This window comes from Daucus carota, chromosome 3, assembly GCF_001625215.2.
Source record: "Daucus carota subsp. sativus chromosome 3, DH1 v3.0, whole genome shotgun sequence".
NCBI classification, from domain to species: domain Eukaryota; kingdom Viridiplantae; phylum Streptophyta; class Magnoliopsida; order Apiales; family Apiaceae; genus Daucus; species Daucus carota.
In genome coordinates, this window is record NC_030383.2 from 45,016,701 (window position 1) to 45,160,879 (window position 144,179).

The following is a 144,179-nucleotide window of genomic DNA, read 5'->3' on the forward strand; positions in this document are numbered from 1 at the left end:
TTTGTGGTTTGGAAAATACTTTTTAAGAAACATTACCACAAACCCCTCCCAAGTGGAAATAGAATTGACGGGTAGACTATACAACCATTTTTTAGCATTTTCTTTCAAAGCAAAGTTGATTAGTCTAAGCCGAATGGAGTCTTCGCTCAATTGTTGGAGTTTTTGCAAACCGCAAACCTCCTCAAATTCCTGAATAAAGAGATATGGATCCTCACCATCACTCCCTAAAAATTTAGGCAACATGCTAATGTGATGTGCCTTAATCTCGAAATTATTCCCATTAACGGGAGGAAGAGTGATGCACGATGGTTGAGCGGAACGAGAAGGGTAACAACGGTCTTTAAGAGACAACGCCATTTTAACTATCGGTTCGCTAGCTTCTATGGGTTCGGAGTCTGAAGAGGACGAAGAAGGAATTTCGATGATCGGTCTAACTAATCTAGACGATTCGCTCCTAACCCAAGTAGTTCGCATAAACTAGATAGTAAACACGTAGCAAATAAGTGCGAAGAAATAAAACAAACAAAAGAAAGGGTGTAAAAGTGAAAGAAAAACTTAATTCTAAGGTTCCCTAATAAAAATGAACTAGACCTTGCTCCTAACGTTAAGGACTACCAAAAACTCGATAAATCCAAAATTATTCGGACCGGTCTGGCCAGTTTGGAGCAGGCATTGCCAAGAGGCCAATCTCCGCGCTTAGACACCAAACCTTAATCGGCCAGGTAAGCTTTCGCTTGTCCTAGACACCGAAAAGTCGGAATAATTAAAGATTACCTCGTTTTTTAGGTACCTTCCTAGTTGAGCGCGAAATCCTAGGGGCTAACGTCTAATTCAATTTTATTAAAGGCTAGGTAAATGCAAAATGAAGTAATTAAATCGTTGTGGGCCAAGGAAAGAGTGATGAAATCCCTTCCCTTATCTTGTGAGTGGGTTTTGCCCTTAAGATTTATTTAAAAATGATGCTCCACACAACGAGATAATAAAAGCGGTAAACAAATATGGATGATTTAAACTACGTGTCCTAATCTAGAGAAAGAAAGAAAATAAACGTACCTTGGGGTCCTCCAGCGATCACCACAATTAAAGGTACGAAAATTTAAAAAAATTAAAATCTAAATGATGTGCCCTAAGTGTAAAAATGCATGATGCAACACATATGTATTTCTAACTAATATTTTTGGATTTTAAATTTTTTAATTTTTTTTGTGATTTTCAATTTTCAAATTTGTTTGTGATTTTCTAAATAGAGGCGAAAAATAAAAGTGGAGAGATACGGGATACCAAAGCAAGCTTCCAAATCCGAGCAAAATTTGTTCACTTTACTCCATGATTCCCGAATAATCCTCCTCGAAATAAAAACAAAAAATAGTGAGAAACAAACTAATCCGAAAGATTAAAAATAAAGGTGTGAAAAATTAATTATAATCCCCGGCAGCGGCGCCAAAAACTTGATGTGCTCGAAAAGAGATCTTAAAAATAATCGCAAGCGCACGATCACCGTTTTAATATTTATGATTCGATCCACAGAGATTAAAATTATTTTCGTAACCTAAATTTTTAACCTAGGCGAATTAGAACAAATTTGTTGTGAGAATGAGAACCTTTTAAGTTGACTAATTAATAATAAAACAAATTTTAAAAAGGAATTTGCTAACTAAATTAGGTCATCTAATTAGACTAGGAGGTCGAGGTTAAATTCTCCGAATGACAGATTTAATAAAAAATTAAGTAATCAATCCTGCGAGAGTTTAATGGAACCTAATCTATACCAAAAATAACAAGACAAACTAAAACCAAACAAAAAGAATCAAAAAGAGATTACTGTTAAACCAAACGAAAGTCCAGAGCAAAAGAAAATAGAACAGAACATGACTCCTGCCAATTTCACAGACCATGACTCGTAGCCAAAAACAAACCAAAACAAAACCTGCTTCACACAAATCATTCTTAAACAACCAAACAAAAACAACCGAACTAAAACAATTCAGACTAAACAAGACCTATATTAACCCAACAACTTGACACACAGCAGCGACCATAACTCAAACTAAAAAAAAAAAACAGGGGAAACTCGGGCTTAGAACTCAGTTTACACAAACAGTGAACTACAGAGGCTACACTCGGCGGAATCGAACCCACACACTCGACTCAGTGATTCAAACCTAGGACTCAATTCAGTTTAAACAAACAACACAATCAAACGCAACTCGCATACACCTGGTCATACAAAGTCGAACTAAAACCCAGTAAAGAAAAACGAAAAGCATACGACTCAGCACTTAGTACCAGACTTGCGAACTCGGTGAAACAGAACTACACCCAGGAATCAACAAAGACAACTCAATACAAAACTACTGGACTCGGGACTAAACTCGGATTAAACTCAAAAGCAAAATACAAGAAACAACTATCAGAGTTACTCAGCATAAAACCCAGGCTCGGCATTGAAAATCCTAGACTCAGCAAGAATATAAAACCACTCGGAAAACAGAACACAACAAGAAATCAACTCGGTGAACTCGGAAAAAGAGAAAGCGACTCAGACGCAACTCGGTTTTAAAACAAAAGACAGAACAGAAAAAGGGTTTTGTAAATAAAACTAAAACAGGGGAAGTGATTTAGTAGTTAAAACAGAGCATAACAATATAATATCGAAAACAGAGTGAATAAATGGGCTGCTAAACGAGGGTTTTAATACTGATTTTTTAACAAAAACTACTCGGCAAGTTAATTAATAAAACCAAAAGCAGAATAATTTGGGGTTTTAAATCTAAACCCTAACACAAATTAATTTTGTGCTAGAATTTAATGACTATTTCAAAAGATCACAAATCTACACTAATACCAAGATCAATGATTCTTCATTTCCCAAAAGCTTAAAAGCATGTGGTGGTACTTAGAAAAATCATTCTACTTGGAGAACATAAATTAAAAAGACGATACAAGATTAAACTAAAAGAGATTTGCATAGAAATTAAAAAGTGTATACAAGCTTGGAAAGGAACTTGGGGCTAGCAAAATGTAAATCTAACTATAGAAATGACTAGGTAGAAAAGGAGAGTAGGTGGCTAGGTTTACTAGGTTGCTAGGTTGATAGGTTGGTGATTACAAGTAAAGAGAAGGGGGGTATTTATAACTAAAGAATTAGGGTTTAGGGGTAGGGTGGCTCAATCTTGACCATCCATGTGCCTTGTGTGTTGGGAAGATTGTGGCCCTCCATGTGTCCCTTACTTCCCAATTCCTTTTTTTTCTTCTTTTCTTTTCCCTTTTCTTCTTTTTCTTGCATTTTCTCTTCTTTCTTTATTTATCTACAATTTCCTGAAATAAAATAAATAAGCGATTAATACTACGAAAATAAACAAAAAATAGGCACTTAAATATGCAAAAATATGGACTAATCATTAATCATCTGTTAATGAACTAATATACAACTTATAAATAAGAGTCCATAACTGAGGATGTATACAACAATTTCCTATTATTTCACCATTGTTCAAATTTTTCACTAATGTAATAGACTTCCCTCTTCAATCAAAAACTTACGCATTGACTAATATTAGTGAATGATTCATAGAAACTGAGTAACTATAAATATGTATGCCGACTGTTACTAGCTATTGACGTGGAGTGAGTACTTTTTTTTCCTATCCCGATGAATGACTAAATTTTTATTAATTATTATTTTCGCAAGTTTAACCCAAACCAATCCGACCCAACCCGAATTAGTTGGGTTGGGTAAGGTTGGGTTACATAATTTTTTTCCAGTTAATGGGTTAAGTTTTTATTAATCCGCACTAATTGGGTTGGGTCGTTTTTTTCTAAAAACCCGCCCAACCCAACCCGTGTTCACCCCTAGCGAAGGGCACTAGGTCGATCGGGTTAATTCAGTGTTCTATAAACTAACAAAATTAAATAATCTATCCATCTCTTATATTATATAACTAATTAATTTTTTTGTTTAACTTAAAAAGCAGAAAAATCCGTAGAAATTGATCTTTACTTTTTAATTTGGATAGTTTTCTATTATAATACTACCGAGACATTTTCCTCATTGTCAAGTCGTTAGTCAATAGGACCTAATAAAATTCTTATTAACTCGATTATTTTAACTCAATTAGCTAGCATAAGACAAAACAAATTGTACGTACGTAGCTTTTATAACAATGAATGATTTATTAAAATTATTAAGTTTCATCATTAGTACGGACTACGGAGCAGATGTATTGCGACTAAACCACTGTGCAGCCACCATTACCAACCAGTTGAACGACTTCGTAATTTGACCCTAGTTTAACGCGGGGTCTAGAATAAGTCCGTAATCATTAGCCAAGCCCCCGAGACTAATTCATTCTTAATTACGAATTAAGGACTACTTTAGTTGTTATAATATTGGCTTATGAACCGATTGGCCAATGTTTAAAGCAGCTAGCTTACTATATAAATGATACCAATGTGTTGGTTACAACACAACCATCATAATATTCTTATTTACATCTAATTAGATATATTTTTTTCTTACATTCGTTCTGCATTGATAATAATATTATAGGAATTCTATGGCTCGGAGCTGCAGCAAGGAGTTCGCCAGTAATTATATGCTACTGAATTCAGAGAACTTAGGTTTTATCGACCTGTTTTACATAGTACTTTCCAAGGACTTAAAGAACAGAAAATTCATAGACTGTTCTGAAGGAGCGCGAGAAGAAAGCTCAAGCCGGAGATGGATTATATTTGCTTCAATCGTCGCCCAAAAGCTATTGTTCTTCTTGGCGAAACCCTTGGCACGGTTCGGATCTAAGGTGGAGTATTGGCTCAACTTAATTTCTAGCAATGGTGGCTTTGTTGGCCTAGTTCAAAATTTCTTACGAGGTTGGTGGCTTTCTTCCCCTAGTTATATCAAAGGTGTCTCCTTGGCCGGATCTTATGTAAAAGATGCCGAGCTATTATTATACTCCCGGAGTGTTCGTAAAATCTGAGTGCGATTGGTTGTTGCTCTATGCAGGGAGAGTTGTAGAGCCTAATAAAGAATCAGCAAATTTCTTCTCAATTACGGAATATACGGACAAGCGAGTGGATTTAGACAAAAGCATCAAACCTGGAGATTGGAGATACTTGAGTGCACTTTCAATCATGGCTGCTAAAGCTTCTTATGAGAACAAAGCATACCTTGAGACAATTGTCAGAGATCATTGGAAGGTATAGTCACCGTAAATTTCTCAGAGAATTTCGTAAGTATTTTTGTTAAATCATTCGGGCCATAGCCATAATCCAATTTAATAACCTAAATATAATGTGTATTTAATTTGTGCAGATGGAACTTTTGGGTTCGTTCAATTTCTGGAATGGTAAGTCCTCAACTTTCAAAAAGTACTTAAATGAGTACTACTTCAGTACTAGCATGCATGATGTAGTGCTTGTACTAACAATGATGTAAATGTTGGTTCTTTGCAGATTATCAAGAAAAAGCAAATACACAAGCCTTCTTGTGCCGTGAGACACGCGGAGACGAGGAACTAATCGTGGTGTCTTTCAGAGGCACTGAGGTATTTGACGCAGAAGCTTGGTCATCCGATGTTGATCTCTCCTGGTACGAGCTTCATTGTGGCGTTGGAAAGGTTCACGGAGGCTTTTTGAAAGCACTAGGCTTACAGAAGAATCTAGGTTTCCCGAAAGAAATTGAACAAGTAGACGACAGACCAGTGGCTTATTATTTCATCAGGAACATGCTTAGAGAACTCCTTGCAGCTAACAAGAATGCAAAGTTCATTGTTACGGGCCACAGCTTAGGAGGAGCATTAGCCATTCTGTTTCCGGCCATTTTAGCTTTCCACAAGGAGGATTTGTTGCTTGAGAGATTACAAGGGATTTACACATTCGGTCAACCAAGAGTCGGAGACTCGAAATTTGGGGAGTTCATGGAAGAGCAATTGAAGAATAACAGTATTCGTTATTTCAGAACAGTTTACTGCAATGATATTGTGCCTCGGCTTCCTTATGATGACAACAACTTCATGTTTAAGCACTTTGGAGAATGCCTCTACGTAAACAGTTTTTATAAAGGACAGGTAAATTGCTAATGATTTTTCCCTTCCTATATACGAATTTATTTGCACCTAAATCAAAAAAAAAAAAGGTATTAACCATGAGCTTGTGTGGTTTATGAAGATTGTTGCAGAGGAGCCGAACAAGAATTACTTTTCGCTTTTGGATGCCATTCCGCAGATGGCAAATGCAGTTTGGGAGCTTGCAAGAAGCTTTGTCATTCCCTACACAAGGGGAGCTGATTACAAGGAAGGGGCTCTTCTTCGAGTGATAAGATTATTAGGAGTTTTAGTACCGGGTATATCAGCTCATTTACCCCAAAATTATGTTAATGCTTCCCGGTTGGTATCCTCTGATGTATTGCGGATTGATGACTAACCAAACCAATCCGTGTGTATTCTTTTATGTTTGCTTTTTTGAAATTTATGTATCTTATTTAATTTTTTATTATTATACTCAAACTTAAATTTGCAGATACATGAAAATGGAGAAGAAAAAAAATACTTTTTATAATTATATTATATAGTTGAGTAAATTTCAATGTTGTGGCCAAACTTTACACTGAATTACAAAAGGTTGGCCAGATTTTTAAATTTTTAAATTTTCAGAAAGGTGGCTGAATTTTGTCACCACTTTCTAAAAGAGTGGCTGAATGTTGTGGTGTGTTATTTTACTTTAAATTATTTAAAATAAAAATGATTAAATAAATGAAAATTTTAAATATTTTACCCAATCAATTAAAATTTATGTAATAAATTACATTCCACTCTTCACGTTTCATTTCGTTCTCTTCATTTCATTCCATTCAAACTAACTTGTCATGGACACCACATATATTGAGAGATTAATATGTTGCAGATGTTCTAACTGGCATGCACGTGAATCACGTTTCTTCAAAGAACATACTGCAATCATTATCGACGGACAATAAACTTCATTATTGGAATAAAAGGCCCTCCACCCCGTTTTATCACTTCAGAATATTTTAATTAGGACTGGATGATCATCATCTACTTGCATTTACTTGAACAAAAATATTGCAATATCTGACTATATATTAAAGCTTGAGATTGATGTCTGCAAGCAGGGAAAGATCCAGAAATTTAGTTAAACGGGGGCAAACGATACACAGAAAAAATCATTCTTCAGAAGTAAAATTTTTCAAGACGACACCAAATTCACATATTCAATATCACACGCGAAAAGCCTCGACACGTTCTCTAGAGGTTGAGAATTAGAGGCCAACATGTAACTTTTTCTTAGGTAAGATGTATTGAGTTTATGATCCAAGTGAAAAAAAACCTGCAGAAAGCAATACAGCTGAGTCTTGTGTCTGTTGTCAGAGAAAAACCTTCAAACTTTGGCTATGCCAACTTCCTCATTTTTACCGATACAACAACAAACTCATAAATTAGAAATGCTAGTAAAAAACAGAAGTTTGTAATGAATACAATCTGCAGGCAGGAGGAGACTAAAACAGGGGTTAAAATGCTATGTGGCATGGGCAAAAAAAATAAGTGTAATGGTCAGGAGTCAAACTCCTGTTATTTCTGGTATGGGCCAATGCTCAACCATGCATGGGGGCAAAGCTGCACTTCAAAAAACTTACATAACAAAAAGATTAAAGTACTGACAGGGTACTGGGGGCAAGTACCCCCACTGCCCCAGTGTCCCTCCGTCCCTGCCTGCAAGTATTCTCAAATTTTTTTTTAATGTGGATACTGAAAGGATGAAGGATTATAAAATTATCAATATTAATTAATATTATATATATATATATATATATACTATAATATAATAAGCCAACATAGGTTTAATTTGTAGTCGTACAAAATTTTGGTTTGGTCATCTCCTTTATAACTGCAAGTCGGTCACATGTAGACTTCTCTTGCTCTTACAATATTAAAGAGTTTTATACCGTTCAAATTACAAACACTTGTGATGTAATACAAGATAAAAAACTCCACCATTATTCTTTTAAATATAATTTATATATTATTTATATACTATATATTATAATTTTAAATTTATTATATATAATTTAAATTCTAACAACATTTTATTAGTGTTTTAGTATTAATAAATTGAAATCTTATTAAATTATATTAACAAATGGGTTACATTTTTTAACTAATTATAAATTATATTTAAAAAAATGATGGTGGAGTTTTTATCTTATACTATATCAAACTGTTTAGAAATGTAAGACTATGAGAAATCTGCGTGTACACTGTTTAGAGATGTAAGACTATGAGAACTCTAGGTAAAGCGGACTTTTAGTTATAAACTGAATCATCAAACACATGACCAAATCAAAATATTGTACGACTACTATCCTTTTAAATATAATTTATAATAAAACAAAATTAGTTGATTAATATAATTTAATTAAATCCAATTAATTAATCTATAATACTAAAATAATATTAAAAGTTATATTATAAATAATAAATTAAGAATTATATAGTCGTCCGTGCTTCGCACGGGTTAAAGGCTAGTATATATAAATAATCTAAGTATGTATTTAGAAATATTTTCCTCGAAAATATATTTCAGTAAGAGCAAATAATAATGCATATATTGGTGTGGTACATATATTGTTGTACAATATGATATAATGATGTAATGGTATACTTCGACCAGAATTGACAAACTAATCTCAGTAACACTTCTTAAAAATATAATAGCATGTGTGTCTTAGTTTTAAATCCACAATTTAAAATTATTATTAATTCAATACACTACAAGAAAAGCGGTTATTTTCGACCAGAAATATCTATTTTCGACCAGAATTTGATAGTCGAAAATAGCCGCTTTTCTGGTAGTGATAATTTGTATCCGCTGACGTAGGTGAAGTGATACGCTCGTAACATAATACACAACACAAACATCTTGTTACATAAAATCTTGAAAGATATTTTATCTTTTCAACACGAAACTTAAAATTGTATTCCATATTTTTTATTCTTAAAAAACCGACTTAAATCAATATATCTCATTTATTCTTTTATATTTTTGTGTAATTAAAAGTTCATCGAAATTTTTTATGAAGGAGAAGTATCACGAGAATACGGCTCAAAATGATTAGTCATTCCGGAACTAAACCCCATTTTTCCATTATTTAATTTTTTTTCAATATTTATTGAGAGTAGAGTTGCATTGAGTCAAGCACATTATTATTAATCACTCTAATTAAGAGCTTAAACAAAAAATATTATGGGCACAATATAAGAGAGTGCATAGTGAATTGAAAGTTTTCTTCCGGGAGTAACTTCTTCATTTACCATTTTAAGGGAGATAAGATGGTTGATGCCTTTACAGGTGTAAGGAGGAAACGAGGATCTCAATTGCCAAATCTTCAGGATTCTCGTCTCCCTCCCTAGATGGAACAGATCTAGATCAAATCGGAATGGATTTTCTATTTATAAGAGATCAGCAACTCTCCGACTATAAATCAATTTATTTATGAGTCAGTTGAGGATCATGGATTTACGAAATATTTTTTTGTGTAACAAATTAATTTAAAATTTTAAAAATTTGGATCTACAGTTAGGAATTAATAATTAATAGATACATTTATATAATCTAATTTTATAATTTATAGGATGGGAACCAATTTCATAATTTAAATAAATAACTTATTGATTCTTTAATATTATACTTTAATAATTCATAATATAAAATTAATATACACTTCTCATTTTGAATTATAAGTTGTTATTTTAAATTAACCAGAATGAGCTCAACATGACAACATATTCTAACACAAATGTTTATAATAAACTAAAAGTGACAAAATAATCTAACACGAATTATATACTTATATATAATAAGCGTAAAGAAGATAATTTGGTTGCATGATTCTATTACTACCAAAAGCTTACTATCGGTTGGATCATATACCGGACAAATAAGTACCGTTAGATTAAAAAGAAAATCTGTCGTATCAAATAAGTCAACTGATATTTTACTTGCATATTTATGATTCATTACCTTAATGCAAAACAAATTTTGTCTTTTACATGTTTATGATTCCTTTTTTAATCTAAAACAAATATTAACTATCAATTTTAATTGTGGGACCATATAAATTCCACCATTATAAAATTAATTTTATCTAATATATATTCTTAAACAACACATCAAACAAAAATAATATTATATACAATATTAAAATTAATAAGACAAATGTATTACTCTCATAATAAATAGTTAACATTACAAAATTATATTGATTACAAAAATTTCAAAACATATTCAATTATGGTAGGAGGAAATTATTACTTAGGTAGCACATACGGGCCGGGAAACGGCCTAATATAAGAATATTGGCCTACAAAAAAGTTCACAAAGGAAGAATTTGTTCATAAGTGTGTTACAAACGAAAGTTCATCCTCAACAAGTGTAACATCGAATGTGAGGAAAAAACACAAACATCTTTTATTAATTTAAAACAAATTATATCTTCTGCTTGCATGTTTATGATTCTTTTTTCTTAATTCAAAACAGATTATGGCTACCAATTTTAATTCTAGAACCATATAAGTTTTATATATATATAAAAATCACCATAGATATCAAGTTTTAATATAAAACACATAACCTAACAGAAGTTGGCGTCACATATATAAATATTGTCATACAAATACATATCAACAAAAAAATTGAGAGCAAGACGTAAAAATATCATAATAGAAGTTGATGTTACATTTAATGTCTTCATGTACAAATACTAATCAAACAAAAATATTATACACGACAGAAACTTCAAAATCCTCTCCAACACCAAATTCTTCGAAATATAAAACTAGCCAAGATCCTGAACATAAATCACTCCACATCAGTCAATCGGTTTCCTTCGTTTTTCCTCTCATCTCTGTTAAAAGTATCATATAAATTTGGTTAATATTAATATATGAATGTGACATAGGGATAAAATAAGCATACGAATTCACGAGGAATATGTCAAAGATACACAAGAAGATTGACAAAGAATTTATCATAATAAATGAATCAAATGTCAAAAATATGACGTGACCAAAGTACTAGATAAATGTTTGGCACTGCACAAGTAGTTCTAACTTATAAAAAATTATAATTTCATATTTTATTTTTATTTAATTAGAAAGTATGATTTATTATTCATAAATAATTTTCTCATCATTTTAACTATATTTAAAAACAATTATAAAATAATTAAAAAGACCTCGTGTATTACCCGGACTATAAGCTAGTCAATAACATAGTACTTATTTGCATAATACAAAAGGGTATTTTTTTTTTTTTACCTCATGTGAATTTAATTATTTTTTCCCAATTCGGTGTCTATAATATTAGCCGTTGTGCTGTATTTGATAAAAATGTATTATTTGATGATTAGAAAAATAATTAAATTTTCTATTAAGGCATGCAATTTATTATATTTGCAAAGTACTATTTAAATTAGAAAAGATATTTAACTCACACTTTAAATATTGACTTATTAATAATGTTTTCAATAATAAATTGAATGATATGCAGATTACAAGAGAATCATATTTATATTTATATTTTGTCATATACACGTTATCATTTACTTTGAGTTGGGTTTTTTGCAGACTTATTTCTTTGGAGTATTTGAAAACCAAATATAACACTCTTAATTAAGACCAAACTGGACGGTAGACGTACATGACACGTGATATTTGTTTTTCAATTAAAATTTTTTACTAAATATCTTTAAAGTATGGGGTATTGTATATGTACAAGATCATAATCAACTATTCACCTAGATTTTCTCCTTTTAATCAATTTCAAATTTCTGAGAGAGAAACATGAGATTGATGAACAACTACGGTACAATTGTGGAAGAAGTCTAATAAATGACTACATCTCACCCATTTGCAGTCGAATGCAGAATTTAGAACGTCGTTTTGGCCACTATTATGATATCTCTTAAACTCGTTAACTGGGTTAATTGACTGTATTTGTGTAGTGCATTTTATCAGGATTAGGCAACTAGCATTAGATGCAAATCTACACCTTTTAGGTGCCAATCTTGTAGATGTGCCGTGGATAGGGCTGAGCATTCGGTCGGTTCGGTCCAGAACCGGACCGAACCGAAAGAATTGAAAATCGAAATTCTATTTTTCCGGAACCGAACCGGACCGAATTTATCATATGGACCGAACCAGAACCGAACCGAAATAATTCGGTTCGGTTCGGTTCTTTCCCTGAGAACCGAAATTTTTTAGCCAAAAAGAATATAAAAGTCTAATAAAACTAAAACTCTTGATTGTTTGTCAAACACTTTCGTTACAAAACTTAAAAATCATCACAAATTCACAGTGGACTAATGAGCCTGTTTTATTGTTCAGAAACAAAAAGCTAAAATAGAAATGAAGTCCCAAGTGCATACCAGTGCCACCAAAGGAAATCTTAAAACAAGCAAAACCAAGCCGAGTATAAATCTAAAAACCACATCTCCGATTCTTGATTACAGATGCTTGATTACATATTCTTGATTCTTGAATCTTGAGTATAAATCGCGCTGCTGAGTTGGGGTTAACACTTAGGGAGTTAGGGTTTAGGCGGCTTGGGAGGGAATTGGGTGGGCTGAGTGCTGTGTCCGGTTAAAATGAGGTATAAGATAACTATGTAAATTATAACATATATTATATTTATTAATTAATATAATTAGTTCGGTTCTTTCGGTCCGGAACCGAATTTTTCCCAAATGGACCGGACCGAACCGAAATTTTATTCGGTCCGGACCGAAAAACCGAAAAAACCGAATTTCTGAGAAAAAAGGAACCGAACCGGACCGAATTTACACAATTCGGTTCGGTTCTTCGGTTCTGGTTCGGTTCTGCTCAGCCCTAGCCGTGGACATAGAATTAACATCATGATTCATGTCATGAAATTCGTTCCTTTTTTAATGCTGGCCCATATTTTAGTGCGAACCCAGTATCCCTTGACTACTTCCCATCACGTTCCGTTTGTTGGTATGATCTTATTTCATAGGAACGTCGATGAAATCAATTGTGCTTCTAAATTTTCCCTTTTACCAATTCAAATTTCAATAGACAATGGATGGATGAACAACTGCAGAAGAAGTCTAGTAAATGACTAAATCTCATGCATTTGCAGAACAACTCGAATGTTCTTCTCGAACTAGCATTTCGTGAAAATAGTCGAAAATGAAGAGAACAACATTTTCGATCAGCATAACAGGAAGATGACTTATGAATATACATGCCGAGATATACAATTAACATACATTATACAGAAAAACAAAATAAAGCAATAATAATAATTATTATAAAATGAAATTGAATGAAAGATCGAGATGGAGCACTCCAAATATCCAATAATTTGGGGTGTCCACGTAACTTAGGCTCATTTACTTATACTAGTTTAATATCTACTGTTTGCTGTGATGATTCTAATAGTTATCCATCAACAATTTCATAATCATCTAAACAAAATCATCAAGATTCTCGTACCAGCTATTCGTATTCATGATTCTAACAACTAATAGCGGTCTAAACGCCACCTTGATACAGATAATTCATTTGATGGTTACGTTATCCGCATGAACCTCGACACCCGAAGATAAAACGCGAAAGAGCTTGGGATAAAATATGTCTTAAAAGACTTTTCTTGTTGATGCACATAGACTTTAGTAGTTTAAGAGGAGGGGGGTGCCTAGATATTTTTAAAACAATAATATAGTATATAATTTTTAACAAGTTAATATATTTGAATATTGTGATAAGTTCAGTGCTATTTTTTGTAGTTGCTTTTTTTTTTTATATTTAATTATTATTTGAAGGAAAAGTTGGAGAAAGAATTGGAGAGAAGTGGATAGAAGTGGAGAGGACTCAATATTATATTCAATGATAATAAGTTAAAAAACCTATATACTATTATAGAAAAAGGAAAAGGAAGAGAATTGGGCTCTTAAATTTTTAAAAAGATAATCGGAGCTGATTATAGCACTAATTTTAGATAACTTTTTCAATTTAAAATCGAAATTATATTTGAATGGCTATTAAAGATGATCTTGGACGGTTTGGATCATGAGTGGGAATAAAAATCGAAAATGTGAATGAGAGGTACGAGAATAATAATAACACGGAGTGTGTAGGAAATGATATACCGCCAAATGAAATTAAAGTTCCATTTCATATCACAAAATTATTAATTTAGACATTAGCATATAAATTTGAGATTCTAATTTTTATTAGTTGAACTAATCAATCATGAATCAAAAAACATTTTAATATTGCTACGAAACATATTATTAGCTTATTATAATGCAGTAGTACTGTACAAGGGGGCGGTATTCCCTCTTAAACGAAAAAGAAGCACAAAAAGAGACGCTAGTTATGAAGCGAAGCCGCCGCCAACTTGTCTCATTTTTTATTTCCGCCAATTATCTTTCTCTCTACTAAAAACATGACAATAAATGACATGAAAGCTTAAATTTTTATTAAATTTCAATTTTTTAAATAATTATCTATCATATTTATATGCAGTATAAATTCAAAAAATTTATATATATTTAATAATATTATGACTCATAGTCAAATTAATAATTTTTTTAACGAACATCACTTATTTATTTTTAGCATAATACTTCTCCGAAGAGATAAAGTACCACTGTAGAGCATAATGGCCGCTCACTAATTCTAGACTGGCTTACAAATAACCTACCCCCGGGACAATATACATACCAATCAATTAACAGCATCTCCAATGAACTTGACTATAATCGTGGGCTAAATTGGACCTGCAAGACATTATGTAAAATTTACTGAACCCGTAAGACATTGTGCTTCAATGATATTGGCTATATTGATTGGTTATAATTTATAAATAGTATGTAATTAATATTTAAATTGTTATAAATAGAATATATCAGTTTAATATGGTAATAAATAATTTGTAATCAGTGGGAAGAAGGAAAATAAATTGTTGGAGATGATGTGGAATTCACTACAGATCTGTAGTGGTTTGACAAATATAGTCATCCATAGAGGGATGATTATAATTATGGATGACTGTGGTTCGAGTGACATTTTTTCACACGGTTGGCTATTTTTTTTAATTTTGGTAATGCCAACTAGATTTTTAGCTAAGGATTTCTTATGGTTGGAGATGCTCTAACAGCATATGTATATACAGTTACAAAGCGGAGGAGCTTGCAAATAGGGGTGTTCATGGGTTTCAAAACCCGACCTAACCGACCTACCCGACTCTAACCCAACCCGAAAAAAAATAAAGCCAAAATCTAATTGGGTTGCAAATAAAAAAAAACAAATTAAATGGGTTGAGTTAAAGTTTTATTAATTTTAAACCGACCCAACCCAACCCGACATTTAATTATGCACTACATCCCTATTTTGATGTAATTTACATAGAATATTGGACACTTATATTATTTATTATCTATTTTTAAAACTTCATAATCTATTATTTATTTTTGAAACTTAAGAGTCTATTGTCTATTTTTGAAAACACACATATATTTATATGAGTTTATGTATTGTAGCGTACACGGCACTAGGACTGGTGAAATATGCATTTGTTGTTTCATTTTGTAGTGGAACATGATAGATGGATGGAGGCTTACTCTGCAGTTAACCAAAAATTACGACATTATCAATCAGAACTCACATATTTTAACTGACCCAAATAAATAATATAACCGTAAAAAATAAAAAAGTATTCTAGCCAACCCAACCCGAACCAAACCGAACTAAATTTTAACTGACCCAAATCGATAAAATTTAAACCAAAGTTTAATTGGGTTAGAAATTATTAAAATCGAATATAATGTGTTGGGTTAGAGTTTCGGATAAAACCGATCCAAATCGACCCATGAACACCCCTATTTGCAAATATGAAATCGTACATCAAGTTCTCATGATTGTAGAAAATGTCATTACCGACTAACTTCATACTGCCAACAATATTAGTTGATTAACTGTTCGTTGAAAGTTTAAGCATTTATCAAACAAATGTTGTTAATAATTTGGTGTTTATAAACCCTAAAACATGAGAAGTAGTAGTTATATACTCCCTTCATCTATTTCGTGGACTAAGTTGTATATCACGTATAATTATGTCATTCATTTTTAGATATGATTGTTGTAGGTCATATTCACGGTCAAATCCCTAAATGCACAAGTCAAAATTAAATATGACCAAATAAATTTGATTGTCGTTAAATATTAGTAAACACGGTCATATTAAATGACGGTCATATTTATCTAATCATATTTATAATGAGGGACCCACAAAATTTTGATGGCAAATTTTTCCTCCAATAAAATTTATGATGACGTAACAAAATTTGACTAGACTCGGTCAATAATAAAAACGGTCATATTTATTTTTTATGCCGGAAATTTCTCGCAAAATATTTTAGAGTTTTTGAAAACTGGGTTTGACAAGTTTCGGTTTCGGTAGATTTTGACTAGACTTGATCAATAATAAAATCGGTCATATTTATTTTTTTAGCGGAAAATAATCTGCAAAATATTTCAAAATTTTTGAAAGTTGGGCTTGACCTGTTTTGATCGTATTTATTGATCAGACCGACTCTTGTCATATTTACAAGTTTGACAATTAGCGATCATAATTTATATTCGACCACCTTGAGTCATAATTAGTAATATGATCAGACTCGGTCATATTTATATATTCGACCACCTTGAGTCATAATTAGTGATATAACCAAACTCGGTCATACAAAGTCGATACGAGGAGCAAAAGGATTCAGAGAAAAAGAAAATCTCACAACTGAATGTATGAGATGGCACCACAACAAAGTAGTTGAAGGTCAATTATCTCACCCCGCGGATGGAAATGAGTGGAAGCAGTTTGATGGTAGATTCCCTAAATTTGCAAAGGAGATTCGAAATGCTAGAATCGGCTTATCCACTAATGCATTTGATCCTTTTCGTGATGCACATGCAAAGGATATATTGTATAGCGTGTTGTGATTGTTGCGTACAACCTTCCTCCGTCTATGTGTGCACGAATACTCCATCCATGTTTATACATCTTCTCATACATGGACTGCACGATCCGACAAAAGACCTTCATGTTATCTTCGACCACTAATCGATGAATTAGAACTATTATGGAAAATCGGATAAGGAATATATGATAGGTTTTCACATTCAAATGTTATGATGAAGACAACACTAATGTGGACAATTAGTGACTTCCCTGCACTTAGCATTGCTTAGTGGGTGGTCTAATAAGAGCAAGTTGTCATGTCCAGTTTGTATGACAGAAGTTAAGGTCACACAACAGAATCATGGTGGTAAACCTAGTTTTTATGGCACCGCTCGATATTTTTTAGTTGGATGATCCACTTGGGAGGAGTATATGGTTTAGAAGAAATGAGACACGATCAGTCACATCTCGACATTCAGGAATAATAGCAAAGACATTTTGTGAACAGATTCAGTTTCCTTCCTCAGGAAAGGCATCTTAAAGAACACATGAGGATTATAGTGTGATACATAATTGGACTCACTTTTCTTCATTTTTTTGAGCTCTCAGAGGGAGACACTCAGACTTCGTCATTGTATTGATGTCATGCATAACGAGATAAATATGTTTTAAAACATAGTCAAGACATGATTGTATGGAACTAGGTACACACCGTAAGTTGTGGATTTAAGATGATGGCACAATACCAAATGCGCCATATATGCTTTCAAGGAATCAAGTCCATATGTTGTTCAGGTGGATTGCAAAAACTTGAACTACCAGACGGGCACGCCTAAAAAATAATAAGATGTGTTAATCTTGGAAAAGAATATATTCATAAAATGAAATATACTCAAATTAAAATAGAATTTTGTATTTTTTAAGTTAGGAATTTAACTATTATACATTGGTATAGATAGTCGCATTATTACTAGTACCTTGGTGGAGTGATTTTTCTTAAAATGCTAATTAGTAACGTAGTTATTTGAGAAATTAAATTTGTTTGTTTACCACGTGAAATTCTGAATAATCATAATGAGTGTATATTTATTTCTTTTATTTAAATTATATCTATCAAATAATAATTATGCATATGAACATTTAGTAAAATTTTGTAATGGTACTCTATATAAAAATCAATAATAAAATGACACTATTAATCATTTATGTCTACAATTATAATCCACTTAATGTTAACATTTGAATAATGAAATGATATTTTTAATTATTAATCATATACATTATGGCACAACTTGTAAACCAAAAATGCACGGGCCCTCTTACTTTTCACAAAAGGCAATATCAATGTGATACATGATAATATTTTATTGTTCCAAAAATATAAATTTTATAAAACTGGAATCACAATTTTAAAATGTTTATATATCAGATGTAGTGTAGCATTTAATCTAATTGTTAAAAAATAATTGTAACATAGAATTCATTATATATAAACTTTTATATGTGTGTATATCTTTGTAATAGTCACATTTGTCTATAATATATATATCATGTTAATTTAATTCTATTTTTCAAGTTTTATACTAAATTCTGTCTCAACTCACATAATTTTTTTTTTACAGACAACTCACATAATTTTATTTACTATTAAATTTTTAATCTGAATAAAACTGTATATAGAATTCTGCGTTTTTATTGCCTACTTACAAAACCGTTAAAGAAGCACTGAGAGCCATGTTAGACTAACAATAGATGGTCATATCGGCAGCAAAGAAATACTATATACTGCAAGTGTATAATGAAGATTCCTTCTCTCTTTCTTTAATTATAAACATGTGGAAAATATCTTACAGATAGAAATGACAACTCTTGCCGCAGGATACCTAAACAAACCACTATTAAGCAACGTCCTTGTACAGTTTAATATGGACAGATAAATAAAACTATGAGTTTCAGTTTCACAAGATAACAACAACGTACGCTGCATTCAATAACTGTGAACGGTAGTCAGAGATAAAGAAGAATGAAGAAAGCAAGATAATCATCACCACATTTTGACAACTTCGAACTCTAGTTAACTAGTCTCTTCCCCGAAAGTATGAGAATTCGTTTAATTTGGAGGTTATTCAAACCTAAAAATACTTGAATTCATTATTTAGTTTCCTATTCAGTTATCTTATTTAGCTCAATAACAAACCGTTAATATCAAGGGGTAACTAATTATTGTAAGACAAAATTATTAACGTAGTCAATTTACCATGCATGCATTGTAAATCAAAACGGAGTAAATAATGTGACTAATCCACATGGTTGAATCCTATTTTTTCCTGGTTGACCCTAATAAAACGCGTGGGGTGAAGCCTAGAACTCAGAAATCGTCTAATTTTTGTGGCTAAGCCCCCGGGATTAATAATTAATCTTCCGATTAAATAAAACTAAATTAATCTCGTGTCGTATTACTATATATAGACACGAATGTCTCGTGTTCATCATACATTCATCATATCATTCTTAGTTACATTTCACAATTATAAATTTGTTATATAATATTCTTACGTACATTCTGCATTTGTGATATATTCGCTACTTGTAATGGCTCGGAGTTGCAGCAAGGAGTTCGCCAGTAATTATATGCTACTAAATTCAGAAAACTTAGGTTTTATTGATCTGTTTTACATAATATTTTCCAAGGACTTAAAGGACAGAAAATTCATAGACTGTTCTGAAGGAAGTGGAGAAGAAAGCTCAAGTCATAGATGGATCATATTTGCTTCCATCGTTGCTCAGAAATTACTATTCTTATTAGCCAAACCCTTGGCACGGTTCGGGTCTGGGGTGGAGTATTGGCTCAACTTATTTTCTAGCAATGGCGGCTTTCTTGGCCTGGTTAAAAATTTCTTACGAGGTTGTTTGCTTTCTTTGTTCACTTGTATGTAAATTTGTATATATTACTAAGAGTGCGCAGCGATCTAATCTAACTGCAATGAGTTGTTGCTCTGTGCAGGGAAAGTTGTAGAGCCTAATAAAGAATCAGTGAGTTTCCTCTCAATTCTTGGATATACGGACAAGCGGGTGGATCTAGACAAAAACATGAAACCCGGAGATTGGAGATACTTGAGTGCACTTTCAATTATGGCTGCCAAAGTTTCTTATGAGAATAAAGCAAACATTGAGACAGTTGTTAGAGATCATTGGAAGGTATATATATAGTCTAAACAGAATCTTAACTTTTGATAAAACGTTTAAGCATCTATAGTCATCGTATTGAGCACGATCGGATAGTCATCGTATTGATTTTGTGAATTAAATATCCTGAGAAGATACCATTCATCTTTTCCCGGTGTTATACTACGTATAATCTTTAAATTTATCGGTTCGAAATGTTAATTCTATGAATTGTAGTGCTTCGATAATTTTAAAAATTCAGCAACTAAATCAATAACCTAAATATACTGTGTATTCAATTTGTGCAGATGGAACTTTTGGGCTCGTTTAACTTCTGGAATGGTAAGTTTAATATTTATTCTTGCTCACACTTTACTATTAGAAGATTAATTGTAGAAACTAAATTTGATATAGAAGGTGAATTTTGCAGATTATCAAGAAAAAGCAACCACACAAGCTTTCGTATGCCGTGATACACGTGCCGAAGAAGAACTCATTGTGGTATCTTTCAGAGGTACCGAGGTATTTGATGCAGATTCTTGGTCATCCGACGTTGATCTCTCGTGGTATGAGCTTCGTTGCGGCGTGGGAAAGGTTCATGGGGGCTTCTTGAAAGCTTTAGGCTTACAGAAGAGTCTAGGTTTCCCGAAAGAAATTGAACAAGTAGATGACAGACCAGTTGCTTATTATTTCATCAGGAACATGCTTAGAGAACTCCTTGCAGCAAACAAGAACGCAAAGTTCATCGTTACGGGCCACAGCTTAGGAGGAGCATTAGCCATTCTGTTTCCGGCCGTTTTAGCTTTCCACAAGGAGGATTTGTTGCTTGAGAGATTGCAGGGGATTTATACATTCGGGCAACCGAGAGTCGGAGACGCGAAATTCGGGGAGTTCATGGAAGAGCAATTGAAGAATTACAGTATTCGGTATATAAGAACTGTTTACTGCAATGATATTGTGCCGAGGCTTCCTTTTGATGACAACAGTTTTATGTTCAAGCACTTTGGAGAGTGCCTCTACTTTAACAGTTTTTATCAAGGACAGGTAATCATCTTATAAATTTCACTAAAATTACACTCACACATCATGCACAACTTCATAATTGTATAGTATATACAATAGAAGTCTAACTATGAGCTTGTGGTTGATAAAGATTGTCGCAGAGGAGCCGAACAAGAATTACTTTTCGCTTTTGGATGCGATTCCAAAGAGGGTAAATGCAATTTGGGAACTTGCAAGAGGCTTTATCATTCCATACACAAGGGGAGCTGATTACAAGGAAGGGGCTCTTCTTCGAGTGATAAGATTGATAGGAGTTTTGGTGCCGGGTATATCAGCTCATTTTCCCCAGAATTATGTGAGTGCTTCCCGGTTGGTATCATCTGGTGTATTGCCAACTCGTGACTAGCTAGGCTAATCTGTGTATTCAATTCTTTTGTATACTCTATGTGCTTGTGAAGATTTGATGTATCTTATCATTCGACTACACTGAATTTTTTAAATTTGTAAATATAAATGAATTCTCTTCCATTTCCTCAATTCCATCAACAATGGAATATATGAGATGATTTTATTAATTTGTGTCTTAGTTACATATAAAAAAATTATGTTAATTAGTAGCTTTACAAAATTAGCAGAATTAGCTTTACAAAAACAGAAGGTAATAGCAATAGTTAAGTCTGTGTAATTAATACTGGTGATTAAAGGTTTGAATACTAATAATAATAGCGTAGAAAAAGAAAGAAAAAGCTCGGGTGTGAGTTCTCATAGACATCAGCCATCAAAACTTTTGGAAGTTTAACGTACCCTGGTTGACATGCACGTGAAACACAGTTGTTAAAAGAATATAAACACAATCAACGCAAGAGACTTCTTTGTTGGAATAAAGAAACCTCTCCGTGCCTAGTTGCTTTGCTTATCAGCTCAGAATAAATTTATTACGCCTAATGATCATCAGTTGCCTGTATTAGCATGAGCAGAAATGCATTACATGCCCATACGGTAAAGCTTTACCACTGTAAGAAAAAACACAACTAAAACTCAAAATGTTTATATTATCAGCGTTGCCTACACATTGGTGTACACTGTGATCAAACAAATCTCAGTAAATTTCCAAAATTATATATCAGATTTCAGCTAGAATAGCAATATAAATACTTTTCTTGTCTCAATTGCTTTTGCTTGACTAAAAAGATTTCCATGCAGTTGAATATGTACTTTGCCTATTTGAACCAACAATCCAAATATTATTATTATTCCTACATAAAGTTTATAAATACAGAAGATAGAAGACTGCACTTTGTCATTCATCAGTTTACCACCTATATATATACAACATGGAGCCGAACACTACAACAAAAGGGAAAGGGAAATATTTTAAAGTTGACATAAATGAAGCAAGCGTCTTAGATATCTTCAGCATTTATTTTTCTAAGAAAATAGTAAGAGGCACAAGGGAGCGTAATATCATAAGCTTCCACCCCAATGTCAATAAGAAGATCCTTGAGCGTCCAGGAATCCTTTCTGCTTCTGTGCTGGTGCAGCTGTGCTTTAAACTCATTGAACAACTCTTTTCAGGAGTTGGCAGCAGATTTGAGGATTTGATCAACATTATGTTCAATGATAACATCTTTACACAGCTCTTGATAAACAAATTACAAGGTTAATTAATTCTATCTATACATATGTCTCTTGTTTTTTCTATTTTTGTATGTGTGCTTCTCCTGTTCCCTTTCTTAATTAAGTATATACACTTACTACTCCAACAGGTAACTAAATCCTCTTAATATATATTTAGGGAAATTACCGGTGCTAGATAAAGAATCGGAAAGCTACGTGTCTGCTATTGGATGTCTTGACAAACGAGTCGATTTAGACATCAACCCTGATAATAGCAAGTATTTTCCATTGCTATCAGCATTGGCCTCAAAGGTAGTTTATGAAAACAAAAATTTTGTCAAGGCAGCTGTCGAAGGTCAATGGAAGGTAGATGAATTGCTTGATTCCTTAATTACTTGTCTCTGATAAGTATAAATTTGAAGGAAATGTGTTGGTATATATTAACCATATTTTCTTGTTTATGAAGATGGAGTTATTGGGCTCATATGATTTTTACAATGGTGAGAACTGAGAACCAACTGCATATATGCAATTTATTAATTACTATTTGCATAATTGTATGTAATTACTATTGATAGTTATATTGTTTTTTAATATTAACAGATGATCATGGGTCAAACACTACCCAAGCCATGATATTTCATGACAAACATGCGAACCCCGACAGGATAATAGTGGCTTTTAGAGGCACTGAGCCCTTTGATGCAAATGCATGGTGTACTGACTTTGATATCTCCTGGCTTAGCTTCCCCGAGTTTGGCAAAATCCACTATGGTTTCATGAAAGCTCTGGGCTTGCAGGAGGGCGACTCCTGGCCACAACATATCGACAACGACGATAATCCACACTGTCAGTCCATGATAGAAAAGCTGTCAAGCTTATGTTGCGGCAAGGACGAGCAGCCCTTGCCAGAAATTGTCCAAGCCAAGGAAGGCCAAAACTTATATGCTTATTACACAATAAGAAAAGTGCTTAGGAAAATGTTGAACAAGAACACCAAGACCAAATTCATAGTCACTGGCCACAGTCTTGGTGGAGCATTAGCGGTTCTATTCCCAGCAGTGTTGGCATTCCACAATGAAGATTCGATACTGGAGAAGTTAGAGGCTGTATATACTTTTGGACAACCCCGGGTGGGAAATTCTTCTTTCGGGCGCTACATGAAGAAGAAATTTAAGGAGTTTGGCGTCACGTACAACAGATATGTCTACAATAATGATATTGTGCCCAGGGTTCCTCTTGATAACTCTGTGTTGATGTTCAGGCACTTTGGTAACTGCTTCCTTTATGACAGCCATTATTTTTATAAGGTGAGACAATTATATTAATTATTAACATGCAAGTCTTCTTTTCCTTTTTTGATTTTGTTGCAAGTTTTTACTTCATTTCTACTGATCATGAAATATATATACTCCGTCCGGCCCGGTGAATTCTTTACATTGGGGCTGGGCCCGGTAATCTTGTATGTGGAGCTAAGCGATACAGTTAGAGTGCTGATTCATTCCTTCTTAAAATTCTATCTCAACAGTTCAGCTGGATATATCTAGGTAGAATTATAACATGTTTTGGAATGATGTCACGTAACTCACAAAGTAGCTCAATTCAGATTATTCAGATATTTTATTCAATCAGATTTGTCAAATGACCCCTAAGTCAAGATGTGTACTGATCATAACTGTTTGAATTCTTAATGACGCAGGAAATTACAGGACACCTGCACGAACATTACTTCATGCGGTTGCTGTTTACATATATGAAAATGTCATGGGATGCGTTTCGGAAGATGGCGGAAGGCTTGAGGAGGCCCAAGAGGGAAAGTTTGCCTCTGCTGGTGATCAGGTTCGCCGCAATCTGGTTCCCGTGGTCTGCTTTTGTTGATCATAATCCTCAAGATTACATTAATTCAGTAAGATTCGGGCGAGTGCGGCCCGGTGAAGAAAACTAACACCGTAACACAGACAGCAGACCGATTCTACTCCCCGATCACCATGTGTATCTGAATAAACAAATAACACAATCAAATAAAACGGAAAGATTGGAAATATATATATATGTAATTTGTACTTCTCTTAGTCTGGAAGAATTTTAATGATCTGCAGTACTCGTACGAACTAATTTTAAAGACGAATGCATACTTTTTTATTAATAAGAAAGTCACGTAAGTACGTCGTCTTCTTTTGGCTGAATAAGAAAATGTAGATACCATTACAAAAATTATCATCTTTAGTTAACACTTTGATTATAGTATTTCATAATCTAAATAGAAAATATTAATTAATAATCTTTAATATAAATTTGAAGTACCTTATGATCGATATCATAATCGTGATTATATATATTATGAGGGTGAGGTTCAAATCAGAACTCATATTAAATTAGAACTTAGAACTCATATAAAATCATTAGATTAATGTTAAATCAATGGTGATGATCAAATACTGCATTAAATATTAGTTATTTAATATCTTTTTTAGTTGACTCTAGGTAATTAATGAATGCATTAAATGCAATAATTATATGTATTAAAATTTAATTATTACCTTCTAATCAAATTGCTTGTTAAATGCAATGTTCTGCAGCAGTATGACGTAGTAAATTTTATTTTTCTACAAAAATATTGCATTATAAAATCATTTTCTATTATATTAATACATGTTCAGCAGCAGTATGATGTAGTAATTTGCATTTTCCTATAAAAATAATGCATTGTAAAATCAGTTTCGATTATATTAATATATGTTCCGCAGCAGTATACGTAGTAATTTGTATTTTCCTACAATTTATAAAATCATTTTCTATTATATTAATATATGTTTCGCAGCAGTATGACGTAGTTATTTGTATTTTTCTACAAAAACATTGCATTGTAAACTCATTTTCTAATTATATTAATATATGTTCCGCAGCAGTATGAAGTAGTAATTTGTATTTAACATCTTTATACAAATCAACTGCAGCAGTACAAGCCTACAAGTTATATGGTTGAATTATATAATTTTAGAAAGTTTACATTAATCATGAATTAAATTATTGTCATTTAATGAAGGTTCTAAGGTTCTAAAATTAAGAGGTTCTATGTGGAACCTGATCTTATATTTTATTTTGATATAAGTAAAATATGGTACCACTACAAGTGAACATAGAAGCAGCAAGCTTTGGTGATATCTTCCGCATTTATTTTTCCAAAAACAAAATAGTAAAAGCAAGGGTATGTATACTTCCAGCAGGATGTCAATGCGAGAATCCTTGAGTGTATACGAATTCTTTGTGCTTTTGTGATAGTGTGAACTCCCTGCAAAAATCTTGTTAGGATTTTACCGCAGATTTGAGGATTCGGTCGACATTATGTTCGATGAAAATATCTTCACACTAATCTTGATAAACAAATTACACGATTAATTCTGTCTTTACACAAATCTTCATTTTTCGTCCTAGATTTAGAGACTAGGAGACCTTGAAATAATAATGACTTATAATTTTAGTGGCTTCAAGTATAGTGTTAGCTTAGGGTTAATTATTTAGTTCCTCATTCAAGTGGGCTTAATTGTTGGTCGCGCAACACCCGTCAACTCTGCATTAGTATGACATTGTCCGCTCTAGGCCGTGCTCAAACCAGTACGGATTTATTTTCAGATTTCTCCCAAAAGGCCTCATACTAGTAGAGTTCTTTGAATGCTTATATTCAAGACAAATCTTCTTTATCTCAATCCAAGAACCACCAATCTTGTGAAGTATACTATTTTTTGGATCTTATTAGTAAATATACTAAATTCTCTAAATTTTGCAAATTTACTATCTTTTATGTAACATATAATCAATTAAATTGTCAAAATACTACCTTAACATTTTCATTTCTTTATTACTAATCTCTCCTCTCACTCTTCTCTCTCTCTCTCTCTCTCTCTCTCTCTCTCTCTCTCTCTCTCTCTCTCTCTCTCTCTCTCTCTCTCTCTCTCTCTCTCTCTCTCTCTCTCTCTCTCTCTCTCTCTCTCTCTCTCTCTCTCTCTCTCTAAATCTCTTCGCAACTCAACCCCTCACTTTGTTTTTCCAATTTTCTACCTCCAACCGCCGCCGCCAAGCGGTGAGACTGCAACCACAAACGGCGCGTACCCACACAATCATTGTACATGCATATCTTGCATTAATCCTCGTGTTTCCTCCCCTCTCTTCTCTACTTCGTCAAACCATCACCCTCCATCGATCCAGTCAATCCGTCGCTGACGAGGGGGTACGGCTCTCCACCGATCACCTCTATCAATTCTTCCTCACTCCCTTTGTGCAACTTCGTGCACTAATGCGAGACGGAAGTGGGAGTATGAACAGAAGATGAGGCTGAATATGAGCACGGAAGGTTTGTTTTGTTTGAGATCTTGGTATGGGCATTTCAAACTGTAATTCAAGTGTACCATATGAAGAGAAAACTCTCAATGCAGAAATAAGTTAGGCTTGATTCTAATTGATTTTGTGGTTGCTTTTAGTTGATTTTGTGGTTATTTTTTATATTAGTACCAGCCCCGTAAGAGTATACATTTTAATCATCTGTAATTACTTGCAACTTAGTATGCAAATAAATATAATTTTCAACCGATTTTTTTTACAAAATTGTATTTATGGTTGCATATATAATTGCTAGCAGTTGCAGATATGGTTGCATATGCAACCACCGTATTTCTGCATATATTTTCAGGAACATAATATTTTTACAATTTATTTTAAAAAGTGATAGTATTTTTATAAAAATACTTTTAAACTTGGTTGTTTATGAAAAAAGCCCTAGAATTTATATCATATAAAAGGTTAACATCCAAATTTTATATCTCACATGTTAAATAATTAAATAATGGGTATCTTGTATTTACAAATATTTTATTAAAAACGGGAGGTAGGAAATATAAAGGCTGAGCTGAGAGGAACGGCGCGTGAAAGAGGGGAGGTATTAGATGGAGAGAAAGAGCGCGGGAGAGAGATTGTTGCGCTTCTAGGTATTCATATTAAATTTACATCTTCATTAATCGACGGTCAGTTCATGTTGATTTTATCTAATTATTCTTTTTTCAAATCAATCACATATTATCTTGCGTGTATATTTCCTAGTAGCATATGATGAAAGGAGTTGTGTGTGAGAACGAGGTGTGTATTGTGTGCATGCTTTGAGTGTGAGGAGAGAAAGAGTTGTTGTGAGATTTTGAGAGCTAGTTGTCACGGGTAGAACTCATTTCTACATTTTTATTCTCTCCCCGTTTCCGTCTTCTTGATTTCATCGGCAATTATGTCGAACAGAAAGCTCGTTGTGAGTGCCTTGTCTGTAATTATAATCTTGATCATTTGTTCTGTTCATTTTGCGGTGAATTTGTAATTTATTTGTTGAGGTTCTATTTGATTAGGTTTTGGGTATTCCGTGGGAAATAGAAACTGATGGGTTGCGAGATTATATGGCCAGATTCGGGGAATTGGCGGACTGTACCGTTATGAAGGTTTTGGTTTCCGCTTGTATTAGTGTTTTGTATTTCTGATTGTTAAAGTTGATGTGTTACACTAGCTGAGTGTTTCATGATTTTATTTGATTAGTAATTTGTTTGCTGTTATTATAGTCTCACTAATAATTCCTTGACGCCCTAAATGGTCTGAACAAGGAAATATTGAAATTACTTGCTAAAATTTGTAGTATATGTTGGAAGAGAACAAGGAACGTGAGATATATCTCATGTAACTTTCTTCATATTGTTAATAAAACAGTCGTGTTTTGATCTGGATATGGACAATCTTTTGATATCTTTTATATATGCACAATCTTTTCGAATCATTTTGACTTGAAAACACACATACACATGCAATCTCAGGGAAGTTACCTGAGATTAGGGGTGTTCGCGGTGCGGGCGGTGCGGTTTTTTCTTAAAACCGCGAACCAACCCGCACATGCGGTTTGAGGAAATTCGTAAACCGCAACCGCACCGCGTAATATCAAAACCGCGTAAACCACACCACAAAATTGCGGTGCGGTGTGGTGCGGTTCATGCGGTTTACGTGGTTTATACATTAAAAAAATTATACTATTGAATGACAATATAAATATAATTTTGTAAAGCATAATGTAACATAAATGTAATTACGATAACTCAACACAACAAAGGACAGGAAACAATACGTAAGTATAATACAGGAATCTACAGGTTGGAGATTCGATACGAACAGACAAAGACAATCAAGATATCTGAGACAAGCATCCGTCCACTGAAAGAAGTTCATTAACATGTTCAAGCCTCAGTGAAGAATAAAGTTCAATGTGTCTGCTATCAAGACTGCCTGAAGATCAAGTATCAAAGACCAGAAGATTCCAGTATATTTAATTTGATTATTTATAATCAAATTTATCGAAGCAACACCTAACCCGGAATGACTGATCAAGTACATTATCAAGCAAAGGATTCAAAGAATTATTTCTGTTCGAGTCGTTCGTGAACCAGACCAGTGCACAGGACGTCAGGACATACGAAAGTATTCAGTGGATTCGATCAACGGATTAATTGATCAAGTCAATCGAGCTGCTCCAGGATATATTGCCAAAGGAACTTTTTAATTAGATATATATATATTTATATGTATTAATTGTGAATTATTTGGATTTAAATAATTCAAGTAATTAATTTAACACAATTAATTATATATATATATATGTATATATTTAATTTGTGCAAAATGGAATGACTCGAAGATTTCTCTAAGTCTATGCTTATGTTACCACTGGTGGAGCGCAGCCTTTGACCAAGTCAAAGGTTGCGACCCCAAAGCTTGTTCCAAGGCGCAACTTTGGTTTTTCTGTCTAAGTACTCATCAGTATACATACAGTGGAGGGAATGGCGCATCGTTTGACTCCAAGTCAAAGCGCCAACTTTGACTTGGGTCACTCTCTTCAGAAACGGCTAAGTCATGCATACAGTGGAAGGGCAACACTGAAGAAGCGCAACATTTGACCCGGTCAAATGTTGCGCCTCTACACTTAATCCCCTTGGCGCAAGTTGTGTTTCCTGAAGATTTTCTCCAAGTACAAATCACAGTGGATTGTTGAGGCGCCATGTTTGACCCTCATGAAGCGCAACGTTTGACCATATACATATATATGTATATTCACTTCTCAAGCGCAAGTTTGTGATGTATATATATATATGTATATACAAATTGCCACTTTCACTACTGTAAGGAGTTAGTTTTATTTTTATAAAACGAATCCGTCCAGGACGAACTCAAGTCGTCCAGGACGAACTCGTTAACCATGGTTAGTTATTGGAAAGCCTATAAATAGAGCTTTGTGTTTTCATTTGAAAACAACTACACACTTTGTAAGTGCACACACTATACACATTCTCGAGAGTCAAATTAGAAGATCGTATTTATCGAGAGTTTGTAATAGAGTGATTGTAGTCTCTGCAGCCGACACTTGTGTTGGAATTTGTAGCACCCGAGGATTATTTCTAATACAAGAATATTCCCCGACTTGCTGGAGTTATTTATTTACGATTGATTTAACATGGACTAAAACAAAGATTATCCGCAATTAAATTAAATCGAAGAAATTGGTACGACGTATTCAACCCCCCCTTCTACGTCTGATTGGACCTAACAATTGGTATCAGAGCTTAGCTGATCGATATACAGATCTGAGATCCGTAACCAATCTGAAAAGCTAGTTGTCCGTACAATCGTAATTTTATCTGATAACAATATCGACACACAAGTTAGGAATCAAAGTACCTCCATTTGACAAGGATGACTACAACAACTGGAAGATGAAGATGTTGTTGTACATCAGAGTTGCTAATCCCATGTTCATTGGGATTCTGGAAAATGGTCCATTTGTGCCTATGAAGATTATTCCTGAATCTGTTGAAAATGGTGTTCGTATTCCACAGAAGTCTGTTCCCAAAGAGAAAAGTGAATACACTGACACTGATAAGGAATATGTTGCACATGATCATAATCTGCAACTCATAATTGTTGAATCAATGACCAAGACAATGACACATCTGATACTAAGTCTGAAAACTTCAAAGCAGATGTGGGACACTATTGAGGCATTGATGGAGGGATCTGAAGAAGTCAGGGAAAACAGATACGATATGCTAATTGCCAGATATGAAGCATTTCAGGCAATACCTGGAGAGAACATTTCTCAAATCTATGAGAGGTTCATGCTGTTGTTGAATGAACTCACCCTGCATGGAAAGACTTATCCACAGAAAGAGATTAACAGAAAGTTCTCATTTGTGATGCCACCCCATCTAGTTGTAAAGACAGAGACCATCCGGGAAAGAAGCGACTTCAGAACTATGACTTTGGAAAAGCTGTTTGGAAAACTGAAGACGTTTGAGATGGAACTTGAACAGAGAAAGATCATATATGGTGGTGGATCAACAGAATCCAAGAGTATGGCCTTACAGAAGACCACTGCACTTATTGCTGATCAACCATACTTTGGTTATCAACAATTAGTTGAATATGGTATCAATGATCACACTGTTGCTCAGAGTGATTGTTCATCCATCAAATCTGACCATCCTTCTACCAATACTGAGATTGTGGAAGCTGAAATTGATGAAGTTTCTGGAGAACCGGAGGATGAGTTCTACACTCAGGAAGAGCTGGAGCAGCTGGAAGATAAGTCAATGGCTTATATGGCTGCAAGGTTCAAGCATATCAAGTTCAGGAAGAACCCCCGGTACAAGAAAGCTTCAGGAAACAAGTTTCAGGGTAAAGGAGGATACTCAGGTTCAGGGTCAAAGAGTACTGGCAGTTTCAAACCAAACATGTATGACAAGAGCAAGGTCAGATGCTACAACTGCAATGACTTAGGGCACTTTGCAACAGAGTGCAGGAAACCCAAAGCAGCTCCTGTCAGAAGCAACTCATATGATAAGAAGAATTCTTATGAGGATCTGAAGAAAGAGAATGAGAAGCTAAAAGCTAAGTTGGAAGCAATGGTGGCCAAGCACAAAGGAAGGGCTTACATTGCTGAGGGAAAAAGCTGGGATGACACAGATTCTGATGATGAACCTGTCCAGAGCAATTATGCATTTGCATTAATGGCTGACACTGTCGAGGAATCTCCATCTCAGGTATCTCCTGAAATTTCTGTTGATGACATGACTACTGCTGATTATAAAAAGACTATAAATGAACTAGGTCAAGAGATGTATAACTTGCACACTAGTTTATTAGCTTCAGAATCAGATAACTGTAGTCTTTCTCTAAAGATAGCTAAACTTGAAGAAAGAATAGATGAATTAGCTTTAGAGAAACTCATGAACACTAACCTTAAAGACAGAATTGAATATCTAGAGAATAAGGAGAAGTGTAGTGCAGAAATTGAGGAGTCCCTTAGGTCTCAGATTGCTGACCTAGAAACTAAGCTTAGGGCCTATCAGAATTCTGCTTTTCTACAGAAAGAGATCTTGGATAGTCAAAGGGTTGATAAGAAGGTTGCTATTGGCCTTGACTATAGTTCTTTAGAAAGAGCTAAAAGAAAGAAGAGAAAAGAGAATGAAGGCATATTTGTTTCAGCAGGAACTGAGAATGCTCCTGAAGGAACAAATGTACCTAAAATTCTGAAGAACACCAAGACCCCTATCTTTAGAATGGCACAAACAGAACCTCTGATAGAAGAAGACCTTGTCATCAAGGAAGAGTTGAAAAATGAGGAAGTTGTTAAGCCTCAAGTAAAACAGGAATCACAAGATGTACCTTCTAATTCCCATGTCAGAGATGACTCAGATAAAACTGGATTAGGAAGTACTAGTTCCAACAAAAAGAAGAACAACAGGAATGGCAAGTTAGATCCTAAGAACACCAATTCTAGGAATTCTAATGCTAGAAAGGTTTGTAATAATTGCAATTCTACTAATCATCTTACTCATGCATGTAAAGTGATTAAAGTAGATAATTCTGTTTCTAACATGCCTAATACTGTTAACATGAATGCTGTTCATTTGCCATGTGGTAGAGTAGGTTGCATGCTATGTGCTATGAATATGATGTCTGCATGCTTTACCATGTTGAATGCATCTTTTTCTGCACCATCTACCATGAATATGAATATGTCTGCACCTTCTGTTGCCCCTGTGGCAAAGACTGCTAGTCCTTCTAAGAAGAAGGAAACTCCCAACTCCAAGTCTAAAAGCACTTCTGCTAAGACTAAAAAGGAGAAGAGTCCAGTCACCCCTGAACAAGCACATGTTAAACCAGTTTCTGTTGATAATCCTGTTTCTACTAAATCACCTGGACCCAAGAACGTCTGGGTACCAAAGAAAGTTTAATCCATTTGTGAATGCAGGGCACAGGAAGGAAAAGTAAAGTTGTGTGGGTTCTTGATAGTGGTTGTTCAAGACACATGACTGGAGAAAAGTCCCTGCTCACAGATGTGGTGATGAGAACCGGCCCAATTGTAATCTTTGGAGATGACAGCAAAGGTTTTACAACGGGATATGGTAAGCTGAAAGTTGGAAATGTCATCATTGAAGATATCTCTCTGGTGGAAGGACTCAAGCACAACTTACTGAGTATCAGTCAGTTCTGTGACAAAGGATACGACGTAATCTTTCAGAAGGAAGTTTGCTTAATCCAGAACCGGAAGAACAAGGATCTTACCCTCCGTGGTGTAAGAAAATCAAGTTTGTTTATAGCCGACATAGACTCAGCAAGTAAGGGGGAGGTCAAGTGTTTCTACACCAAGGCCTCTGCTGATGATAGTTGGTTATGGCATCGGAAGCTCTCACACTTGAACTTTAAGACTATGAACTCTTTAGTCAAAAGGGAACTTGTGAGAGGATTGCCACAGAAAGAATTCTGTCAAGAAGGACTCTGTGATGCATGTGAAAAAGGGAAGTCAAAGAAAGCATCACACAGGAGCAAAGGCATGACTGATATTGGTTCACCCCTTCAACTGATTCATATGGATCTGTTTGGACCAGTCAACATTCCTTCTATATCAAGGAAAAGATATGCTCTTGTGATCGTCGATGACTACTCAAAATACACATGGGTATTATTCTTACATTCAAAGGATGAAGCAGCACTCGTCATCATTGATCATATCAAGAAGATTGAAAAGGAAGCAGATCTGCCAGTAAGGGCAATCAGATCAGATAATGGAACAGAATTTCGTAATGCTGTTCTTAATGACTTCTGTACTGATAAGGGCATCTCTAGTCAGTATTCAGCTCCAAGGACTCCACAACAAAATGGTGTCGTAGAAAGGAAGAACAGAACCTTGATTGAAGCAGCAAGGACTATGATTAGTCAATCAAGACTTCCAATCTATTTCTGGGCTGAAGCTGTAAGCACTGCTTGCTACACTCAAAATCGTACCCTGATCAACAAGGATTTGGATAAGACTCCTTATGAAGTAATGGCCAACAGAAAACCATCACTGAGTTACTTTCATGTGTTTGGTGCAAAATGCTTTGTGTTAAAAGAAGAGCATTTGGGAAAGTTTGATGCCAAAGCTGAAGAAGGCATATTTCTGGGTTATTCTTTGGAGTCTAAGGCCTACAGGGTTTATCTGATCAATGACGATAAGCTGATTGAAAGCATCAATGTAAGATTTGATGATACCAAGCTCCCAAGTCTCCAAAAAGAAAATAAATCTGATTCTCTGGAGTTTGAGAATTTAAAAGACATCTATTTAGGAGAAGATCAACCTGAAGCTGATATAAGGGAACCTAATTCAAATGAAGGAAATGCTGATCCTGAACCATCTGGAGGAAGTATTGGCAACAATACAAATGATCATCATGGTCACAGTGGTCAAAGCGGAGGATCATCAAATAGAATCTACATCAGCTCAGGGGGAGTAAGTCAAAGTGGATCCACTAGTCACCACACTCAACACAACTATGATTTTGGTGAATCATCAAGATTGAATCTGCCAAGACAAAGGGTATGGAGTAGAGACCATCCTGTTGAACAAATCATTGGTGATCCAGACACAGGAGTGCAGACTAGAAGAGCAACTCAGAATGAATGCAACTTTGCTGGATTCTTGTCTCAGATAGAACCAAAGAAAGTTGAAGAGGCTCTAAGTGATCCAGATTGGGTATCTGCAATGCAGGAAGAACTCAATCAATTCGAAAGGCAGAAAGTTTGGAAGCTGGTGCCCAGACCTAAAGGAAAATCTATAGTTGGCACTAGATGGGTTTTTAGAAACAAACTGGATGAAGATGGTATTGTTACGAGGAATAAGGCAAGACTGGTTGCAAAGGGTTATTCACAAGAAGAAGGAATTGATTATGATGAAACCTATGCTCCAGTTGCTAGGCTTGAAGCAATCAGGATGTTCTTAGCATTTGCTGCACACTCCAACTTCAAAGTATATCAGATGGATGTGAAAAGTGCATTCCTGAATGGTGATCTGGAAGAGGAAGTCTATGTTGAACAACCCCCTGGGTTTGAAGACAAAGAATTTGAAGACTTCGTATACTTTCTCTTCAAAGCACTCTATGGCCTGAAGCAAGCCCCTCGAACCTGGTATGACACTCTTTCCAAGTTCTTACTTGAAAATGGTTTCACCAGAGGTATCATCGATAAAACTCTTTTCCATAAAAAGCATAAGGATGATATAATTCTTGTATAAGTATATGTCGATGACATTATATTTGGTTCTACTAATGATCTTTTGTGCGAGAGATTTGCTAAGTTAATGCAGAGCAAGTATGAGATGAGCATAATGGGAGAATTGTCCTTCTTCCTAGGACTTCAAGTTATTCAGAAGCCTGACGGTATTTTTATCTGCCAATCTAAATACATCAAGGATCTTCTGAAGAAATATGGAATGGAAGAAGCATCTCCTGCCAAAACCCCTATGCCAACTGCTGTCAAACTTGATCAGGACAAATCTGGTAAGTCAGTTGACATCACGAAGTATCGAGGTATGATTGGCTCTCTCTTATACTTAACTGCTAGTAGACCAGATATCATGTTCGCAACTTGTTTATGTGCTAGATTCCAGGCTGATCCTAAAGAGTCACATCTTATAGCTGTTAAGCGTATTTTTAGGTATCTTAAGGGAACCCCCAATCTAGGGATTTGGTACCCTAAAGATACAGGTTTTAATCTGATTGGCTATACAGATTCTGACTTTGCAGGATGTAAGATTGATAGGAAAAGTACTTCAGGAAGCTGTCAGTTTCTTGGACGAAGGTTGGTGTCATGGTATAGCAAGAAGCAACACTCCGTGTCTACGTCTACAGCGGAAGCTGAATACATAGCTGCTGGAAGTTGCTGTGCTCAAATCTTGTGGATGAGGAATCAACTACAAGATTATGGACTCATGTTGAATAAAATTCCGATTCTGTGTGATAACACGAGTGCCATTGCCATTGCCAACAATCCTGTTCAACACTCCAGGACAAAGCATATTGATATCAGGTATCATTTCCTTCGCGAGCATGTCATGAATGGAACAGTAGAGTTACACTTCGTACCTACTGATCAACAAATTGCAGACATCTTTACTAAACCACTAGACGAATCCACTTTCTCTAGACTGGTTGGTGAACTTGGGATGTTAAATATGTCTAATTAATTAGACAAGAAATAACTGCAATTTGTTCGTAAGTTCACAAGTTTTAAAATATACATATTTTCAGGACTTGTGAATTTACAAAGTGCATCCAGTATTCTACATAACTTTCTGATAATTAGTTTTAATTATTTGCCATGAATTATATGATTTGCATGATTCTATGTGATTATGTGATTAATTGCTAAGTGGTAGATATTTAGAATTAATTTTCTTGAATTATTTAAGTGCTTATATTCAATTAATGAATATTAGTGTTTATTTAATTCATATTTTAATTAATGGATTTGAAGCAATTCAAATAATTTTAAGTTGTCCATTAATTAAATCTTAATTAAAATAATTGCAGCATAATTAATGAAATATTGTTTGACTAAATTAATTTAGTTAAACTTTATTTGATTTAATTGTGATTTTCTCCTAATCAAATTATTAGATAATTTTGACTTAATCAAAATCTATTTAATAAAATGATAGGTGGGTGTTTGCTTTTGGATTTTTTGTTTGTTTGTTGTTGTTCGAATTCTTCAAAGGCAACACTGTGAGAAGCGCAACTTTTGACCAAAGTCAAACGTTGCGCCACTCCTCTCATCACTGTATACACTGTATACCTTATGGACTTAGTTTTCTAAGTCAAGTATGCTGAAATATATTTGGAGCGCCAACTTTGACCGAAAGTCAAAGTTTGCGCCTCGGGTCATTTGTTTTAACACACCTTGGCGTATTTTTTTTTTTCTCTAAGTCCAAACTTCCGCCTCATACAGTGTATGTATGAGGGGCATTTTAGACATTCCATTAGTCGCGCCATTTACCCGTTCCATCTCTACAGCATGAGGGGCAACTTGGTAATTAACCAAGTTGCGCCCTCCTCTTACTGGAGTATATATGTATGACTTGTGTAAATCTCTTTTTCTTTATCAGCCATATATACACAAATACACACACAGTCGAAGCACTCTCCAACTGCCATTAGAACTCACGTACTCGAGATTCTTGTCTCTCAAATACACCGGCCAAATCTTGTCCATTTTGTGTTTTGAGACCTGTTTTGAGATCCCCTCACCGAGAGCTTTGGTTTCATACCAAAACTTTAACGATCCGTCGTTATTTTTCGTGAGGGCTTTTCGAAACTTTTGAACTTCTTGACCAGTTTTGAACGTGATCTAAGGGTCGAAAATTTGCACAACCGATACCATAATTCTTAGAATTTCAAGGAGTACAACATACTTGAATTTCATCGAAATCTGAAATTCTTGAAATTAGGGTTTTACGGAGCGTTATTATTCAATTATTTTCGTGACATAAGTTGAAATTTGTTCGTTATTATTCGTGAAACGAAATTTATAATCATTTTTAATTATAATTAAAAATGGCTGCAAATTTTGAGATTCCAAAAACAAATTTCACTATTGTTGAAAATAATAATTTAATTACGCAAGCGAATTATCGACGCTGGGTTCGATATATGTCTGAATTCTCGTATGCTAGATTTGCCATGACAGAATCTGTTTATCTTAACAAATCTCTTCTACGAGATTTCTTGTCTTCTATTTCTGTTGTGAATGCAGGACAGGTACTTGGTATTACTTGTCAAATTCAGGGACGAACATTGTCAATTACTGAGAACACCCTGAACACTGCTCTGCAACTTCCAACAGAGAACTTTGAAGCTGTTCCAGACAGGGCTGAAAGAGTAAATTTTTTCTTTGCTATTCACTGCCAAAGGGAGAATGGTGATCTTCCCGGAAAGATGTATGTCAAGCACTTACCTCGAGAATGGAATTTCTTCTTTAATTCCATTTCTCATGTATTTGCACCAAAAACTGGAGGGTTCCATGGGATTACCACCTTCAACCAAGAAATTGGAATTGCAATAGCTCAGAACACAAGAATCAATCCGGGGCATCTGATAATGGGAGCTTTTCAGGACTCTCTAAGAAAGAACAGAAATGTACTTCTCTACCCTCGGTTCTTTCAGATTGTTCTGAATCAAATGCTGACTCCTGCTGAGCGAGCTGTCTATCCAAATATAGACAATGTTATATGCTCTTTCATGACCACAAGGGTAATATCTATGCTGGAGAATCATCAGAACTACACCAACAATGAGGATGTGGTTCTTCCGGAGGCAATGCAAGAATTTTTAAACAACCAAAATTTGCCTCCACCACATATTCAGAATGTTGCTGATCCAGTGGTTCCTGAAGAGGAGGTTCCTGAAAGACAAACTGAGCAAGTCCCTGAGTCACCTAGTCAAGCCAATGCTCCTGAGGCTCAAACTTCTCAAATTCAAGAAGAGGTGATAGTGGAAGATGCACAAACATCCTCTGACAACAATGCTCAATCTGATGGAGAGGATTCATTACAGGATAATTCCACTGACTCTGAGGATGAAGTGAATACTCCTGTTCAAGTCACTGTAGCTGCACCTTCTGATGATGCAATGGTGGATATTGATGAACTCTTCACCAACACTTACAATCCACTGCTACAGTCAGGTATTCATTCTGATTCTGACAATCTTTCCTTTAGTGCACCTGAATGGGTTCAGAATCTTCTGGATTCCAATCAGCTTTCACCACCTATCACAAGTGCCAATGAATTTGAAATCCCACAAGTTCATAACCAAGGCACTACCTCACAAACAACTGAAGCAGAAACTACTCTACCCCTCAGCCAACCACTTACTATTCCTGAGAGCGAGGGAGAAAGTGCCTTAAGTGCACCACATAAGGAGATTGTTTCTGAAACTGCAGCTCTATCTCCTAGTCAGGAAAGGAGAATAGAACCTGAGACAATTGCAGATATGTCTATTTCTTCACCACCTCAGCCAAATGATACTCCAATGCACAGTGAGGTTGCACACACAGTTGAAGAATTGACGGTTGCTAACACTTTGTCGTCCATGTCAGGGATAGACACTGTTGTTTCTGATCCTATTCAGGGTCAAATGCCTTCACAGGCTTCTGGGGGAAACTTGGATGAATTGCCACATTCTACATCCTTGTCTACCCCCCTGGGAGGAACATTCCAGATCCTTCAAAGGACTCTTCACCTCTCGAAGGTGAACGGCAATCTGTTTCTGAGCCCTTCATATCAGGAAGTGTGCCAGTTATAGAGGACTTGTCACAAAGTCTTTCGCCGTCAAAGGCAGTTGTGGGAAACCAGGGTGCTTCGCCAATTCAAGGATCACATCCTTCAAACCCTGTGTCTACCCACCCTGAGATTCCAACTCAGGATCCATCTAAGGACTCACTACCTTCGAGTAGTTGGCAACTTGTTTCTTATGACTCAGATTCATCTGACGAGGAAACTGAGGACGAAGGCTCACGAACCTTCATTGCACCTTCTGTGACCTCTCTAGAAGAGGCTAAGAAGATTTCTTCTGCAGGTACATCTAAGGATGCTGGAATATCTTTGAGTGAGAGGGAAACACCAACAGAACTTGCTATACAGAAACCCTCTGACCCACTGAGTGTTCTAGCTTTGAGTGAAACGAGAGAAACACCTACAGAACGAACAAGTGAGAACCTAACAGCCCAACCTACACCAATTCCAACTGTATCTGTGACAGAATTTGAAGCTCTGAAATTCAAAGTTCAACATCTTGAAGCTGAAAATCTTGTTCTACGGGAGGAGTTGATGGAGATTAAGTCTACTATGGAGCAAAGATTGGCTGCTCTTGAAGCTAAATTGCTGGCATCTCAACCTTCCAGAGAGGATTACTCAACTGAGGGGGAGAGAGCAGCTGAAAAAGCAAAGGGAAAAAGGGTGCTCACAGGGGTGTCTGAAGAACTGATTGATTCTGCTCTGAAACATCAATTCAGTTACAGTCATGATGAATACATCCCTGAGTTTGTGGATGACAGGGTGATTAGGATGGTTGGTGCTGAGAATGAAGATCTTGAAGAAGGAGAAATCCCAGACACTGAAGTCTTTGCTGATGAACTTGCATATCACAATGACATCTTTCCTGCTGAAGAGTTTGAAATTGCAAATCCACAAGACATTGCTAATGTTGCTAGGGATTATGCTGAGCAAAGGAGAGCAAGGGAGAAGTTAGAAAACCAAAGACGGATTCGAAGGGAAAGGAGACTTGACAACTTACATAAAGATGGAGCTGAATGGGATGATGCTAGATCTGTGTTTGATTTTCCAGAGGTCACTCAAGACAATGATGATGACGAAGTAAAAGATATCTTTGACTCCTTCAGGAACAACTACAAGGATTTACATGATTATCACGAGGTGTTAAATGATATCATTTCTACTGTGTCTGTTGCTGTTCTTCCCAGGAGAGGATGGATGGTGAACATATCATTTGAGCTACAGAGAGAAGGCCATGGACTCAAGCATGTGTCAAGTCAGTTTCTCAGAGATCTTTCTTTAACTGAGCTATTTGTGGTAAGAAACAAGATCATCTCAACCGGCAGAAAGCATAATGAAATATTCAGAGATATGGTGGAAGATTGGATATCTGATATTGGAGTTGAAATTCATGACAAGCCTTCAGTTATCAAGTATTTCAAGGATGGTATGATTCAGAGTATTGGACTCACTGATGAAGCATTATCAACATACAATCCTCGTATACTGAAATATCTGGAAGCTCAAGTCAGGGAGAAGTGCTCAAGGACTAGCAAGGGAAGACTAACTGCTGAATTGTTATATGCTTATCGTCTGTACTTTGCTGCTCTGAGAGACTTAGACTTGTCAGCCATCAATCGTCAACCACCATATCCACTGCCTCCACTCAACCCTGAAATTCCTGAAAATCCAAATGCACCTGTTGTTACTTACAATCCTACATCTGTAATATTCAAGAAGAAGAAAGACTCTGAAGTCACTGCTATACCACTCACAGAGATTGGAAAACTCAATTCCAAAAGAATCACTCGTGCAGTTGCAGCTGTTAAGTGGTCAGTGGTAAAAGAAGACAAGAGTGTGCTCAAAGATTTGATTGATCTTCTGGAGATAAGAAAAGCTGTAGAGACTGTCCACAACACTTCTAGAGTTCGTGCTCATCCATCAAGGATCATTATGAAAATTGAAGGAATGGAGATGAATGTCACTTTTAAGAAGTTGAAGAAGATGGTTCACCTGCAAACTTTAGAGAAGATGAAGAAAAATCTAGAGCAACCTCCACCTGAGAATACACTGGAGCAAGTGGCACTGAGTACCATTACAGCAAGGATTGAAGAGATTGAAAACAAGCTTACTCAGAAGAGAGTAGAGGAAGCTGCAAAGAGGAAAGCTGAGCAAAAGCTGCTTAATGCAAGAGCCAAGAAACCAAGGACAGATTAGTTCAGGCTAGAGGAACAAATGGCTACTTGTATTTACTTTTGATTTCTGGAAAATGTAAGATATAATCCAGACTGTACTTAGTATTATTTCCCGTTTAAATTAGTATGCTTTTTCATTGTGTCAGTTGAGTTATCCTCTTAAAGGATTTGCTTGTCGAACTCTAACAATCAAATAGGGGGAGATTGTAAAGCATAATGTAACATAAATGTAATTACGATAACTCAACACAACAAAGGACAGGAAACAATACGTAAGTATAATACAGGAATCTACAGGTTGGAGATTCGATACGAACAGACAAAGACAATCAAGATATCTGAGACAAGCATCCGTCCACTGAAAGAAGTTCATTAACATGTTCAAGCCTCAGTGAAGAATAAAGTTCAATGTGTCTGCTATCAAGATTGCCTGAAGATCAAGTATCAAAGACCAGAAGATTCCAGTATATTTAATTTGATTATTTATAATCAAATTTATCGAAGCAACACCTAACCCGGAATGACTGATCAAGTACATTATCAAGCAAAGGATTCAAAGAATTATTTCAGTTCGAGTCGTTCGTGAACCAGACCAGTGCACAGGACGTCAGGACATACGAAAGTATTCAGTGGATTCGATCAACGGATTAATTGATCAAGTCAATCGAGCTGCTCCAGGATATATTGCCAAAGGAACTTTTTAATTAGATATATATATATATATATATATATATATATATATATATTTATATGTATTAATTGTGAATTATTTGGATTTAAATAATTCAAGTAATTAATTTAACACAATTAATTATATATATATATGTATATATTTAATTTGTGCAAAATGGAATGACTCGAAGATTTCTCTAAGTAGAAATCTAAGTCTATGCTTATGTTACCACTGGTGGAGCGCAGCCTTTGACCAAGTCAAAGGTTGCGACCCCAAAGCTTGTTCCAAGGCGCAACTTTGGTTTTTCTGTCTAAGTACTCATCTGTATTGTTATTTTACACCAACTATGAGAAAGATTGTAGAAGGGGGGGGTTGAATACAATCTTTTACAAATTTAAAAGATTCAAGAATAATACACTAAGAACACAGTAAACAGAAAAACACCAAGTATTAAAAATACGGGTGGATTGAATGATCCACCCGTGAGATTTTATATAGAAGAATCTGTGGATTGTTTACAATTCGCACAGCTGCTGGTTCATCACTCAAACAAGTTCTAACTCTCAGATTTTTCTCTCAAGTAATTTGAACAAGTTCAACTGATGCTACTAACTTGGTTATATACTCCAAGTTTTACAAAGCTTTTAGCTAGATTACAAAATGCACTCTAATCTAAAAACAATGCTGCACAACTTTGTCTTATGCATGCTTTCTGAGATGTCTTCATCTTTGACCATCATCTTGATTTGATCCAGATTGCACTGCATGAGATAAGTATGTTTCTGCTTCTTCTTTATTTTCCTAATTAGGCTTCCATGTCTATTTTAGTGTAATTCGATCCATGTGATTTGTCAGACTTAAGCTCTAGTCACTTTCAACTGCTCTTTGCTTCATCAGTTGAAAGTTCTGGTTTCTTTCAACTGCTCTTGACTTTATCAGTTGAATGCCCGGCTCATCAGTTGAATGAATTACAAACTCCATCAGTTGAATGTTGTTCCAGTCTTATCAGTTGAATTTCTCAGCATCATCAGTTGAACACTTTGTCTTCAGTTGAATGCCTGATTTTCATCAGTTGAAACATCATCCAGTCTTTATCAGTTGAACAGTTACATCTCATCAGTTGAATATCCTTCACTTAGATAAAATTACATGGCATTGGATATTTACAATTAGCCATCCTATTCTACCCATCCGTTGATAATTCCCAAAGACAAGAAATGTAACAATTACAACTGAAATTTGATAAAGATTCTAAGTAAGACATGTTACAAAATGTTTATGTTATCATCAAAAATTATTGATTCCTAACAATCTCCCCCAATTTATGACTGGAGAAGATGCAGACATAAATTCTACACTTGATGATAACAAAACATTAATAAAATAAAATGCAAAATTTAAATGCAAGAGTTAGAAAAGATTACAGATGATTATGCTCCTTTAGACTGAGCAGTTACTTGTTCCTAGAAGATCTTCTTCTTCTGGACTTAAGTTTTTCTTCAAGAATATTAATTTGCTTCTGAAAGATCCTGTAGAACCATTCTTCATCACTATCTTGTCTGTTGAGCTTGGATTGAAGAGTCTTCAGGGTATTCAAGCTAGCAACCTTGAGTTGATCTTTAGGTCTGAAAAATCTCCTAACACCTTGATTGTCCCTAAATTCCATGACTGGAGTAGGTTCATGATGAATTTTCTTTCCAGTGTAGGGAATTTTCAGCCTTCTTTGTAGACTAGCATCTGAGTTCCATTCTTTCCTGATCTCAAGGATTCTCTTTAGTACCATTTGCTTTGCAGGTGGTGTAAATCCTCCAGTCCTCTTCATAGATCCATATATTTTTGTTAGAGAACTGAATCCCTCAGAATTCAGAACTCTGTGAAGAGGCCAGATGACATCACCCTTGTTTTTGTAAGAGAATACCAATCTTTCAGGTAACTTTGAAGTTGCTTCTATTCCTCTTACTTCTTGAAGATCATCCAGCTCCAGCTCCAACTCAGAAATTTCTTCAATGTTAGCAATGATCAGATAGTCATCAGGATTTTCAGGTTCTTTTGGAGGTTTAGGAGGGTTAGCCATCCTCTTAGCCACAGACTTGACTTTCTTCTTTGGCTTAGAGGATTCTTGAACAAGAAAAGCTGGAATTGGGATATCTTCCAAGTTAATTGGTTCCTCCTTTGGCATTATTGGCTCATCATGGAAGTTGACATCTGGATGTACTACTGTGGTATCCTTGATTGGAGAAGAAGGCTTTGAGATAGGCTTTTCTGGCACTTCTTCTCTTCTCTTGGCTGCCTCAGGCATCTTAGTTTTAGACTTGACTCTCTTTTTCTTTGGAGAAGATTCAAGAGGCAATCCTTTCTCATTTAAAAGCTCAGCTGCCAACTCCTCTTCCAGCTCAATAGCATACCTTTCATCCACCTCTATTTGGTTCAAAGAGAGTTGAGATTCAAACTCCTCTTTTTCACATTCTCTGGCCACCTCTTCAGCTTTTGCAAATGAGTAATGAGGATGGCCAGTTCCAATAAACAGCTTCTGGCCTTCTCTGTAGATGATGGCAAAATGAGCCTTTAAGGCCACATCTGCACAATCTTTATAACTTTTGATTTCTTGGCCCAAAAGTTTGTATTCATTTTTGCCAGGCCTGGCTAGTGGAAAGTAGATTGAGCTTGAGTCTTTTCCAGGCCTGGAGTAACCACAATTGTTTGGAAACAGAATTGGCTTGAACTCATTCAGAAATGATGGCTCACCCTTTTCTGTCTTGGAGGGAATAACAATCTCAGGTGTAATTACCCTGAGAATTGTGGTTGTGGTTGGAAAAGAGATTTGAGCTGTGGTGGCTGTAGAAGATGTAGATGATTTCTTGCCCAGTTGAACCACTCTCTTTGCAATGGAGTCCAATTCTTTCATCCTTGCAATCTTCTGCTTTTCCCTTTCAGTGTGGAAAGGGGGAGGAATTTGACTAATCAATTCTGCAGGAGTTGGTAATTCTTTCTCCCCCTTTTTGTTAGCAGCAAGTGTAGGGGATGAACTGGGAAGTGAAACACCAGAGGCAAGAAGAAGATGTTGAAGCAGTCCAGTCTGAATTCTTTGATGCTGCAACATCTCATCCATTCTAGAGTTTAAGGTGTAGACATTTCCTTCCAGAGCTTCCACTTGCTTCTCCAATTGTAGTTGTTTTTGCTCAGATGCAGAAAGAGCTGATTTGACCTGAGCTGGAAGCTTTTCATCAATTTGCTTGGTCAGATCAGTCTTAACAGAGGCAATAAGAGAATTGAGATGCTCTATCTCATGCTGAAAATGAAGAGATTGAAACTTGTGAAGCTTGAGGTTTTCTAGAGCTTGACTGGCAATGGTGGCAGAGATGGCTGGAGAGGAGGATGAGCTTCCAGGTTGTGATTGAAGAATGGTGGAGGCTTGCCTTTCCAGCTCCATGCTAACAACAATTGCATTGGCAGACTGCATGGAGAGCCATGAAGGTAGAGAAGTTGTAGGTTGTTCAACAAGGGATTCCTCAAGAGCATCATTGAGGTCTTCATCACTATCATCATAATGAAAATCATCTCCAGCATTGGCAGGCAGAGCTGTTAATGCCTCCTTTGCTCTAAGCATTGAAGATGTAGTGTGAATCAGATTGAGGTGCCTCTCAGCTGCTTGATTGTCCAATCTGGCAAAGTCTTGAATGGAGGACATCCCATGAGTAAAAGTCTCAGGGTCTAGTGAAACACCATCCAATATGGATCTGTATTCAGCTTGAAACTCTTGTTCACTAAACCCTTCATTGACACCTGCATTTCTCTCAATTTCTCTCTTTTCTTGCATCAAGGGCTCCCCTTGGCTCACCACACAACTCACCTCTCCCTCACTTACCCTTACTAAAGGGTCACTCTTATCCTCTCCTTTTTCCTGGCTAGAAGAAAATGCCAGACTCTCCACACCCTCTCCTTTTGCCAGCTCACTAGGCTGCCTCTCCACTCCATAGCTCACTCCACTCAATCCTAGAAGTGTTTGTGCTACCATGTGATCAACTGCTGTAGAAAAAGGTAAATTAATTGAAGTAGCAGCAGTTGTCAACTGATGAGAGACATCAGTTGAAACATGAGTAGAAGAGGCATTCAACTGATGAGAGCTGTTAAGCAGATCAGTTGAAGGACAAACACTTGTCAACTGATGAGGGAGATCAGTTGAAGAAAATGAAGAAATAGGTTTAGAAGCTGTGATAGTTGAGTCTGTGGTGATTGATTTTAAAGGAAAATCCACAGAACACACTGTCACAGAAGAAGGAAATGGAAGAGAAAGATCCAACAAATCATCAAAATGATGATGATCAATCTCAGATGGGGGCTTCTCCATGAAATCCAAAGATGGAGAATTTACAAGTGTGGTGTGAATTAATTCCACATCCACAGAAGAGGTTGGGGATTGTGTTTGAGGAGTAGAGATGGTAAGATCATAAATATGAGTGATTGGTTGAGATGAAGAAGGGGGCTGTGACTCCACATTTATTGAAGTCACATCAATCTGACTTTGAGAAGTTAAAGGCATAAAATCCAGAATGGATGCCTGTGTGTGTGCAGAGTGCTTCAGTTTTTCACTTCTTAGCTTCTTTCTCCCATAGGCTTTTATTGGTGAAGAAGTGGTGTCCCTCCCCCTTTTTGACTGTGTCCCTGGTTGAGGACTATTTTCAATAGCAACATCCTTTTGGGAGGATGCTGCTAGGGATGAGTTTAATTCCATATTAACATCTACAGTCTTTTGGGAGACTGCAGAGTGGCCAGGATGGTCAACACACATCTCTCCATCCTTATTCTTAGGGCTTCTTTTATGTTCACCCTTTCCCTCCCCCTCACAACCTCCAATCACACTCCCCTCAGGTTTGTGTTTCTTGGATTTTACAACAGATGTCTTTTGGGAGGCATCTGAGGTTGGTTTAGAAGACTTGTTTTTAGAAGGTTTTGCCACTTGTGTGGACTGTTGATGGGCCTCTTCAACAGCCCTGATGGCAGAAAGCAAAGAGGGTGAGGGTTGAGAAAGAGTAGTAGGAAAGCCATGTACCTCTTTGTGCTTTCCAGCCTCCATTGTTGGCAGGTACACCACCTCCAAGGAGGGGTATAAATTCATCCTAAAGAGGTCTTTAAAGACTCTCTTTTCCTGCACAAAACTGGGAAGCTTGGCTTCCTTGTTAGTAATAACTAGCTTATCATTGAGATGATTAGCCAGCATCATAAGAAATCTGACATAATAAATATTCCTAGGTCTATCAGTTTTATCACCTAGTTTCTCCCCAATTTCTTGGATCATCAAACCACCAAAGTTGAAATATTCATTAGTCAGGTACATGTAAAGCATTTGTAAAATCTGGGAAGTAAGAGCATTAAAATTACTAATTTTACCAGAAAATGCCTTAATAAAAGCATCACATAAATAACTCCATTCTCTCCTAAGACCCCTCCTCTCTATTTTACCTAAGGCATCAGTTGGTAAAACATAATTCATGGCATAAAGTAAATTAACCAACTGAACATCACTAGGCAAAGATAAAACAGTATCTTCAGGAATCTTAAAGCATGCTTTCATAATATCAGCATTAACAGAATGAGTTTCATTTTTAATAGAGAAAGTTAGAGTTTCATTCTCACTATTAAACTCTGCAGAGGTCCACATCTCCTCCACTATTTCATGGTAGATGATGGGAGCTTCAGTCATAGCATAGGAGAGCTGGCTTGACTTGATGAACTCCATCATCCTGTGATACTCCTTCTCCTCCACAGCCTTGGTATCCACAAATGACGCGAAGTTGTTCTTCTCATAAATAAACCCACTTGGTGCAGTATACTTCTTCATTGGTGCCATTGTAGTTACAGAGAAAGCTTGAGGAAAAATTAGAGTTTGCTTTTGCACAGAGAGAGAAGAGAACTTGAAGAATTCGAAAGAGTGAGATGAAAGGAAGTGAAAATAAATTAAAACACTTAAATACTTTCTCAGAAAATTGCTGTGATTGGCTGAGAAATTACCGTTGAGAAGAAATTACTCTTATTGAACTCTACAAAAATTACACACACGATCGTGTGTATAAAGTAGGTGAGAGACAAAAGAAATTTCAACGGCTCAGATCTGATAATACTTTCAACGGATGAAATAAGCGTCTCTTTAAACTTCCTATTCAACTGATGGAGATCAGTTGAAGGCGTCTTCAACTGGTGTCATCAGTTGAATGAAAAACAACGCAAGAGGATATTGTTTCAAGCATCAGTTGAAACAATTTCACTAGTTCATCAGTTGAAATATTATAGACTTTATCCAAAATTATAATTAATTCAATTTTGATAAATCAAAATTAATCAAATTCTGGCTGCCAAATTACAGAAAAATTCACTCTAAATTAGGAGAAATTTAACATACCTAATTTACTTACCAACCTTGTGAATGTGGATTCATCAAGAGGCTTTGTAAAAATATCTGCAATCTGTTCTTCACTTGGAACAAAATGCATTTCAACAGTACCAGCCATCACATGTTCCCTTATGAAGTGGTATTTGATGTCAATGTGCTTGGTTCTTGAGTGTTGTACTGGATTTTCAGTTATAGCAATAGCACTGGTGTTGTCACAAAATATTGGGATTTTTGAGAGATTTAATCCATAATCAAGTAATTGATTTCTCATCCACAATAATTGTGCACAACAGCTTCCAGCTGCAATGTACTCAGCCTCAGCTGTAGAGGTTGATACAGAATTTTGCTTTTTGCTAAACCAAGAAATCAATCTGTCACCAAGAAATTGACAGGTGCCTGTTGTACTTTTTCTATCAATTTTGCATCCTGCAAAATCAGCATCTGAATATCCAATTAGATCAAATCCAGAGTCTTTAGGGTACCAAATACCAAGATTTGATGTTCCCTTAAGATATCTGAATATTCTTTTTATAGCAATAAGATGTGATTCTTTAGGATCAGATTGAAATCTAGCACAGAGACATGTAGAAAACATAATATCTGGTCTACTAGCTGTCAAATATAAAAGAGAACCAACCATGCCTCTATAATTAGAGATGTCCACAGATTTCTCATTAGGACTTAATTCTAATTTAGTGGCTGTTGGCATGGGAGTCTTAGCTTCTTTTGCAATCCAATAAATCAAACTTTTTAAGTAGATCATAAATGTACTTAGTTTGATTTATGAATATACCTTCCTTTACTTGTTTAACTTGTAACCAAGAAAGTAGGTGAGCTCTCCCATCATGCTCATTTCATACTGACTTTCATTAGATTAGCAAACTTCTTGCAAAGTTTCTCATCTGTAGAACCAAAGATTATATCATCTACATAAATTTGAACCAGAATAAAGGCACCATTTACATTTCTTTAAACAGTGTTTTATCCACAGTTCCTCTGGAAAAATGATTGTCTAACAAGAATTGAGACAGAGTGTCATACCATGCCCTTGGTGCTTGCTTTAGTCCATAGAGTGCTTTTAAGTATAAAGTAACATACTCTGGAAATTCTGGATCTTCAAAACCAGGAGGCTGACTGACATTATACCTCCTCTTCCAGTTCACCATTTAGAAAAGCACTCTTGACATCCATTTGATAAACTTTAAAGTTTGCAATGAGCAGCATAGGCCAGGAAGAGTCTTATTGCTTCTAGTCTTGCAACTGGTGCAAAGGTCTCATCAAAATCAATTCTCCTTCAGATTGAGAATATCCTTTAGCAACAAGCCTTGCCTTGTTTCTGGTGACAACTCCATTCTCATCCACCTTGTTCTGAATACCCACCTTGTTCCTACAATTGTTCTGTTTTTAGTTTGGGGTACCAGCTTAATACATTGTTTCTCTCAATTGATTTAATTCTTCTTGCATAGCAAGAACCCAATCAGCATCTTTGAGAGCATCTTCTATGACTTTAGGTTCATCCTGTGAAAGGAATGCACTATACAAACACTCATCTTGAGTTGCTCTTCTTGTTGTACAGATGCATTGCATTCCATAATTAGCTCAAAAAGGACCTGGATCCCTTGTCCACTTTCTTTGTGGCTTGGAAGTGATTGTCTTGATTGATGTGCTTATTATTGAAGTTCAGGTTTCCATGTTGGAAAGCTCCCCCTAATTTGACATCTCATTTTTCTAGACTGATTTTATGAAACTTTGAGACATCTTTCAAACTGATGATCCTTGAGGTGTTTCAACTGATCCCTCCAATGTAGTTCTGGAATTGGGATATCTTCCAAGTTAATTGGTTCCTCCTTTGGCATTATTGGCTCATCATGGAAGTTGACATCTGGATGTACTACTGTGGTATCCTTGATTGGAGAAGAAGGCTTTGAGATAGGCTTTTCTGGCACTCTTCTCTTCTCTTGGCTGCCTCAGGCATCTAGTTTTAGACTTGACTCTCTTTTTCTTGGAGAAGATTCAAGAGGCAATCCTTTCTCATTTAAAAGCTCAGCTGCCAACTCCTCTTCCAGCTCAATAGCATACCTTTCATCCACCTCTATTTGGTTCAAGAGAGTTGAGATTCAAACTCCTCTTTTTCACATTCTCTGGCCCCCTCTTCAGCTTTTGCAAATGGTAATGAGGATGGCCAGTTCCAATAAACAGCTTCTGGCCTTCTCTGTAGATGATGGCAAAATGAGCCTTTAAGGCCACATCTGCACAATCTTTATAACTTTTGATTTCTTGGCCCAAAAGTTTGTATTCATTTTTGCCAGGCCTGGCTAGTGGAAAGTAGTTGAGCTTGAGTCTTTTCCAGGCCTGGAGTAACCACAATTGTTTGGAAACAGAATTGCTTGAACTCATTCAGAAATGATGGCTCACCCTTTTCTGTCTTGGAGGGAATAACAATCTCAGGTGTAATTACCCTGAGAATTGTGGTTGTGGTTGGAAAAGAGATTTGAGCTGTGGTGGCTGTAGAAGATGTAGATGATTTCTTGCCCAGTTGAACCACTCTCTTTGCAATGGAGTCCAATTCTTTCATCCTTGCAATCTTCTGCTTTCCCTTTCAGTGTGGAAAGGGGGAGGAATTTGACTAATCAATTCTGCAGGAGTTGTGGTAATTCTTTCTCCCCCTTTTTGTTAGCAGCAGTGTAGGGGATGAACTGGGAAGTGAAACACCAGAGGCAAGAGAAGTGTTGAAGCAGTCCAGTCTGAATTCTTTGATGCTGCCACATCTCATCCATTCTCGAGTTTAAGGTGTAGACATTTCCTTCCAGAGCTTCCACTTGCTTCTCCAATTGTAGTTGTTTTTGTCAGATGCAGAAAGAGCTGATTTGACCTGAGCTGGAAGCTTTTCATCAATTTGCTTGGTCAGATCAGTCTTAACAGAGGCAATAAGAGAATTGAGATGCTCTATCTCATGCTGAAATGAGAGATTGAAACTTGTGAAGCTTGAGGTTTTCTAGAGCTTGACTGGCAATGGTGGCAGAGATGGCTGGAGAGGAGGATGAGCTTCCAGGTTGTGATTGAAGAATGGTGGAGGCTTGCCTTTCCAGCTCCCTGCTAACAACAATTGCATTGGCAGACTGCATGGAGAGCCATGAAGGTAGAGAAGTTGTAGGTTGTTCAACAAGGGATTCCTCAAGAGCATCATTGAGGTCTTCATCACTATCATCATATGAAATCATCTCCAGCATTGGCAGCAGAGCTGTTAATGCCTCCTTTGCTCTAAGCATTGAAGATGTAGTGTGAATCAGATTGAGGTGCCTCTCAGCTGCTTGATTGTCCAATCTGGCAAAGTCTTGAATGGAGGACATCCCATGAGTAAAAGTCTCAGGTCTAGTGAAACACCATCCAATATGGATCTGTATTCAGCTTGAAACTCTTGTTCACTAAACCCTTCATTGACACCTGCATTTCTCTCAATTTCTCTCTTTTCTTGCATCAAGGGCTCCCCTTGGCTCACCACACAACTACCTCTCCCTCACTTACCCTTACTAAAGGGTCACTCTTATCCTTCCTTTTTCCTGGCTAGAAGAAAATGCCAGACTCCTCCACACCCTCTCCTTTGCCAGCTCACTAGGCTGCCTCTCCACTCCATAGCTCACTCCACTCAATCCTAGAAGTGTTTGTGCTACCATGTGATCAACTGCTGTAGAAAAAGTAAATTAATTGAAGTAAGCAGCAGTTGTCAACTGATGAGAGACATCAGTTGAAAACATGAGTAGAGAGGCATTCAACTGATGAGAGCTGTTAAGCAGATCCGTTGAAGGACAAACACTTGTCAACTGATGAGGGGATCAGTTGAAGAAAATGAAGAAATAGGTTTAGAGCTGTGATAGTTGAGTCTGTGGTGATGATTTTAAAGGAAAATCCACAGACACACTGTCACAAGAAGAAGGAAATGGAAGGAAAGATCAACACAATCATCAAAATGATGATGATCAATCTCAGATGGGGGCTTCTCCATGAAATCCAAAGATGGAGAATTTACAGTGTGGTGTGATTAATTCCACATCCCAGAAGAGGTTGGGGATTGTGTTTGAGGGTAGAGATGGTAAGATCATAAATATGAGTGATTGGTTGATGAGAAAGGGGGCTGTGACTCACATTTATTGAGTCACATCAATCTGACTTTGAGAAGTTAAAGGCATAAAATCCAGAATGATGCCTGTGTGTGTGCAGAGGGCTTCAGTTTTCATTCTTAGCTTCTTTCTCCCATAGGCTTTTATTGGTGAAGAGTGGTGTCCCTCCCCTTTTTGACTGTGTCCCTGGTTGAGGACTATTTTCATAGCAACATCCTTTTGGGAGGATGCTGCTAGGGATGAGTTTAATTCCATATTAACATCTACAGTCTTTTGGGAGACTGCAGAGTGGCCAGGATGGTCAACACACATCTCTCCATCCTTATTCTTAGGGCTTCTTTTATGTTCACCCTTTCCCTCCCCCTCACAACCTCCAATCACACTCCCTCGTTTGTGTTTCTTGGATTTTACAACAGATGTCTTTTGGAGGCATCTGAGGTTGGTTTAGAAGACTTGTTTTAGTAAGGTTTTGCCACTTGTGTGGACTGTTGATGGGCCTCTTCAACAGCCCTGATGGCAGAAGCAAGAGGGTGAGGGTTGAGAAGAGTAGTAGGAAAGCCATGTACCTCTTTGTGCTTCTCAGCCTCCATTGTTGGCAGGTACACCACCTCCAAGGAGGGGTATAAATTCATCCTAAAGAGGTCTTTAAGACTCTCTTTTCCTGCACAAAACTGGGAAGCTTGGCTTCCTTGTTAGTAATAAACTAGCTTTCATTGAGATGATTAGCCCGCATCATAAGAAATCTGACTAATAAATATTCCTAGGTCTATCAGTTTTATCACTGTTTCTCCCCAATTTCTTGGATCATCAAACCACCAAAGTTGTGAAATATTCATTAGTCAGGTACATGTAAAGCCTTGTAAAATCTGGGAGTAAGAGCATTAAAATTACTAATTTTACCAGAAAATGCCTTAATAAAAGCATCACATAAATAACTCCATTCTCTCCTAAGACCCCTCCTCTCTATTTTACCTAGGCATCAGTTGGTAAAACCTAATTCATGGCATAAAGTAAATTAACCAACTGAACATCACTAGGCAAAGATAAAAACAGTATCTTCAGGAATCTTAAAGCATGCTTTCATAATATCAGCATTAACAGAATGAGTTTCATTTTTAATAGAGAAAGTTAGAGTTTCATTCTCACTATTAAACTCTGCAGAGGTCCACATCTCCTCCACTATTTCATGGTAGATGATGGGAGCTTCAGTGGAGATTCGATACGAACAGACAAAGACAATCAAGATATCTGAGACAAGCATCCGTCCACTGAAAGAAGTTCATTAACATGTTCAAGCCTCAGTGAAGAATAAGTTTCAATGTGTCTGCTATCAAGATTGCCTGAAGATCAAGTATCAAAGACCAGAAGATTCCAGTATATTTAATTTGATTATTTATAATCAAATTTATCGAAGCAACACCTAACCCGGAATGACTGATCAAGTACATTATCAAGCAACGGATTCAAAGAATTATTTCAGTTCGAGTCGTTCGTGAACCAGACCAGTGCACAGGACGTCAGGACATACGAAGTATTCAGTGGATTCGATCAACGGATTAATTGATCAAGTCAATCGAGCTGCGCCAGGATATATTGCCAAAGGAACTTTTTAATTAGATATATATATATAGATATATATATATATATATATATTTATATGTATTAATTGTGAATTATTTGGATTTAAATAATTCAAGTAATTAATTTAACACAATTAATTATATATATATATGTATATATTTAATTTGTGCAAAATGGAATGACTCGAAGATTTCTCTAAGTAGAAATCTAAGTCTATGCTTATTTTACCACTGGTGGAGCGCAGCCTTTGACCAAGTCAAAGGTTGCGACCCCAAAGCTTGTTCCAAGGCGCAACTTTGGTTTTTCTGTCTAAGTACTCATCTGTATTGTTATTTTACACCAACTATGAGAAAGATTGTAGAAGGGGGGGGTTGAATACAATCTTTTACAAATTTAAAAGATTCAAGAATAATACACTAAGAACACAGTAAACAGAAAAACACCAAGTATTAAAAATACGGGTGGATTGAATGATCCACCCGTGAGATTTTATATAGAAGAATCTGTGGATTGTTTACAATTCGCACAGCTGCTGGTTCATCACTCAAACAAGTTCTAACTCTCAGATTTTTCTCTCAAGTAATTTGAACAAGTTCAACTGATGCTACTAACTTGGTTATATACTCCAAGTTTACAAAGCTTTTAGCTAGATTACAAAATGCACTCTAATCTAAAAACAATGCTGCACAACTTTGTCTTATGCATGCTTTCTGAGATGTCTTCATCTTTGACCATCATCTTGATTTGATCCAGATTGCACTGCATGAGATAAGTATGTTTCTGCTTCTTCTTTATTTTCCTAATTAGGCTTCCATGTCTATTTTAGTGTAATTCGATCCATGTGATTTGTCAGACTTAAGCTCTAGTCACTTTCAACTGCTCTTTGCTTCATCAGTTGAAAGTTCTGGTTTCTTTCAACTGCTCTTGACTTTATCAGTTGAATGCCCGGCTCATCAGTTGAATGAATTACAAACTCCATCAGTTGAATGTTGTTCCAGTCTTATCAGTTGAATTTCTCAGCATCATCAGTTGAACACTTTGTCTTCAGTTGAATGCCTGATTTTCATCAGTTGAAACATCATCCAGTCTTTATCAGTTGAACAGTTACATCTCATCAGTTGAATATCCTTCACTTAGATAAAATTACATGGCATTGGATATTTACAATTAGCCATCCTATTCTACCCATCCGTTGATAATTCCCAAAGACAAGAAATGTAACAATTACAACTGAAATTTGATAAAGATTCTAAGTAAGACATGTTACAAAATGTTTATGTTATCATCAAAAATTATTGATTCCTAACAATCTCCCCAATTTATGACTGGAGAAGATGCAGACATAAATTCTACACTTGATGATAACAAACATTAATAAAATAAAATGCAAAATTTAAATGCAAGAGTTAGAAAAGATTACAGATGATTATGCTCCTTTAGACTGAGCAGTTACTTGTTCCTAGAAGATCTTCTTCTTCTGGACTTAAGTTTTTCTTCAAGAATATTAATTTGCTTCTGAAAGATCCTGTAGAACCATTCTTCATCACTATCTTGTCTGTTGAGCTTGGATTGAAGAGTCTTCAGGGTATTCAAGCTAGCAACCTTGAGTTGATCTTTAGGTCTGAAAAATCTCCTAACACCTTGATTGTCCCTAAATTCCATGACTGGAGTAGGTTCATGATGAATTTTCTTTCCAGTGTAGGGAATTTTCAGCCTTCTTTGTAGACTAGCATCTGAGTTCCATTCTTTCCTGATCTCAAGGATTCTCTTTAGTACCATTTGCTTTGCAGGTGGTGTAAATCCTCCAGTCCTCTTCATAGATCCATATATTTTTGTTAGAGAACTGAATCCCTCAGAATTCAGAACTCTGTGAAGAGGCCAGATGACATCACCCTTGTTTTTGTAAGAGAATACCAATCTTTCAGGTAACTTTGAAGTTGCTTCTATTCCTCTTACTTCTTGAAGATCATCCAGCTCCAGCTCCAACTCAGAAATTTCTTCAATGTTAGCAATGATCAGATAGTCATCAGGATTTTCAGGTTCTTTTGGAGGTTTAGGAGGGTTAGCCATCCTCTTAGCCACAGACTTGACTTTCTTCTTTGGCTTAGAGGATTCTTGAACAAGAAAAGCTGGAATTGGGATATCTTCCAAGTTAATTGGTTCCTCCTTTGGCATTATTGGCTCATCATGGAAGTTGACATCTGGATGTACTACTGTGGTATCCTTGATTGGAGAAGAAGGCTTTGAGATAGGCTTTTCTGGCACTTCTTCTCTTCTCTTGGCTGCCTCAGGCATCTTAGTTTTAGACTTGACTCTCTTTTCTTTGGAGAAGATTCAAGAGGCAATCCTTTCTCATTTAAAAGCTCAGCTGCCAACTCCTCTTCCAGCTCAATAGCATACCTTTCATCCACCTCTATTTGGTTCAAAGAGAGTTGAGATTCAAACTCCTCTTTTTCACATTCTCTGGCCACCTCTTCAGCTTTTGCAAATGAGTAATGAGGATGGCCAGTTCCAATAAACAGCTTCTGGCCTTCTCTGTAGATGATGGCAAAATGAGCCTTTAAGGCCACATCTGCACAATCTTTATAACTTTTGATTTCTTGGCCCAAAAGTTTGTATTCATTTTTGCCAGGCCTGGCTAGTGGAAAGTAGATTGAGCTTGAGTCTTTTCCAGGCCTGGAGTAACCACAATTGTTTGGAAACAGAATTGGCTTGAACTCATTCAGAAATGATGGCTCACCCTTTTCTGTCTTGGAGGGAATAACAATCTCAGGTGTAATTACCCTGAGAATTGTGGTTGTGGTTGGAAAAGAGATTTGAGCTGTGGTGGCTGTAGAAGATGTAGATGATTTCTTGCCCAGTTGAACCACTCTCTTTGCAATGGAGTCCAATTCTTTCATCCTTGCAATCTTCTGCTTTTCCCTTTCAGTGTGGAAAGGGGGAGGAATTTGACTAATCAATTCTGCAGGAGTTGGTAATTCTTTCTCCCCCTTTTTGTTAGCAGCAAGTGTAGGGGATGAACTGGGAAGTGAAACACCAGAGGCAAGAAGAAGATGTTGAAGCAGTCCAGTCTGAATTCTTTGATGCTGCAACATCTCATCCATTCTAGAGTTTAAGGTGTAGACATTTCCTTCCAGAGCTTCCACTTGCTTCTCCAATTGTAGTTGTTTTTGCTCAGATGCAGAAAGAGCTGATTTGACCTGAGCTGGAAGCTTTTCATCAATTTGCTTGGTCAGATCAGTCTTAACAGAGGCAATAAGAGAATTGAGATGCTCTATCTCATGCTGAAAATGAAGAGATTGAAACTTGTGAAGCTTGAGGTTTTCTAGAGCTTGACTGGCAATGGTGGCAGAGATGGCTGGAGAGGAGGATGAGCTTCCAGGTTGTGATTGAAGAATGGTGGAGGCTTGCCTTTCCAGCTCCATGCTAACAACAATTGCATTGGCAGACTGCATGGAGAGCCATGAAGGTAGAGAAGTTGTAGGTTGTTCAACAAGGGATTCCTCAAGAGCATCATTGAGGTCTTCATCACTATCATCATAATGAAAATCATCTCCAGCATTGGCAGGCAGAGCTGTTAATGCCTCCTTTGCTCTAAGCATTGAAGATGTAGTGTGAATCAGATTGAGGTGCCTCTCAGCTGCTTGATTGTCCAATCTGGCAAAGTCTTGAATGGAGGACATCCCATGAGTAAAAGTCTCAGGGTCTAGTGAAACACCATCCAATATGGATCTGTATTCAGCTTGAAACTCTTGTTCACTAAACCCTTCATTGACACCTGCATTTCTCTCAATTTCTCTCTTTTCTTGCATCAAGGGCTCCCCTTGGCTCACCACACAACTCACCTCTCCCTCACTTACCCTTACTAAAGGGTCACTCTTATCCTCTCCTTTTTCCTGGCTAGAAGAAAATGCCAGACTCTCCACACCCTCTCCTTTTGCCAGCTCACTAGGCTGCCTCTCCACTCCATAGCTCACTCCACTCAATCCTAGAAGTGTTTGTGCTACCATGTGATCAACTGCTGTAGAAAAAGGTAAATTAATTGAAGTAGCAGCAGTTGTCAACTGATGAGAGACATCAGTTGAAACATGAGTAGAAGAGGCATTCAACTGATGAGAGCTGTTAAGCAGATCAGTTGAAGGACAAACACTTGTCAACTGATGAGGGAGATCAGTTGAAGAAAATGAAGAAATAGGTTTAGAAGCTGTGATAGTTGAGTCTGTGGTGATTGATTTTAAAGGAAAATCCACAGAACACACTGTCACAGAAGAAGGAAATGGAAGAGAAAGATCCAACAAATCATCAAAATGATGATGATCAATCTCAGATGGGGGCTTCTCCATGAAATCCAAAGATGGAGAATTTACAAGTGTGGTGTGAATTAATTCCACATCCACAGAAGAGGTTGGGGATTGTGTTTGAGGAGTAGAGATGGTAAGATCATAAATATGAGTGATTGGTTGAGATGAAGAAGGGGGCTGTGACTCCACATTTATTGAAGTCACATCAATCTGACTTTGAGAAGTTAAAGGCATAAAATCCAGAATGGATGCCTGTGTGTGTGCAGAGTGCTTCAGTTTTTCACTTCTTAGCTTCTTTCTCCCATAGGCTTTTATTGGTGAAGAAGTGGTGTCCCTCCCCCTTTTTGACTGTGTCCCTGGTTGAGGACTATTTTCAATAGCAACATCCTTTTGGGAGGATGCTGCTAGGGATGAGTTTAATTCCATATTAACATCTACAGTCTTTTGGGAGACTGCAGAGTGGCCAGGATGGTCAACACACATCTCTCCATCCTTATTCTTAGGGCTTCTTTTATGTTCACCCTTTCCCTCCCCCTCACAACCTCCAATCACACTCCCCTCAGGTTTGTGTTTCTTGGATTTTACAACAGATGTCTTTTGGGAGGCATCTGAGGTTGGTTTAGAAGACTTGTTTTTAGAAGGTTTTGCCACTTGTGTGGACTGTTGATGGGCCTCTTCAACAGCCCTGATGGCAGAAAGCAAAGAGGGTGAGGGTTGAGAAAGAGTAGTAGGAAAGCCATGTACCTCTTTGTGCTTTCCAGCCTCCATTGTTGGCAGGTACACCACCTCCAAGGAGGGGTATAAATTCATCCTAAAGAGGTCTTTAAAGACTCTCTTTTCCTGCACAAAACTGGGAAGCTTGGCTTCCTTGTTAGTAATAACTAGCTTATCATTGAGATGATTAGCCAGCATCATAAGAAATCTGACATAATAAATATTCCTAGGTCTATCAGTTTTATCACCTAGTTTCTCCCCAATTTCTTGGATCATCAAACCACCAAAGTTGAAATATTCATTAGTCAGGTACATGTAAAGCATTTGTAAAATCTGGGAAGTAAGAGCATTAAAATTACTAATTTTACCAGAAAATGCCTTAATAAAAGCATCACATAAATAACTCCATTCTCTCCTAAGACCCCTCCTCTCTATTTTACCTAAGGCATCAGTTGGTAAAACATAATTCATGGCATAAAGTAAATTAACCAACTGAACATCACTAGGCAAAGATAAAACAGTATCTTCAGGAATCTTAAAGCATGCTTTCATAATATCAGCATTAACAGAATGAGTTTCATTTTTAATAGAGAAAGTTAGAGTTTCATTCTCACTATTAAACTCTGCAGAGGTCCACATCTCCTCCACTATTTCATGGTAGATGATGGGAGCTTCAGTCATAGCATAGGAGAGCTGGCTTGACTTGATGAACTCCATCATCCTGTGATACTCCTTCTCCTCCACAGCCTTGGTATCCACAAATGACGCGAAGTTGTTCTTCTCATAAATAAACCCACTTGGTGCAGTATACTTCTTCATTGGTGCCATTGTAGTTACAGAGAAAGCTTGAGGAAAAATTAGAGTTTGCTTTTGCACAGAGAGAGAAGAGAACTTGAAGAATTCGAAAGAGTGAGATGAAAGGAAGTGAAAATAAATTAAAACACTTAAATACTTTCTCAGAAAATTGCTGTGATTGGCTGAGAAATTACCGTTGAGAAGAAATTACTCTTATTGAACTCTACAAAAATTACACACACGATCGTGTGTATAAAGTAGGTGAGAGACAAAAGAAATTTCAACGGCTCAGATCTGATAATACTTTCAACGGATGAAATAAGCGTCTCTTTAAACTTCCTATTCAACTGATGGAGATCAGTTGAAGGCGTCTTCAACTGGTGTCATCAGTTGAATGAAAAACAACGCAAGAGGATATTGTTTCAAGCATCAGTTGAAACAATTTCACTAGTTCATCAGTTGAAATATTATAGACTTTATCCAAAATTATAATTAATTCAATTTTGATAAATCAAAATTAATCAAATTCTGGCTGCCAAATTACAGAAAAATTCACTCTAAATTAGGAGAAATTTAACATACCTAATTTACTTACCAACCTTGTGAATGTGGATTCATCAAGAGGCTTTGTAAAAATATCTGCAATCTGTTCTTCACTTGGAACAAAATGCATTTCAACAGTACCAGCCATCACATGTTCCCTTATGAAGTGGTATTTGATGTCAATGTGCTTGGTTCTTGAGTGTTGTACTGGATTTTCAGTTATAGCAATAGCACTGGTGTTGTCACAAAATATTGGGATTTTTGAGAGATTTAATCCATAATCAAGTAATTGATTTCTCATCCACAATAATTGTGCACAACAGCTTCCAGCTGCAATGTACTCAGCCTCAGCTGTAGAGGTTGATACAGAATTTTGCTTTTTGCTAAACCAAGAAATCAATCTGTCACCAAGAAATTGACAGGTGCCTGTTGTACTTTTTCTATCAATTTTGCATCCTGCAAAATCAGCATCTGAATATCCAATTAGATCAAATCCAGAGTCTTTAGGGTACCAAATACCAAGATTTGATGTTCCCTTAAGATATCTGAATATTCTTTTTATAGCAATAAGATGTGATTCTTTAGGATCAGATTGAAATCTAGCACAGAGACATGTAGAAAACATAATATCTGGTCTACTAGCTGTCAAATATAAAAGAGAACCAACCATGCCTCTATAATTAGAGATGTCCACAGATTTCTCATTAGGACTTAATTCTAATTTAGTGGCTGTTGGCATGGGAGTCTTAGCTTCTTTGCAATCCAATAAATCAAACTTTTTAAGTAGATCATAAATGTACTTAGTTTGATTTATGAATATACCTTCCTTTACTTGTTTAACTTGTAAACCAAGAAAGTAGGTGAGCTCTCCCATCATGCTCATTTCATACTGACTTTTCATTAGATTAGCAAACTTCTTGCAAAGTTTCTCATCTGTAGAACCAAAGATTATATCATCTACATAAATTTGAACCAGAATAAAGGCACCATTTACATTTCTGTAAAACAGTGTTTTATCCACAGTTCCTCTGGAAAAATGATTGTCTAACAAGAATTGAGACAGAGTGTCATACCATGCCCTTGGTGCTTGCTTTAGTCCATAGAGTGCTTTTAATAAAAAGTAAACATACTCTGGAAATTCTGGATCTTCAAAACCAGGAGGCTGACTGACATATACCTCCTCTTCCAGTTCACCATTTAGAAAAGCACTCTTGACATCCATTTGATAAACTTTAAAGTTTGCATGAGCAGCATAGGCCAGGAAGATTCTTATTGCTTCTAGTCTTGCAACTGGTGCAAAGGTCTCATCAAAATCAATTCCTTCAGATTGAGAATATCCTTTAGCAACAAGCCTTGCCTTGTTTCTGGTGACAACTCCATTCTCATCCACCTTGTTTCTGAATACCCACCTTGTTCCTACAATTGTTCTGTTTTTAGGTTTGGGTACCAGCTTCCATACATTGTTTCTCTCAAATTGATTTAATTCTTCTTGCATAGCAAGAACCCAATCAGCATCTTTGAGAGCATCTTCTATGACTTTAGGTTCATCCTGTGAAAGGAATGCACTATACAAACACTCATCTTGAGTTGCTCTTCTTGTTTGTACAGATGCATTTGCATCTCCAATAATTAGCTCAAAAGGATGATCCCTTGTCCACTTTCTTTGTGGTGGAAGTGATTGTCTTGATGATGTGGCTTCATTATTGAAGTTCAGGTTTCCATGTTGGAAAGCTCCCCCTAAATTTGACATCTCATTATTTCTAGACTGATTGAAACTTTGAGACATTCTTTCAACTGATGATCCTTGAGGTGTTTCAACTGATCCCTCCAATGTAGTTTCAACTGATGCTTCAGTTGAATTTCCAATTGCAGTTGTTTCTTGCACCAGAGAGTCATCAGTTGGGATATTAATCCCAGGATTAATTCCAACATTTTGAATAATGTCATCATCATCATCACTGTCATACAGATCACCTTCACCTTCATTTTCAAATATGAGATTATCATGAAATCCTTCATCTGAGAATCCTTGAATCTTCTTATCATCAAAAACCACATGGATTGATTCCATAACAATGTTGGTTCTCAGATTATATACTCTAAATGATTTTCCATCAGAGTATCCAACAAAAATAGCTTCATCTGCCTTGGCCTCAAATTTTCCAAGATTTTCACCTTGATTTCTTAGAACATAACACTTGCATCCAAACACATGAAGAAAGCTAATTGTTGGCTTCTTTCCTTTGAAGAGTTGAAAGGGAGTTAGATTGTGAGGTTTGGTAATTAGTGAAATGTTTTGAGTGAAACAAGCAGTGTTTACAGCTTCAGCCCAAAAATAGGTTGGAAGTTGAGCTTCATTAATCATGGTTCTTGCAGCTTCAATAAGAGTTCTATTCTTCCTTTCAACAACACCATTTTGTTGTGGAGTTCTTGGTGCAGAGAACTCATGAATAATTCCCTCTTCTTCACAAAATTCTTTCATCACAGAGTTCTTGAATTCTGTCCCATTGTCACTTCTTATCCTTCCAATTTTGACATCTGGATTGTTGTTTAATGCCTTGATATGATTGATGATGATTTTCCCAGCTTCATCCTTAGAATGCAGGAAGAAAGTCCAAGTGAATTTTGAAAAATCATCAACAATCACTAGGCAATATTTCTTCTTTGAAATAGACATGATGTTGACTGGTCCAAACAAATCCATATGCAAGAGCTGAAGGGGCTTCACAATTGATGAAAGAGTCTTGCTTTTGAAAGAGCTTCTCTTTTGCTTTCCTAGCTGACAGGCTCCACAAAGTCCATCTTTTGAGAATTCCAGCTTTGGTAGACCTCTTACCAAGTCCTTCTTTACTAACTCATTCAAGGTTTTGAAATTTAGATGAGACAATCTCTTATGCCATAGCCAACTGTCATCTGAGCTTGCTTTGCTGAGAAGGCAAGTAATAGATTCAGACTTGACAGAATTGAAGTCAGCTACATACACATTTCCTTTTCTTTGTCCAATCAGAACCACATTGTTGTCATCTCCTTTGGTGACAACACAGGCTGCAGGAGTGAAATTGACTTTGTAACCTTTGTCACAGAGCTGACTGATGCTAAGCAAGTTGTGCTTAAGACCAGACACCAATGCAACTTCATCAATGATGACATTCTCTTTTGCAATCAAGCCATATCCCATAGTATATCCTTTGCTGTCATCTCCAAAGGTAATGCTAGGGCCAGCTTTCTCCACAAACTTTGTGAGCAGGGAGGAATCACCAGTCATGTGCCTGGAGCATCCACTATCCAAGTACCACAAATTCTTCTTGTGGTTTCCCTGCACACATTTCACAAACAGATCAAGTTGATTTTGGTACCCAAATTGCTTTGGGTCCAGATTTGTTAGTCTTAGCAGCCTTTTCCACTTTCTCAACCTTTTCCTTGGATTGAATAGGTTCAATCTTTGGTTTTGGTTGAGAAACTGGAATATCAACTCTGTTTTCAAACACAGGCCTTTGAGACATGCATAAATTGTTCATTCCATGCAAGTTTGAATGAAATTGAGGCATGTTAAAGGCATTAAAATAAGGATTGAACATATATGGCATGTTAGGCTGAGAATAAGGATTGTGAGGCAATAAACCAGGCATCATATTCATAGCAGATAAATTCATGTGAGGAACAGATGTCATAGGAATAGGCAAGGATAAATTAGGAGCAACCACAGTTTTACAATTAGCAGATAAATGATTTACACTACCACACTTACTGCAGGTTTTCCTAAGAGCACTAGCATTGGGAGTGTAATTGGTGTGCTTGTTAACTCCTATTTTGCCATTTCTATTTCCTTTCTTCTTTTTAGTCTCCTCAGATTTATGCTCACTAGTATCCAACTTCTTCTTGTTCTTGTTACTGGAATTAAGAGAGTTATTAATACTGTCACTGGTCTCAGAAGAACTATTCTCACCTTTAACAAAATTCTTTTTAACAGGACCATATTTCTTGTTAAGCTTCTTGAGAACACTCTTGTCAACTGATGAGTTTTTGTTCAACTGATGACTCTCATCAGTTGAGACTTTGCCTTTCAACTGATGATCATCATCAGTATTCTCATCACCTGAACTGTTCTCAGATATCTCAAGCACTTTCTTACTCCTCTTCCACTCATTCTCTACAAAGGTCTCTCTACCTTGCATGTTGATGATGTTGGTGGAAACATCCCTACCAGATTTCCATTTGGAAATAATCTCTTGTTCCTTATCAAGCTGCTTTCTTATGATCTCTTCTCTTTTCAGAACAACCAAGAGATCATCCTTGGCTGTCTGACACTCAATTTTCAGCTTCTCAAACTCAATAAATTGAGCTTCTAAAACACTGTTTCTATCACTAAGAAAGGTGTTAGCTTCCTTAATTCTACTATTTTCCTTAGTGAGAGATTTTAAAGAAACATGCAAATGATACAATTCTGTAGACATTTCATTAATGGTAGCATTGCATTCATCTTTAGTTAACTCAACTAGGTTTGTAGTGAATACCTGACTATTGCTTCCAGTGTTTTCTTCTTGATCTGTGGAGTTGGCCATTAGAGCTAGATTGACAAACTCCTCCTCTTCATCAGAATCATCTCCAGCTGCCCAATCATCCTTTGTGATGAATGCTCTTTCCTTTTGTTTGAGAAGTTCATAGTATTTCTTTTTGTAGTCAATGTTTTCACTTGACTTCTTCTCAACTTTAGGCTTTCTGCACTCATTTGCAAAGTGACCTGCATTCCCACAGTTGAAGCACTTGAATTTTGATCTGTCTACCATGCTTCTATCAGACTTGGGATTGCCTTTAAAAGATTTTGCAGAATTAAAATTCTTTTTGAATTTCAGTTTGGAGAATCTTCTTGACAGGAAGGCTAGATGTTCATCAATTCCATCACTTTCTTCACCAGAATCAGCTACTTCTTTCTCCTTTCTTCTTCCTTTGCTTGACTCTGAGCTCTCCTCTTTGACCAACTTCTCAGTTTCTTCAACTTGAGACTTTCCCTTGTCCTTGACAGTATCCTCCAGAGTTGCAACTAGAGCCACAGATGAATGCCCTTTCTTTTGGCTTTTCTCAATTTCTTCATCTTGCTCCATTTCAAGCTCATAAGTTTTTAAGGTTCCATACAGTCTCTCTAGAGTATAGTCTTTAAACTCTTGTGTATTTCTGAGAGAGACTGTCATGGGCTTCCATTCTTTAGGAAGAGCTCTTAAGAATTTCAAGTTTGAATCTTTAACTTGATATACTCTTCCAAAGAGCTTTAGACCATTTAACAGTTTTTGAAATCTGTTAAATGTATCACTCAAACTTTCACCAGCCTTGAAATGGAATGACTCATATTGTTGAATCAGAAGCTGCATCTTGTTCTCTCTCACTTGCTCATTCCCTTCACAGATGGTCCTGATGGTGTCCCAAACTTCTTTGGCACTTGTGCAGCTGATAACACTATCAATCATTTCTTGATCCAAACCATTGAACAGAAGATTCATGGTTTTCTTGTCCTTGTGCACTTCTTCAGTATCTTCTTGAGAATATTCATGGATAGGTTTTGGAATCATCTTACCTACCATGTCTTCACCATCAGCTCCAATACTTGTGCAGACCTTCATGGGGACATGAGGTCCTTTTTCAATACAATTCACATAGCTTTCATCAATGGACAACAGATGCAGATGCATTCTCACTTTCCAGTGAAAATAGTTGTCTTTGTCAAGAACAGGAATCTTCACTCCAGCATCCTTCTTTCCCATCTTTCTCTAGCAGTGTTGATCTTTTTCCCTGTTTGTTGGGAACCTGGCTCTGATACCAATTGTTATTTTACACCAACTATGAGAAAGATTGTAGAAGGGGGGGGTTGAATACAATCTTTTACAAATTTAAAAGATTCAAGAATAATACACTAAGAACACAGTAAACAGAAAAACACCAAGTATTAAAAATACGGGTGGATTGAATGATCCTCCCGTGAGATTTTATATAGAAGAATCTGTGGATTGTTTACAATTCGCACAGCTGCTGGTTCATCACTCAAACAAGTTCTAACTCTCAGATTTTTCTCTCAAGTAATTTGAACAAGTTCAACTGATGCTACTAACTTGGTTATATACTCCAAGTTTTACAAAGCTTTTAGCTAGATTACAAAATGCACTCTAATCTAAAAACAATGCTGCACAACTTTGTCTTATGCATGCTTTTGAGATGTCTTCATCTTTGACCATCATCTTGATTTGATCCAGATTGCACTGCATGAGATAAGTATGTTTCTGCTTCTTCTTTATTTTCCTAATTAGGCTTCCATGTCTATTTTAGTGTAATTCGATCCATGTGATTTGTCAGACTTAAGCTCTAGTCACTTTCAACTGCTCTTTGCTTCATCAGTTGAAAGTTCTGGTTTCTTTCAACTGCTCTTGACTTTATCAGTTGAATGCCCGGCTCATCAGTTGAATGAATTACAAACTCCATCAGTTGAATGTTGTTCCAGTCTTATCAGTTGAATTTCTCAGCATCATCAGTTGAACACTTTGTCTTCAGTTGAATGCCTGATTTTCATCAGTTGAAACATCATCCAGTCTTTATCAGTTGAACAGTTACATCTCATCAGTTGAATATCCTTCACTTAGATAAAATTACATGGCATTGGATATTTACAATTAGCCATCCTATTCTACCCATCCGTCGATAATTCCCAAAGACAAGAAATGTAACAATTACAACTGAAATTTGATAAAGATTCTAAGTAAGACATGTTACAAAATGTTTATGTTATCATCAAAAATTATTGATTCCTAACATGTATACATACAGTGGAGGGAATGGCGCATCGTTTGACTCCAAGTCAAAGCGCCAACTTTGACTTGGGTCACTCTCTTCAGAAACGGCTAAGTCATGCATACAGTGGAAGGGCAACACTGAAGAAGCGCAACATTTGACCCGGTCAAATGTTGCGCCTCTACACTTAATCCCCTTGGCGCAAGTTGTGTTTCCTGAAGATTTTCTCCAAGTACAAATCACAGTGGATTGTTGAGGCGCCATGTTTGACCCTCATGAAGCGCAACGTTTGACCATATACATATATATGTATATTCACTTCTCAAGCGCAAGTTTGTGATGTATATATATATATGTATATACAAATTGCCACTTTCACTACTGTAAGGAGTTAGTTTTATTTTTATAAAACGAATCCGTCCAGGACGAACTCAAGTCATCCAGGACGAACTCGTTAACCATGGTTAGTTATTGGAAAGCCTATAAATAGAGCTTTGTGTTTTCATTTGAAAACAACTACACACTTTGTAAGTGCACACACTATACACATTCTCGAGAGTCAAATTAGAAGATCGTATTTATCGAGAGTTTGTAATAGAGTGATTGTAGTCTCTGCAGCCGACACTTGTGTTGGAATTTGTAGCACCCGAGGATTATTTCTAATACAAGAATATTCCCCGACTTGCTGGAGTTATTTATTTACGATTGATTTAACATGGACTAAAACAAAGATTATCCGCAATTAAATTAAATCGAAGAAATTGGTACGACGTATTCAACCCCCCCTTCTACGTCTGATTGGAAAATATTTTTAACTTTTCCATTGTGCTCATATTACTTAAGACATGAGGTCAACTCTACCAATTATGCTCAAATTTTCAATTCATTTTGTTTCACCCTATTACTATCTTACTTTCTTATATTGAATATGTAATATAACTCAGGTTTTTTTTGTTTAATTCTTTTCAGCCAAGCGAAAGATTAGAACTTTGTTTGTACTTGAATGTTTTTTAACTTGTTGCGCGTCAATAAGTGTTCTTATTCCCATGTGTTGCAATTTCGAAATTGTAAAAAAGCACAAGTGAAGAAGAAAAACTTCTACATTAGCGATTTACAACTTATACGCAAGTGCACGTATCGTTACAAGTAGTATAAAAATTCGTTCCATAAAAACTAGATATAAGCTGCTAAATACCACACATAATTGTTATTCTAATTCAAGTTAAAACACATATTGGCTTAAGAAGATAAAATAATTAACACTAGAAATTTAACCAACAAAAATTCAATTAAATACAATCACGTGATTAACAAGCTAGGCCTTTGACTTCATCTTCTGTAATCAACAAGTTTCTTCTCCTACATCAATTCTTCTGGTTTAACTGCTAATCTAACTATCAAGTTTCACCAGGACCTTCCAAATCTCACATGATTCTTATTTGTGAATTAACCCCATATCCCCATGTAGAATTTAAATTTAGAAACAGCATTAAGCATCGCCTTAATTGACTACCTACGGTGTTTAGGTTCATTCTTGTGCTAACCAGAAGTTATTACAAAGTTTTAATCTTAGGCTATATTAATTGGGGTCTAAACTTAGGATTTCTTTTCCAAGTCCTTCTAAATTAATAGTTCAATCACAAATGTGATCAAATCCTTAAGAAGCAATATGCACAAATCAATATAAGTAATTTGTATGACCACAAGAATAAAGAATCGGAAACAACTTATATATAATCAAAAGAATCCATTAAAGACCTATATGAAAATTTAGTCTAACATCACATATCTAAGTAACAGTTACAATTAAGAAAAGTAAAGAAGAGAAGGAAAAAATCTAGAGTTATCTTCTTCCGGTGGCTTTTCTTCCTTTTTGTCTTAATCTGTTGCGTGTAACTTCTCTACTCCGTCTCCGTGTCTGTTTTCTGCCCTGTGTCTGTAACTTCTTTATATAATGTATGTCTCTTGTATGTCCCGTGTGTCACCCAATACAGATAAACAGAAACTGAACTATGTCTAAATAAAAATTGTATTTTAAATATATAATTATAATACAAAGGAATTTAGAATAAGAGTCTAAAGTAGAAAATTCGAACTGGCGGCTTCTGGCCATTTTTTGGGCTGATTGGAACTCTACTAAATTTTGAGCCATACTTGAATTAAAGGTCTTTTCTCAAGTTTTCCAATGATCAAAACATTGAACACAACACAACTATCCCAAAAAACTGAATATTACTTGAAAACACTTCAAATAATGCCACTTTTGTTCCAATCTTTAAGTTATGAGAATACCTTATTTCCTACGAGAAAAACATGAAAACAATCTAAATAAAATCCAATGCAAAAGTAACTAAATATATAAGGAGAAATATAATCACAAAGATCACACATCACCCTATCTTTGGTCTTTCACACAGTATAACATATTGTTTCAGATATGGAGTTTTCATTTTTAATTCTAATATATTAATATGATGAAGAGGAACTGTTCTGCCGGAGATTAAGGTTAATGACTTTGAAGCTTTTGAATTGTTGAATGTTATTGATTATTTCTCCATGCTTATTTATTGACATGTATATTATTTTATATGTCCTCTATTATTATTTTTAAAAGTTTATTCTTTGGCAATTGTTAAATTTGTGACTAATGGCGCTTTGCGAGTTGTGTTTTAAAATTGGATGGAGCGCTTCAAAATTGGGTGTTGTGCTCTTTATTATTGCGCACATCGAAAAACACCAGGTTTAATAATGCATTTATATGTCTTGTATGCTTGCAGGTCCGGTCAACTAGTCGATCCCGAGGTTTTGGGTATGTAACATTTTTTACTGTGGAGGATGCTAAGGTACATATATTTTGAATCTATCGTTGTTTTACTCTTGTATTAATTGTATTTAGATGTACTCTGAGGTATAAGATCATTTATCATTAAAATTATAGTCATGTTTATTACTCTTGTATTGTCTCTGCTGCACAGTGGGCGCTGGAGAATGAGCATTACCTTGGCAATAGAATACTTGAAGTGAAAGTAGCCACTCCAAAGGTTGTTTTCTATTACTAGTTCAGATGTTAAATTCACAATTTTAATCTGGAGGTTTTGTGTTTGTAACAATACAATCTATCCGATTTTATAAATGATTAAAATTTTTGTACACTTTTTAACATTGTGTTTGTTTGACAGGAGGAGATGCGGCCACCACCATCAAAAAAGGTCACCAGGATATTTGTAGCTCGTATTCCCCCATCTGTACGGGAAGGGACATTCACGAGGTAATTAAAAATGGAAATATTAGTGTCTCTTATGTCTGTAACGTTGTCTGTTAGTAATCAGTATTTATCTTTTTGTTGAGCCATAATAAGTATGAAACGAAAAGTATATTTTATCCATCTTTTTCATGCAGTTATTTTGAGAGGTACGGTGAAATTACAGATTTATACATGCCAAAGGTGACACTCTCTTCCACTCAAACATATCCTTTTTATTCATGCTTTTAATTGTTACATTCCTGAATTTCAAGGATGATCTCCATTGATGTTTTTATTGATTTATTGCTATTTTGCAGGATATTAGTGCCAAAGGGCATCGAGGAATTGGATTTATAACTTTTGAAAATGCAGGTGATGTATGAATATGGCTGTATGTAGTTCTTTTTTGTTTCATATGTTGGTTATCTGTGTAATATTTTTTTGGCTGATTACTGTGCTTCTAATCAATACCAATCTCTTTCTTCAATTAAATTTTGGCACCATTTGTAATGTTTGTGGTTACAGAATCGGTGGATGACTTGATGGCTGAAACCCATGAATTGGGAGGTCCTACTATAGTTGTTGATCGAGCAACACCAAAGGCAATTACTGACATTAATTGTTAGTGTGTCACTTGAAATAGTTATGTTCGATTGGAATCTCGTGATTAAGCTAGTATTTGCTATATGGTTATAGGAAGATGACTTCAAACCAGTATGTCGAGTGCCACAGGGTCGATATGGTGCGTACAATTCTTACATCTTTGCAACAAGATATGCAGCACTTGGTGCTCCCACCATGTATGATCGTCCAGATTCTATGTATTCAAGTAAGCCTACTTATGATGTTTACTCATGTATTCAGTGTTGCCTTTGGGCTTGCAATTTTCTAACATTCTGCCTAAACAAGAAGGGTTCGTGGAATGGGGGAAAAAATATTAAGCAAATGTCGAAGATCTTTGCCATTATTTTGGGAGATTTGGTCAAATCTCAGATGTTTATGTTCCTAAGGTATTAGCTGTGATGGAATTAAAGTTGTTTCTTTTAATAGAACACAAATATAAATTAAATAAATGTTATTTAGATTAATCTCATGTTAACAATATAATCTAGGACCCGAGAAGAAGTGGTCACAGTGGTTTTGGTTTTGTGACTTTTGATGAAGATGGAGTTGCTGAACGTGTGTCTCGGAGGCAGCATGAGATTTGTGGTCAGCAGGTATTGGATGAAATATTTTAATGTTGCACTGTCCTCTTTTTTTGAGTAATTTTATATATTTGAAGCAAATAGAGTCCATACATTGTCCTCTTTACTGCTGCATTTACATTCTAAAGCTAATGTTTAGTCATGTTTTTTTTATGTATGATTTATGTTATATTTGAAGTTCTTCTAAAGCTAATGTTTAGTCATGTTTTTTTGAGATTAGATACATCAAATATGCTACTAGTAAATTTTAGTTCTTTGTTTCATTGATTATTTGTGCTGCAGGTGGCAATTGATACAGCTACGCCTGGTGAAGATTTTAGTCAAAGAAGAAACTTCCCAGTGGATGAACCTGAATCATTTTTGGGTTATGGTGGTCCTATGCGTGCATATGGTAGTGCCTATGGAAGAATGTATGGAAGCCTGGACTTCAATGATGTGAGTAGAGTCACTTATTCTGTGCTTAAGTTAAATTGTGTAACATACAGACGTACACATGAATTGAAATATCCAGTTTCTCAAAATGAGCTAATGTCTTGGTTGGAGCAACATTTTTCCCTACTATAACTAGATCAATACAAACTTACAGTTCATCGTAATCCAATTTTTGTGTTGCAGTGGAGTGGTTATGGCATAGGAGGAGGAAGACCATCACGTGCAAATATGAGATACATGCCATACTGGGTGATCAGCTTTGATGGCCAGGGTCTAGGCAGCAAAGCCAAGTTTCAGGTCCATGTATTGCTAGATTCTTGGACTAGTTTTATGTTAGATTTTCTCAAGGTTCAGCAGGGTAGTTAAATTTTGATTTCTGCAACTTCGTTATATGTTAAGTTGTGATCCTTTAGATTGGAATTGTATAAATATGAAAAACTGTCAAAAGTACAAAAGTTCAAACAGCTTTTAGCGATTTTCCAGCCCCGCCATAATTGCAAATCGCAATTAAGAAATTTATTCTTACCCGTTTCTGTTATTTCTCTGGTCTTTCTTTGCAACTGGTCATAGTCTTGTCACTTCTATGTCGCATATACATGATGCTAACAATATTTTATTGGCAAGTATGGCAGATAAAATCGTACATGTATCTATAATCCAATTGCTCCGTCAAATTTCGAGGCATCCTAAACAGTAAAGACAGTAGTGAACTAATGATAGTTTGTTTGAAATTAGATAGTTGTAAACACGTTAGTGACAATTTTTCAAAAGTTCGATGGGTGCTGAGTAAGGAAGAACGTAAGATGTTTAGATTCTCTGTTAATGAAGAACACAATAAGAAATTATTTTCATTTTACGGGGATTCTCCGCCCATGGAGATCACTATAAGAATTTATCTTGATTTGGTGCTCAAGATCAACAGAATTTCAAAAATTTCTTACCTTCTGGGTTCACCCTTGAGGGCAAATAAGATGCCCTATTTTGTCCCAAAAAGGAAGAAAAGAAGGAGAGTGCCTTATTTGTTTAATTCTTTTGCAGCTTGGTTATGAATGTCACAGAACCATAATCCAAGTTGCATGTTCTTGATGTAAATTCAGGTAGCGTTTGATTTATGATTAAATGTAAATTCAGGCGGTGTTTAGTTTATGTTTAATGATATAAATTCAGGTAAAATTTGGTTTATAGTTAATTAATCCGGTTAATAGCAATCAAAATTTCAAATTCATGGTATTTGGATTAGAAATTTCAAATCAATGTATTGATATATGGATTTACAATTTCGTGACATGGAATGTGAACTCTAGCTCACACCACACTAAACATTCCAACCCAATACCACCTCTCGAACCAAACGACCCCTTATTCCCATTCCCCATTCTTATTGATTCAAACGCCTCTCTAAAGGTGATGTCTATTGCTATCATTTAAACACAGAAACCTCCCTGATCACCACACTTTCTACAGTCCGTCTGAATGGAAAATTACATGAACTGTTTCTTTTGATAACCAAAAATTCACAAACCCATTCTGTCAAAGACAAGGTTCGATCTCTCCACATCTCATAAAAGATCACAAGATACAGAGAGAGATACCGTTGAGTATGAACTAGCAAATAGTAATCTAAAGAAATTTACTTTAATGTTTAGGTCATTCTGTTGACTGAACCCTTTACTCTTACCATTTTCTCTTCTGGGTCAACAGAATATTAAAAGGTCTGAAAATGTCTACAAATCCATAAAGCCAACAATCTGACTAGTTTGCATGGCTTGTAAAACAACTGCGGATAGGACCCAAAGCAACATACTTGCGCAAGGATGAAAATTTATTTACTTTTGATCTGGGAATTTGATTATCAACATCGTCCGTCATTAGTTGTCTCATATCATGAGCTCTTGTTTGAGCATTTCTGAGTTTGTTTAATATCTTATCCATCGATGCGGTCCTCTTCTTTTCCAATTTCATCTGCCAAAAAGAAAGGAACCAACTTGGTTAAGCATGATTTTGGGATATATGGGAAACATGAGAATTTAAGCCTACTTAGCAAAAAAGAAGAAGAAGAAGAATTTAAGCCTGCTGACGAACCTCTAGTTTATTTATAGCATCTTCAGCTTTTGCTTTCTGTAAGTTTTCCCATGCACTAATCCTGGCCTCTTCTCTTTGAAGCCTGTAAACATAGTGCTGTCATAAGCCTCATGCATATGCTATAAAGCAAACATACCCCCCTTGTCCCAAAACAAAACAAAAAAAAATTGATTCTTATTTGAAAACAAAATATCATCCCCGTTTGGCCGGGCCGCCAGGGAATGGAAGTACATACTAGTTAACACATATGAATGTCATAAGCAATCTAACTATACGTTTTCTATGGCCTAGAAAGCTTTTTTAGTTGACTTATGGAGAGAATGTTGTCAGCCAAGCAGGAAAGGATCAAGTTTCTTTTAGGGGATCTTGAAATTCATTGTATTGTAAACATGGCAGTTTGAGATCAGGGTATCATAATGACATCAATGAGTAATAGATTTCAAACAAATAGTTTAGCTTTTTATTTCAGATGTAGAAATGGACAAGAAAAAAGGACAAAAGTGGCAAGTGACAACCAATTCTAGAAGTAGGAATCCACAAGTAAAATCATTGTTAAAACTTCTTTAAAGTGATCAAAAAGGATATCATTAAAGTTATTAATAAGACTATTCATTATACTGTGTAGAGCTTTGAAGAGCGAGTAATTTAACTGTGAAACCTTACAGAAGTTACATATAAGTGATAAGTCATGAAGAGGAACTCTTATGGAAAACTGAACATACCTTGACCTGTTCTTCGATGCTTTTGCAAGATCCCAAGGTAAAGCTAATTCTTTGGTTTCCGGTGAGGCTTTCTTTGTTACACTCACCCCATCTTCTCTGGATTGCCTAGTCATAGTGGCTCCCTTGTCTACCTGCACATCCCTGATTTCTACTTTAGAGGAAAAGTTGCAAGTGGGGTTCAATGTGGGATGATCAGGGGATAGCTTTTCTTTTGGACTGCCACCTGCAGAACTCATCTGCGTCGCCATATCACGTCTTGACACGGCACCAGTAGCCATGATCTCTGACTCATTGGATCCCCCATGCTTCTCATCTGTCCATTCCGTCAAAAGCTTAGACTATAGCGTAAATTACAAGTTTGAACACCATCTTAAACTATTAAGACTAGAGCCTCAGAGATGCTTCAATATTCAGAAAGAAAATAAAAGGTTTGCACTTTTCACTCAAAAATTGGAAAATTAAACTTCTAAAAGGTACAATAAAGAAGCCTATAAAGTAAGGTAGCCTGTTTTGATAATTGTTTTTTAAATGCTCATTCGACTAAAGAACAGTTATCATACTCCTCATCTGATCACATTAATAATTAGAAACTATTTGTAACTGGCTGCAGTATGCTGAAAGTTGGATTGTAATGGTTCCATAGTCTGTGTACCTGATACTCTGATAGCTTTGTGAAAGAAAAAGGAAATATCCAATATCCATAGGCTCATTTTAGAAACAGTACAAAAAACAAATAATACAAAAAATAAATTCTCTGATGAACGTATCTTGAATGTTAAGGCGAAAATAATACAATGATATATCAAACCATTCTAATAATAAATAATAATAAATGACAAGGCAAAAAATCCCATGGCCGGTTAATCTTTAATAATTTTGAAGGTCTAAACAGGAAAGATCACAACTCTTTTAAAATATTGATGATCTGAAAATCAGAATTCTAGTTGTAAACTCTAACGACATTAATGAAGTCGACAACAAGGTCATAACTTCAGCTTCTTAACAATGAGATGCCAACCCACCCAAGAAACACCCAAGTAGAAATCATAGACATGAATAGCTAAGTACTTTCTACCTATGTTACCCGGATTCGGCTGAAAGTGTCCAAACTGGATACGTGTCCAAGTGTCGGACTCGGCAATATTTTGAAAATTTCACATGTTTTTGGCCTAAAATAAGTGTCGGAGTGTCCATACCCATGTCCGAGTGTCCGACACGAGTACTCGAGGCAAAATGAAGAGTCCGGGTAACGTAGCTTTCTACAATTATCAATCTTGGTAAAAGAAACAATCTGTAGCTTAATCCCTAAAGAAACTCAAGGATGGCTTAGTTTTCTAAATTCATTATCACAATATGTATATTAATTACTATACATATTTAATTGGTACATACGTAGGCAATTGTACCAGGATCAGAGGACATTAATTCCTGCTTAAAGCTAATGTATGCACAACGGACAGGACAAGAAGGTATGGCCCGAAAGATCTATGAGGAAGCTTATGTAAGCAGGACAGCAAGAAAATAAGGCAAACCATTAAGTGCAGTTACCCTGGGATTAAATATACTGTCTTATTTTAATAGCTCCTAACTTCATTACCCGCCTTCCTTGCTGATGGAATTTGAAATTGACTCCTCGTAATAACTATTCCGATCTCAAGTATCTCTGGAAAAGGCATATAACAAATTGACAACTAAAGCCTATGAGACGGACAAAACTATGTCACAGGCCTTGGACATGTATTCTAATAAACTTATCTCTACTCACTTCCATGAGACATTGTATAAGTTCAACAAAAGTTAAAACACAAATGGCGGAGCATATCATACCATTGGAGTCTGGCAATGATGAATCACATAGCAAATTTGTTTGGCTGGCAGCATTGTAAGATCTACGTAACATCCTTCCAGGACGAACAGGGTTTTGTACACCAATCCCACCACCATAGTGAATAGATAAGCCATCAGGTACTAGTACACCGGTTGTAAGAGGAGAACCTGCCATAAAACCACCCGCATTACCCCCATTAACCACCTGCACATGAGCGGGCGAGTAACGTGGAGAAAACGCAAGTCCTTGAGCATCAAGTGGACCGCTCTTTGATTTAAGATGCCGCTGAGGCTGCACAACCGGTGTCCTGGGAGCACTAGTCCCCGAAAGCGGACTCGTAATCCATCTCTCCGCATCATCCCATTTGGAAGGCAAAGCCCTCCCACTACTAAACGGAATCAACGCAGCAGCACTGATATGCCTCTTACTACTGCTGTTCACAGGTAACGCCACTCGCTCCGAACACCAACCTCTCTGAAAATCCCCCACATTGTTATCCGCATAATCTGGCGTCCCGGGGCTTGTGTACGTCCCGGGATTGCGAAACGACATAGAGTCTTTCCTCATCCCACTCACTTCTGCCCAAGATCTAGAACCATCTACACTTCTCAAATTAAACAAAACAAATTCCCCAGAATAAACTCAACCTCAACTTCTTGGATTACGCAAATTCGGAACAGCAACTACAGCTCAAAGCCCCTAATTCAACATGGGTCATACGAAAACTAATCAATAATCAAACCCCAGAACAAATCAGAGACTTCTTGATGTAACACTGACATAGACTGATAGATGCATATTTTACATACAGAAACAACTGAACCCAATTAAAGCTAACTTGAAATTTGAAATAAAAACAAATAAAAAAGTAACAACATGAATAAGACTGAAACAAAGTAGCAACTTTATTACCTTGTATTGAGGTCGGAGATAAATCAACAGTGTGTCTGTGAGCTCTGTTTAGTACTCGTAGACATGGAGCCCGAATATTAAAAACTTGCACAGATGAAGAATGAGTACCCGACTGGTCGTCGGTGCAATAAACAACGGAGAGTGAAATTTATAATGTCGAAATATTTTATCTATTGAGATTTGTCCAAGTGCCTGTTTAGTATTTATATACCATAAAAGATATCGAAGTTTTAAATTAAATATATCCTAGTGGATTCCGTCAAAAAAAATATATCCTAGTAGATATCGTAACACATATTTATTAAATTATTTTTTCTTACCGTCTTATTTTATAATCTATTTATATAGTTTCAGTTTAAAATAATCTAATTATACAATAATTCAAAAACATTTATCATTCTCATCTCAAATAAAAAACTAATTTAAAATTTTATTTTTATTTCAAATATATATTTTATCCTACTACAGTATTGAAAGTGCGAGCAAATATAAAAAGTCATTTATGGTATTATATAATTATATCTAATATTTTAATATTTTTAATAAACAATTATATTAATCTCTTAAAAGTGAAATATGAAGATGATACAAGTGAGTTCTTTTTTTTTTTTGAGAAAGATACAAGTGAGTTCTTAAAATTTTCAGAAATAGAATAGTTAAAACATATGAAGATCTTCCCAATATCCACTCTCATGCATTAAATAGGAAAAGATACTAATATTAGTCCATAAAATATTTATTAAGATTATCAATTCAAAATTGTTGTAAAGAAGGAATTACCGAGGCCCTATGAAGGCATGAACGAGAGAGTAACTCCAATATATAGAGGGGCCCAGTAGTGTGCAGGCCAACATATTAGTTCACACCACTGCCATAACAAAAGGCGACAAAGCCTTTCTAATTAATCTGACTTTGTACACGAACCCAAAATGAAACAGACGTGTTAGCAGAAATGTGCAATATATTGAAAGTGATAAAATTATCCTGATTTACGAATTCCTTTGACATATACTTCCTCGATCATGTTATAATTCGAGTCGAGCAAGTCAGGTTTCAAGTTGAGTCTAATTTGAGTTACGAGAGCCGGCTTAAATCTAAAATTCTGCCGAATTAATCTCGTCTAGTCGGCACGTTTTGTTGAACGAGTCGAACAAAACAGTTCGTATAATTTTACACTTAATCGAATATAAATCTCTATCAAAACTCGGCTTGTTTAATTTCACGAGTCGAATCATGTCGTTTAATTAATTAAACGAGCCGAAACCTTCGCTCGAATTCGACTTGTTTAGCCGAGCCGAACTCAGTTAAACGAGTTCAAACCCGGCAAGCACATGAGCCGGCCGCCTCGAATTATAACTCTACTCAACCATGTCTTTCTACACATGTTTTAATATATACATATAATATACGGTTTCCTAATTTAAATTTTATTTTTTTATGAATAAGAATTTATGCTAAAACTTTAATTTGAAAAAATTATGAAAATAAATTATAAACTTATATTTATAAGATATTTAAAATATGTGTCGAGCTCTTTGTCCCAACAAAAACAACTCGCACGAATGGAGAGTATAAATTATAATACACACGGGTTATTAATCTAATAAATTTCATTTCACATTTTCAAATATCCAAATAACTAATATATCTATATATAAATATATTATAATATAATATTATTTCACCCAACAACATTTATTTTAAAGTATATGAGCTCGTATAAGCTTAAACTATTAAATTATATCAATATTTATATGGATAAATATGGGAAAATTAAATTGCAGGTCCATGAACTATTGACGTTTTATTGTTTAGGTCCCTGAACTAAAGATTCTGTATTTCAGGTCACTTAACTTTTTTGTTTTCTGATCTAAGTCCTTCCGTCAAAAAGATTCTAACGGTGTTAACTAGGGTTCTTGAGTTTCATACAGATCAAAGCAATTTTGAAGGTGTTAGTGATATCCAAATTCAAAGTTCAAGTAGTCAAATTGAAGCTTGAGTCGCTGGCGACACTCATATGACACCAATTTTCAAAAATTATGTTCAATTGAAAATTTTTTAAATTTAGGTCACTAAATTCGATAAAGAACCCTAAATTTATGGTCCAATTTGGGGTTTTTTAAAATTAAATCTAATTTGTGAAAATTGTTGTCATATAAGTGTCGCTAGTGATTCAAGCTTCAATTTGACTATTTGAACTTTGAGTTTGGATATCACTAACACCTTCAAAATTGCTTTGATCTGTATGAAACTCAAGAACCCTAGTTAACACCGTTAGAATCTTTTTGACGGAAGGACTTAGATCAGAAAATAGAAAAGTTAAGTGACCTAAAATATGGAATCTTTAGTTCAGGGACCTAAAAAATAAAACGTCAATAGTTCAAGGACTTATAAATTAATTTGCCCTATATATTACAAATATATAATTACGTAATTACTTTAGTGTTATAAGCTCATAATTTTGCAAATATTTCAAACATTCGTACAATTAAGAAATTAATATTCATTTATTTTTAAATCTTTTAAGTTGAATTATAAATACATGATCACATGTATATTAAAATCAGTATTAATAATAAGTATTATACTCCTATTGGTTTTTGTTAATTATGTGGCTTGACGTTTCACGATTTAGTGCCTAAATTGATCAATTATCAAATTAACATTGAAATTAAAAATGTTTATAAGGAATAAAAATTACATATTTAATTTGGTGGGATATGATTTTTAATGATAAGATTTTGTTACTCTTTTATAATATATATATATATATATATATATATATATATATATATATATATATATATATATATATATAGTAAAGTTCAATGGAGTACACAATATATTGGAGTATTGGAGTACAAAGTTGGATAAAATGTAATCTGTTCATCTAAATTTCAATTTTTTTGTTCAATAGTATTCGTAAACATTTAATAACCTGCACATTATGTTCTACACAACATAAACATTGTAATCAAAAGGTGAAATAATGACTTTTATAAATTACAGGACTCTATGTTCTGCAATATAACTAATAAGCAGAACAATAATGTTAATACTTGTTAAAGTTGAAAGATATTAAAGATTGATAGACAATTATGTGCAAGACAACTTATAGATGATAGATTGTATATAAATTTGTATAATCAAATATATTATTTATGATTAAACTAAAAAATTAAGACTTGTACACCAATACTCCAATGTTTTTGTGTACTCCATAGAACTTAACTCTATATATATATATCTTGAGTAAAATTCTATGGAGACCACTTTTATTGGAGACCGCAGAGACCACTTATGTTTTGCAATCAAAACACTATAAAATATATTATTTTGTGAAGTATGTTCAACAAATATCATGTATTCAATAAAATTGTTGAAGATCATCTCTGTTTCATAAATATATAATGTATGTTCTGCAAGTTGAACAATATCCCGCAAACTAAATATATTTCGTAGAATATAACATTTTGTAATGTTCTACATGCGAAACTTATATGATATTCAAGATTTTAAAGTGAAATAATGATTTTGTACAACATGATGCGCAAAACTATACGTTTTGCAATGTTTTTATGCAATATTTCACTTGCAGAACATAAGTGGTCTCCACGATCTCCGATAAAAATGGTCTCCATAGAACTTTACTCTATATATCTTTATATATATATATATATATAAGATACATACATAAATATATATATATATAGAGAGTCTAACTCCAATACAAACCAAATTAGTCTAAAAATTCAAAACAGTTTCTGATCCGTTTTTTTAGTACTATTTTTAACTAAAGAAATCACTAAATTGTACATAACATATCACTAACTTATATATAACATATCTCACGAATATAAATATGTATATACACATATATACGTATATAATCATCATATTCACCCATACTAATAAGGGGCCTCCTGAGATCATTACCAACACTTTTCATAACTGGGCACCATCGGCTACCATCACTAATAGTCATCACCACTTGCCACAATTAGCGACTACTTACCACCATCACACGCCTGCTTTCATCACTTACTACCATCATGGACCTCTTATTACCATAATTGATCATTAATAATCAACATTAATAGTTAAGAAAGTTGCAGATTTTACTATATGAAACAATGATTAATGCAGTATAAACTAGTGATTCTTGTAATTGTAAATAATGATCTTGAAAAAGGTTTTTAGTTTGTATTTAAGATTTGGTTTGTATTTGATCACTAGCCTATATAAATATACGCAGTCACACATATACATACATGCAATCGTTTAAATACAAATCACTAAAATACAAACCAAGAAAAACCATCTCAAACGACATTACCCTCGATCTATATGTCATCACACACTCAAGGTCCAGCCCACGTAAGCTACATCAGCCCCAAGCATTGGTTTGTATAAGTTTGTATTTCAATGATTTGTTATCATAGCACGACCAACCACAAAAACTCTAACACACACACACATTGTCTTAGTCTGGTACAAAGTATTCAATACAAACTTAAATGCGAAACAATTTTTTTTAAACTATGAGAAAGTTTATGGGCCCCGAGAATGGACCTCGAGATGGGACTTGGCAAGGCCTAGGTGGGGCCTAGTTGACGGGGGTGGGTCTTAGTGGGAAGGGGGTTGGGTAAAATGTTGGCTCTTGAGATTGTCTGGAGCCCTTATGAGTCATGTCCGGAGCCTTAGTGAGGTTTTAGTGGGCCTGAAATGGATTGAGTAGGATCGGGAGTGGCCCCGAATGGGTGATTACATTGAAGCGTGATTCCCAATTACTTCCTCACTACAAATTAAAAACTCTACATAGATTGTCTTAGAACGTAACTGTTACTTTCTCAAAGTCGATGTAGAATCTTGTGTAGTAGTTGAACTTCTAAATTTTTACGGGTCTTGGGTCTTTGTTCTTCCTCACGGTGCAAAGACTATTAACTCTCCGCTAACATGTTTAGGACTTGTTTCTTAGAATGAAGATCATCTCACATCACTTAGCTCACTAAAAGTTTTAGAAAGAAATGTCAACGAAAATAATGTTTGTTTTGTAAAAAAAATTTGGCACGCAATTTCAATATAACATAACCAAAGTTAATCATAATAATTCAGCGATTACAACAACATTATAATAATGGTTTATACAACAATTTATATCGTGCAAAAAATATAAATAATGGAGTTTAGTTAATACCGAGCACGTCACGCAAATCGGACGCTACAAGTATTTAGGATTGACTTGAATAATACCGAAGTGGACACGAAAATCGGACCCGCTACGAATATTATGATTAATTAGTGTCAGGTGATTTATATATAATTAGCATAGTTTACAATCACACCCACACACACACGTGGAAAGGAGTCAAGTAATTTCTCACATATAAGTAATAAATATTTTTTGTACTTAATTCAGACAGCCTCCAACAAAATACGTCATATATCATGTGTTCTAAAAATCCCCGATTTAACCGATTAATCCCCAACAACGTGGTCGGTCAATTCGATTTTTGAAATCTGATTAATCCTTATAATTATTTTAATGGAAGTATATATAACAATTTATTAAAATAAAAATACTGTATTACTCTAATTATGAACAATTAAAGAACTTGTGATATAGTAAACATACATGTTAATAAATAACTAATATAATAATAATAATAATAATCAAATATTAATTAATATTTTAATATTAAAATACATATGATTTTCACTCTGATTAATCATTCCAATTAATCCTCGATTTTCAACTAATCCGAAATCGGTAACTCAACCGATTAGGTTCAATCCCAATTTCTATAGCACTATTACTCCCTCTGTTTTTTTTAATATATGACGTTTGATTTTTTGGCACACATTTTAAAGTGCTTTTGACCTAGTAGTTAAAAGTTTTTTTTTAGTTTTTTTTCTGAATAAAAATTATGTAATCAAAATTTTAATTTACAAAAATAGTAATTTTACTATCCGGTCAACCCACTTAAAATTTTGTGTACAAGTCAAATGTGTCATAAGAAAAAACAAAGGGAGTATATGATATAGAAAAATGCTAAGTATCCCAAAATTTGTTCCCAATTTTTTTTTCTCCAATCTATGTGGTAATGTGTGATTGGCTACACTCATATTAATAAATAATAGACCCCCTGCATGCACATACAACATCCAACTAAAACCAGTTACAATATGTCTAACACTGTCATTTAGGAAAAAGATTTAAGGATAAATTTTGGGGTCACTAGTATTATCCCGTGATATATCTACATTCGAATTCAGAATACATGAATGAAATTCAGAGTAAATGACTAAAGTTCATTGCACCACAAGTCATTAATGTCCTGCACCGGCGATTATTCACATAAAAAAAATGTTTAGTATACATAATTGTGTATAGAATTTTGTACATAATGATATATGGTAAGTTTTAATTGAAATAACGGATTGTGTATCCTGTGCCCTGAGGGCACATGTTAAGCTGTAATTAATGTCCTCTTTTTTTCTACAACTACTCTCCTTCTCTCCTGCTTTTCCAATAATTCATTAATTAATGTTTTCTTGATTATTGTATTTTCTTCTTTAACCACACACTTTACTATTTTTACATATTATATTAAAAAAATATTATTTATAAATTATATACAAGTTAAAATTTTATTAAATACAAAACAATTTTTAATTAATTTCGTCCCACAAATAATAACAAGCCTCCCTGCATATACACTAATTTTTTAATTAAAATCATCCAATTTGATATTTAATAAAAAAAATTAGTTAGAAGGTGATTTTAATTGGAAAATTAGTGTATATGCAGGGGGGGCCTCGTTATTAACTAATTTTTTTTATTAAATATCAAATCGGATGATTTTAATTAAAAAATTAGTGTTCGTCAAAAAAAATTAAAAAATTAGTGTGTATGCAGGGGGGGCTCGTTATTATTTGTGGGACGAAATTAATTAAAAGTTGTTTAGTATTTAATAAAATTTTAACTTGTATATAATTTATAAATACTATTGTTTTTTAAATATAATATGTAAAAATAATAAAGTGTGTGGTTAAAGAAGAAAACACAATAATCAAGAAGACATTAATTAATGAATTATTGGAAAAGCAGGAGAGAGGAGAGAGGGAGAGTAGTTGTAGAAAAAAAAGACATTTATTATAGTTTAACCTATGCCCTCAGAGGATAGACAACCCGCATCAATTATCATATTATTATGTACAAATTTTATGTACACCCGCATCAATTATCGGTGTACAAATTTTATGTACACAATTATATGCATTTAGCACCGCTCTTCATATAAATAATCATAGGGCATGAGTAGCTTTTGTTTTGTAAAACTGGTTGGAAAATGAAAAGACACAAGGCGATGATGCAGAGGGTTTGTCCGGGGGGAGAAGAGGGGGTTTTGAATTTGTCTGAGAGTGACGGCAGCCCCATGTGCCATGCGACAAAGACAAGAGCAGGTGCAGGTACTCTCTCTATTATATCTCCTCCATCATATACTGCAGTATTCCTAGTTTCTTTTTTCAGTTTTAAGTTTGATATATGAAAATAGTACATGATACGAGATAAATTACTAATTTGTATCTAATTTATAAGATTAAATATAGTTGTGAATGATGTTGTTGGATTCATATTCACTAGTACTTTTATACGATAAAATTTATATTTAATACTAATATGAAATTACAGATATTAATGATCAAAAATATATATTGACAAACATGAAAAATATTAACCATTTTATACAATTAACTGAGTTGTAGTCGTTCACATCTGCTCATGCATTGTACTACTGGTGATTAAAATCCTAGATCTATCCACACACAGCACTGTCCCTTCTCACTATCGGTTCAAATTATACAGCCTTTCATATCATTACTCTACCAACTAGCAGAACTATTTGATGCTCACTCCAAACATTTCCGGGCTTACAAACTTCCATGTTCTTTTATTTGGCTTGTGGGATCTTCGAATCTCCGATCACATTAAGGAGCAGTTTGGGTAATTTTAAAAAATATATATTTGATTTAAAGAGAAGAAGTAGACTATAAGTGATAAATAAATTAAAATTTAAAAGTAATTAAATTGTTGGGAAAGAATTAGAAGTCATGAAACAAAAACTAGCATTCTCAGCTTTTTATAAGTGCTTCCGACCTTTTACACAAACGGGTCAAGAAAATTAGAAGCCGGCTTCTTATCAAGAAGCCAGAACTGACAATAGCCGAACATGCACTTAAATTTTTTTATTTATTGAAGAATACATTCACTATTAATTTGTGTTAGCTACATGAATTATTAATTGATATTTTAGAGCATCTCCAAGGAACTAAAACCATTAGCTAAATTATCTACATGGCATCTAGTTGACATCCAATGGCACTATTTAGATATTATTTAAAAAGTTAAGCACTCCAACCATTACCTCTTAGCAAAAAAATATAGAAAATTAAAATTGGAGTAGCTACATTTGTAAAATCTCTAAAGCTATTATGTATAAGTTTAGATAAAGTAATTATACATAACAGTATTAGAGTGAATCTAAGACCTCTTAACTACTCCCTCCGTCCCTTTTTATCTGTCCATTTTGGAAAAAAAAACACATACCAAGGAATACTTGATTGTATAAACTTTTTCATTAAATACCTCTAATTAATGTCTTGAAAATGGTGGAATATCCCTACTTTATGTCTTGAAAACATGAATTCAACCAAGTTTTAAATAAGTCAAGCCTTGAAAATTGAAATTATGGAGATATATTTGAAAAACTATCAATAAATTAGTTTTGAAAGTATAAATGGACAGATAAATAGGGACAAATTTTTACTTCCAAAATGGACAAATAAATAGGGACGGAGGGAGTATAATTTTAGATGATTATCTATATATCATTAGATATGCATAACACTTTTGGAGTTGCTCTTAGATAATAAATCTGAGATGCGCTAGCATTACAAAGCATTCCTAACACTTGAATGAAATTAATTTCATCATAACGACATCTAACTACTCAGTATGCAGCCGTATATTTTCTTGCGTACGAATATAAAGGTGACAACTTTGAATCACTAGTATGAAAAGGATACGGTCTCCTATAAAGCGTGGAGCAAATGCGAGTTGAATAGTCAAACAAGCTCTCAGCTTTTCGGTGCCCAATTCATGGATAAAGACATCCCTATCCCGATGTTGCCTAGCCTCATACATGCAACTAAATTACTGCCACAACCTCTATTTTACCTGAAATGATGCTTCTAAAAGTGAATTGGGCGGCACACGTTTTTTCCTTTTCTGTGTAGAGTCTCTTCTTTGAGAGAAATTCAACATATTCATCATTTAATCGATTTTGTACCTTCGTAGATTGTTGTTGCAATGATAATTTAACAAATGTTTGACTGTAATATTCCAGAAGAGCTAGCACCCACAAATCAGGGGAGGCTAATTTATAAAGATTAAATTAATTATATATGAAGTATCTGTTGAAAAACAAGCAATATATTAATAAGAGTGTGAGTGTGTGTGAATATCTCTGCGAATGAGAATTATAAATTATCGGCGCACATGGAAGAAAAAGAATTGTGTGGACGGTGGGGCAAGAATGAGTCGGAACACACCAAATGTCATAAATGTTATTTCGGGAGACTGGAGTACTACTAGTTGAATTGCAGATTTACTCGGTTGTGTGAACGGTGCAGTCACATGGAGTATCTGCTAAGGATGTTTTCAAGGCAAAATATTTTTTTATACGATTTTATTAGTCTGAAAATAAATGTTGTATTAGAGAAAAAAAGAGACAAGAAATTCTTATTCAAACAATACAATAATACATCATGTCTTGTTTGCGTTGCAGGAATCATGCTGGGTCCAATGAGCCCAAGTTTATATAGCTAAATGGGTATGCGTTAAGAAGGCCCAGTTACAATCGAGATATTAACACTAAATTGGGTACGTATCTAGTTATCGACTTGTTGGGCTTCTAAGTACGGTCCACGTGAGCATTCGGTGAAATTTTTCCGGTTCGGTAACCAGATAATATATAATTCGTTTCGTTTTTAACCACGATTAATCGAAAACTGAACAACTAACTGAATTTTCAGTATTTAACAATATTTTGTTAGTATTAATAATACATATATTAGTTTTTTCTAATATATGTAGAGAGAGAGTGTCTTACTCCAATTGAAACCTCATTATTCTATAAATTAGAAAATATCATTAAATTTTTAAAAGAATATCACTAAATTCTTAAACAAACCCACTTTCTCCTTCTTCTTCCCCAACTCACCAACTCGGCATCTATCTCTACCCCACTTCCAGCAGCTTCACCCCACCACCCCCGCCAAATTTTTGTTGCTCTCTCCACCTCCGTGTCTCCCGACCCTCCATAACCACCACCTCCATGTCGGTCTCCATTATTTATATCACCACCAAATCCAACCCCCTCCATCGCCCCTTCCATTCCACCCCCACCTCCATCTCCACATGCACCTCCATCCTCACCTCCACCTCAGTCATCCTCACCTCCAATACTGTCTGCTAAGCTTAATGCCGATTTTAATTACAAATTTTTGTCAAAAATTGCCGAACAGAACTAAAGGCTCATCCATGTCCATCGCCTCCATCTCCACCTTCACCCCCACTGCAACCACCACTTGAATCGGCAACTAGCTAGAAGAGATCTGGAGATTCTGAGCAGTTTCTGGAACAGATCTGGAGATTCTGGGCAGTTTCTACAAGTTCACTAATTCCAGCAACACGGATCACTAAATCCTAAATAGAATATCACTAAATTGTACTGAGAATATCACTAAACTAAGTTCATTTTTAGTTTTTATTTTAAGGGTGGTTTTTAGTTGATCATGAGCCTATATATACATATACATATACATACATACATACATACATACATACACACACACACTCCCTCTGTTCGGGTTTAATGGACGTTTTAGAATACTTGCTTTGTTATTTAATAATAGTCATTCTCAGTTTTCAATGTCAAACATACTTACAAGTTCCTATATTGTCCCTATTTAATGTTTTAAATTCACATTGATTTAAAAACTGTATTTAATTGTATGTGAGCATAAAAGAGAATTTGTCTAGCATTAATTGTAGTTCACCTCAAAAGTTCCTTCTCCCTAATAACTGTGTAAAAATTAAATGTCCAGTAAACCCAAACAGAGTGAGTATTAGTTATTACTCCCTCTGTCCCACCCAATTATATACATTGGAAGAGAATTACGAATACCAAGAAAAATAGTAAAAAAATAAGTAAAGTTAGATGAAAAATGAGTATAGTGGTGGGACCTAAAAATTTGAGATACTAGAGGAAAGCCGTGGATGTAATATGATTTATATTGTTATACAATGGGGATAGTGGATGAAAATAGTTGATATAATAGGATTTTATATTATTAAAAGTTACGATTTTTGAAATGTATCGAAATAATGGGACATCTAAAAATGAAAATTGTATAGAAATGAACGAGATATGAGACGATTATTTTATGTATGGATTTGTTCTCGTGGAGCGGACCAATAATTGTATTAGACAGTCACAGACAAATTGATCAAATTCACTATTGTTGCTGAAACGTAGGTCAATCACATAATTGTGAAAGCAGGTAACGAGAGCGGAAAGCAATTTCTCACTATTGACCTTGTGTTACGTAATGAATATTATAAAGATCGATAGTTGTCTGGATTACCCTTCCAGCGCATCTCATTAGGTGGCCATACCTGCGGGACCACTCCTAACGATAAATAAATAAACATATATAATAACACTGCCGCATCTTAGCTAGTCAATCTTTGAATAGTCAATCTTAGAAGACTTGCTAAAATATTGAATTTATGACTTTGTAATATGCATGCAATGCGGGAATGAAAAAAAAAAAAGTTAGAAGCTTCTGATAGATATTTATGCTTCTGCTATGAATTCATTTTACAATGACCAGAAACATCTCGCTGATGTCATTTCCAATAGAGCTGTCTGTACTGGTCGGCTATATTTAATATGTAAGATTTTATGTAAAATTTGTTAAACTTGTAACATATTTTATTTCGAGGACATTGTTTATGTTGATTGGTTATATTTTAGAAATAGCATATTATTATTGTTTTAAAGTGATTATGTATAAAGTGTATTGTATTAATATGGTAATCGATGACGTGAAATTTGATATAAATTTGTAGTAATTCGACATGTATGGTGGCTTTTGGTAAAAGTGACCGGAAGTGGTCATTGTTGCTAAAAAATGACTGAAAAGATTTGATATATAAACTAGTCGTTTCTATCATTTTCGGTAACTTTTATATAAAAATGATAATTACGTTGATTGCTTTTATCAAATATTAGTTTTGAGAATTTCACTTGAAAAAATTGGATTTCTCACCAAATGTAATTGGTTTCTACAAATATCGGCGGAATTTGTAAATGGACCAAATTTTTTCTGATCATATATGGCTATTTCTGAACAAAATCTGCTTATTTTAGTCGTCATATTTGGACAAAAACAATATTTATTTTAGTTGTCATATTTCAGAGCTTGGCAAAAATTTTAAACAAAAAAAGAGTGTGATTTAAGTGCGGTATTTGTCATGAAATTATCTATAATTTCTATATTTAATGTGCTAACTGAGTATTAACTCAGAATTTTTTATGGTCGGAGTTCCTCCAAATATAGAATTGCATAAACTTGAAATGAGAAATCGTTCATAGTAACGTCTAAACTTGCATCAAGCATAAAGTTAGTGTTAAGAATAATTTAAATTGAGGCTTAAGTTTCGCAAATATTGAGGATAGTACACAACCTTTAGAAAAAGGAAACGCAAAGAACGTTTCATAATAATGGAGCGGAACAAACAATGCTTTACGCGGACCCATTCCCATCTGTCGAGCCATCAAACCCGCATTCTATGAACGGTTTTTCTATGATGTGCCCATGGGCACACAATAAGCGCTGGTCACCTAATCATAAATAAAGATGGCCCCCCTGCATTTACATCAAGTCCACCAATCAAAATCCACTAAAATCATCAATTTTAATGTATAATGTGTGCCCTAGACAAACCCTTCTATGAAATACAAATAAATACACTCTTCATAGTCGTCTCATAATAGACCTTCACAACAAACCAAAACCCTAGACAGAGCCATTAGGCTCTCCCCCACATCCCCTCTCTCAGGGGTTTGGGCCACATCTTAGCTACTTCCATTAACATAATTCTATTTATAATCTCCGGTTACTAGTTAATGTCTGACGGACAAGAACAGCCACCGCATCCACGGCCGCCGGCGCCGCTTTACAAACAGAAGTCATGGTCGCCGGATTTGTACAGGGACGAGGCGTGGCTGAAGCGGCAGGGGATTAACAAGAATAGACATAGACGGAGTAAGAGCGTGACGAATGAAGATATTGATGAACTTAAAGGCTGTATTGAGCTAGGGTTTGGGTTTGACTCGCCGGAGATTGACCGACGTTTGTCGGATACTCTGCCGGCTCTGGGGCTTTTGAACTATGCTCTTAACAAGCAGTATTATAACTCGGCTACGTCGTCGTTTACCTCGTCGGCTTCGGACGGAGATGTGGCCTCTCCCTTGGGAAGTCCCGGCTCCATTTTCTTTCCAGGTCAGCTCATCTCTTGTGTTTAATATGCTTCACTTGTTACTTCATTTGCAAGAAATGTGTACAGCATAACAGCTTTTGACTTTAATGAATAACTTTCGAGTTTAGAGATATATTTCTGAATTGGACGATTATGATTATAATGGAATCTAATTTGATGCCCTTTTTTCGAAGATCTCGATTTTGAATAAATATTACTTGAAAATAAAGTAATTTTTAAGCTTTGATTAACTTCAAACTGCACATATTTTTAGTTTTGGCGAAATTCTTGCTCTATCTTTTTTGATAATTTAAGCTTATACGGTTTATAAATGAATATATGTTCTAACAATTTTCGGGATCTGATTCGAATGGTCTGTATATATGACAGGAGATACTCCGCAAACAGTGAAGACAAGGCTAAAACAATGGGCACAAGTGGTGGCCTGTTCGGTACGCCAATCTTCTTCAAACTGATGAAAGATTAATATTACTTCATGACCGGATCTCAAAGTGCTGAACATGCAAACGAAATTAGGTCAGGACCGAAATGGAAACGGTAGACAATTAAGTGCTTAAATGATTATATGTGATATAATATTGTTACGCGTTTTGAGTAATATGATTGATAATATTCATGACTATGATGTATCTAGCAACCAACTAAACCCACCACGACGCACTACATTATATTCTCCACCAACTTTGGTTGCCTTTGTCTACATGTGTATCCATAGTTGTTACTATTATTATTTCTGAAAATGATGGCTTTAATTAATTTGGCCGTAGGCCTAGATTTTTTGTTCATGTCGTGTTCGCATAATTTTCTGCCAGCTTATCTTATTCCTTTTTGTATATATGCTCTATAGGAGTATATACGTAATCCTCTGCTATTTCTCATTATGATTTTCTTTTATTCATGTTATGTTGCTCAGGGTTTTTATTTCTGGGATTCAGCTGTAAACATGGGTTTAAAAGATATTCTAAGGTGGTGACAAAAAGGAAAAAACAGATATTCTAAGGTTGATAGTAAAAAGAAGATAGGTGACAAAAGTTATCTAAAAAATGTTTTCAAAATGTTAAATGATGACGTCGGACAATTGTTAACCTTTTCAGTTTTCATAATTAATAATAATAATATATGACCCTTCTCTTCATGTACATTCATTCAAGCCACTCGTATGTCACACCATCAAGAACTTGCGTGTCTAGCATTTCTTAATAAAAAAAACATTTACATAAAGAAGCAAAATTGAGAAATTCAAAGAGAAAGAAACCTAGTTTATGGTAGGCCTGTAATTCGAGCCGGATTGCTCGCGAGCAGCTCGAGCTCGAACTCGTTTATTAACACCCGACTCGGTTCGAGCTCGTATACGAGCTGAGCTCGAACAAGATATTATACCCATTAAGATAAACGAGCCGGACCGAGTATGTGCCGAATTCGAATAAAACCCGACTCGATTACCGAATCTCGGCTCGACTCGAACCCGATTCGAACTCGATTCGGGCTCGTTTACAAATATAGTCCAGAAAGCAAAAATTATACTCCCTCCGTCCCAGTCATTTGTATACAAATGGCTGGGACACGGAGACCAAGAAATTGGGTAAGAAATGAGTAAAGTTAGATGAAAAGTGGGTATAGTGGTGGGACCCATTTATATTTAATAAAAGATTTGAGATAGTGGAGGAAAGTAGTGGATGTAATAGTGTTTATATTATTATAGAATAGAGATAGTGGAGGAAAGTAGTTGGTGTAATGATATTTTATATTATAAAAGTTTACTACTTTTAGAATGTATATAATTGATGGGACGTCCCAAAATGGAAACTGTATACAATTCACTGGAACAGAGGGAGTATATCAATAACATCTTGAATTCTTGATCTAGATTTCAATAGGTTACATCACTTGCATGGACTTCTGAATAATACTAATACTAGGACTGGTGACTTAAAATATAAATAGTCACTACAGATTACAAAATATTAACTAATCAGGAAGTAGTGCAAATATATTAACTATGTCAGGATCACTTCTAAAATTAACATCCAGTGTTCCAGACCATAAGCAAAGTGTTCCATCAGCAAAAACAAGCAGCAAAATAAAACCTGTTTAAGAAATAATATGAAAAAATTAAAAACAAGTTAACAATGTAGAAAAATTCATTAAATTGGAAATCTGAAATTTTATGCAGATCACATTCCATACCTTTTTGCATTCCAAATATAGCTTAGTCATACAAATTAATCTCGACAGGCTTTATTTGTTTCTTCTAGAAAAATTAAACAACATTTAAATTAGTTCAAATTAAGTAAAGTAAAAAAATTAATTCAAATTATGAAACTTAAAAGACAAAGTTTATGATTAATATGTACATGACATGCTTTTTTTAGTCCATATAATGCTCGAGCCCAATCAGCACCACATATCAGCATTTCCACAGTTTCACTTTTTAAACATGAGCGATGAGGCTCAATAACTCTACCACCAGCACTGAATGTTGCTTCTGAAGCAACTGTGCTCATAGGAACAACTAACATATCACGTGCCATTCGCGATAAAACTGGATATTTGCCGCTGTTTCCTTTCCACCAGGCCAGGACATCAAATTAAATACTTTATTGAAGTTTCATTCGGAATAAATATATTTTCAGACAAGTATTCATCAAATTCTGACTTCACTGGTTCAGTGGCTGCCCCACTATCACGAATGAAAGCTTCATATTCACTCATACCTGCTGGAGTTTCTAAGTCTTCCGATAAAAGATTATTATCCGAAGAAGAAATATGAGTTGATTCCAAGCTCATGCCTTTAATTCTCAAATCTTCAGCAACATATTCTTGATATAGATCACGCAAGACAGTTTTTAAATGCACAAGATTCATCTCACTTTGACCATCAAGAGGATAAATAATCGGAAAACAATGAGAAATGAGTTTCATCTTGAATCTTGGATCCATCACTGCCCCAATAGACATCATTAAATTACTCTCACCTCAATATTTATCAAACTTCTCTTTCATTGTACTTGTCATTTCTCTCATGTAAGGGTTTACGTCAATCACTTTTTTATCTATCAATGCTTTTACCATTTTGATTTCAGAAAGGAACAAATTAGAGGTAGGGTACTCACTTCCTGAAACTACCCTGGTAGCATCATCAAAAGGTTTCAACAAAGAACATACATTGGCTACTTTCACCCAGTCAGCCTCACTTGGAACATATTCATTAAAAGCTCGATCCCATTGGGCAAATCTAGGAAACACTTGTTTGAATTGAAGAGCACAATGCAGCATATGGTAAGTAGTATTCCATCGTGTAGAAACATCTAAAACTAATTTTTTTGGTTTCAATTGCAACAAGCTAGCAATTTCACCCCATTTGAGTCGACGACCTTCTGAAAGACCAACATATTTAATTCCATCCCTCACTCTACTAACAATTGGATCAATAGGTTTTAAACCATCCTGAACACATAAATTTAATATGTGGGCACAGCAACGTGTTGGGTTTCGGGGCAACAAACGCAGCGGATAATCGACGTAAAATAAAAAAAATCCGAAACCCTAACCCGAGGATCCATCTATAAAGAACGGCTGATCATGGAGATACGAAATAATACCTTGTTGAAGCTTTACGTTAGCGAAAGATGGAGGTCCGGAACAAGCAATCACCACGCAGCCCTCGTCTAAGGATCGCGTCTCTAAGCAGTCCACACGAACGTCTGATCGCCAAAGATCACCGGAGCCGGTACTAGCCGAATGCAGCCCCTCTCTCTCTCTCTCTCTAGCCTCTCTTGATGTAGAGCTGCTAGGGTTTTATAATAAAACGAATTTTATGTTACTTAACCCTAAAACAATACATCATTATGTATTTATAGGGAAGAGAGATAGATGGGCCAAACCCTAATCGGATTTGGGCTTCTCCAAACCTAATCCGATTTTGGTTTTAATATTAAATTCGAAATTCTATTACTTAATTAAGACTGGCTCAATTAAATAATTTATTTCGAACTTAATCATTTAATTTAAATTCAGAATTTAAATTAAAACTCCTTTAAACGTTCAAAGTGTGTGACCCTTTAGGTTATTATTACGTTGGCAATAATTTTAATATCCAATAATAAAATTATAAACAATGAGCGGCATCTAGTAATACATCATTGCTACCCAAGTAATAATAATAATTGGTGATTCAATTAAACCTTTTGTGAATAATGTACAATGTAATATAATCCCTTTAACCTTATATTATAGATCAGACTCAAGGCATGTATTGTGTCATCCTCTTCATCGTCTAATCCGAATTTTCTTGATCAATGAGTAGACTATTAAACAAATCAATATTTGAGCACGGCCATGCATTTTATAGTCTCACTCAATCAAGAGGCCAATAATATCACTCCTAAAATAGGAGGGTTAAATCCTTTCTAGATCATTCATATTTCTCATACGATTCATAATATACCCAATGTACATTTCATCATCACCCGGTCAAAAGCAACTTTTAGTGCAACCAAAGTATATTAATTCTCATATAGAAATATAATGATATCAAGTCAGAGGATCATTACATCATTATCACAGTGAGAATTTCCAATGACACTTATTAACATGTAAAATCTCACGGTGGGTCATTCCAGTGCCATGTGTCGATACATGCACTTATGTTCTTGACTTTAGCATCACTATACCTATGATCAATGAGATGTGATCATCAGTCAACAAACATACTAGTCTTAATGCATCATTATTGTCCCTTAACAATGATACTCGACTAGGGACATTTAGGAATATTGATATTATTCTCATAATCTCATTTCTAAGTCACGTACTTAGAGATATAGAATTACATATAATATTCCAAGGACATTTATTACGCTTTCAATTTATTACGCAGTAAATGAGGACATAATAAATATTTATTCAATAATCAATATAACATAATCCATAAATGTCTACAATAGAACACAATAGCATTGTCTCTAGGACACCAATACTAACAATCTCCCACTTGTACTAGAGCCAATCTCTGATGTATCTAATACCCATGGAACTAGTATGACCTTCGTGCTTCTGCTGCGACAAAGCCTTGGTCAGTGGATCTGCAATGTTATCATCTGTATGCACTTTACATATATGTATATCCCCTCGAGTATTAATCTCTCGGAGCAGGTGGTATCGTCTGAGTATATGCTTAGTGCGGGAATGTGATCGGGGTTCCTTAGCCTGTGAAATGGCTCCATTATTGTCACAGTACAAATCTATCGGATCTGATACTGAAGGAACCACATCAAGTCCTGTAAGAAATTTTCTGATCCAAACAGCTTCCTTGGCTGCTTCACAAGCAGCTATATACTCAGCCTCCATTGTAGAATCGGCAACCGTCTCTTGCTTTGAACTTTTCCAACTAACAGCACCTCCATTTAGACAAAATACAAAGCCAGACTGAGAGATCGAATCATCTTTGTCTGTTTGGAAACTAGCATCTGTGTAACCTTTTACAACTAGTTTCTCTTCTCCTCCATATACCAAGAATTGATCTTTAGTCCTCTTTAGGTACTTAAGAATATTCTTGACTGCCGTCCAGTGACCTTCACCTGGATTAGACTGGTATCTACTCGTCATGCTCAAGGCATACGAGACATCAGGACGAGTACATATCATTGCATACATTATGGAACCAATTGCCGAAGCATATGGAACTTTGCTCATACGGTCCTTATCATCCAATGATTTCGGACTGTTTTCTTTCGAGATCAATATCCCGTGAGACATTGGGACGTATCCCCTTTTTGCCTCTTGCATCCCAAATCGATGCAATACCTTATCAATGTATGTACTCTGACTTAGGCCGATTAGTCTTCTTGGTCTATCTCTATAGATCCTGATCCCTAATATATAGGTCGCATCGCCCAAGTCTTTCATCGAGAAATTTTTGCTCAACCAAGTCTTAACAGCCTGTAAAGAAGGTATGTCATTCCCCATTAGTAATATGTCATCCACATATAGCACTAGGAATGCCACATGGCTCCCACTCACTTTCTTGTAAACACAAGGCTCATCTTCATTTTGAATGAAGCCAAACTCTTTGACTGTTTCATCAAAACGAATATTCCATCTCCTTGAGGCTTGCTTCAATCCGTATATAGATCGTCGCAACTTACAAACCATTTTGGGAAATCTCGGATCGACAAAACCTTCAGGTTGTGTCATATACACATCCTCTTCTAGGCTTCCATTCAAGAAGGCGGTTTTGACATCCATCTGCCAGATTTCGTAGTCATAGTAAGCAGCTATTGCAAGCAAAATCCTGATGGATTTGACCATAGCAACTGGTGAGAAGGTTTCATCATAGTCAATACCATGAATCTGTTTGAAACCTTTTGCAACTAGTCGTGCCTTATAGGTCTGAACATTTCCATCCATGTCGGTTTTCTTTTTGAAAACCCATTTACACTCGATAGGTTTAACTCCCTCGGGTAAATCAACCAAAGTCCATACTTGGTTTTCATACATGGAATCCATCTCAGATTTCATGGCATCAAGCCATCTATTGGAATCTGGAGTGTTCTTAGCATCTTTGTAGGTTAGAGGCTCATCATTATCCATAAGCATCACATCACCAGTTTGAGTCAAGAGAAAACCATAATATCTCTCTGGCTCATGGCGAACCCTACTAGATCTACGAACAACCTGTGTTTCCGGAACAGGATTACTCTCAGTATTTTGATGTACATCCTGCTCAGGTTCCTGCTCTGGTTCAATGTTATCATGTGGTTCTCGAACTTCATCGAGATCTATTATCCTCCCACTGTTTTTCTTAGAAAGCATCTCTCTTTCAAGAAACACAGCGGTTCGAGCAACAAACACTTTGTTCTCTGAAGGATTATAGAATGAATAACCTCTTGTTTCAATTGGGTATCCCACAAAATTACATTTATCAGACTTAGGTCCTAGCTTGTCAGAATTTTGACGTTTCACAAACGCCTCACATCCCCAAATTTTCATAAATGACATGCTATGTCGTTTCTCAGTCCATATCTCATATGGAGTGTTCTGGACCGTTTTAGTAGGAACTCGGTTAAGTGTATAGGCAGCCGTCTCTAGGGCATAGCCCCAAAAACTAATTGGAAGATCTGCATGACTCATCATAGATCGCACCATGTCCAACAAGGTACGATTCCTCCTTTCGGAAACTCCATTCCATTGTGGTGTTCCAGGAGGAGTAAGTTGTGATACAATACCACACTCTTTTAAGAAATTCTTAAATTCTTGGCTTAAGTATTCACCTCCACGATCTGATCGTAGAGTCTTAATACTTTTGGTAGTTTGCTTTTCTACTTCAGCTTTGTACTCTTTGAACTTTTCAAAAGAATCGGATTTATTCTTCATAAGATACACATATCCATATCTACTGAAATCATCAGTAAATGTTATGAAGTAGTAAAAGCCACCTCTTGCCATAGTTCGCATTGGACCACATACATCACTATGTATTAGTTCCAATCTCTCAGTGGCCCTTTCACCTTGTCCAGTGAAAGGTGCTTTAGTCATTTTTCCAATGAGACATGGTTCGCATGCTTCGTATGATTCAAAATCAAACTTATCCAAGTATCCATCCTTATGTAACTTGGAAATGCGCTTCTCATTTATATGGCCTAAACGACAGTGCCAGAGGTATGTTTTATTTGAGTCATCAGTTTTAAGTCGTTTATTATTCACATTATAGATGGGAGTATCCAAGTCAAGAACATATAAACCGTTAAATAAACGTGCAACCCCATAGGTAACATTATTCAAAGAAAAGGAACAACTATTGTTCTGAATTGAAAAAGCAAAACCTATCTTGTCCAAACAAGAAACTGAAATAATGTTTCTGCAAATTGCAGGCACGTAAAAACAATTCTGAAGTTCTAAAATAAGCCCAGTGGGCAACGATAAATGATAAGTCCCTACAGCTATAGCAGCAACTTTTGCTCCATTGCCAACTCGTAGGTCGACTTCTCCCTTTGCCAATGGCCTACTTCCCTGTAGTTCCTGCACATTAATACAAATGTGAGAACCACATCCAGTATCTAATACCCAAGATGTTGAAGTAGACAAATTGACTTCTATAACATAAATACCTGAATCAGAAGCGGCAGCAGCCTTCTTCTTCTTCAGATCCTCCAAATAAGCATGACAGTTCCTCTTCCAATGACCTGGTTTCTTGCAATAGTGACAATCACCATCCTTCTGAACACCACCTTTCGGTTTCAAGGCCTTAGTCGGACCAGGTTTCGGATTGGCATTAGAATTAGATCCCATCTTCTTCTTGCCTTTCCATTTACCCTTTCCTTTGGCCTTCCCCTTATTCACCATCAATATGGGAGTAGGGGACACCTTCTGAATGTTGGTTTCAGCAGTTTTCAACATTGCCAACAATTCGGCGGGGTTCTTGTTTATCTCATTCATATTGTAATTCATTACAAACTGAGAATAGTTATTGTTTAGAGATTGCAAGATCAGATCAATTTGGTGCTCAGGACCAATCGGGGCACCCAATTTTTCAAGATAATCAATATACCCTATCATCTTCAGAACATGCGGTCCTACCGGATCACGTTCACCCTGCTTACAAGCATTCAAAGATTTGAAAGTATCAAACCTCTCCTGACGAGCCTGTCCCTCAAACATACGCTTAAGGTGCTCAATCATATCATAAGAATCCATATTCTCATGTTGTTTCTGAAGTTCAGCACTCATGGTCGCTAACATGAGACATTGAACATCCGTGTCATCATCGATATGCTTCTGATAAGCAGTATGCTGAGCACGGGTTGATCCTTCAGCGAGAGGTGTGGGGCGAGGAATATCTATGACATAGAGCTTGCGCTCTTGTTTGAGGACAATCCTCAAATTCCTTTGCCAGTCAAGGAAGTTGGTTCCTGTCAGCTTGTCCTTCTCAAGGACTGATCGTACAGAGAAGTTGTTTGAATTATTTGCCATTGGATATCTACAATATTTTCAAATGCATAAGATAAATTAGTCTACAGATGTTTATTAAATTATGTTCAAGTGATTATAAATATATATTCAAAATATATATCTCCCACTATTTTGTTCAAATCAATAGCCCTAACTATTAATTCGGAAAGCATTTCTGCAAATCTTTCTAGTGAGCCAAGATCCATATTTCATCCATGTTTTAAGTTAGCGTGGGCTAATACTCTCAAAACATGACTATTTAGGTAGACAACATTTGTCAATTATATCAAATATAACTCTTGGATAGTTTGGTGGAGCAACCCTTTGCACATATTTATGTAATAAATCTCACCAAACTTCATGCCTCTAAACCCACAATCCTATTGTGATGGTTTAGTTAAGTTAGACCCAATAATTCAATAACTAAGTACATTTACTTATCACGTCTTCCCATGATTGATTAAAGCACTTTGCTTTGGCAAACCTACTTCTTTCAATCTAGATCTTGACGAGTATTAATCATTGGAAGGCATCTGATTAACTTAATATTTTAATTAGGGATTTTATTAAAACGACCATGATCCTGTCATAAAGAGATCCTCAATTTTTCCTTGAATCAAATATTTCAAATCAATACTCTTTGATTGGTTGAAAACCCGACCTGAGGTGTTGGCACAACGGCTATACTTAAAAACCCCAAATCCGACGGAATCTTCCTCTCATTGAATATCGAAAATCCATAATTAATTCCGTGTTTCATAAACACGAGAATCTCATGATCGTTGTATTCCTTTTTAAAATCTTGAGTCGTTACAGATTTTATCTTGTTTAAACAAGCATGGCATGGGTGTCGTATCGAATACATACATCTTAATCTAATTAAGCATGCATCTCTATAACTACGCATACATATCATCATCTCATGCATCATATATGTAAAGTGCAGTATGTAAACGTGCATGGTTATGGCCTTTATCCTATATGATTCTTTCAAGCTAATGAAAGAATCTAGGTCAATCTATGGTGAAGATGTATAACTATTACAAGTCTTCATGCTCCTTGATTGCCCCTCCTTGTGGATCATCCTTCAATCTTCAAGTACATTACAATGAATAATTGAATACAACCTATTCTAATGTACTTACATGAGAAAACTCGAGTTACATTCGAGATTAAAATTACAAGAATAAATATCACGACATGCAAGTCATATTTATACAACCAAAACCAAAAACATTAAACTAGGGGTCCTTAAGGCCATAACCAGCACCATGCTCAAGTAAACAAATAAGAACACATAACCATACAAAGCGGGGGTCCGGGGGCGGCAGCCCCTGGGCGGGGGTCCGGGGGCGGCAGCCACCGGGCGGGGGTCCGGGGGCGGCAGCCACCGGGCGGGGTCCGGGGGCGGCAGCCACCGGGCGGGGTCCGGGGGCGGCAGCCCCAGGCTGGGGTCGAGCTGCCAGGTCAGCTCGGAAATTTTTGATTCCTGAATACAAGTGCTATACAAAATCATCAATTTCGGAACAACAGATCATATCTGTTACCTTCTGCCACTACTGCATCATATGCAGTTTCAGAAGCATGTATCATATACATACTGATCGTTCCCCAGTGACCAGATCATGTCCATACACCATCTTAATAAACAGTTTATATCATTATATAAACAACACATCATATGCAGAACATACAAATCGCATACTGATTAGTCATGGCAAATCATAATCATGCTAGTATCATCATATCACTATATTTAACATAACAGAATCATATATGATCAATATAGCATGTTATAATCAACACATCTCAAAACCATATAAAGGCAGATTCATAAAACATGCATACATGCATCGAATACTGTAAACACGTAACCAAATCAGCCCCTTATAGACGTAGCTCTGATGCCACTGTTGGGTTTCGGGGCAACAAACGCAGCGGATAATCGACGTAAAATAAAAAAAATCCGAAACCCTAACCCGAGGATCCATCTATAAAGAACGGCTGATCATGGAGATACGAAATAATACCTTGTTGAAGCTTTACGTTAGCGAAAGATGGAGGTCCGGAACAAGCAATCACCACGCAGCCCTCGTCTAAGGATCGCGTCTCTAAGCAGTCCACACGAACGTCTGATCGCCAAAGATCACCGGAGCCGGTACTAGCCGAATGCAGCCCCTCTCTCTCTCTCTCTCTAGCCTCTCTTGATGTAGAGCTGCTAGGGTTTTATAATAAAACGAATTTTATGTTACTTAACCCTAAAACAATACATCATTATGTATTTATAGGGAAGAGAGATAGATGGGCCAAACCCTAATCGGATTTGGGCTTCTCCAAACCTAATCCGATTTTGGTTTTAATATTAAATTCGAAATTCTATTACTTAATTAAGACTGGCTCAATTAAATAATTTATTTCGAACTTAATCATTTAATTTAAATTCAGAATTTAAATTAAAACTCCTTTAAACGTTCAAAGTGTGTGACCCTTTAGGTTATTATTACGTTGGCAATAATTTTAATATCCAATAATAAAATTATAAACAATGAGCGGCATCTAGTAATACATCATTGCTACCCAAGTAATAATAATAATTGGTGATTCAATTAAACCTTTTGTGAATAATGTACAATGTAATATAATCCCTTTAACCTTATATTATAGATCAGACTCAAGGCATGTATTGTGTCATCCTCTTCATCGTCTAATCCGAATTTTCTTGATCAATGAGTAGACTATTAAACAAATCAATATTTGAGCACGGCCATGCATTTTATAGTCTCACTCAATCAAGAGGCCAATAATATCACTCCTAAAATAGGAGGGTTAAATCCTTTCTAGATCATTCATATTTCTCATACGATTCATAATATACCCAATGTACATTTCATCATCACCCGGTCAAAAGCAACTTTTAGTGCAACCAAAGTATATTAATTCTCATATAGAAATATAATGATATCAAGTCAGAGGATCATTACATCATTATCACAGTGAGAATTTCCAATGACACTTATTAACATGTAAAATCTCACGGTGGGTCATTCCAGTGCCATGTGTCGATACATGCACTTATGTTCTTGACTTTAGCATCACTATACCTATGATCAATGAGATGTGATCATCAGTCAACAAACATACTAGTCTTAATGCATCATTATTGTCCCTTAACAATGATACTCGACTAGGGACATTTAGGAATATTGATATTATTCTCATAATCTCATTTCTAAGTCACGTACTTAGAGATATAGAATTACATATAATATTCCAAGGACATTTATTACGCTTTCAATTTATTACGCAGTAAATGAGGACATAATAAATATTTATTCAATAATCAATATAACATAATCCATAAATGTCTACAATAGAACACAATAGCATTGTCTCTAGGACACCAATACTAACACAACGGACATGAAATAATTTACCCTCAACTGGTAACGATGGATTTCTAATGCTAAAAGACTCTTTTAAAATTTTGATTGCTACATCATTTGCCTTAGCATTATCCACTGTCACTGTTCCAATTTTATCCTGAATTTTCCAATCAACTAAGCACTTATTCACAGCATCTGAAATTACATAACCAAAATGAGGAGGGGGGATATTGCAAAAGTTAATGACCCTAGAATTTAGTTTCCAATTTTCATCAATCCAATGGGCAGTCACAACCATGTATCCCAGCTTTTGACAAGTTGAAGTCCACATATCGGTAGTAATATTAATTCTCTGGGCAGATTTAAATAACTCTACTAGCTTTTTCTTTTCAATTTCATATGTAGTTCTGCAATCACCTTTTAATGTTCCTCGAGTTATTTTTTGGTAAAGAGGAGTGGCAGTCTTCATTATCTCATTCCACATAAAGCTTTCAACATGCACAAAAGGTAGTTCATTTATCATAATGTAATGAGATACCTTTTCCCTTATTATGGCATGATCATATTTGAAAGCTGAGAATTGTACATCATTCCCAAGACCTTTATGAAACTGAAGTTGTGGTTGCAGAGTTGCACCGTGAGCTTTTAAACACTTGTCTAAATGTCTTTTCATCGAAGAAGTTGAAGAACTCTCACTTTTTGTAAATTGCTGAGAACATAACTTGCACCTTGAACCTTCCACACCATTAGCTTTAAAAGTTTCCATATAATTCCAAACTGATGAGGTCTTTTTCCGAGGTTTTCTCTGAAAAGGCTTGTTAATACTTTCTGGTACAGATTGATCTTCTTCTGGTCCATTCGAACCCATATCTGCAGCAACATCTTTATGACTTTTTCTCTGTTGTGATAACTCTTCCTGTTCAACATCTTCTTCGGATAAAGATTCATCCGCCATACTTCTAACGGTGAAATGATTATCCTCCATATATGGCGCATTCTCTGGGATAATCTCAATATTCTGCACTTTCCTTTTCTTTTTATTTTTTGATGAATCCATTTCCTGCATCAATTAAACTATCAAATATTACAAAAAGGGAAAAATACTTTTTCAGACAATCCATCAAACATCTTACATACAAAAAAGAGTAAAAGACCTTAAGGAGTAAATTTAAAGAAAAAAAGTCTTGAAATAGTTGAAACTAGTTGAAACTTACTTGAAACTAGATGGAAGATTCGAAGTGATTTGGAATTAGAAGTGCCGATGGCGAGCTTTAGAAAGATCAGAACCCAGGCGACTAAGCGAGCCACAAGATTTCTACTAGATTAGTGTTTTTTTTCTTCTAATCTGATTTAATCGATAATGGTATAGTTTGCTTTGGTTGTTCCCTGACTTTATTTGTGAAACTGGATTAAAATGTTTTGTTTGGGCTAGGCTTGTAATTAGAGATGTAACGGGCCTTCATATTAGATTTGGGCTGTATGTAGTATAATTTAGTTAATCGAGTAATTCGAGCTATCCGACCCGGCTCATATATACCCGGCTCGTTAAACTCGCGAGTATACTCGGTCCGACTCGTTAAATAAACGAGTCGGGTTCGGACGCATTTTTCTGCCCGTTTATAATACCCGCCCGGCTCGACTCGTTTAAAAAAAATTGAGCTCGAACTCGTTTAGCTAGTACTCGGCTCGACTCGAATTACAGACCTAGTTTATGGTCATTTACGACTAGAAAATTAGGGGTCTTTTTTTTTTTTTTTTTTTTTTTGGAGACGTGCGCCTCTAATTACATTGTATAAACTAGGAAACTAGAAGCAATTAATAACTTAAGAATGAAAGATGCTTTTCTAACTTTTGAATTCATAGAAATAAATTGTTGACTTACTCGTTAAAAAGATAATTTAGTCAAGAATTTTTTTCCCAAAATTTTATCGTTCTCAACCGTCTCAATTTCTGAATCCAGTACTTCAACTAATTAGCTTCTCAATTTATATTAAGTTTTCAAACTTTTAGTTTATATTATATTTTTGTGTAATTTGTATTCGTAATTAAGTTTTATCTAGTATAATTTTTATTTTATGTTGAATGCATTGTTAATTTGAATTTAATAAATTTTAAGAATGTTTAATTTTATGTTATTTTACAATTAACATATAATCAATTAAATAACTAGATATACAAAAGAAAAAATGTTATTATTTTAGTATTAACCCGTGTTTGGATTTGTGGACTCTCACATTCGATAAATTCTTACTGTTATCAGTCAATCATTTCTATAGTCACTCAAATCATCTATCATAGTGCGACTCATTATTGTATTAGATGAAAAACATAAATAGGCACAAAAGATTGTATGTTAAATTTTATGATGTATGAACTCCATTTATAGGGTTGATCTGAGAAAAGACCGGCTTATCATAAATATTTTCTGTTTTTTATATAACTTTTTCCAAAAATATAATCATAGTCTTGGAAGAAAAGTAAGTCATTTCCGGTATCAAAATAATTGAAAACAAGTTTCAAATTCTGATTTGATATTTATTAAAGTAGGTAGTGTTTATTTTTAATATATTGAAAAAGGCAGTTTTGAAACTTTCTTCTAATATATCCGAAACTACGAAAGGTAATTTTTATTTTTGATATTTTTAAGATTAAAACATAATTTGAGACTTTCTTCCAATAATTTTGATACAAAAAAAGGTAAGCAGATTGTATTTTTGATATTTTAGAAAAGGTAGTTCTGAACCTTGTTTCCAATATATACGAAACTAAAAAAAGTAGTTTTTATTTTTGATATTTTTAATCCAAAAATTTCAGATTATGAAAATGACAGTTCTGAAACTTGCTTCCAATAAATCCAAAACAAATAAAAGTAGTTTTTATTTTTGATATTTTTCATCTAAAAATTTCAGAAAATTAGAAAAATGAAACGAAGATATATGATAGGCGCCAACTACACGCCTCTCGTTTCTCCTTCACATAAGTATACTGATTTTTGCTTTCCTAAAACGCCAAAATCAACAAGAAGATAGGAGTACTTCATTTTTAAGAAACTAGTTGAGAAGCCGCGCGTTGCGACGGCCTATAAAAATTATATTAATGATTCAATATTAACATTTGTAAAATGTAATAATTTTGTGGCTGTTTGTAAAAAGTATATTAATGATTAAAAATTAATCTTTTTAGGATAAAATAAATTTTATATTATAAAAATCCTGTTGTAATACCAATACCAATATATAAAATTGCAAAATTGGACTATAATTCATGTTGAAAAAATGAAAATAAATTTCTACACGTAATTAACAATTTAAACCATGACGAATCTTAATTTTATTTGTGTTTTTTTAAATGTAATCATGTTCTTGCATTGTCACCTTCCTCCAATTTTTTTAGATTGATTGTGCATAAAAACATCTAACTTAAATCCGTGAGATAGCAGTCTATATAACTACCCTTACTTGTAACAACCTTTATTTTTTAATACTGTATGAACAGTCTTCACTTAAAAGTTGCTTGAACGGAGCAAACAGATAATGTATGAATACTTTTTTCATGTATACAAAGTAAATCATATAAAAATTAACAACAAACATGTCCGATGAATAAAACAAATATTATAAGAGAATAACCAACAAATATACATCACTAATAGTTAATTTATTGATATCATCCATCAATATCATGTCAAGACTATATTCTTCTCCTGTGTTTGGATTTGTCGACTCACACATAGCGGCCTATAACTACCTTTGCTTGCAACAACCTTTATTTTTTTTAATACCATATAAATAACCTTCACTTTTCATTGCAGAAGACCGGCACCACCGATTTGGAAATCGAGCAAGAGCAAGAGAACTCTCACTAGAGAGAGGTAGGGTTATGATACTGAGAGAGAGTAGTTTGTGTTTAGATGATCCAAAACCCTACAATCTATATGGGTATTTATAGGTGCAGAGAGACTTGTGTGCTACTCTTTCCCATAATTAAATAATCTGAAACAAAATCAAATTAAGACTTTCAAGCTGCTATATTCCATAAATAATCAGAAATAAAATCAGATTCTGAAATTTGCTTCTAATATATCCGAAACTAAAAAGGTAATTTTAATTTTTGATATTTTTCATCCAAAAATTCCAGATATTTTTCATCCAAAAATCCCACAAAATTAGAAAAATAGAACGGAGCGATGTTCTGAAATCTTTTATTGCTGAACAAAAATTAAAGCATCACTTTTATAATGAGAAAAAGAAAAAAATTCAAAAAAAATTATGGAATTACATTTTATAATTTTTTAAAAATGCGTGTCTTTGGTCCAAAGGAATATAATTAAATTAGAAAAACCTTAATTATTTTGAGGTTTAGGCCAACTCCAACCATAGATCCAAATTTGGATCACCAAATGATCCAAATTTAGGGCGGGATTCAAATTCTATTCCAACCATGTGATCCAAATATAATTCCAAATTCATTCATCTTTATAATATTCATATAATTTAACTTTAAATATTTTAAAAAATGATTAACTAATTTCACCATTAATTATAATAATACAATCAATAACTAGACAAAGATAAAATATTACAAAATAATTCGAAAAAGATAAAACGGTACATAAAAATAATTAAAAGTATTAAAATACATATTTTAGAATTTTATGTATTTTAAAATTTTAATTTATAATTAATCGTCATTTTAATTATATTCTAATCTTTATTAATATTCCATCTTTAATAAAATTAATAAAAACATTAAATACTAAAAATAATAATATTTTAATGTTAAAAAAATTTGAATCAGTGAAGAGTAGTGATCCAAATTTGGACCAGCACTATTCACTGATCCAAATTTTTTAGTCCACGGTTGGAGTGATTTGGGGCAAAACTGTCCCAAATTTTTGATTTTTGTATCACAATCATGCTCTTCAAAAGGCGCGAGTGCTGACTCCTAACCTTTCCTAAAAAAGGACTCGCTGAACCTAATAAACCTAAAAAGGTTGATATTGTCTAATTATTCCTAATTTTTTTTAATAGTTAAATATTCATTTCCTTCCTTTTTAACCCTCTTTCTAACCTTTTTAACAAAATTTCTTTATTAATAAATTCTGAATTTTAAATTGTAATAATAATAGAAAACATAATTAAGAATAATTTAAATTATTAGGTTGTCAATTAATATTATGCATTTATTTACTGGATATTGAACTATTTATATATCGAGAACTCATTTGTGATAGGATAGTCATGGAAATACTCTTAATTTTAGGTAACGAACAGTTGACCAGATAAGTAATCGGGGGATACCTTCATGCTGCTGACAAACTGAATGCATTTGGTGTCGTAAAGAACTGACATTACTAAAATTGGTCGGTGGTTATGATATCATTGTTAATTATTACCCTCGTGTAGCACCATTTTAGTCATTTTAGGTGTATTTTACACATCAGCATTTTAAATTATATGTTATAGAAATCTTATAAAAATGTAAGTAACTTATTTTGAAATTACTATGTCCATTCAAAATATCTGTATAATCTTATAACTCGGTGCTTCCATGACTTCTAAAGCTTTGGTCACTGCTGGATTAACTTTTCCATTTTGCAACTACTTATTCTCTAAAGTATTGAAGTCGATAAAGTGTACTCCCTCCGTCCCTAAATACTTTTCCCATTTTCCTTTTAAGGTAATTCAAAATACTTTTCTCCTTTCTATTTTGGGCCACTGAATATAACTATTTTATATATATACGCCTGGTCAATTTAACACATCTGTTAAAAAACCAAAAGAAGGTACATATCTGTATTTGGTTGTATGAAATTTAGCCTAATCCGTGTATAGGTAATCTTGAATTCTGATTGGTGTTCAAATTTATTCTTGCATTCTATTGGTTTAGTGTATCAGTGGTGGATCATACATATGTTGTATGGGAATAAAAGTCAATGATAGTTATTCAGCAGTTACTCACCATGTAATCACCTTAAAACCTGCGCCATTCATGTAATGGGCAAAGTTTAAAGAAACAGAGGGAGTATAAAATACGTTCTTGATTCATTAAAATTATGTGCCAGAGTGAAAAAAAATATTCATGGACACTTTTTTAGTGGATGTTAATATTGATAATTTACGTTAATGCAGTAGATAAAAAAGGACAACGGCACGAGTACTACGTAAACCAACCGGGCAACCAGTATGTTTGTGTGTTGTTTACATATGAGATTAGTCTGAAATGTGAGGCTAAGATGAGAAACTTGACTGGGCTAAATTTCAATTGATCTCACATAAAATTAGGGTTTTTTTGGTAAACTAGGAAGCCACTCGGGCTGCAGCCCATCACAGCTCAGCCCTGAATCTGTCCCTGCTATTTGCTAAGCAACCCCTGTCAATTGCATAACATCATGGGCTATTGACTAATTTCTTATTTCCTATTTTCCCTGATAATTAACTACTCACTCCTTCACATTTTAATTGTCTTCTTTATAAATTTCATACATTAATTAGAAATAATAAATGTAATATTTTATTATTGTTGATATAACCAAGTTTTCATCTTTATTAGAATTTCATAGTTATTTACCTAAAAAATTGAAAGTTATGTGAATGAAAGATAATTAATCTTGAAAATAGTACTAAAGCTGTATTGAACAAAGAAGAAGACAAATATTAGAAGACATTTTATTTTGACACCCAAAATTATTAAAATGAGAAGAATGGAGTACTAATCTACCCACCTGACAAAAAGTGTTGACATGCTCACATATAATCACTCCCTCTATTTTGAAATGGAAAAGGGCATAATGCATTGTACCCAAAATATTTTCTCAAGAATTTTCCAAATTTTATGTGTCATTTTTGTATTGGATATCAAGTCATTAAATAGACATGGACCTGTTGGGCGCGCAACCCCCACTAAATTTACATTATATTAGTATGATATTGTCCGCTCTGGGTCATGGTAAAGCCCGCACGAATTTGTTTTCGAACTCCACCCAAAAAGCCATACTAATGGAGTTTTTTGACCACTTATATTTTAAACAAATCTTCTTTATCTTTCGATATGGGACTTGGGTTGACACTCACTCAACAATCTCCCCTCATTCCAAGAACCACCAATCATGTGACCCTTATATCAGCACCGCTACTCGTAGGTTCCTCATCTTACCGGACACGCCATCCGACCACCTTAGTAGGAAAGACTTTCGACACAAGCTGTACAAAACTCCAATCATAGTTATGGAGTGCCTCCTCCCACATCACACAATTACAGCCCGCAATCTCCATGATCTCCATGATCAACTTCTTGACCTAGCTCTGATACATGGACCCCTGCGATTATATATCAACCTCACCAATATAATCATCTCAAATTGACACATCACTTATTTGGGAAAATAATTTGAGGTACTTAACATTGTCCTTTTAAAATATAAGTTATTTGGTTTTTTGAAACACATTTCTAAGTACTTGAACCGTATAGTTAAAATTATTATTTTTTATAATTTTCTTTCTTTGAATTAAGATATATGATTAATATTATAATTCAAAAAAAAAGAAAATTTCAAAATAATAAATTTAACTAAGCGTTCAAATGATCTAAAAATGTGTGTCAAAAAATCAACTTATATTTTAAAATAGAGGGAGTAACAAGGACGAATTCTGTCGAAAAATAAAATAAAATATAATAAACAATGCGTATATTGAAGTGGAAACGAAATCAGAGAAAAGCAAGTCAAAGAGGATACATGTATATGCTTGACAATTCCATTGGGCCAAAAAGCGATTTTTTGACGATCAGTGTGATAGAGTTCTATGTTGGTTTTAGAAATCTTCTTAATAAGGCTCGTGCTTATGAGGCCCATGCCCATCACTGTCCAGAATTTTTTGATGACATGAAATTATAACTAGATGTTTATTTTATTCAAGTGCAGACCATGAATTCTTAAACATATCAATATTTTGGCAGAATGTTTGTTAAAGAGAAAATACTGTATGTCGCAGAAGAACATTGTGTATTACTACTACTATTAATTAAATTTAATTCTTGCTTGTGGTTTGACAGATAATACTGCGATGTTTAATAACTAGTCATTAGTACAATTTTGAACTACATTTTGTTGTATTATAATTTATAAACGTGTGTTTAGAGAAAATTCTAACTAAATAAGCAGTCAAGGAGGAAGGAGCGTGCGGCTGTTAAAATTGACCAAACAAAAAGCGTATGGGCGTGCATGCATGTTAATATATGTATTTTCTTGAGGAAACGTTAAAAATTGTCGTTCAAACAACCATAGTCCATAGATTCTAGAGGAGTGAGAGAGTGCTCTTTCCATTCAATCCACTGAGGATAATTTAAATAATAAGCTGTAGATAAATATGCATTTCGTAAAATCTCAAACTTCCAATTCAAGTGTACTTGCTTTTGTTGGCATGCTTTTTAGTTTTGTTCAAAAGGAAGTAAAATACTCCCTCTGTCCCTATTTATCTGTCCACTTTGGAAGTAAAAATTTGTCCCTATTTATCTGTCCATTTATATTTTCAAAACTAATTTAATGATAGTTTTTCAAATATATCTCCATAATTTCAATTTTCAAGACTTGACTTATTTAAAACTTGGTTGAATTGATGTTTTCAAGACATAAAGTAGGGGTATTCCACCATTTTCAAGATATTAATTAGAGGTATTTAATGAAAAAGTTTATACAATCAATTATTCCTTGGTATGTGTTATCTTTTTCAAAATGGACAGATAAAAAGAGACGGAGGGAGTATATGTTACGTGATAGGAGCTAATACCTGGACTTCTGGTCAGAGGCGATTACTGCATTGTCACATTAAATGTTTAGTAAGAACTGTACAATTTTCGTTTGCAAAAGTAGAGTCAAATTGAATTTAAGGCTCCACACCATTAAACAATAAAAACATAAAATGATTTAATACGGAATTGGTTTCGGTGCTTACAGTTTCCCACTGACTAGAAGCTGCAAGAGTCGGAGCATTGGTCCTCGTCTGTCGCCCATGTATATATAGTCCTTCCCTTTTAAATTATAATTTTTTTTGAATCACATATATCTTTTATGTAAGACTTTTATTTATAGTCATATATCGGCGTATTGGCCGGACAGAGATATAGTTGATACTCCCTCCGTCCCTTTTTACTTGTCCCTTTTGAAAAAATAACGCATCTTAAGAAAATGTTAGTTGGATATTTTGTTTTCATACATATCCCTAATAAATGTATTGAATTAGATAGAGTTGTGTGTATATATATGCTAGTCAAACATTGGAAGTTGTTACTTTTTGAAAAAACATACAAAAAGTTGCTTTGAAAAGAGAAGTGGACAAGTAATTTGGGACAAAATTTTTTTTCAAAGTGGACATGTAAAAAGGGACGGAGGGAGTATTGTAAACATAAACTAAAAATATGTTATATATAGTTGTTTTAGAATGATTTACACTATATTGTGAGTTGAAGTGGATATGTAATTTGAAATGTTTTGTTCCTTTTCAAAAGCAGATATATAAATTGAATGTATAAATGTGATAAGTTCAAATATTTGTAGCTCTCATTTCACTAGTTGATCTCCGGTATGATGTGAGCAACCTGCAAAACAATGAATGACTGGGATGATGTCATCAAGCACCTCTTATAAGAATGAGAATCGGTCTGCATAGAAAATGATCAAGAGAGAGTGTGTGAGTGAAAGTATGTGTGTGTTAGAAAAAGAATGTTTCCTTCCTTTTTACAAGGAGTCTGATCTCGACTCGTCCTCCGACTGCTAAATTACTTATGTGATAAAATGTATATATTATACCAATTAAAAATATTAGAGAGCCGGGTAAATGACCAAAGGAGGTGGGGTCGGGTAAAAGATCCTGCGGAAGCCGGGTACTATCATTGTGCTCCACTCTTTTAACTTACTTTAATGAGTTGGAGGAGTATAAGATATTTATGATGTGTTTTGGGATTTGTTTTTTTTTTATGAGTACTGTGAAAATAGTATGTGTGACTTAATCATTTAATTTTCTTTATTTTAAAAAATTATAGATACTTCCAGAGTATTGTTTGTGTTGGTCATACTCAGTAGCGGACTTACAGTGTAGGTTTCAATTCTTAACCCATGCTTATATATGATATATTTAGTTAGTGTCCCGTACAAACACAAGGACCTCTGCTAATATTAATACTGAGAATGCATTATGTAAGTATTTTATTAAAACCCATCCAATTAAAATCTATCAAAATTATAGTAATGTACTTTGTTAATTATTGTGCCCCAATAATATTTATTTCCGGATCCCTCACTGGTCATATCAAAACCTGTTGTAACATGACCTTTGTTGCTAAGATGAATGTGCTTTTAGATGTTGTCGTCATGTCTCTGGTTGGCCGGCACGATTTTTGTAATATCCATTGCTTAGGTGGTTGTTAGCGGGTATTATGGTAACGGGTACTATCAAAATGTTTTAGCATTTGAATCAGAAAAATAAAGGTTATGCGCAGCAGAGATATGAGTGATGTTGAGAGATTTTGGATGGCGCAAGTGTAAAAGTGAAGGAAATGATGATTGTTTAATTTATCTTTGTATCAAAATATTGTATTATTTTTAATAAACTAATAATTGGTATTTAATGATACTCTCTTCATCCATTTAATTATGTACGTCACTATTTGACACACATTTTAATGTTTTTATAAAATTGGTTCCATAACTTATTTTAAGATTTTTTAATAGAGATTTAATAGTTATATTTCTACTCAGAAAAAAATTAAAAACTACTGTATGTTATATTGCATGCTGTCATTCTTCTGCTTATACAACTAGGGGAGGAGCACGTACGTGGTGTCACTCCGTTTTCGCAGAAGTTCACACGTACACTTCCGACACCATTTATTGATATATGATGAGGATATGAATCTGAAATAATACTGGCTGTTTGTTCATTGTATTGACTGGGAAATTGTGACATTGGACGAGCATGAAAATGATCTAGTGAATTGGAATCCCAGAGCTAGGCACACATATATGTACTCTCATCAAGCACTGACAATATCTGAAATGCAATAGATTCCTTTTTGCCCAGACATTCTTCCTTTTTTCTTTTTCAGAATTTAAGTGCTGTTGCTTTTGCAAACTCATCGGGCTCTCCAATTTGAACGTATACAGATTTGCTTTTCACTGTTTTCGGATCGTCTTCAGCCTATAAATGGAATAATAATGCATGTGTGATGTGAATTTCACGAGTTTCTCGCGTGTTTCTGCTTCCAACCACTGTCCCTTTATGATCGCTTATGCGTTCTGCTACTATATTATTAACCTGAAACTTATAATTGCTGCATGCATGCCTGCCGCCAGCTTAAGCAATGACCACATCAACCTAATATAAGTAATTAAACCAAACCAAATCAAAAATATTGAGTATATCCCGTTTAGAACATAGTTTCAATATGTCCCATTTAGAGCAGGGTAAGATGAGGTTAAGATGTACGCAGATCATGTCCCTACCTTCAGAGTAAAGTAGAAAACCTGTTTCGGTGAAGACCCTGACTTAATGTAAAATAGATAAAATAGTGTGTAATATAGTATAATAGTAGTGACTTTCGGTTGGAGTTCATGAATAATTAGATATTAGAGTTCTAATAACATTGAGCTAATTGCGACAGATGAGAAAACATCTTAAACTTATCCCTTTTACTATTATTATTTTTGTTAACGAGAATTAGGTCCCTTGCTAATTCTTCCGGTGTTGAATATATTGTTCTTAAGCATATTTACGAATGTGATAACTAGAGAATAAATTGAGAATATATTTGTGTCGAGGACATGGGGCTAGAGTAGACGATATATGCGACTAATATCAAACAAAGTTGTAAGAAGGAAGATAGTACATAAATTGGTCGGCTAAGAAATGCAAGGGCGAAATGCCAAAAATTGTGAGAGGAAAGCGAAAGGATATTGGAATGGGGGTGACCGCCGATGTTGACTTTAGAGGCCAATACTACATGTCTGCACGTGAAACCCATGTAAGTTTCACTCAGCTTTTAACCTCTGTTCGTCCCTCTCTCTTTTGTTTCCATGTTATTGCTTTCTGAAATTCGTATACTGCTTTTCCGCATATATATAATTTTATATATATAAAATCCTTCAATTTGACAAAAAAAATATCAGAGTGGTTAAGACTATGTAGCCAACGTCAGTGCCGTTTAAAACCTACGAGATGGAATATGTCCGGAACCTTCCGTCCCGCAAGTCTTCAAACTTACGAGCCGTGTTAGACTTTATCTGCAGATTTATCTAATTCTCGTGCCGCGATTTTATTCAATTGGTTCCCACGTGCGACTCCTTTTTTCTTTTTGCCAAATTTTTTATATTTGATTGGTATATCAGTGCCAAGTGATTGCAATACTTGAATTCAACCAAATTACCAGAATGAAACTTCTTGTTATGATAATTCTAATTTTGTTCCTCAGAAAAACAGAAAAGCAATTGGCTTTGTTACTCGCTAAACATATACATCCAATTAATGGATTTCTGTATTGTTCAATATAAAATATTTGACTTGAAGAGTAGGAGATAAAAACATTCTCCTAATATATTAGTTGTAGATGATAAAATTATCCTAATATAACGAGTTTTGAGGAAAACATTATAGTGGCCTCATAATCCAGTGTCCAACTCAAAGGATCGATCCAAGTATTAGTAGACAACTAGATGACAATTGACAACTATGAAGCTATTATAAAACAGGCAAATGACCCTGGACTTCTCACTCTACATAAGAATCGCGCAACAACTCAACCCGTGTCGTGTCTAAACAACTAGCTAGGTAAGAAAAATGATTATACCGTTGCGGGAGATTTATAATAATCGGAACTCATCTGAAACAAATACAATCCAAGTCAGACTTTAAGTTTTGATGCCATCTTCCTTGACCTTTTCAGAATTTTTTGAGAAAGTGTAGGTCTGATTCTTTGGTAATTTCTATGCAAGGAGCGAGTAGAATATATATTTGAAAAGGTGTACCAATAAATTTTACAAGGACATTTCTTACTTATTGATAAAATAATAAAAATAGTCAAAAATTTGGATTGAAGGAATGCCCTTGCCATTCCCGCTCCATAAACGTGGGAGTTCTCGTCTTCATGTACAAAATATAAAATTAGCTTCTTTTCTAGTCCAATATAGTTGGTAAATATTTTCTCCATTTTTTCATTTTGTATAACTTTTGTTATTCAAAAAGATCATGCAGTTTGACGGAAAAGAAAAAACTAAGTTATTGTAAGAAACATTAAATCTTGATATACATATTCCATGAAATATAAATTTAATCGATGAATATCTGATAATTAAATATATTTGTAAAATTAGGTATTTTTTCTAGTTGGGCAATACCAAAGTATAGTGAGAACCTTAATTTCTAAATTGCGTGTCTATCAGATAATAATTTTTATGCCCTAAACTGTTTAAGCAGGATTTTCCACTTAATTATATTATTGGTTGGAGATAACTTGTATACTCAGCCATTTGTATGGCGGATGCAAATCCATTTGTCATGTTATATATAGATCTGTTAATAATATCAATGATAATAATGAAGCACACATTTATTATTACTTGTTAATGCACTCGATCTAGTGGAATTGTATGCAATATTTACATTGATAATTTAACAACTTTCGTGTTAAAGTCATATTATAATGACGGATCTTACAAACTTCTCATTCATTGTAGTGGACATTTTCAGGGAGAATTGTTTTTTCGTGGGTACAAAATGTAAAGTTGCATTTGGGTTCAAAGAAATTAGACAACACAATAAAGGCAGAAAACACATACACGATTGAAGAAAACTTTACGTCTTTATTATTTTTCTCCGACACCACATGCATGAAGATTTAAATCCGAGTACCTAGAAGTCGAGGATCCCTTCATTTTTTTGGGAAAATCTTAAGGATAGTTTCGATCATCAGAAACTAGTATATCCGCTGAAAATGATTGGGCTAATCTAAGACCTCAAGATTTTAAGAGTGTTCGGGCATATAGTTCGGTCCTATTCAAAATAAGTTCTAGCTCATTATATGTGGTGAGGAAGTTACTGAAAAAAGAAAGATCGACAAAACATTATTCACTTTTCAGCACAATAATATCAACTTAGCAGAGATATACATAGAGCGCAAGTTTAATCAAACTTATGAATCTCATTTCAATTCTCTTTGTTGCCGAGCAGAATCATGAATTGGTGATTAAGAATCATCAATCTCGTCTTACGGGATCTACCCCTTTACTAGAGGTAAATAACATGACATTCTAGTAAAATGTACGTGAAAAAGGGCATAGAGGTGGACGAGTCCATGGTTGCGGACGAGACCACGATCTTCGGTATTTCGTCCTTATAACAGCTCCGGCTACCAGAATTAGCCCTGAAACATAGAACAAAAGAAAGACACCACAAAGAAGTAAAACTGACAATTTATGTCATAAGTGCGGAATGGAAGGACATTGGTCACGTAGTTGTTATATCCCAAAACATCTTGTTGATTTATATTAGTCACTAAACAATCGAAAGGAAAAATAGTGGAAACTAATTGCACTAACAACTTAGATGATTCCCTTATAATAGAAATCAGAGAAGCTAGCGTTAATGGTCCTAATGAATCTAATTAAACTCCTATGTGGGAGGCTAAGGATTAGTTTCTAAAATTATTATCATTAGACAAATGAGCATTAATGTCCGAATGAACTTAACGAAACTCTCAAGTACGATGTTGAAGATTAATTTCTTTTAATTACTATAATTACTATAATTACTAGTGTGTAATGTGAGCTTTATTTTGAACTATATAGCGTGTTATGTTTTTATCAAATAAATTATTATTTTTAATTATATACAGAATGGATATTGAAGATATATGCATTGCTGATTGTGGTACAACTCATACGGTTCTACAGAACCAAAAATATTTTACCCATATAACCAAAACCGAAACTCAAGTTCTAACAATTTCTGCATATCTAATTTAATCGAAGGTATTAGAAAAGTTAGTTTTGTCTTAGTTAATGTACACACATACATTTTCCAAATGCATCATTTCGTAGCAAGTTCACTAGAAATCTTGTTAAATTTAAAGATATTAGATTTAACAGATTTCCACATCAAAACCACTTCTGAAGCTGGTAAAAAATATCTCTTATATCTTCTGTTAATTTAGCAACAAGAAAATCCTAGAAAAAGTTTCACTCACTTTTTCCTCGGGATTATGTATGATAAAAATCATAACATTGAGTCACACAATGTCATTGCTTCCAAACTCATAGATCCAAAATCATTTACCCTTTGGCATGAAAAATTAGGTGACCTTAAAGTCTTTATGATGTGTCGTAGTATGGAGAATTTTATTGGACATCCATATAAAGATCTTAAAGTTTTTTTTTCCAAAAATGACCCTCCATGTTTAACATGTTCCTTAAGAAAACTGATTACTCGGCCATCTTCTGCTAAAGTTTAGCTTGAAAGCCCAAGATTTCTAGAAAGGATTCAAGGCGACATATGTGGACATATCCACCCATCATCTGGTACAATTAGGTACCTCATGATATTAATCGATGTCTCAACTAGATGGTCTCATGTTTGTCTTCTCTCAACTCGTAACGGTACTTTTGCAAAATTAGTGTTCAGATAATCAAATTATGAGCTCAATTCCTAAATCATTATATTAAGTCAATTCATTTAGATAATCATTACCAAATTCAATATTTACAAAATGCGACTTAACATTGGAATGCGTCGAATCAAGGATATGCTACAAAAAAATTTCAGTGATTGATGTTATCTTCCAAGAGTAGATTGTACTCTTTTTCCTTCGTCAAAATTCTTATCCCATTGGGATTTTCTTTGACAAGATTTTAACGAGGCAATCTATGATTCATACTATAATGACAGTCAAAGCGATGTGTTATAAATTGTTGCCTTATTATCATGTGGTCAAATGTTAAATAGTATGACTAGCTAGATATTAGTAAATATTTGACATACAATTAATTTACTATTCTTTGTAGTTTCTTCATATTGTCTATAAATAAAAAGCTTACTGAATGTAAAATTTAAGCCGAATAATACAAAATTCATCACCTCATCAATTCTCTTTCTACTCTCTAATATGCTCTCTTTGCTATCATAACGATAACTTTCTTAATATGGAAGCTAGTGTTTCAGGGACCGTTTGAGTTAACTTAAAAAAATGCTTTTTACTTAGAGTAAAGAAGAAATTTAGAAGTGAGAAGTAAGCTAAGACAAAGTGTTTGGGAAAGAATTACAAACCCTGAAACAAAAGTTAGCATTCCCGGTTACTTATAAATACTTCCCGCTTTTTACACAACGGGTTAAGAAAAATAAAAGCAACTTCTTCAAAAAAGAAGTACTTCTTTCCGTTTCCTAGACACCACCAAAAAGCGGGAATCAGACTAAATCGATGAAGTCACGGAATAAGGATTAATCGGGGATTAGTTGAATTATCAGGAATCAAACGGATGATTAATTGAATAATAAGACATTTAATTAGTTCGGCGAGTTACGAAATATGGATTAATCGATGAATTACGGAATAAGGATTAATCGGTGATTAATCACGCTTTTATAACAGACATACTCCCTCCGTCCCTTTTTACTTGTCCCTTTTGCAAAAAAAACGCATCTTAAGAAAATGTTAGGTGGATATCTTGTTTTCATACATATCCCTAATAAATGTAATGAATTAGATAGAGTTGTGTATATATATATGCTAGTCAAACATTGGAAGTTGTTACATTTTGAAAAAACATACAAAAAGTTGCTTTGAAAAGAGAAGTGGACAAGTAATTTGGGACAAAATTTTTTTTCAAAAGGGACATGTAAAAGGGGACGGAGGGAGTACTAAGCAATAGTACACTATTAAGCTTTCAAGTATTTTATTAGCAAGGACACTCGAAAACACATGCTTGCGTAATAAATCCATCACCTTTTCTCCTTCAATGGTCATTATATTTCTGTGGAACTATCCTGCGTCTTCCAATAAAATAATATCAATTTCAGAGAAAGTGGCCTATTCTTCTGTATATATATAAAAGTATAAACCCTCTCGTTCTCACTTTACATTAAGGGTGTGTATCTTTCCTCTCCCTTCATATCTCTCAAACAGAAGAAAATAGAAATTAGAAGCAGAACCTTTCCTAATACTTCCTATCATACAAGTAGACCACCTTCTTGCAGGTAATTGTTAGTATGTGTTTAGACTTACAAACCAGAGGAAGAAGAAGAAGCTAATGGAAGATACTAGAATCAACAAAGATCTGCCTCAATTCACCGTGTTTTTATCAGGTTTTTACTGTTGGGACTGGGTAATTATCACCGCTCTTTTGATCTTTAGTTAGTCCTCCACCACCTACCTAGCTTAGCTTCATTTCTTTAAGGTAGGAGCCGTAGTTTCATTTCTCTCGAATAATAATTTTAGTAGCAATCAAGAATTTAAGATCATGTCGCTAAGATCGGTGCCGGCGCCGTTTCTGACCAAGACGTACCAGCTGGTGGAGGATCGGGTCACCGACGACGTTGTGTCGTGGAACGAAAGCGGAACCACGTTCATCGTGTGGAAGATTGATGATTTCTCCAAGGATTTGCTGCCGGCTTACTTTAAGCACAATAATTTCTCGAGCTTTGTTCGGCAGCTCAATACTTACGTACGATTTCTCTCTAATCTCTTGCTGTTTTTTGATTTTTGTTGATTACGTCATATTTGCATGTTAGTCAAAAAGCGTTGCCTATTTATGCTCGATATTCGTATTGCGCAGCACTTTAACGAAACTACGTAGAAAAGACATTGTACGTTGTAGACTTTACGGACATGACTAGAGTTATACATTGTGCAAAATAATGATTAGAACTAAGAAGGCACACGAAATTAATAATAAATATGTCTGTATTATATATGTTCTTCAAAAATGTATTAGCAATCTTTCTATTGCCCGTAGTGGCCGGGGAGATTATTTTTATTTTACCATGTTATAGTTGATATTTGTGTGTAGTTAAATATTGTGCCTCTCCACGTTTGAAATTAGTTTTTGTAGTCTTTAAAACACACATTTGAGCATTAAAACATGGTTACGTTGAGTATTAATCTCTCTGCTCTCGATTCTTCCAGAGAGTTGGTAGATGATAGTATACTCCCTCCTTCCCATTTTAATTGTCCACTTTGCTCAAATCACACATATTAAGAAATATTAAATATGATATGTGGTTATCATTGTTATGCATTAATTATACAAAAACACTACTCCCTCCTTCCCATTTTAATTGTCCACTTTGTTCAAATCACACATATTAAGAAATATTAAATGTGATATGTTGTTACCATTGTCATACATAGATTATACAAAAATAGTACTAAATTTTCATTCATTATTGTTGAAAGTCAACATAATTTACATTGTAAATCATGAAAATTGTATGGGATAACAAATGCTAACATTGAAAGTTGTATAAATTTGTATTGGACAAAGAAGATGGACAAATAATATGGGAAATTTTTTCTTAACAAAGTGGACTATTAAAATGGGAAGGAGGGAGTACTAAATTTTCATTCATTTTGTTAAAAGTCAACATAGTTTGCATTGTAAATCATGAAAATTGTACATGCTAATAAATGTTAACATTGAAACTTGTATAAAATTGTATTGGACAAAGAAGTAGGACAAATAATATGGGAAATTTTTTCTTTGCAAAGTGGACTATTAAAATGGGAAGGAGGGAGTAATATAGTACTCTATTATTTTAAAATTAATGATTTCAGTGATATATATTTCTATTTGAATTTGTCATTTGTGCAATCATTGTATCGATGATCTGTTTGTGCAGATACTTAAAATAGTACCCCCTCCGTGCCAGTCAATTCTATACACTTTCCTTTTTGGGTCGTCCCATCATTTTTATACATTCCAAAAATAGTAACTTTTAATAATATAAAACACTATTACACCTACTACTTTCTTCCACTATCTTCATTCTATAATAATATAAACACTATTACACCCACTACTTTCCTCTACTATCTCAAATCTATCATTAAATATAAATGGGTCCCACCACTTCACCCATTTTTCCTCTAACTTTACTCATTTTTTACACTTTTTCTTGGTCTCCGTGTCCAAACCATTTGTATATAAATCACCGGGACGGAGGGAGTACTAGTGCTTAGTTTTGCTGTTTTCTTGAGGAAGCTACAAAAGAAGAAATGAAATTTATTTTTAGCATTTTATTAAAAGAGGCCTCAACCACTAATTATAGCTTAGTGGCTAAGATTATCGTAGTAGGTGATGAGGGTTAACTTAGTGTAAGCCATTTTAGGTGAGGGTTAAACCTGTCTTTTCAGTCTCTGAGGGCAAGATGTTAATCTGTGATGGTCAATATCACTGTACGGATGAAAAAATGAATAAAACGTTTAAATTATTCCCATGGACAAACTTTAGTTCAATCTAATTACCAACTTTTCAGTTTTTAATATTATTATTTATATATTAACCTTCTACGAGTAAAACAAGTTAAAAATATAAAATTTCAAGTTGGCAACAAATTTTGTTGAACAAGGAGAAAGTGAGAATATTATGAGTAAATATTTCCGGTCTTTATTCTAACTTGATTGCGTGAAATGATGAGAAAGAAGACTTTTCTAGTTTTAACCAGACGTGTAAGATGTTTAGTTTCACGATATAGACCGTTCATCTTACATGAGACTAATTGTAAACAATCAACAAACTTGTGGACTTTGGATTTTTAATTTGTTGAATAGGTGACTTTCGGTATTTCAGTCGTATAGCAGCTGGAGCTGATAATTCAGTGTCAACGATGGCTGCGGCTAATTTTACACTCCCTCCGGGTTTTTTTTTCCGCTTTTCTAGTTTGCTATATCTGGACTCTTCATAACATTAGACAAATTAGTAATTTACGTCTAACCTAAACGACTATATAGTCGTGAGCGATTATTAGATTCGTATTCATAAGTAATTTAATATGATAAAGTTTTAATATTTAATACTAGAGTATTAGAGTATGTTCATGAATATTAGAGTATTAGAGTATGCTTGAATATTAGAGTATGTTCATGAAACATTTCTATGGGAGTCCATGCATGCAGGTTAGAAGCTTTGAAATGAACCTGCTGCCTGTTTAATATTAGGTGCTATCGTTTAATAAAACCTTCGTCTTTCGCAATAATGGTATAAATCTAACGGTTTCTGAAACAATTTACAGGGCTTCCGCAAGATAGTGCCTGACAAATGGGAATTTTCCAATGATAACTTCAAAAGAGGACACAGAGATCTTCTGAGAGACATCCGCCGCCGTAAGAGTATGGCTTCCACTTCTGCAACTCAAGGTGACGGAAAAGCGGACAATGCTGCGGCCGTATCCAGGCCCAAGTCCCCGTCGAATTCTGGTGAGTATTTGGGCTCTGGGTCTATTTCGACTTCCTCATCACAAGACTCCAAGAATGCGGAAACATCAAATGTGGCTAAGTATGGGGTGATATCTCAAGAGAATGAGAAGCTGAAGAAGGAAAATGAGAAGCTGAACTCCGAGTTGGCTCAGACCAAGGAAGAATTAGACAAACTCATTGCGGCTCTGAGCCAGTTTTCGAAGGTGGAGCCTAATCAATTGGTAGTTGAGAAGGAAAAGGGTGATAAAAATGAGTGGGAAAATGATGATGACGAAAATGGGGAGTGTGTGAAACTTTTTGGGGTGTGGATGAAAGAAAAGAAGAAAAAGAGGGGTGTAGAAGAAATAGTGGATTTTGGTGGGTCCATGAAAAAGTCGCGTGGTGGGGCATGGATGAATATGGTGGGTCCCTACACCGAGAATTGCAGTAAGGTATGCAACTGACCAACGAAAGATAACCAAGTATGGTCGGTCAGCATGAGTGGGTGAAGAAAAAACACAGACCAAACCAAAGGTTGTGGGTTGGTGAAATGTGGTAGTAGCTTGTAGTAGTTGTAAGAAATAAACAAAGGGAGATGAATTAGTCATGCCCTTATTGTTAATCAGTTTGATTTGCATTTGTAAGTAGTTGTGGTAATTATGTCGTAAGTTCTAGACTTACAAGGAGGTGATGCCAAAAGGTCTCCCCTCCATGTTGTTTGAACAAGTTAATGTGGAAATTCAGTCCTAGTTTGAATTTGAATGTATGAACTTATCCACGCGGTAGTCAAGTGATATCTGTATTTGTTTATGTGCAATCTTCCTGTATTTACGAGCATCTTGGTAGAAGTAGTGTTACATGCACAAAATACAAAAAAAAAAATTACACAAAATTATATGTCAATTGAGGCGAGATATTTTAATTGGTGTTATTTATGTGAAAATTGAATATAAAGTTTTGCGCAAATGATATGTTAATTGAGATGTGATGTTTTAATCGTGTTATTTATATGAATATAGGAGGTTCATTCAAATCAAAACTTTAACACATATTATTTTGTGAAAAAATTTATATCTAATTTTATAAATGAAATTATTAAATTTGTTACCGCTATATCAGTCGAGTGAATTCTGGCTGCGAAGAATATTCTCCGTATCATGAGAAATTTGAAACGAGGAGGCACATATTATGAACCTAAAATTCACAGTGAAAAAGCTTAGGAAAACATGAGAGAAGTAAAACGAGAAGGCACATGTTCCGAACCTAAAGTGCTATTAAAATTTTTAACCACCAAAATAACTACTTTCTGATTTAAGCAGCATGCAGGAAGAAGTGGATCAGGAATATGGAAGCCAGCGTAATTCAAAATTTTCTCAATCAGAAGGAACAATGATTCAAGCTGAGGAATGTGAATTTGTGAAGTTGAACTAAAAGAACAATCTGTCTTTTACTCCAAGCCATCCCAAATGGTGGACTAATTTCGTGTCCCTAGGATTTTTATCTGTGCAAACTCTATCTTTTCTGCAATTTTTACATGATATATCTTCCTAACAAAATATATTTAGTAACAATCGGAAAGGGAAAGCTGGACATAAACTATGAAATGGAAAGGTAACAAACTACATAACTGCAGTTCCAGTTCAGTTCAAACTAAAGCACCAGCATACTTAGAGGAACGTTAAGCAGCTCAAAAAGTCACTATGGCAATATTGGTTTAAATTCATAAAAGGTGTTGAAAATAATTGTCTTCTTATACATTATACTATTAATTGTAGTCACTTTAACATTTGAGCTTATGCGCATTTCAGTGATCCAGATGGATTGTACCAAGTAGTTAGCTACAACATGTTAATATGGACTGCAATGTGTGGGAGCGTTTATCTTTATAAGCATTTTAGGACACACAGGGCCACCCCGAGCAAATAAAAATATATGTGCCCAACAATGATATTGTGAAATGGGTAATAAATAAGAAAGATAATCTAACATTTAAGTATTCTATCAAATATTTAACGACATGTTTGCTGCTAGTATAAATTAAAAATAAAAATTATGTGCTCCTAAGAAAGTCTTTGTGGCCATATTTTTTAAAAATTTCATTCACTTCATATATGTAAGGCTTAATGACCTTTTAACCCTCGAAGTATGGGTGGATGTTCCGATGCGGTCTCAAAGTTTAAAAGCGTAGCCTCAAAGTTTAAAAGCGTACCTTTCGACCCTCAATGTTTGTACGTCGTACCTTTTAACCCTTTTCGATTATACCAGTATAAATGGGAGGGAACAGAGATGACATTATACCCCTTGTTTCCCTCCAAAATTCTGGAGGACTGCCGCCACACCCTTTTGCCCTTGATGTTTTATATGTATATATATGTATCATAACTGTGTGTATTTGTCTTTCTTGTGCAAAACTGAACAAGAGAACTAGAATGAAAATCATTGTCTGACATTAAATTACTTGCAAAAGATGAAGTTAAAAAACATCCCCAAAAGCATTACATAAAATAGTCCAAAAAATAGTCAAAGTAGCAAATGTCATAGCATTACATACTTAATATCATAGAGGAATACTTAAAAGAAATCAAGGCTGCTGTGTATCCTTCTCCTTTGCTATTGAACCTGGGAGATAAGTCTTCTTCAGATTACTGAGAGCCTTGGCCAATGAACTCTTTGTGATCACATTTCTTCCATGTGATAAGAAGGGTGCAGACTTGAGCTCTGTTTGACCAACAATTGTCTTGAATTGCTTCACTGGTGGAGGCTTTTTCTTCCCCAATTTCATAGGGCCTGTGTAAGAATTTATCTGCACTGGTGGAGACTGTTCCTTGGTTTGTAGAGTATCCTCCTCAGCCTCAGCCTCATCAATGACAACTGGATTATCCTCTGTGTTTGTGAATTTGCTGAAAGCAGTTTTCTGAAACAATCTGGTGCTTCTCCTTGGCTCAACCTGAGAGGTTTGCATTGGCATTTTCCCTTTGTCAATCCTTTGTTGCATCTCCTTTTTGACAGTCTTCCTCTTGGCATCCTCCATCTCAAGAGCTTGTTCTTCTGCAACAGTTTTTTCTTGCTGCTTTTCTGAATCCATAATCTGTTTGAGGGTCTTCAACTTTGCAGCTGCAACCATGATAGGGGAATCTTTGGTTGTTGTCAACCCCAATGTCCTCAACCTCATTTGTTTAATCTTCTTTGCTGCAACTGCCAGAGGGGTCTCATCATCCTCACTTTCCTCACTTGTAGCCTCACCCTCTTCTTCAGCTTCATTTGCCTCAAAATCTTGACTTTGTTGAGTCAATGGTGGTCCTTGGTCAGGATACTCCATTGCCTCCTCTGCAGTTCCCACATCTTCTTCCCCATCTGTAGCCTGTGCTCCATCATTTGCACCTCTAGCTTCAACATTTGCCTCAACTGGATGAAACTCTGGGCAAGTCCTTTTGTTATGGCCAATTGCCTTGCAATTCCCACACCTAAAAATCACAGAAGATCACAGAAAATGGCAAAAAATACAAAAATGGCAAAAAAAAAATAATACAAAAATGGCAAAAAAAAAATACAAAAATGGCAAAAAATACAGAAAATTAATACCTCACAGTCAACTGAGTCTTTTTGCTTAAACTCTTTACACCTTCACTCTCCTTTTCAACCAAGTCTGGCATCTCTGGCCTTCTCCTTTTTTTGGGCCTCCCTGGTTGCTTCTCAACTGTTAGTGGTTTCATCACTAAACCACTCTTCTCCAGATCATGTGACCATTCATGGGATAGATAATTCCAGAGTAAGCCTTTTTGTAGTTGTCTGTGGTATACATCTTGTCAACATAGTCCTCCACAGAGTATCTTAGCCTATTCAAAAGCAACTTATGGCATGTTGGCAAGGTATGCCACACAAGTCCCATCTCTTACAGCCACATGTCCTGTTTCCTAGATGGACAACATTCTTGGAACCAGTAAATGTGGTGACTTCAAATTCATCATAACCAGCATATGGGGAGTAGCAAGATCCACTCAATTTCTTGTTTTTCACAATAATTTTGTAGATTTTTGGAGTAAATCTTTTATCCCCCCAAGAAACCATGTCATCCTTCTTTGACTGCAACCTCCTCATTAGATATTCTCTAATCATTTCTAACATGATTAGGACACCTTGCTCCCTAGCCCCCAATATAAACCTGTTGAAACTCTCACACATATTGTTTAACAGAAGGTCATATCTTGACTCTGTTTTAAAATGGGACCTAGTCCAATGATGGAATGGGACCTCTGTCAACCATTTCCAAGCACCCTCATTCTCTTCTTTAATATTGATCATAGCAACCTCAAAAGTCTCAATGTTAGATGCCCTAGCACAAACCCAGAGTTTGTCCTTCAAACTTCTACCCCCATACTTACCCTTAAAATTATTGTGTAGGTGCCTACGCAGTACCTGTGCTCAACCATAGGTAACATCTCCTCAACTACATTCAATAGCCCCTTTTGTCTATCACTAATGAAGGACCAACCATCACCTAGACCTGTTTCAAAATCTTCAGCAAGTAAAGCAACAAACCATCTCCAAGAATCAAGTCTCTCAGCCTCTACTACTGCATATGCTATAGGAAACATGCAATTATTCCCATCTAAACCCACAACACAGAGTAACTGACCTTTGTAAGCATTTTTTAGGTGACAGCCATCTACGAGGGGGAGGGGGAGGGGGAGGGGGGGGGGGTAATCAGATTATTCAATTGCAAAATAGGGTTAAGAAATTACCAGCGGAACTGTTGCTAATGCTAGCCATCACGATCCATGATAACGCCAATCTCCGGTCCCGGTCCTTCCTCCGCCGTGACTGGTGGTTCCGTGGTGCAGCTGCTGGATGGGGGCCTACAAAACAACGCCGGCGGGGGGGTTTTGCCCCGAAGCGCCTTCGGCGTGAGAGTAAGCGTAGGTTTCGGAAGGATAGAGATTAGAGAAAGTGCTATCTATGTGTGGTGGGTGAAGGTGTTTGGCTGGTGGTTGCTGCTGAGTGTAAGTGTGTGTGAGAATGAGTGTAAAGAGTAGTTAAGTTAACCCTTAAACCCTTGATCCTTGGTCTATTTATAGGCCAAGGATTAGGGTTCAAGGGTGCGTACCTGGATCCTGGTCCTACACGTGTAGGGGTTTGATCCCCTACACGTGTCCAGGTGTCGGCGTAGAAGTAGTATTTTGGAATGTTCCCTGGCTTGTCTCTATCGCCAGTAGTTGACCGTTACGTTTGTCTTTATCGTGTCAGTCTGTGCCTTGTGCAGCAAGTGTCGGCTGGTACATGCATGGATCCCGGTTGGGGGTATGTTTTAGGCTATACCCGGGTTCAATGTCATACCCGGGTGGTGTATCCTGGAGGGATCGAGGGGTCGACTGTGTTGTTGGTGGCTACCCGGGTGTGTCTTGATCGGGTTATACCCTATCAGGATCCGGGTTTGTCTTGACCGGGTTATTCCCTATCATTTGCCCCCCACTCCCTTATATAGATTTTCTATGTGAGGGAGTAAAGTAGAATGTTTTGCTTTTGCTTCCTCGATTGAGTGGACCCGGGTGTGGTCGGTGTTTATGCTTGCCCCCCGGCCTGGACGGACCCGGGCTAGAGCGGAGTCTTTGCTGATGTCCTCCTGTTTTGGTAGACCCGGGTAAGAGTAAAGTTTGCTGACGGATCTGGGCTTGATGAGTCTTGTTGTCCTCTGTATTTCTTCGTTGGCGGATCCGGGTAGGGGGAGACGCCCGGGTTGGTTGAGGGATGGCGGAACGTTTGAAATATGTGGAATTCGAAGAGTCTTGTGTCTTGGAAGTTGAACTGGTGCGCCTTTTGAGGGTGTCATTATTATTACAGCTGTAATAATGGTTGAGGAGCCAATAGGAAGTCGCCACCTGGACTGAGATGTGGCTATAAGTACTGGGGCACCGTTACTTTAATTTTTTTACTTTTGCTCGTCTTTTTCGTTTATTTTCAAAAAGGAACTGCTTCAAGTGCTTGTTCGTGTGCCGTTTCTTTGTTGAGGTTTTGCCGCCGTTGCTTTCTTCGTCTTCCTCCCTTCGTCTTTCAAGTAAGTTTCACTATTTCTCTCGATTTTCCATGTTTTCTTGAGGTTTTGCATGCGGTGTTCATGGAGTTTTCTTTGTGCTTTTGTTTTGTTGTTGATATGCGAAGATCGGTGTTTGTGGCGTGAGTGTATAAGTGTTTGTATATTGCTTTGCTGGGCTTTGGATTTTGAATGCTCGTTTATTGTCGAGTCTTCGATTTTTGTTTCGATTTTTGCATATGGGGTTTCTGGGTTTTGATAGATGAAGAATACTCATTGTGTTCTTCGATTTTTTGTGTATGTATATGTGCATAGCTTGGTGGGTTTGTGTGTTTCGATCTTTGGTTTTGATTTTGAAATGTGTTAGAAACTGTTTGTGGCTTTTGGGTTTTCGGGGGCTTGAACTGAACCCGGGTCATGTAGTTGCGCCCGGGTTGGCTAGATTTAGGACACGGCTGCTTTAGGTGTTCGTAGGCTGTGATCGTGTTTGTCTTGAACTGAACCCGGGTCATGTGGTTGTGCCCGGGTTGGGTAGATTTAGGACACGGCTGCTTTATTTTCGTACTTGGGGGAATTTTGTTGTGTTGTAGTGTGTATGTGGGACCCGGATAGCTGTCTCCCGGATAGCTGTCTCGTATGTAGTATTCTTCTCCTTACGAAAACTTGGGGAAAGGAGAGGACCCGGGTAGAGTCGGGTGAGTTACTGTAGTTGGTATCCGGGTAGTGTTGCTTGTACTTGGTCGTTTCTTTTTTCTTGATGCTTTTCCACATAGGGTTAAGATGGGATCCGGACCCAACTAAAATCTGTAACCATATGTGAATTCTAAAACTGACCCGGGTTGCCTTTTTTATTTAGGTTTATGGTCCGGATCCCTAGGCCGCCAAGGAAAGAGATCGTTGCTTACTCAGCTGTACCCGGGGAGTTTTCTAGTGACACCGAGTGCGACGAGGTCCATACTCTTGCTCACCGTGCTCGGGTAAAGATGGCTGAAAGAGAAGTTTCTTCCTCGGGAGTGGTGTCCGAGTTCCAAAAAGTGACAAAGACGATCGGGAAGCAGGTTATTATGTCCCCGGAAGGTATCTGGTGCGACTCTAAGTCTTACTTTGTTACCAAGGCTCCCCTGGTCGAGGAGAAGGGGTTTTACACCAACATGGCCGGATTCTATAGGCGTAAGCACCCGAACGGGATGTTGGGTCCTTACAGTAAGGAGGGGTTTGATGAAAAGTTCCGGGAGCTGACTGGGATCCGGGCTCCGTTCCCGTTGAAGAGCCATATCAGGGAAATGTCTCCGGACGCGGCTGATCGAATGATCCGGGCCGCTTTCCAATTGCCTCCGGAGGTCGAGTGGAGGTGGCCTGTGCCCGGGGAAATGATTTACCACCGGCCTGCAGATGGTTTCGTCCCGGTGTGGATGGAACATCTTCGGTCCGGGTGGAATCCCCGATGGCATATTTTCTTCAAGCATCTATGTAAATATGAGTGGAAGGTGTCTCCGATGCAGCTGACTCCGAACGCGGTCAAGTGGATGACCTGGTTTCTGTGGACTTGCAATAAGATGAATTACTATCCCACTTTGAAGCTGTTCCGCATGCTGTTTCAGTTTAAGAAGTCCGGGGTGAAGCCCCTATATGAACTGCGCTTTCGCTCAAAGGAGTGTGGTCTGGGAACCGGGTTTGTGAGCCCGGTTATGCATCAAAGTTCACTGAAGGGCTGGAACGGCGAGGTCCTCATGCTGAAGGGTCTAGACCTGGGTTTTATGCCTTATATAGAGGTAGATGATAAGGAGGTGAAGACGGACTCTGGGGCGCCCGGAGCTACTGGGGAGTTCCGGGCTCAGTTGGTCGAGTTTTGTAATTGTCTCGGGTTTCAACTGACCCGGGATACGTTTATGCAGCACAACAAATTGCATGAGGGCGGCTGTGAGTTGCATCTTTTCCTTAGTCTTTTATTTCACTTTTGTAGTCTTGTCCGGGTCTTCTTCGTCTTACGTCTGCTCCTGTTTTGTCCGGGTCTTCTAGTTGGTAGTCTTGTGTTGCTATATTGTCCGGGTCTCTTTGCTTGTGATGTGTATGTCCCTTAGATAATTTTTGTTGCCATATTTCTTTGTATTGACCCGGGTTCTTTGGTTCTTTGGCAGGTCTTCCCTACTTCGACCCGGATCTTTGGAAAGATATGTCTGCCAACGACTCCTTTGCTGCCGCCTTGAGGAACTTGGGGGGAGTTCATTGTTCGGTGAAATCTACACTACACGCAAGCGCACGTGATCACAAGTAATATATTTGTTCGTTCCCACAGAGACTGGTGAATTAAGAATACGCACCTATGCAACAATGTATGATCAATTATCACTGCTAAGACAATTAACAAGGATTGGTTTCTTTTATACTAATAATTAAAATTACTAATCAAATTCAGAATAGGAAAACACATGGGATTCTAACTTCATTATCGAATTCATCTAGAATTGAAATTACTGATTAACATGCGACTGTTGATCCTAATCAGACAACACGAAAGTAATACATGCCAACTCTCGTTGCACACATATCATACCAATCGAGATCCACAATTAAGACAGAAATCTCATGGACACCAACAAAGCTCAGACCCTATATCTCTATAGCGGTAGTGTAAGCAGAGAGGTTTAAATAACAAGTCATCTAACGTGATTACACAGGGTGATAAAAATAGTTCAAGTCTACCACAAATTATGTTTCATTCACATAATCCTATGTTTACATGGCAAAGTTCTAAATTCAATCATCCACTCTCGCTTCAGAAAGAATTAACAAACAACTTAGAAGTTAGCTACGCTCCTAAGAAGAATAAGCACGGCTCATGCAAAGAAATCAACGTACGTCACAAAATCAAGCAATTAATATTCGTTACTAGACTACATCGATAAATCCATTAGAATCCCATGAAGGCGGTTAGTTCATAATCGAACTAATCGACATCATGGGTTCTAATGAAAACATGATAAAGAAAAGATAAGAATTAAATGGAATAAAAACGCTTGAATTGAATATAATAAGGATCACACGTTACAGATTTGATGTTCACGATCTTGCTCGAAACTGTCACTTCCTCGCAAAGAACGATCTAATACAAACTGATAATGTGCTTCGATTACAAGAGAAAAACTAAACTATTTCGATATTCTTTCCTACGACTCTATATGAGACTAGGGTTTTACACACGAGAAATAAAAATACATTGACCAAGTCAAACGGGCCTCGACCGCTGCGAAAATCCGCTAAAAAGCTGTAAAAATCGGCCCGGGGAATTTTGCTGGGCGCGGCCGCGCTAACTTAGCGCAGGCGCGCTAACTGATGCAGCCTGTAGCGCGGGCGCGCTGCCAAGTAGCGCGGGCGCGCTACTGTCTGTGATGGTGGCCCCGTTTCTTCGTTTCTCGCTCGTTCTCGCGTGCATGTCCTTCCTCGCTTCTAGTACCACTTCCGTAGGTGATCACGGTTGCATTTAGCACATGCAACAAGCCCTTTAAACCCCTAGATAGCTCTAGTGGACGAGTGTGTTCTCGTGAGGGTTTGTAGAAGATGTACCCACAAAATCCCAAGTCGCGGTGAATCCATAATTCTCCATTCTTGCAAATAATGCACCAAAACCAACCTAAAATGATAGAAAATCACTTCATCACCTCAACTCGTGACCTGCACAGAAAAACAATAAAAACACATCAAAAGACACTAAACACTTAAGTACAACCAACCAATTTAAGTGGAAACGAAGGCCTATAAGTGTGTATAAATACCACTTATCACACCCCCAAACTTAAACTGATGCTTGTCCTCAAGCGTCAACGACACTATACAATAATACAATGCAATGCATGAATGCAACTACGTGATGAATGAGTAAACTATGAAGTCATTGCCTTGCCAATTATAATACCTCAGATTGTGCTAATGTTCTCGAATTTCATCTCTCTCGCTACCAAGTCAATTACTCTTCTATTTACAAGTGTGGAGTGCCCGTGTGTGCAAGTATGCTCTTTTATTGAGACAAGACAAAAACTACTACTCCCACAGAATCCCAATCAAGAATCGTAAAAGTTTAAAACTAACACCCCGTCACTCAAGTCCAACTAAAAGCCAAGGTCCCAAAGAATATCCACACCCTTCAATTTTATTCCCTATATATTTTTTTTTTCTATTGGTGATTAATTGCTCGGTCTAAGGTCAGAGCGCTTCGCAGTGTAAATGCGTTACGAACACCACAAGACTTCACACACCAATTATTCACTTTATTCTAGTGGTTTATTTAACCGTGCAATGGTTGAGATCCCTAAAGATTTATGCACTAGTACCCATGTAGCGAGTGTTGGGTCAACAATCCCAAACCACGAAGGGCTTTAGGTTGTTAGGCACAAAGTCCCCTCAGACTTAATTACTCGAGTACTAATGAGCTCAACCTAGTTAATTCTACCACTTATTTATTTATTTAGTGAATTTATTTACTACTATTTTTTTTTTCTTTTTTTTTTTTTTCTTTTTTTTTGGAAAGGCATATCTACCCCTCAGTTCCCCCAAACTTAAGATTTACAGACCTAAGCTGAAGGGTGTTCAATTCAATCCTAGAATTCATGGAAATTCGTCTAAATCCTATCTCAAGAACATATGTGAATTACAATTTCCAACACAAGCAATTTCCAAGTACTAACCTAGCCTTGCAATTGAAACTACTAATCAAGAACTACGCACATAACTCATCATAGGCAATTGACTTGGCTTAACTTCATAATTCATGCAAATGCTCGTGATACTAACTACGACAATTACCAATAAACATGTAAAAATAAAGAAAATATGGGAGAAATAGAAAGAAAACGTGAGAAATAATCAAAGCAAAATAAAAAAAACGTGAACTACATGAACTAACTAACACATGCAAATAATAATAAAAAAAAACTATCTAATAATATGCTCTTCCTTAGATTACCACCCCCAAACTTAAAATTTTCAATGTCCCCATTGAAAGTGATAAAAAGGCTAGAGCACCCACATACCTACTCGGAGTCCGAGTCCTCCCCCTCCTCTGCTGGAGGTGAATCAGGTGGAGGATACTGCATCCCTGCTCCAAATACTGGCCACTGAACTGTGACCCCCTGTGCCTGGAAAGCACTACCTAGAGCCTGTGTCAAGTCATAAGCAAACCTCTGGTGGATGTCGTGCATGGTGTCCATCCGTCTCGCTAGGCGGCGATACTGAACATCTCCCATCGGTTCGGAGCTCCTCTCCGTCTGTGAAGTACCAGCTCCAGAAGCTCTAGGCTGCTCCCTCCTCACAAATGCTGGACGTCCCCCTGGCACCTCATCATATATGTACCCGAGGCCTCGAGGGTGGGGAACTCCTCCATCCCACTCCGTCATCCGACTGATCGCCGAATGATCAATAGGTGTCCCTGGCAACTGTAATTGCTCGTTGGATGGCCAACGAACACCGCTCGATCGACAGAGCTTCGTCACAATTGTGCCATATGGAATGGCACCAGTGGTTCCTCCCCGTAAGAACCTCAGAATCCCCTGATGAATAACATGTCCCAGATCAATATACTTGCCCGAGACAATCCCAAAGAGCAGAATAGCTCTCTCCACTGTCACCTCATGCCCATGTGAAGATGGCATGATGTTCGCACAGATGAAGGCGTTCCACGCCTTCGCATACCGGTTCAGAGCGGCTGCAGGAAAAGAAACATGTGCCGGCAAAGGAGGTGCAGTCATCTTCCAATGCGTGTCCGGTACGCACATGTCATACACCAACCTCTCAAAATCAATCGGATCGTCATCAAACCGGCGTTTGGCACGCCCAATCCTCTCAACCACCCAATCTTCTTCATTACGGCGCTTGGCGCGCCCCCCAATAACTTTACGGATCGCCTCCGCACTATAATCAACTCGGATTCCCCGCACCACCGTGAATCCATCACGATTCTCCTTGGCATTAGCATAAAACTCCCGAATAATAGCCAAGGGAACCGCCTCCGGAGCCTCGCAAAAAGACTCCCAACCCCGCTCTTGAACCATGTTCAAAAGCTCACCATCCTCCGCCGTGGGTAAGAATCCCCTCTCCTTAACTAACGACTTATTCATAAGCCGTTGAAACTCGGTTCGTGCTCCATCGGAAGTGAACTCAACCTCACCCATCGAGGAAGAATCGCTAGATGTAGGGGCTTGGGTGCTTGTTCCTTGTGATCTTCGGGCTCTTTTGGGTGCCATTGGTAGAGATTTAGAGTTGCAAGAGATTTGTGTGTAGTGGGTTTGAGAGATTGGATGAAGGTTGTGTGTATGGATGTGTATATATAATTAGGGTTTAAAGAATTATAATGGGATTTGGAGATGGGTTTTGTGTTTATATAAGGATTGGAGAGCTGAGTTAGGGTTTAATAAGATGTATTTCGGGCTAGGCATGCAAAATTAGGATTGTGGGCTTTTAAAAACGAAAAGAAAATATTTTTGGGAGAAAAATCGCCAGCCTCTGCAGTCAGTAGCGCGGCCGCGCTAAGTATAGCGCGGGCGCGCCGTGCAACTTAGCGCGGGCGCGCCGTGCAACTTAGCGCGGGCGCGCTGACACTAGCGCGGGCGCGCTAGTGTCTGACACCGGAGGCTGAATTTTTCGATTTTTGTGTTTTTGAGGTTTACAATGGTACAATGTGGTTCCAATGCGTGGGTTGCCTCCCACGAAGCGCTTGTTTAACGTCGTTAGCTCGACGTGAAGTCCAGAATTAATCCGATTCCGATGAAGTATCCTGTGGAGGATACCTCGTTCCATAACCAAACGAATCCCAAGTAACATTGACGTCTAGTGCCAAGAACGCTTCAGCAAGAGAATCCGTTAGTATATCAGCAAAGCGACCAATTCGTTCCTCCAACACGTCAATATGCCTGATTATTCTTCGGTACTGTGCTTCATTCAGCGTTGAAACAGCAGGTGATTGAATTACGGATTGGTTACTTGCATTGGCCGAGAGTAGAGGACAAGTGTCTCCACATGCATTAAAGTTTGAGTCTGAGTGAGCTCTAATTCTGTGCCAATTATTCATCTGATTTTCCTGAGTGACTTCGACCGCTTCATCCTCCTCCGATTCTTCCTCTTTTGAGATCTTCCACTTTAGATCTTTGTGCTCAGCAGCGGCTAGGTTCTCTATCAGTTCGTAAGCATCATCGAAGCTTTTGTTCCACAAACTTCCTCCAGCTGCCACGTCTAACTCTGCTCTACATTGACTGTTAAGACCCCTGTAGAAGTAATTAATTGCCATTCCCGGAGGCATGTCATCTTCCTTGAGATTTTCGAGAATCTTCTTGAATCGGTCCCACGCTAGGCAAAGATATTCTCCCGAGAATTGAGAGAATTTACCTTCAGTGTTTTTGATAGCTGATACTTTGATTAGAGGATAAAACCTTGTACAGAATATTTTCTCCAACTTGTTCCAGCTATTAGTAGTGCTTGCCGAGAGAGAGATAAACCACGATCGTGCTACATCACGTAGCGTGAATGGAAAGAGTCTCAGCTTCACTAGATCTTTAGGTCCGATATTGAAATCCAATGCAGTAATGAATTTCTCGAATTTCTTTAGATGTAGGTTTGGGTCTTCAAGAACAGAACCCCCAAATTGAATGGTATCTTGCAGCTTGAGAATGATTGATGGTTTGATGCGAATGCCACTGGCTGATATTGATGGTTCAATTGTGTCAGCCTTATTATCATTGATGTTCAAACGAGAAAATTCACGTGACGCCTCACCAACTGCTGTCCTTGCATAATTCATTGTTTCAGAATCAGAGAAAGAAGATGAATCCATTGCTTCCTTACTGGTTTGAGAATGTGTTTGCATAAACGCGATCCAAGCACCTGAGATAAAGAAAAGAAGAAAAGTGAGAAGAGAATAGAATCCTAGTCAGTGAATTTTAATGCACACTGATGACAAGTACATAAACTAATTAATTAACACCGAGTCCCCGGCAGCGGCGCCAAAAACTTGTTCGGTGAAATCTACACTACACGCAAGCGCACGTGATCACAAGTAATATATTTGTTCGTTCCCACAGAGACTGGTGAATTAAGAATACGCACCTATGCAACAATGTATGATCAATTATCACTGCTAAGACAATTAACAAGGATTGGTTTCTTTTATACTAATAATTAAAATTACTAATCAAATTCAGAATAGGAAAACACATGGGATTCTAACTTCATTATCGAATTCATCTAGAATTGAAATTACTGATTAACATGCGACTGTTGATCCTAATCAGACAACACGAAAGTAATACATGCCAACTCTCGTTGCACACATATCATACCAATCGAGATCCACAATTAAGACAGAAATCTCATGGACACCAACAAAGCTCAGACCCTATATCTCTATAGCGGTAGTGTAAGCAGAGAGGTTTAAATAACAAGTCATCTAACGTGATTACACAGGGTGATAAAAATAGTTCAAGTCTACCACAAATTATGTTTCATTCACATAATCCTATGTTTACATGGCAAAGTTCTAAATTCAATCATCCACTCTCGCTTCAGAAAGAATTAACAAACAACTTAGAAGTTAGCTACGCTCCTAAGAAGAATAAGCACGGCTCATGCAAAGAAATCAACGTACGTCACAAAATCAAGCAATTAATATTCGTTACTAGACTACATCGATAAATCCATTAGAATCCCATGAAGGCGGTTAGTTCATAATCGAACTAATCGACATCATGGGTTCTAATGAAAACATGATAAAGAAAAGATAAGAATTAAATGGAATAAAAACGCTTGAATTGAATATAATAAGGATCACACGTTACAGATTTGATGTTCACGATCTTGCTCGAAACTGTCACTTCCTCGCAAAGAACGATCTAATACAAACTGATAATGTGCTTCGATTACAAGAGAAAAACTAAACTATTTCGATATTCTTTCCTACGACTCTATATGAGACTAGGGTTTTACACACGAGAAATAAAAATACATTGACCAAGTCAAACGGGCCTCGACCGCTGCGAAAATCCGCTAAAAAGCTGTAAAAATCGGCCCGAGGAATTTTGCTGGGCGCGGCCGCGCTAACTTAGCGCAGGCGCGCTAACTGATGCAGCCTGTAGCGCGGGCGCGCTGCCAAGTAGCGCGGGCGCGCTACTGTCTGTGATGGTGGCCCCGTTTCTTCGTTTCTCGCTCGTTCTCGCGTGCATGTCCTTCCTCGCTTCTAGTACCACTTCCGTAGGTGATCACGGTTGCATTTAGCACATGCAACAAGCCCTTTAAACCCCTAGATAGCTCTAGTGGACGAGTGTGTTCTCGTGAGGGTTTGTAGAAGATGTACCCACAAAATCCCAAGTCGCGGTGAATCCATAATTCTCCATTCTTGCAAATAATGCACCAAAACCAACCTAAAATGATAGAAAATCACTTCATCACCTCAACTCGTGACCTGCACAGAAAAACAATAAAAACACATCAAAAGACACTAAACACTTAAGTACAACCAACCAATTTAAGTGGAAACGAAGGCCTATAAGTGTGTATAAATACCACTTATCATTCATACCCTTCCCAAGCCTCAGCCGAAGGATAAGTCGGCAAAAAAGAAGAAGAGGGCTGTGAAGAGGGGGGAGTCCGGGTCCTCTCGTCAGGAGACGGAGGGGACTGGCAACTCGAGTGCAACTCCGGATCCAGAGCTGCAGGTGAGGGACCCGGAGTTGGATTCTGAGGCCCTGGAGGTGGAGAGTCCGGTCCTGGAGCCAAAGAGGAAGAAAAAGAAGACTGATTCCTCTCAGAAGCAAGTGATTGATATGACGGACGAGGATCCGGTCAAGTCTGCTATGGAGGTAGTTGATGTGGAGGGTGGTTCCCGACCGGCGCACAAGTTTGGGAAGTACCCGGTCAAGAAGGTGATCGGGTTGATGGCTGAGCTCCCATCCGATCGGGATTGGGAAGTGATGGAGGATCAGGGTCTCGAAGAGAATTTTAAGGACATAGGCGACTTGTGGGGTCAGGTAATTTTTTAACCCGGGTTCGATCTTTCTTTGCGCCGTACTTAGTTTTCCTTGCTTTATGATTCTAGTTTTGCTGATCGAGTTTTAACGTTTCTTTGTCAGCTTGGCGGTCGGTTGGCCGGTTTCAACACCCATGCTCTGAATAGTCTGAAGAAAGAAAGAGAGTTTTCTGCTGAGACTCTTGCCCGGGTCAAGAAGCTGGATAAGGACCTGGATCTTGAGAGATCAGGTCGGGAAGCCTTAGAGGCTAGCGTCGGCTCCAAGATTAAAGAGGCTGAGATCAAGAAGGAGGCTGAGTTAGCTCAAAAGATCACAGATGCCGAGACCCGGGCTGATAGCGCGGAGAAGAAGGTATCCGGGCTGGAGGGTGAAGTGGCTGCTTTGAAACAGGAGTTGCAGACCCGGAAAGCCCCTGCGGAGGTCATCGCCGACTTTCAAAAGTCGAAGGCTTATGCGGATGCCTTGGCCAAGGCCGCAGCTGCTGAAGTCATGCGCTGCTGGACTGTGGCCGAGAAGCATATCAAAACTGACCCGGGTGCTAATGCTCAAAGCTTCATTGACTTATACATTGCTGTGAAGAACAGAGTCAATGCAGGTGGGGCGGAGCCCGAGCCTTACGTTGCCCCGGGTCAGGATGTGGACTCGGATTCTTCGGCTGAATCCGAACCGGTGGACGAAGAGATTCCTGTCCGAGATCCTCCTGCCGATGATCATCCCGTCCAAGACTCTCCTCCTGCTTAGATTGATTTTTGCCTTTGCTTTGAAAAACAATGTTTTTGTAAGACTAAGTATATTTGTGTATCAGGATTGATTGTTTGACCGGGTCTGTGTGTACCCGAGTACTATGGATGCTTATTTTGCTGCTTTTGATCAAATATTTGTTTGTCAACAATAGACTCGTGAATGCTTGTTTTATATACTTATTGTCCGGATTGGTTGCTTACATAGTTTTGTATTCAGAATCTTTTCTAAGTAAATGAAATAGGTGGACCCGGGCAACATCTACCCGGGTTGGTTGCTTGCATAGTTTTGTACTTAGAAAATTTTTCTAAGTAAATGAAATAGGTGGACCCGGGCAACATCTACCCGGGTTGGTTGCTTACATAGCTTCGTACTTAGAAAATTTTTCTAAGTAAATGAAATAGGTGGTCCCGGGCAACATCTACCCGGGTTGGTTGCTTAAATATGTTTGTACTTAGAAAATTTTTCTAAGTAAATGAAATAGGTGGACCCGGGCAACATCTACCCGGGTTGGTTGCTTAAATATGTTTGTACTTAAAATTTTTTCTAAGTAAATGATTGCACGGATGGACCCGGGTAGGTATTTCCCGGGTTGGCTGTTTTTTCTTGGCTTTTATACTTAGAAATTTTCCAAGTCAAATTGTTGAGTGGATGGACCCGGGTATGTCTTCCCGGGTTGGTTGTTTTCTTTAGCTTTTTATACTCAGAAATTTTCCCAGTTGAATGGATCCGGGCAACAACTACCCGGGTTGTATGCTTTCTTTTGCTTTTTATGCTTAGAACTTTTCCAAGTTTAATAAAATGTACATGTTTGTACTTAGAAATTTTTTCCAAGCAGACGAAATGGATGGACCCGGGCAATGCTTACCCGGGTTGATTGTTTTGTACATGTTTGTACTTAGAAAAAATTTTTTCCAAGCAAATGAAATGGATGGACCCGGGCAATTCTTACCCGGGTTGTTTGCTTTATATGTTTTTGGTTGCCTTAGAAATTTTCTAAGTAAAATAACAGGTGAAATTCATTAGTAGCAAAAGACTTCATTGATATTCGGATGATTACACAGCTTTGATAATCAAAAATACATGGTTGCTTTTTAGGAATGTGTAGCTGTCTTCTAAGGTCTTTTCTTCCCGTTGGCTTTACTGATAGAATTTCCTCAACCTGAGGCCATGCCAGGTGTTAGATACTTCTGACCCGTCCATGTGTTCTAGCTTGTAGGTACCCGGCCTTAGGACTTCTTTGACTTTGTAAGGGCCTTCCCACTTAGGCATCAGCTTGCCAGTGTTGGTTGGGTCAGAGGCTTCGGTGTCTCGTAGGACCAGGTCTCCTGCTTGAAAATTCCTAACCCGGGATTTTTTGCTGAAGTGATCCCGGGTCTTCTCTTTGTATTTTTCCATCCTTGCGATTGCTTGATCTCGGACCTCGTCTACCAAGTCCAGGTTGACTCGGAGTCCTTCTTCGTTCGCGATTTCGTCGAAGTTGATCACTCTGTGGGAAGGTGACCCGACTTCGATTGGGAGCATCGCCTCCGTTCCATAGGCCAACTTGAAGGGGGTTTCTCCGGTGCTTGTCCGAGGACTAGTTCGGTATGACCAGAGGACATGAGGTAGTTCTTCTGGCCACTTGCTCTTGCTTTCTTCAAGCCTTTTCTCAATTCCTCTTAGGAGGATCCAGTTGGTGACTTCTACCTGGCCATTTCCTTGAGGGTAGGCGACTGAGGACTTCTTGTGCTTGATGCCTCTTTCGGCCAGGTAGCTTTCAAAGTCCGACCCTATGAACTGGGGTCCATTATCTGAGACCAGGACTCTTGGTAGCCCGAATCTCATTAAGATGTTGTCCATGAACCGGATGACATCTTGCTGATTGATCGTCCGCATTGCCTTGGCTTCAACCCATTTGGTCATATAATCAATGGAGACAAGCAGGTATCTGAGGTCTCCTTTAGCCCGAGGAAAAGGTCCCATGATGTCTATCCCCCAAACAGCAAAAGGGATCGGGGATAAAACTGAAGAAGGTAGGACAGGGCTTAGCCGGGGTACGTTGCTGAACAGCTGACAGTTCTTGCATTTTTTCACAAACTCCATGGCGTCTTGGTGGATATTTGGCCAATAGTAGCCTTGCCGGATGATTTTATACGCCAGGCCTTTTGCCGACATGTGATCTCCACAGATCCCTTCGTGAACTTCTCTTAGACAATATTCGGCCTCCTCCGGACCTATGCATTTCAGGATTGGGGATGAGTAGGTCCGGCGGAAGAGTGTCCCTTCTTCGACAAAAAATTTGGCCGCCTTAGCCTTCAGCCGTTGTGCTTTCCCCTTGTCTTCGGGTAACTCTCCCTTCTCTATGTAGTTGATCAGGGGAGTCATCCAGGTAGGGTCGTTGTTGATTTCAAAAATTTCTTCATGCTCTATCGTTGGCTTGTGCAATTCTTCGAAATAGACTGAGCTATCTAGATCCGCTGAATTTTGGACCAACCTGGAGAGGTTGTCTGCTTCAGCATTTCCTTCCCTGTTGACTTGCAAGATCCTGCATCCGGGGATCAGAGTAAGGTAGCTTTTCACCAAGGCTTGATACTTGGTCAGGATCGGGTCTTTGGCAAGATATTCTCCATTGGTCTGCCTGACCACGATCTGGGAATCACTGTAGATGGTGAGGTTCTGGATTGACAAGGTCCGGACTAATTTTAACCCTGCTAGAAGGGCCTCGTATTCCGCTTGGTTGTTGGTTGCTGCGAAACCGAAGGAGATTGCTGTTTTGATGGTGAACCCATCCGGGCTTTTCAGGATTAACCCGGCTCCTGACCTTTCGGTTGTTGAGGAACCGTCAACATGGAGTATCCAAGACTCCGGGTTGGGTTCTACTGGGGCTTCCGGGTCAGTTTCCATGGGGGTTGTCTGGTCCTCTGGAAAGTTGCATTCCACTACGAAATCGGCCAGGACCTGGGCTTTGACTGCTGTTCGGGGTAGGAATGTTAGGCTGAACTGGCTAAGTTCGATTGCCCAATTCACTAGTCTCCCGGAGATATCAGGTTTGTGAATGATTTTCCTTAGAGGTTGGTCTGTGACAA

At 36.1% G+C, this 144,179-nt stretch overlaps 7 protein-coding genes, 1 long non-coding RNA gene and 1 pseudogene across 8 annotated transcripts in view; 6 read left to right on the forward strand and 3 right to left on the reverse strand.

Moving 5' to 3' along the window:
• The first annotated feature begins 4,460 nt into the window (after positions 1–4,460).
• LOC108213514 (triacylglycerol lipase OBL1-like) lies at positions 4,461–6,495 on the forward strand. The gene is made up of 5 exons (XM_064089018.1): positions 4,461–4,869; positions 5,003–5,196; positions 5,312–5,345; positions 5,452–6,065; positions 6,166–6,495. Exons 1-5 carry the CDS (start codon positions 4,557–4,559, stop codon positions 6,418–6,420), a joined length of 1,410 nt encoding a protein of 469 aa, XP_063945088.1. The 5' UTR covers positions 4,461–4,556; the 3' UTR covers positions 6,421–6,495.
• A 12,969-nt stretch (positions 6,496–19,464) lies between these two features.
• Positions 19,465–21,734, forward strand: LOC108214087 (triacylglycerol lipase OBL1). Its single transcript, XM_017385876.2, has 5 exons — positions 19,465–19,897; positions 19,997–20,190; positions 20,466–20,499; positions 20,588–21,201; positions 21,311–21,734. The coding sequence occupies exons 1-5, from the start codon at positions 19,585–19,587 to the stop codon at positions 21,563–21,565; spliced, it is 1,410 nt and encodes a 469-aa protein (XP_017241365.1). The 5' UTR covers positions 19,465–19,584; the 3' UTR covers positions 21,566–21,734.
• Positions 21,735–22,479: 745 nt separating this feature from the next.
• On the forward strand, positions 22,480–24,820 carry LOC108213611 (triacylglycerol lipase OBL1). Its single transcript, XM_017385420.2, has 5 exons — positions 22,480–22,818; positions 22,955–23,142; positions 23,243–23,276; positions 23,380–24,086; positions 24,476–24,820. Exons 1-5 carry the CDS (start codon positions 22,494–22,496, stop codon positions 24,719–24,721), a joined length of 1,500 nt encoding a protein of 499 aa, XP_017240909.1. The 5' UTR covers positions 22,480–22,493; the 3' UTR covers positions 24,722–24,820.
• Positions 24,821–28,045: 3,225 nt separating this feature from the next.
• Positions 28,046–72,881, forward strand: LOC108213723 (uncharacterized; annotated as a pseudogene).
• A 996-nt stretch (positions 72,882–73,877) lies between these two features.
• LOC108210631 (uncharacterized) lies at positions 73,878–78,117 on the reverse strand. The gene is made up of 5 exons (XM_017382002.2): positions 77,941–78,117; positions 77,028–77,727; positions 75,201–75,513; positions 74,479–74,560; positions 73,878–74,358 (listed from the first exon to the last, which is right to left on the reverse strand). The coding sequence occupies exons 2-5, from the start codon at positions 77,593–77,595 to the stop codon at positions 74,149–74,151; spliced, it is 1,173 nt and encodes a 390-aa protein (XP_017237491.1). The 5' UTR covers positions 77,596–77,727; positions 77,941–78,117; the 3' UTR covers positions 73,878–74,148.
• A 12,929-nt stretch (positions 78,118–91,046) lies between these two features.
• On the forward strand, positions 91,047–92,358 carry LOC108210784 (uncharacterized). Its single transcript, XM_017382198.2, has 2 exons — positions 91,047–91,575; positions 91,943–92,358. Exons 1-2 carry the CDS (start codon positions 91,200–91,202, stop codon positions 92,026–92,028), a joined length of 462 nt encoding a protein of 153 aa, XP_017237687.1. The 5' UTR covers positions 91,047–91,199; the 3' UTR covers positions 92,029–92,358.
• An 883-nt stretch (positions 92,359–93,241) lies between these two features.
• On the reverse strand, positions 93,242–94,598 carry LOC135151225 (uncharacterized). The gene is made up of 3 exons (XR_010289828.1): positions 93,928–94,598; positions 93,761–93,824; positions 93,242–93,660 (listed from the first exon to the last, which is right to left on the reverse strand). It is a non-coding gene; the product is annotated as an uncharacterized LOC135151225 (long non-coding RNA).
• A 26,356-nt stretch (positions 94,599–120,954) lies between these two features.
• On the forward strand, positions 120,955–125,113 carry LOC108210469 (heat shock factor protein HSF24). Its single transcript, XM_017381765.2, has 2 exons — positions 120,955–121,606; positions 124,173–125,113. Exons 1-2 carry the CDS (start codon positions 121,403–121,405, stop codon positions 124,797–124,799), a joined length of 831 nt encoding a protein of 276 aa, XP_017237254.1. The 5' UTR covers positions 120,955–121,402; the 3' UTR covers positions 124,800–125,113.
• Positions 125,114–142,251: 17,138 nt separating this feature from the next.
• Positions 142,252–144,179, reverse strand: part of LOC108203243 (uncharacterized) — a 4,155-nt gene continuing 2,227 nt past the window's right edge. The window contains exon 1 of the mRNA XM_017372011.2: positions 142,252–144,179. This exon is cut by the window's right edge and continues 2,227 nt beyond it. Within this exon, the coding sequence (XP_017227500.2) occupies positions 142,252–144,179 (1,928 nt within the window).

What these genes read in the sequence shown, in the direction of transcription:
- LOC108213514 (XM_064089018.1), top strand. Translation starts at nt 4,557, where the DNA reads ATGGCTCGGAGCTGCAGCAAGGAGTTCGCCAGTAATTATATGCTACTG. An exon ending in AGTTCAAAATTTCTTACGAG is followed by an intron (nt 4,870 to 5,002) that starts GTTGGTGGCTTT and finishes TGCTCTATGCAG; the next exon opens with GGAGAGTTGTAGAGCCTAAT. An exon ending in TTGTCAGAGATCATTGGAAG is followed by an intron (nt 5,197 to 5,311) that starts GTATAGTCACCG and finishes TAATTTGTGCAG; the next exon opens with ATGGAACTTTTGGGTTCGTT.
- LOC108214087 (XM_017385876.2), top strand. Translation starts at nt 19,585, where the DNA reads ATGGCTCGGAGTTGCAGCAAGGAGTTCGCCAGTAATTATATGCTACTA. An exon ending in TTGTTAGAGATCATTGGAAG is followed by an intron (nt 20,191 to 20,465) that starts GTATATATATAG and finishes CAATTTGTGCAG; the next exon opens with ATGGAACTTTTGGGCTCGTT. An exon ending in CTCGTTTAACTTCTGGAATG is followed by an intron (nt 20,500 to 20,587) that starts GTAAGTTTAATA and finishes TGAATTTTGCAG; the next exon opens with ATTATCAAGAAAAAGCAACC.
- LOC108213611 (XM_017385420.2), top strand. Translation starts at nt 22,494, where the DNA reads ATGGAGCCGAACACTACAACAAAAGGGAAAGGGAAATATTTTAAAGTT. An exon ending in CTTGATAAACAAATTACAAG is followed by an intron (nt 22,819 to 22,954) that starts GTTAATTAATTC and finishes ATATATATTTAG; the next exon opens with GGAAATTACCGGTGCTAGAT. An exon ending in CTGTCGAAGGTCAATGGAAG is followed by an intron (nt 23,143 to 23,242) that starts GTAGATGAATTG and finishes TTGTTTATGAAG; the next exon opens with ATGGAGTTATTGGGCTCATA.
- LOC108210631 (XM_017382002.2), bottom strand. Translation starts at nt 77,595, where the DNA reads ATGAGGAAAGACTCTATGTCGTTTCGCAATCCCGGGACGTACACAAGC. An exon ending in ATCATTGCCAGACTCCAATG is followed by an intron (nt 75,514 to 77,027) that starts GTATGATATGCT and finishes CGGAATGGACAG; the next exon opens with ATGAGAAGCATGGGGGATCC. An exon ending in GCATCGAAGAACAGGTCAAG is followed by an intron (nt 74,561 to 75,200) that starts GTATGTTCAGTT and finishes CTATGTTTACAG; the next exon opens with GCTTCAAAGAGAAGAGGCCA.
- LOC108210784 (XM_017382198.2), top strand. Translation starts at nt 91,200, where the DNA reads ATGTCTGACGGACAAGAACAGCCACCGCATCCACGGCCGCCGGCGCCG. An exon ending in CGGCTCCATTTTCTTTCCAG is followed by an intron (nt 91,576 to 91,942) that starts GTCAGCTCATCT and finishes TATATATGACAG; the next exon opens with GAGATACTCCGCAAACAGTG.
- LOC108210469 (XM_017381765.2), top strand. Translation starts at nt 121,403, where the DNA reads ATGTCGCTAAGATCGGTGCCGGCGCCGTTTCTGACCAAGACGTACCAG. An exon ending in TTCGGCAGCTCAATACTTAC is followed by an intron (nt 121,607 to 124,172) that starts GTACGATTTCTC and finishes AACAATTTACAG; the next exon opens with GGCTTCCGCAAGATAGTGCC.